At 47.2% G+C, this 143,183-nt stretch overlaps 1 long non-coding RNA gene across 1 annotated transcript; it reads left to right on the forward strand.

The window, feature by feature from the left end:
* Positions 1–23,749: 23,749 nt before the first annotated feature.
* On the forward strand, positions 23,750–104,200 carry LOC309539653. Its single transcript, XR_014222915.1, has 3 exons — positions 23,750–23,993; positions 63,104–63,480; positions 100,553–104,200. It is a non-coding gene; the product is annotated as an uncharacterized lncRNA (long non-coding RNA).
* The last annotated feature ends 38,983 nt before the right edge of the window (positions 104,201–143,183 follow it).

Here is a 143,183-nt window from a genome sequence, read left to right on the forward strand (position 1 = left end):
AAAAAATTAAACACTACAAACAAAAAAACAAAGAACAACACAATGCAATACAAAAACACTGCAAAACACTAACACATAAGACAAATAAAACAAAACAAAGACCATTTAAAACACATTAAACAATTTCAATGTCATATCTTTCGTTCGCTTATTTCCACGACTTCCTCACACATCCTTTTTTGTATTCCACATCAGTTAATTATTTCAGCAATTCCTTTCCATCTTCCTCTGTTTTCTATCCTATAATTATCTTAACACATTCTAACCTTATTTTGTTCCCTTTAATGCTCTATTGATCTATTTATACTTAATTCCTTATAACATTTCTGCTAAAGCTATATAACTTCATTCCAACTTTGTTCTAACATTCATTAATTTTGCAATATTTCTATAAATAGTCTTTAAACTTCCAGTCTTCTTCCGCCAGCTCTTCTCCCTGGTCTCGGATTCTGCCGATTCTCTCAGCCAGCAAAAAGCAGATGATTCACAACAAAATTTAGGGGTCTGGCAGGGCAAGTCCACCTCCTTCTTTAGCATCTGTTAATATCTTAAATTTTATTTGCACATCATTTGCATGCCATTTCCAGCACGCTTCCAATTAAAAAAGATCTATAGCAGGAAGTTATTATCCTGTCTGCTGTTATGCAAACCAGAACCTCTCGCATACAATGTGTGTTCTTTATCCCTAGTGGACTGGTGTATTTTTTAGGGGAGGGCACCAACTGCCAAATGTTCACAGAGAAGAGGGGTTGGCTGCTAAACCACACCGTGACACAGACACACCCAGCTTAGAAAAATGGTACCTGTAGAGGGGAACTTGCAATACATGATTTTTACCTGACTTGAGATTATGCAAGTGCTTCGTGACCGTTGCATCTCTGGCTGGGCCGAGGATGCTGGGAGTTTTAAGCTGGCGCAGGAAATTCCTCACTCGGCCACAGATCCTAATCATCCCCATGCATCTTGCTATATGGTGGTTCCCATAAAAAGGTATAATATACTCTTTTACTAATAATAAACGGACTTTAAAACAAAGGAGGAGGATTCGGGGCCTGGCTGAACTGCAAACTCCAACAGAAAGCAACTGCCAGTTGCTGCTGTGTGTTCTTTTGATTCCAGGAAGAATAATAATATTTATATGCCGCCCCCTCTGACTGGGTTACCCCCCCCCCCAGCTACCCTGGGTGGCTTCCAACAAGTTAAAAGGTGATGGGAGAAACCATTAAACTCTGGCAGAGGAAATGCACTGCATGATGAAGCCCGGGGCCCGGGTTCAAATTGTGTACACGGATGTAGAATGTGTGTCTCTCCAGCTCTCGCTGAACTCCCAGCCCATGTTGCCAATAGTCAGGGATGGTGGGAGTTGTAGTCTAGCAACTTCTTTAGGAGCAAGCAGTTAGCACAAGGCATGTGCATACTCAGAAGGGAGTCCTATGGAATGCAGTAGATGTTACAGCAAGCGTGCTTAGGATGGGGCTGAAACTCTCCCAGTAAGTTTCCCTTCTTCATTTCAGCCTGCAGAGAGGGATCTCTCTTGGTATAATACCGTTTCTACCCGTCTGAAGGAAGGGACACTAGGAATCCCAAATAAATGAACAGTTTGGGAGGACTAACCTGTTCAACTGGTTCAGGTGGCCTGAGTCACCCCAGTAAATCAATTTAATTCCCATGTACTTCAAATGAGAGAATGCTGTTGGCTCTTTTTAGGCGAATGAACTGCATCTGTGTATGCTGTGGGGTAAAAAATATACGAACTGTTTCCATGACAGTCATTCTACAGAGTTTTGCACGCTTGTTTATTTCTTCAGATGTTGCTCTGCTCTGCTGTTGCTTTGCTCTGCTGCTCCAGAGAAGCGGACACGGAGCAATGGATCCAAACTACAAGAAAGAAGATTCCACCTAAACATTAGGAAGAGCTTCCTGACAGTAAGAGCTGTTCGACAGTGGAATTTGCTGCCAAGGAGTGTGGTGGAGTCTCCTCCTTTGGAGGTCTTTAAGCAGAGGCTTGACAACCATATGTCAGGAGTGCTCTGATGGTGTTTCCTGCTTGGCAGGGGGTTGGACTCGATGGCCCTTGTGGTCTCTTCCAACTCTATGATTCTATGATTCTAAACTGCTTAGTCGCAAAGCTCTCCCTAAGTGTAAATAAAATGGTAGATAAGACAGCTAAAAGTCTTATCTAAGTGAGTTTTATTATTAAACTATATTTGCTGTTAAAAGTGAATATGGGTTGATAATATGTCTAGGCTCACTGAAATTTTTAAAATAAATAAATCACCATACATCTAAAGCAATGCAGATAAAAGGGGGCCTACCTGTTGTCAAGTGGCAGGGAGTTCCAAAGCACAACTGCTGCCACATTAAAAGATCAGCACCTTGCAAATACCTGGACATTCTTCACAACAGCCCTGGGAGGTAGGCTAAGCTAAGAGATGGTGACAGACTCCAGGGTTGACTGAGCTTCATGGCTGAGTCGGGATTCGAACCCTGGTCTCCCAGGTCACAGTCCAACACTTAACCCAGGCTTCCTTGGCCCTCCAGATGTTTTGAGACTACAGTTCCCAGCATCCCTGACCACTGGTCCTGCTAGCTAGGGCTTATGGGAGTTGTAGGCCAAAAACATCTGGAGGTCCGAGGTTGAGGAAGCCTGCTCTAACCATTACGCCACACTGCCTCTCATATAGAGAAGGCTCCTACCTGCAGCAATGGAAGCAGAATGTATTCATCTGGTTAATAGCCATTATTTGCTGCTTTATTCTAATCTCCCACCTGAATCAGATCCCCAGCTTTGCTAATATAAAGAGAGGCACCTTTTTCCCCCCTTTCCATTTGTTCTCTGCTTCAAGGGGGAACTGTGTTCTGATAAATGCGCACAGAAAAGGTGGGACCAACCTTAGAGGTGCGGAGATGGTTTATTTATATATACTGCTTTTCAGCCCAAAGGCCTTCAAAGCAGTGAAGAGCGTATTAAAACATAAACAGGCCAGGGGAAGTTGGATAAAATGTCGTGAAACCAACCGAATCAATTGAATGGACAGAAGAATGCTGTTGCCAACTTGGAAATGTCTAAAAACTTGGAGAGCAGTTGCCGGTAAGTGTAGGCAATATTAAGCTGGATGGAGCAAATATCTGACTGCTGTCCCAGAAAATCCAGAAACCAGAACCGACAATGCAAAAAGAAAAGGGGCCCATCTGCACTATACATTTAAAGCAGTATCATACCACTTCAAACACTCAGGGCTTCCCCAAATAATCCTAGGAACTACAGTTTTTGAGGGTGGCACTGTGGGTTAAACCACAGAGCCTAGGGCTTGCCGATCAGAAGGTCGGCGGTTCAAATCCCCGTGATGGGGTGAGCTCCCGTTGCTCAGTCCCTGCTCCTGCCAACCTAGCAGTTCGAAAGCACGTCAAAGTGCAAGTAGATAAATAGGTACCACTCCAGCAGGAAGGTAAACGGTGTTTCTGTGTACTGCTCTGGTTCGCCAGAAGTGGCTTAGTCATGCTGGCCACATGACCCGGAAGCTGTACGCTGGCTCCCTTGGCCAATAAAGCAAGATGAGCACCGCAACCCCGGAGCCGGCCACGACTGGACCTAATGGTCAGGGGTCCCTTTACCTTAAGAATGCTTAGGAGACACCCCCCGCACACACTAGTTACAATTCGCAAAGGGGTTTAAGAGTAAATTCCCCTCCCTGGGAAACTCTGGGAACTAGGGGTCCCCTAACAACTGCCAGCACCCTTAAAAAACTACCCAGGATTGTTTTGGGGATGCCATAACTGTTTAAAGTGGCATGACGCTGCTTTAAATGTTTAGCACAAATGGGATTCAATCTGTTTCATGCGTTAAGATAAGGGGTCAGCAAACTTTTTAAGGTAGGGGGCCAGTCCACTGTCCCTCGGACCTTGGGGGGGGGCAGACTACCGGTATATTTTGAAGGGAAAAAATATGAATGACTTCCTATGCCCCACAAATAACCCAGAGATGCATTTTAAATAAAAGCACACATTCTACTCATGTAAAAACATGCTGATTGCCGGATTGTCCACAGGCCGGATTTAGAAGGCGATTGGGTCGGGTCCGGCCCCCGGGCCTTAGTCTGCCCACCCATGCCCTAAACGGCATTGGCCCAGTATACCTGAAGGAGTGTCTCCACCCCCATCATTCTGCCTGGACACTGAGGTCTAGCTCCGGGGGCCTTCTGGAGGTTCCCTCCCTTCAAGAAGTGACGTCACAGGGAACCAGGCAGAGGGCCTTCTCGGTGGTGGCGCCTGCCCTGTGGAACGCCCTCTCATCAGATGTCAAGCAAATAAACAACTATCTGACTTTTAGAAGACATCTGAAGGCAGCCCTGTTTATGGAAGTTTTAAATGTTTTATGTTTTATCATGTTTTTAATTCTGTTTGGAGCCGCCCAGAGTGGCTGGGGAAACCCAGCCAGATGGGTGGGGTATAAATAAATTATTATTATTATTATTATTATTATTATTATTATTATTATTATTAACACTAATAATATGCGGTAAGATCTCACCGCACATTGGATTAGGACAGTGGGAGATCTCATTTCAAATCTACAACCAGCCAGCCATAAAGCTTGGTAGGTAACCCTGGGCCTGTTATAACCTCTCAGTCTTGCCTACCTCTCAGGGTTGTTGTGAGGATTAAATGGACACTGAGTAGGGCTATGGCAAAGGACAGAATGGAAGAGGGTGAGGCAGAGCTGCTATGCTAGCTTCCCAGAAGGTGGGCTTCTGTTGCTCATTGCAGCGAGGAGACGGGAACTTGTGAGATGGTCAGCACAGTGCAAATGCACTGGCAGAGATAATCCTATGTTCCTGCTGGTGCAATCACACCGCACCAACCGTCCCGTTGCCCCTTCACAGTTAGCAACTGCTGCCAACTCCCAAACACTCATCATATGTGCACCCTTGTGGCAGTCCTGGCCAAGAGACATCCATCCCCAGGAACTGAATCGTGCAGAAATATGCAATTCTTGCAACTGAATGCTAGAAGGGCAGGCTTCAACTGCTGCAGTTAACCACTGCATTGGCCAGGAAAGGAAAAAAAAAAGCAATGCACACAAAGACAAAGGGAGCTGACTTCTAAATGTACAGACAATAAGTGGGACTCAGGGGGTGCCTTTGGCTTGGGGAAAGTGCAGGAAGGTATTGTATACATGCCACGCACAGACATTAGATCTGGTATTCCTTAATTTCCAGATGGGGATGCTGATGTGATGTCACTCCCTGACAATGGGAGGAATTTAGGCTCCAGGCTAAACGTCCTTCCTTTTTTTCTAGAATTGCAAAGATAACCGGAAAACAATTCACAAGGCAGAATGGAGAAGTTGGTGTTGGGAAAGGGAGAAAAGATAAGCAAGGATTCCAGGAGAGGGAAGGGATGTTGAAAAAAGGTAGTCAAAGTAAATCTAGGTCCCGATGCAATTATAAATATATGCCTGCATTCACACACACACACACACGGGGGGGGGGGGGTGAGCACTTTAAATTTATCCTGCTCTGGACCGTAGGACTTGAACCCATGGCTTCAAGTTACAAAGAAGGAGCTCAAAGACCAGCGGACTCCCAAGGAGAGGGGAGAGGAGAGGAGAAGAGGCTGAGGGAACACTCTACAAGGGTGGGTGTTCAAAAAGGGGTGAGGGGTTGCCGGGTGACATAACTGGGCTCTTGAGCCCCACAGGGGTACCGCAGAAAGAATGCAAAATAATAATAATAATAATAATAATAATAATAATAATAATAATAATAATAATAATAATATTTATACCCTGCCCATCTGGCTGGGTTTCCTCAACCACCCTGGGCAGCTCCCAACAGAATAATAATAATAATTTAAAAAAATGCGATCAAACATTAAAAACTTCCCAAAACAGGGCTGCTTTCAGATGTCTTCTAAAAGTTACTTGTTGATTTCCTTGATCTGGTGGGAGGGTGTTCCACAGGGCATGGGCCACTACAGTGGTCATAGGTGCCGACTCCATGGCCTGAGGGGGCTCGAGCCCCCTCAAAAAAGTTTTTGGGGGGGGCTCAGCCCCCCCAATAATCTCGGGCGCCCTTCCAGCAGAGCGCCGCCGCCGTCCCCCGCCTCCTCCCCACCTGCTCCCTTGCCAGCCAGCCAGTCAGCCGCGCGCCCTAGTCGGAGAGCCCCGGCCGTCCCCCGCGAGATTAGGGAATCCCCGGGGGCGGGGGCTCCTGCCTCGCTGCTTCGCAGCACCACCGCCACTCCCAAGGCACTGCCGGTTTCAGCCCCTGCGAGAACAGGGGAATCCCGACCGGCCACACTGGCTGGGGGGGCGTGGCTTGCCCTATTTAGGGCCGGAGCGGAGGGGGCTCGCCCTCTCTTCTCCGGCTAGCCCCACGTTTCCCGCATATCAGCTGTTCCGGAGCTGATTAATAGGTGCAGCACGCTCTCCCCTATTCGCTCACGAGGGGGCGGCGCCACTTTATTTGCATATTCATGAGCTTATTTATTATTCATGAGCTTTCCCGGGCCCCCCCAATATTTTTTATAAGTCCGCGTCCCTGACAGTGGTACCTCAGGTTACATACGCTTCAGGTTACAGACTCCACTAACCCAGAAATAGTACCTCGGGTTAAGAACTTTGCTTCAGGATGTGAACAGAAATTGCGCTCCAGCAGTGCGGCGGCAGCAGGAGGCCCCATTAGCTAAAGTGGTGCTTCAGGTTAAGAACAGTTTCAGGTTAACAACGGACCTCTGGAACGAATTAAGTACTTAACCCGAGGTACCACTGTACTGAGAAGGCCCTCTGCCTGGTTCCCTGTAACCTCACTTCTCACAGGGAGGGAACCGCCAGAAGGCCCTCGGAGCTAGACCTCTCTGGCTCACAGAGAGAGCTCTTGGCCCAGGTGTGGGATGAACGGTGGGGGTGGAGACGCTCCTCCAGGTATGTAGTTGGTCAAGGGAGCCGTGGACCCAAAAAGGTTGGAAACCTCTGCCCTAGGCAAAGGGACTGGTTTGGCAAGCTTTCTGCGCTCACAGGTAGAGGATCCCAAGACACCCCCGCCCCCAAACACATAAAAATTTGTAAAGGAAGTAAGGTGAGAAAGCAAGAAATTATGGGGAAGGGGCACCATAGATTAGTGGCAGCACATGGGCTTTGAATATAGAATATTATTAATTTAATAATAATATATAATAGCCAGCACAGAGTTTGATGTGTGTTATGATAAATTTAATAGCATCTGCTGCTATAGAGAGGGCTAATCAGGGAGGGCGGGTTTGGTGCTGCACTTCGGAACCTCAAGAAGATATCTTTCCCATCATGGAGAGAGATCACATAAGGGGTGGCAGGCCATTTTGTGCCCTAGGCAAGGCTAAGTACTTGTTTGTTGTTGTTTAGTCGTGTCTGACTCTTCGTGACCCCGTGGATCAGAGCATGCAAGGCACTCCTGTCTTCCACTGCCTCCGCATTTCGGTCAAACTCATGCTGGTAGCTTCGAGAAGACTGTCCAACCATCTCGTCCTCTGTCGTCCCCTTCTCCTTGTGCCCTCCATCTTTCCCAACATCAGGGTCTTTTCCAGGGAGTCTTCTCATGAGGTGGCCAAAGTATTGGAGCCTCAGCTTCAGGATCTGTCCTTCCAATGAGCACTCAGGGCTGATTTCCTTCAGAATGGATAGGTTTGATCTTCTTGCAGCCCATGGGACTCTCAAGAGTCCCTTCCAGCACCATAATTCTAAAGCATCAATTCTTCGGCAATCAACCTTCTTGATGGTCCAGCTCTCACTTCCATACATCACTACTGGGAAAACCATAGCTTTAACTATACGGACCTTTGTCCGTAGGGGCTAATTGCCTTACTAAGTACTTGCACCCCTCCAAAAAACAAACAAAATATTGCTAACTCCAATGTTCAAAAACAGATGTCCTGCAGAGAAAAAATGAAAGTAAAAAAGAGAAACATAGTCATAAATTTATAAGACGCAACAAAAGCTCATCTGCATAAAACGGCATAAAACTCAAGGTCTTATGTTAGCGCTGGCCTTGCACATAAGAATACTTGATGCCAATACAGTGGTACCTTGGGTCTCGAACTTAATCCATTCCAAGAGTCCGTTCGATTCCCGGAACCATTGGAAAATCAAGGCGCAGTTTCCAATTGGCTTCAGGAGCTTCCTGCACTCAATCGGAAGCCGCTTCGGACATTCGGCTTCTGAAAAACGTTCGCAAACCGGAATACTTACTTCCGGGTTTGTGGTGTTCGGGAGCCGATTCGTTCGGGAGCGAAGCTGTTCAAGAACCAAAGTACCACTGTACCTAAATAAAAGTGGGCTTTCAGTAGGGAGACCACACTCACCAGCTGTCAGCCAAGATTTGGCTCCGTATTCAGTTTGGCCCCATCTGACCTAAACATTTCAGCGCTTTAAACAGTCTTGAGTTCTCCCAAATAATCCCGGGAACTGTTTTTTTTCTTTTTAAAAAAAGTATTTTATTTTAAAGATTTCTGCGTACAATTTTACTTGCATTCATCCACAACAATTCCATCATTTATGTAGGGGTTCTTCCAACCCCCCAACTTCCCTCCACCCCTTCCCTGGTTTCTATCCTTTATCTCTCATCTTTTCTGTGACTTTATACTTTTATCTAATCTTTTAAATCTCCTTTTTCAACTGTTGTTGTTGTTTAGTCGTTTAGTCATGTCCGACTCTTCGTGACCACATGGACCAGAGCACGCCAGGCACTCCTGTCTTCCACTACCTCCCGCAGTTTGGTCAGACTCATGTTTGTAGCTTCGAGAACACTTTTTCAATACACTTTGCCAATTATGTTACAAATGCTAATCTAAGCCTGCTAGCGTTTTTAAATATTTGCATTGCTCTTTTGTATATTCTATAAAATTAACCCATTTGTTTTTTTAAAAAATTATCTTCTTGGAGTCTAATCTTCCCAGTCAATTTCGCCATTTCTGCATAGCCCATCAATTTCGATATCTATTCTATTCTTCTTTTGATGAGGTTCTCTCTTCCTTCCAACCCTATCATTCTAGCCGCTGTCGTTGCATACATATACAGGACCTGAACTGTCATTTCTTAGAGGTGCTGAGAATTGCTAGAAGACCCCTATTCCCCTCCAAGAGCTACAGTTCACAGAGTTCATTGGAAAAAGGGATTGATTGCATACCCTCCAACATTTCTCCAATGAAAATAGGGACGTCCTATTCAACAATGCGAGTGGCGCTGTGGGTTAAACCACAGAGCCTAGGACTGTTGGCTATTTGCAGTATGGTAGCGCTGCAGAGAGCTTGCTGGGGAGAGCATGCATTAAAAAGGGACTCAAAAAGTACTTAAACAAGGTTTTAATTACAAAAACAAAAACCCCATTTACACTAAATACATCAACAAACCAGACCCAACCACCAACCCATCCCCCAGGGTAATGGGAGAGCTAGGTGCTGCTCCTTATATACTATACCCAATTGCTGACACAGCTTAATCAATGCAACTCAGCAGCACCTGCTATGTTTCACAGCTGTAAGACTGGGTCTCGTTATTTTGCTCTGGCCCCTTAAAGATATACACATCAGGTGGAACAATGATGAACCTTTACATTTAAAGAAACCATTCAACAAGGACCTGCCAATCAGAAGGTCGGCGGTTTGAATCCCCACGACAGGGTGAGCTCCCGTTGCTCTGTCCCTGCTCCTGCCAACCTAGCAGTTCCAAAGCACGTCAAAGTGCAAGTAGATAAATAGGTACCACTCCGGCGGGAAGGTAAACGGCATTTCCGTACACTGTTATGGTTCGCCAGAAGCGGCTTAGTCATGCTGGCCACATGACCCGGAAGCTGTACGCCGGTTCCCTCTGCCAATAAAGCGAGATGAGCATCACAACTGCAGAGTCGGCCACGACTGGACCTAACAGTCAGGGGTCCCTTTACCTTTTATTCAACAACAATTTTATTACTTATACCTCACTCATCTGATGGATTGCCCCAGCCACTCTGGGTGGCTTCCAGCATATATAGAAACATAATAAAATATTAAACATTAAAAAACACACACCTCCCAATACAGGGCTGCCTTCAGATGTCTTCTTAAGGTTGCATAGTTACTTATCTCCTTGGCTTGCAGGTCGCAGAACTCCATACTCTCCAATGAAAATAGGGACATCCTACCATACCCTCCAACATTTTTCTGATGAAATAGAGGTGTCCTAAGGAATAGCTTCTGGCTGTAAATCCAGGACTGTCCCTGGAAAACAGGGACACTTGTAAGGGTCAGTATTGCTAAACCACTTTGAGAATGTACCATGTTCAAATATATAAAAGGATGTCACATAGAGGAGGGAGAAAGGTTGTTTTCTGCTGCTCCAGAGAAGCGGACACGGAGCAATGGATCCAAACTACAAGAAAGAAGATTCCACCTAAACATTAGGAAGAACTTCCTGACAGTAAGAGCTGTTTGACAGTGGAATTTGCTGCCAAGGAGTGTGGTGGAGTCTCCTCCTTTGGAGGTCTTTAAGCAGAGGCTTGACAACCATATGTCAGGAGTGCTCTGATGGTGTTTCCTGCTTGGCAGGGGGTTGGACTCGATGGCCCTTGTGGTCTCTTCCAACTCTATGATTCCATGATTCTCTGTAAACAGAATGAGGGCTTCCAAACAACTCTTGCCACCCTTAACAATCTAGCCAAAATTCAAGGGTGCTCCCAACTTCAGCAACTGGTATTCAGGAGCATTGCTGCTCCAACAGTGGAGGTAGAACATAGCCATTGTGGCTACTAGCTATTGTGGCTACTAGCCATTGTGGCTACTAGCCATTGTGGCTACTAGCTATTGTGGCTACTAGCTATTGTGGCTACTACCTATTGTGGTTACTAGCCATTGTGGCTACTAGCCATAGATCGCAATCTCCATAAATTTGCCTAATCCTCTTTCAAAGCCACCCAGCTTGGGTGGCCCCTGCGTCTTATGGGAGTGACTAGTTTGTGCAATATGTGAAGAAATTCTTTTGTCTGTCCCAATCTTCCAACCTAAGAAGGTGGGTTTTGGGCAGGGGTTGGCAAGGTTTACCTCACCTGGGCCAGCTCACTCCAGCGGAGATCCCTCCGTGGGCTGGATCGCGCCTGCGCCCACAATTTCCAGCGTCTGCACAGACACGATTTTTGGCATCTGCATCTGCGCAGACACAATTTCCGGCACCGTGGAAGCGAGTCCCCGCGTTGCGCTGCACCGGTTTAGCGCTGGGACTCACCCAGCGGGCACCTCGGTTCGGGGGTGGCTCGTGGGCCGGTTAAACCAGTGTTCCCCAACCTTGGGTCTCCAGCTGTTTTTGGACTACAACTCCCATCATCCCTTGCTAACAAGACCAGTGGTCAGGGATGATGGGAATTGCAGTCCGAAAACAGCTGGAGACCCAAGGTTGGGGAACACTGGGTTAAACGACCCCCATGGGCTGCATGTGGCCCATGGGCCTTAGGTTGCCAACGCCTGGTCTTGGGGGATCGATAAAACACAGCCCAGTGATTTCACCCCACTTCCCCAGATGGGTTGGCAATCCTAAAACGACATTATTTGTATTTGTGTCACTCAACTCTCCCCCAGGATCACATGGAATCTTCTTTGCAAGTGATGTGCCATATTGATTACCCTGTAGGATGAAGAGGTGGGGCAGGGAAAATATATTTAGATGCAGAGAATTAAGAGATAAAAAAAACCCCTAGTCTTCAGACGGTTGAAAGCTAGTTGTTATTTTATTAAGGAGTCTCAAGGGATGAAAGCAAACCTGCTCAGCTAATTAGCCCTTTTAACTTCCTTCATATTCGCATGAGTATGGAAGACAGGAATAGCACAGGAAGAGAAAAAAATACTTTAGGGGAATGTACTCTGCACAGCTTTAGACAAGTCACACGTACCCTAAACTGTAGAATAATGTCAGGTGTCTTTTAAGAAAAAGGCAGTTTTGGGTAGTGGTTACAGTGTTGGACGAAAACCTGGTGCACCCAAGGCTCTAGCACAGCCTTTCTCAACCTGTGGGTCCCCAGATGTTGTTGGACTACAACTCCCATCACCCCTAGCTAGCAAGGCCAGAGCTCAGGGATGATGGGAGTTGTAGTCCAACAACATCTGGGGACCCACAGGTTGAGAACCGCTGCTCTAGCACATGGGTAGGCAAACTAAGGCCCGGGGGCAGGATCCTGCCCAATCGCCTTCCAAATCTAGCCCACGGATGGTCTGGGAATCAGCGTGTTTTTACATGAGTAGAATGTGTCCTTTTATTTAAAATGCATCTCTGGGTTATTTGTGGGGCATAGAAATTTGTTCATGTTTTTTTCCAAAATATAGTCTGCCCCCCCCCCAAGTTCTGAGGGACAGTGGACTGGCCCCCTGCTGAAAAAGTTTGCTGACCCCTGCTCTAGCATCTACTCAGCCATAAGTCTTGTAAGGGGCTTGGGCCAGTCCTGTCTCTCAGCCTAACCTACCTCACAGGGTTGTTGTGAAGAACCAGGTACGCCACCTGGGAGGGATAGAAACAGGGCTTTTTTCAGCCGGAACTCAGCGGAACTTAGTTCTGACACCTCTCAGGTGGATACTATTGTCATTTTGAGAGAAAAAGGGAGGTGTCAGTTATCAATCCATCCGTCAGAGCCTCGATCAATCCACCAGAAGGTCCCCAGACTGAGTCTCCCACATCTCTAGGCAGGGCTCAGAATGCCTCCTGTCTTTAAACCTGGAGATACGCTGTCAATCAGTGCAGACAATATTGAACTAGATGGGAGCGTAGGTTTGACTGCTGCTTCCTAAGTTCCCGCAGAGGCTACGCCGGTGTAATACAGTGGTACCTCAGGTTACAGACGCTTCAGGTTACAGACTCCACTAACCCAGAAATAGTACCTCGGGTTAAGAACTTTGCTACAGGATGAGAACAGAAATCGCGCGGCAGCAGCGGGAGGCCCCATTAGCTAAAGTGGTACCTCAGGTTAAGAACAGTTTCAGGTTAAGAACGGACCTCCAGAACATAGCTGTCAACTTTCAGATTTGAAAATAAGGGATCATCAGCCTCACCTGTCCTGGAGACAGTCTAGGGCGGGGGTCGGCAACCTGCGGCTCCAGAGCCGCATGCGGCTCTTTAAAGCCTTTGCTGCGGCTCCGGGGCGGTGGCGAGGGGCGGAGGCGAGGGGCGGAGGTGACCAGCCTGCCGCCCGGCGGGCAGTGCGCCGTAAAGCAGAGCGCCCCCCTCGCCAGGCAGACATCCGCAGCGTGGGGAGCCTTGCCGGACTTCCCGGCAAGGCTCCCCACGCTGCGGATAGCAGCCTGCCGCCCCGCAGGCATCGGCCAGCCCCACAAGCTCGGGGGACAGCAGGGAGGCGCAGCGCCGCCATCCCGCTGTTCCTCGACCTGGTTCGGTTTCCCCGACCTGCTTTTGGGGGGGAAATAAAGGGAAATTTTTTTCCCTTTATTTCCCCCCCAAAAAACTAGGTGCGTCCTATGGGACGGAGCGTCCTATGGGGCGAAAAATATGGTATTTTTATAATGACGAATGCCTCATTATTAATTATTATTTACATCAGGCACTGATTATGATTTATGGTACACTGGGGCCCTGATTAATTTTCTATGGCATTTTGGGGCATTGATTATTGGGCATAGCAAGTCGCGGTCGCGTGGAATTTGTGCTTTGTGACCGTTTGAAGTGGGGTTTTTTTCTTGGGAGGCTGGGCGGCACGAAGAGAGGGATTATTTTTATAATGACGAGGATGACATTGGGCCCTCATTATTAATTATTATTTACATCAGGCACTGATTATGATTTATGGTTCACTGGGGCCCTGGTTAATTTTCTTTGGCATTTTGTGGCATTGATTATGCAGTCGCGGTCGCGTGGAATTCCACGTGGAGTTAGTTGCCTGAAGCCCCTTTTTAGTTGCTTGAAGCCCCTTTTTAAACTTAAGCAGGTGAAAGTTTGGTGAATTGCTGCCAAGGAGTGTGGTGGAGTCTCCTTCTTTGGAGGTCTTTAAGCAGAGGCTTGACAACCATATGTCAGGAGTGCTCTGATGGTGTTTCCTGCTTGGCAGGGGGTTGGACTCGATGGCCCTTGTGGTCTCTTCCACATATGTATGTGAGCAGGTCTTCTCCAACATGAACTATATTAAAAACAAGCACCGATCACGCCTCACAGATGACAGCTTGCAAGCCTGTGTGAAAATGAAGGTGACGTCTTACAGCCCTGATGTGCAGACACTGAGCACTGAGGTTCAGGAGCAAAAGTCCCATTAACCTGGTTACCTGGTTGTAAATTAAATATTTTAATTAGCTATTAATTTGTCCTTTTTTCTTGAGATTGACAGCTGACTGCACGATCCTGTATATATAGCATTAAGGCCAGAAACAATATATGTAGTGTTATATTTGTTTTAAATGTTGCAATGTTTTTGCGGCTCCCAGTTGTTGTTGTTTTTTCGGAAACGGGTCCAAGTGGCTCTTTTTGTCTTAAAGGTTGCAGACCCCTGGTCTAGGGGATATCTAACAATCCAGGATAGCAGCGGGAAGCAGCGGGAAACGGCGCTGAAATAAGGGAATTTCCCGCCAAAAAAAGGGAAGGTTGACAGCTATGCTCCAGAACGAATTAAGTTCTTAATCCGAGGTACCACTGTATACAAAAGCTCGATGGGGAAGAGGGCTCGCATCCCATTTGCATGTCGTTCTTATTAGTTTGCATGGCGCACGGGCCTCCTCAGCCTCGCGCACCAGGGAAAGAAATAAATAAATGACAAAACCTGGCTGGGCCCGGGAGGCATGTATGCTTTGATCATGCAAAATTAAATGGAGGCAAACCGCCGGGTCTTTGGCTTTCCTTTTAATTTCCTCCTGGAAGCCTCTTTCATTTGAGGCGAATTACACACGGCGCTAATGCATGCAGGCGTCTAATCACAGAACGAGGCACCCACAGCCTGTCATCAAGGCCCAGCTGACACTTCCTTTCGCAATTCTGCGGTGTGGCGGGGGGGGACACGCTTTGCAGTGGCACTGGGAGGGCGGGGGGAGGAGTGGCACTGGGGGGAGAGTCAGGAGGGAAGCGAGCAAACAAACAAAATCCACCATGGTTTATTCTGGAGCAATGTTTGCTCAGCGCCGTTTTTTGTTTTGTTTTTTCGATGTTAGCAGGATGTGTTGTCCTTGCAAACCGCAATTAAAGAGGATGAGTCAGAAGTCGGGTTCATAGAAAGCGTGTTTATTGTTCCCAGTAGATTTAAGAAGGCTTGGAAGCATGGGTAGGCAAACTAAGGCCCGGGGGGCTGGATCCGGCCCAATCGCCTTCTAAATCCGGCCCGTGGACGGTCCGGGAATCAGCGTGTTTTTACATGTGTAGAATGTGTCCTTTTATTTAAAATGCACCTCTGGGTTATTTGTGGGGCCTGCCTGGTGTTTTTACATGAGTAGAATGTGTGCTTTTATTTAAAATGCATCTCTGAGTCATTTGTGGGGCATAGGAATTCGTTCATATTTTTTTCCTTCCAAAATATAGTGCGGCCCCCCACAAGGTCTGAGGGATGGTGGAGCGGCCCCCTGCTGAAAAAGTGTGCTGACCCCTGCTTAAAAGGAAAGGCAGGATAGAAGAGCTGCTCTTTCGGTGTTATTGTCCCAGGGACCTTTTCGTGCCCCCCCCTTTCTCCACTATATTGGTTCATTTTCAGGCCACATTCCCTCCACTGCTAACCGTCAAGCAGTGGCGTAGTGTGGGTTGTCAGCACCCGGGGCAAGGCAAGTAATTTGCGCCCCCTAACCCGTGGATTTGCACCCCTAACCCATGGATTTGCGCCCCCTAACCCTAACCCCCAGATGTTGCACCCGGTGCAGCCGGCCCCCCCTGCACCCCCCACGCTATGCCACTGCCATCAAGGGTCTCCTGTCCTGCAGACCCTCCAAGTGTCCCTATTTTCCAGGGACAGTCCCGGATTTACAGAAGTCGTCCCGGTTTCTGATTTGATCCTGGAACATCCCGCTTTTCCTTAGGACGTCCCTATCAGTGGCGTAGCGTGGGGGGTGCAGGGGGGGCCGGCCGCACCATCTGGGGGTTAGGGTTAGGGGGCACAAATCCACGGGCTAGGGGGTGCAAATTATTTGCCTTGCCCCGGGTGCTGACAACCCACGCTACGCCACTGGTCCCTATTTCCATGGGAGAAATGTCAGAGGGTTGTGGAGTTATGGGACCCCCTGAGCCAAGGAGATAAGTTAAGTACACAACCTTTAGAAGGCATCTAAAGGAAGCCCTGCATAGGAAAGTTGTTCTTTTTAAATGTTTAATGTTTAATTAATTTTTTTATAGCCACCCAGAGTGGCTGGGGCGACTCAGTCAGATGGGCAGGGTATAAATAAGAAAATTATTATTACTATTGTTGAATAGGACATCCCTGTTTTCATCAGAGTAATGGTCCTGTTGGAGCTGTGATGGCAGAAAAGGTGGCGTTGCAGCTTTTGGCACTCCCCAAAGAAAAGGTAACAGAGCAAATTCACAACATGTGTTTAAAGCCCTATGATAGCACTCTAAGCAGTCATGGTTCCCTCCCACTCCCTGAATTCTGGGAGCTGTGGTTTAATAAAGGAAATGATAATTGCTGGGCTACTGAGCCAGGTATGTCCAAAGTCTGTTTTGGGTACCTCAAAAAGTCTGGGTGCCATTTTTTGCGCCTGGCTGACACTCAAGGATTACTGCAATGTATGTGCTTTGAAGCCTCCAAGTATATGTTAATTCTTTGGCAATCAGCCTTCTTTATGGTCTAGCTCTCACTTTCATACATCACTACTGGGGAACCATAGCTTTAACTATACGGACCTTTGTCGGCAAGGTGATGTCTCTGCTTTTTAAGATGCTGTCTAGGTTTGTCATTGCTTTTCTCCCAAGAACCAGGCGTCTTTCAATTTCATGATTGCTGTCAACATCTGCAGTGATCATGGAACCCAAGAAAGTAAAATCTCTCACTGCCTCCATTTTTTCCCCTTCTATTTGCCAGGAGGTGATGGGACCAGTGGCCATGATGTTAGGGTTTTTTTATGTTGAGCTTCCGACTATATTTTGACCTCTCTTTCACCCTCATTAAAAGGTTCTCAATTCCTCCTCACTTTCTGCCATTAAGGTTGTGTCATCTGCATATCTGAGGTTGTTGATACTTCTTCCGGCAATCAAATCTATCCATTCTGAAGGAACTCAGCCCTGAGTGCTCACTGGAAGGACAGATCCTGAAGCTGAGACTCCAAGACTTTGGCCACCGCATGAGAAGAGAAGACTCCCTGGAAAAGACCCTGATGTTGTGAAAGATGGAGGGCACAAGGAGAAGGGGACGACAGAGGATGAGATGGTTGGACAGTGTTCTCGTAGCTACCATCTTGAGAAGACAAGAGTGCCTGGCGTGCTCTGGTCCATGGGGTCACGAAGAGTCGGCCATCACTAAAGGACTTAACAACAACAAAAGCTTCTGAATAGCAGGTGCAGAAAAACAATCAGTTCCTGCTTATGTGCTTCTCATGAGAATCTGATTGACTGCTGTGAGAGCAGGCTGCTGAATAGGATGAGTCACTGACTGGCCTGATCCTGCAGGCTCTCCTTATATTCTTAAGTAACTAACAAGTACTTGCTGTTTCATGTCACCCAAAATCAGCAGCCTGAAGCATCCTACTCACTCTGCCTTAGGGCAAACCCACAAAAACCTCCTGACATTAATAAACGATAATTGTGCTACTCTATTCCATCCTTCCCAATCCATTTCTTGAGAGATCTTCATTTAAAAGCCAAGTAAAAATCTCTAGCATATGCATGGTGTGAACAGTCACCATACAGCTTTTGGATCTTTCCAGATTTCCAGCAAAATATTTCTGTTTTGTTGCAGAACTCGTTTTGGCAAACACGGATGGGTGCATTTGATGCGGTTTTAGCTGATTATAGTCACCTGTTTGGCTTTTGGTTTTAAGCTTCTGTTCAGAAGGCTCACAGGTGTTGTCAAACGTTATAGGGAGGCAAGGGTGCCAAATAACCAGGAAAAATGCTCCAAGCCGCTCTTGTGTCTTTAGCAAGAGTCTGACACGCAGAAGCCAGCTGGGGAAGCTAATACCGGCACAAACTATGCAGTCATTTATGCTATTTTTACTGCAGTACAGTGGTACCTGTACTTAAAGGCGCTTCAGGTTACAGACGCTTCAGGTTACAGATTCTGCTAACCCAGAAATAGTACCTTGGGTTAAGAACTTTGCTTCAGGATGAGAACAGAAATCATACAGTGGCGGCAGCGGGAGGCCCCATTAGCTAAAGTGGTGCTTCAGGTTAAGAACAGATCTCCGGAACGAATTAAGTTCTTAACCTGAGGTACCACTGTATTTGCGCCCATCCTTAAATCAGTGGGGCACCTGCGAACATCCAAATGTTGCTGGACTACAGCTCCCATAAAGGTAAAGGGACCCCTGAGCATTAGGTCCAGTTGCAGACAACTCTGGGGTTGTGGCGCTCATCTCGCTTTATTGGCTGAGGGAGCTGGCGCACAGCTTCCGGGTCATGTGGCCAGCATGACTAAGCCACTTCTGGCGAACCAGAGCAGTGCACGGAAATGCCATTTACCTTCCCGCCGAAGCGGTGCCTATTCATCTACTTGCACTTTGACGTGCCTTCAAACTGCTAGGTTGGCAGGAGCAGGGACCGAGCAACGGGAGCTCACCCCATCATGGGGATTTGAAACACCGACCTTCTGATCGGCAAGCCCTAGGCTCTGCGGTTTAACCCACAGCGCCACCCACGTCCCTGATGCTTTGCTCCCATGATGCTTGGCTATTGGCTATGCTAGATGGGTCTGACAGAAGCTGATGTCCAATCACATTTAGAGGGCCACAGGCTCCCTGTTCCTTGCTCTAGTCTACCCAAGCCCAACTACATGTAACTTAAATGGGAATATATTCTTCTGCCGTTCACAGAGAGCCATATATGCCACCTTGAGCTCCTTTGTGGGAAAGAAAAGGCTTGCAGGGCTGGTATAACCCACCCACTCTCAGCCCCAACCCCTACCTGCTGCACTATGGATATTTTGATGATGGATTTTACCTGCATTGGCAGAGTAATTATTGTTGCAACCTTGCCTGGGACTTTAGGGCGAAGGGCGAGTAATAATAATAATAATAAAATTGTAAAAATGTTTACAAAATGTAGGGGGAGGAATTTCTTTCCTATTAAAAATCAAACAAACCCTTTAGAAAGATAACAAACACTGTGGTCCTTGCCTTTTGTGTTTGAGTTGGCACAGGACTCCAACTGAATTGGTTTCTATGAGCAGTAATCACTTCACTATCAGGAAAGCTGAGCATAAAAGGACTTAAAAACAAACTGTGAAGTCTAGACAACAGAAGCTTCACTCTAGTCTTTTTTGTTCTTTTCTGTTTCAATTGGCGAGACCTGCTTACCTCAAGGTTAGCCCTTGCTGTGACTTCAAGTGTTAAGTCTGATCCTCCAGACTCTCTTCCATGGGGTGAAAACATGAAATCATAGCACTGTCAAGTTGGAAGGGAATCCTGAGAGTCATGTAGCCCAACCCCTTGCAACGCCAGAATCTCAGCATTCAGTCTCCCATCCATTCTGAAAGCAGACCAGATCCTGCTTAGCTTTGCAAATATGGCGGCTGTTTTAATGCTGCACTGCTGGCTACAAACCTCAAAAAGAGGAGGAAGTAGGCTAGATTCTCACAGAAGCAAGGGAGAATAGTGCCTGAATGTATCGCCTAGCAGTTTCTTGAGTTCTGAAAATGTTAGAAACCCGCTTTTACTTTTTCAAAACAATGAAATGCCACCCTTCCTCAAAATTTCTGCAAAGAGCAAAGACATGTACAGAGATAGTGCAGGGACAGGAAAACATTTTCAGTCTCAGGGCCACATGTCAGTAGTGGGCGGAGTCAGAGGATAAAGGTAAAAGGTAAAGGACCCCTGGACGGTTTTAAGTCCAGTCAAAGGCGACTATGGGGTTGTGGCACTCATCTTGCTTTCAGGCTGAGGGAGCCGGCATTCATCCACAGACAGCTTTCTGGGTCATGTGGCCAGCAGGACTAAACCGTTTCTGGCACAACAAAGCATCGTGACAGAAGCCAGAGCGCACAGAAATGCTGTTTACCTTCCCGCTGCAGTGGTACCTATTTATCTATTTGCACTGGTGTGCTTTCGAACTGCTAGGATGGCAGGAGCAGGGACCGAGCTCACCCCGTCACGGGGATTCGAACTGCCGACCTTCTGTCTGGCAAGCCCAAGAGGCTCAGTGGTTTAGACCACAGCGCCACCCGCGTCCCTTAGACGATAAAGAAAGTGCAGCAACATATGCAAATAACCTTTGTACAGTAGATTTGCTTCTATGCAGACTCACACATGCCTCTCTGTCTCCCATCCAAGCAAGCAAGCAAGCAAGCAAGCAGAAGGCATGATCAGAGTTGAAGGGCAAAGCCTAGCCAGGGGAAGATATTTAGGGTGCGAAGCAGCACTAGTGAGAAAGATAAGAGGATTTTGCACTGGGGAAAGATAAGAGGATCTGGAGGTCTTGCAGTAGGCTCCTGGGCCTGATGTCCTTTCTTCTCCCTGGAGAAAGTTGCTTTCCAGGGTCAATCACCAGAAAATCAAGACAGGCCCAGGGAATAAAATAGGAAAGCTTGGAGCCAAGTGGCCAGACCAAATACAGCAGCCTGCTCTTGCACCCTTCGAGACAGCATGCTTTGTGCAGTGGTGGGTCATCAGGCTGGCATCCGTCTGTCTCAGGAGAGGATGGAGGAGTGAGCCTTTGGGGGTGAAGTCAAGCCGATATAGGAGAGGCATGTTTTGTTGCAGCTGGGGCAGATGAAGGTGTTTGGATGTCCTGCTGCAGATGCACCATGCTGCTCTTCTCTTTGTGTTTGTCCCAACAGTCATTCCTCCTCTGGTCACTGCTGTGGATGCACGACCTGGCTGGCTGTGGTTGTCTGCATGGGGTTCCCCCACGGCAGGGCTGATGCTGCCAGCCGCCACGTCATGTGCACCACAGTTCAAGAAGGACACTGACCAACTGGAACGTGTCCAGAGGAGGGCAACCAAAATGGTCAAAGGCCTGGAAACGATGCCTTATGAGGAACGGCTAAGGGAGCTGGGCATGTTTAGCCTGGAGAAGAGGAGGTTAAGGGGTGATATGATAGCCATGTTCAAATATATAAAAGGATGTCACATAGAGGAGGGAGAAAGGTTGTTTTCTGCTGCTCCAGAGAAGCGGACACGGAGCAATGGATCCAAACTACAAGAAAGAAGATTCCACCTAAACATTAGGAAGAACTTCCTGACAGTGAGAGCTGTTCGACAGTGGAATTTGCTGCCAAGGAGTGTGGTGGCGTCTCCTTCTTTGGAGGTCTTTAAGCAGAGGCTTGACAACCATATGTCAGGAGTGCTCTGATGGTGTTTCCTGCTTGGCAGGGGGTTGGACTCGATGGCCCTTGTGGTCTCTTCCAACTCTATGATTCTATGTTTGCAGACATCTTTGTAGCGCAGATCAGGTTTGCCAACAAGCTCTCTGCTTGAAGCCAGCTCCCTGCAAGCACATCCTTGGGCATGCTCCAATATAACATGTGCAAGTCTGGTTGTGCCTGACTAGGAGACTGCCTGGGAACGCCATGAATGCCCCTGGAAGGTACACGATGGAAGAAAAGTAGGCAAGCATTGACCCTATCAGAGATGCACTTCTTTTTTCCCCAAAAGATATTTATTAAAGTTTTTTAAAAATATAACAATGGAAAAAAATAAAAAAATAAAAAGAAACAAAATACAACATAAAAACAGTTAAAAAACAGATAATTTTCCATAACATATCTTCCATACGCTTATGTCCCCAGACCTCCTCATACCTCCCTTCTTTGTATTCCACTTCAATTTGTTAGTTCAGCAAATCCTTACCATTAAGCTTTTACCATTTATAAACCTTTTTTTCCGTATCTCCTAAAGCATTACAGCTGGAAACCCCTCAATTTCTATCCAACATCCTTCTAACATTCATTAATTTTACAATATTTCTGTAAATAGTCTTTAAATTTCTTCCAGTCTTCTTTCACCAACTCTTCTCCCTGGTCTCAGATTCTGCCAGTCATTTCTGCCAATTCCATGTAGTCGATCACCTTCATCTGCCATTCTTCCAGAGTGGGTAAATCTTGTGTCTTCCAATACTTTGCAATGAGTATTCTTGCTGCTGTTGTAGCATACATAAAGAAAGTTCTATCCTTCTTTGGCACCAATTGGCCGACAATGCCCAGAAGAAAGGCCTCTGGTTTCTTCAGGAAGGTATATTCGTTCTTCTTCTGTATACTTCGTTCTTCTGTGCCCCCCTGCCTTTAATTCCCTCCCCCTCCCATTACTGCTACTGGTCAAGCTTTTTGACACCACAGAGGCAAAACGCCTGCGCGTCGAGGCAACACCTCCCTGGAAAGTTAGTCAGCGAGAGAGTGTGGTGAGAGCCAGTGTGGTGTAGCGGTTAAGAGTGGCAGACTCGTAATCTGGTGAACTGGGTTCGCTTCCCCGCTCCTCCACATGCAGCTGCTGGGTGATCTTGGGCCAGTCACACTTCTCTGAAGTCTCTCAGCCCCACTCACCTCACAGAGTGTTTGTTGTGGGGGAGGAAGGGAAAGGAGAATGTTAGCTGCTTTGAGACTCCTTCGGGTAGTGATAAAGCGGGATATCAAATCCAAACTCTTCTTCTTCTTAGCAGCAAAGGTTGCCAACTGACCAAACTGATAATATTTATTTAATTTGTATACCGCCCCTCATCATAGGGCGCTTCACAGCATTGAAAAAGACCCAAACACATTCTGGTCTTCTTTTGCAGTTGAAAATCTGAGAAATCAGCAGGTTGCAGCCGTAACGCTAAGCTGAAAGCAAGGCATAGGCCAAGCTGCACACTCTCTCTCTCTGTGTTGAAAGGCACAGGAGGAGCAAGGGTTAGGAGCAGTGTTTTGTGTTGTGTAGGCTCCTATGGTGTAAGTAATGGGTCCTGCCTGCTAGCCTGCTCCCTGGTTTGCTCATTTCTATATACAGTCATATCTTGGGATGAATATGCTTCAGCTTAAATATTTTCAGGTCGCGCTCTGCGCGACCCGGAAGTAACGGAGCACATTACTTCTGGGTTTTGCCGCTCGTGCAGACGCTCAAAATGACGTCACACGCATGAGTGGAAGCGGCGAAACGTGACCCGCGCACGCGCAGACGCGTCTTACATTCACATCCAGAGGTACCACTGTATAGGGTGCCTACATTCTGCATAGACTGGTTGCACGGCAACATGTGCAAATGGCTTTAGATACCTATTAGGTCCATAAATTACCATATAGCATTTAGTGACAATTTGTTGTTGACAAAGGACAGCTGGACATATAAAGGGCCCCATTACCTTCAGTAGCTTAGGGCCTCATCCAACCTAAATCCGGCCCTGGTTAGGAGTGGGTAACGGAAAAGAAGTCAGCCAGTCAACAAATAAATAAATAAAAGTCAGCAACTGCAGACGTTTGCGCGCGTGCTCGTCTCCCTCTCTCTCCGATTTCCATTACGCAATGTATATAGGCGAATGCAAAGCTCTGCTAGCGCTAAAAGCAACCCAAGCTCCCTTGCAGAGCGTCTGTCGAAGCGCAGCAGCAGCGCAGCCAACGGGGCTGGATCAGCTGCTGGGGGCCGTGACGTCACAGGTCCTCCTGCCTGCACAACGTTCCATTCAGGCGAGCGCGGAGCGCGTGCTCCGTCGAGCACATGGGCAGCGAGCCGCCGAGCTCGGAGCGGCAGCGACCTGCGCTGCTGCCCCCCCCTCCCCGCTCGGCTCTTGATTTTTTTGCATTTTATATGTGCATCGGATTTATATTCTGTTTTTTTGGAAACACACATGCACATCTAAGGAAAGGGGCAGCCGCGGCCGGAAACGGCCAGCAACTTTGCAAAACGCTTCGAGGATCTGTTTGGGGAGAAAAGGAGACTTGCGTGGCCTGGGGGAAAAAAGATGCGTGGTAAGTCAGGCTTGCGGTGGGGGAGGGGAGGTTGCTGCAGATGCATGCGGGATGGGGGGGGGAGAGAGAGTGAAAACCTCCCCTCCCCGCGTTCTTTTTCCTTGTCATTTAATGGGGCTTTGCTTTCTAAACAAACCGAGCGAGAAGTTTGCAGGTGGCCGCGTCTGGCAATCGCGCCGCGTGCTTTTTTGTGCGTGCAAGAAGCGAGGGGGGGGGGAGAGGGCTTGCTCCGTGCTATATTTATATCTCTCTCCCGTATTTGGCCCCCACCCCACGCGCCCCCTTCCCTCCTCCAAAGCTCTTTAGCTAACTATATATATGTGTGTGTGTTTTAAATGGCACGTTTAAAAGAAAGGGACAGGGATGCAGAGAGAGAGAGAGACCCACGGCCACGATGGCTGGAAGCGCGCAAAGAAAAGAGCCGTGCTGGCGAAATCAATAAAGAAATCGGGGACCCTCGAAGAGGGATGGGGAAATGGCACGTCTTGCTTTCTTTGCCCATCCTCCCCTCCATTTCCTCCCCCCCCCCCCACATATAGATCTCCGGCTCCTGGCCTTGTGCATATTATGACTATTCTCCCCCTTTTCCATATATGCGCTAGCGAGATGCCCGGAAAACTCGTTTTTCTGTTGTGTTTTACTTTTGGAATCGGGCAACTTTATCGTGTACTTGGATCTCCTTCTCCTCTCTCTTTCTCCCTCTGTCTGTAGCCCACCCTTCACCGCAGGGGAAACTCGGACGGGTTTTTGCTTCCAGCAGGATCGGGGCCGTCATCTTTTTTCCGATGTGCACGCGCGCACGTCCATAGGAACAAACACTTCTGCCTTGGTCCAAAGTACAGTTTCGGATGCAATCTTGGAGATGTTTCTAGGGCTTCCATCGTGCAGCCACGTTTGTCGACTGTGATGTTTTCCCTCCTCTCTCTGCCTCCCCACCTTGAATCGAGACCCCCCCAAAAAAAAAATAGAACCCCAAAGACACAATACAAGGATTTTCTCCTTCTGACATAGGCCTTAAAGTCATCTAGCTCACCCCCTCCTCGTGCAATGAACTGCATCTTTACTGCAAAGAGATTTGTGTATTTATTATTTTTATTTAATTAAAATATCTGCAAGCCTCCTTCGCCTGTACACTTTCCAGGAACAGAGTCTTACTGTATATAAATACATATTAAAAATTACACATGTCCATACCAAATAATGCAGCAGCTATATCAGGCAGAATTCGAGAGGCTGTAAATAACCATTTTTTAAAATGCCTGGGCGTTTTGTTTGACCCAAAATCACTTGAGAATAAAGCGAACAGTTAATTTTTTTGTTTTCTTTAGGCTGCAATCCTATGCCTGATTTCTTCGGACCAAACTCCATTGAACGCTATGGTTTGGATCCAGGCTAAGTTTGCTACACTTCAGGTCCCGTTGAAAGCAATCCAAGAAATTAGTCGTGGCTAACTCCACTCCTGTTAAAATCAATGACTTCTGGATCCAATCTGGTTTGACAGACATTGGTAGGCGTGTATAGGATTGTACCCTGCGTAGTCTTCCATCCTTAAGAACCAGAAGTAAAATAAAAAAAGGAAAATCTTGCCTGTGCAAATAACAGGTCACATTTTCAATTTTTATTTTGACATTTCTGTGTTGTTGTTTTTAAACCAAACATTAAAAGACAAAAGCATAGTTGAAGATCGAACTCAAAATGGCATCGGAGGGAAACCCTTGATAATTAAGGTAGGGAAAGGATTATGATGATTTTGTCTGCAGTGACACCTCTTAAAAACGACTTCAGATTGACAAGTTGGGACATGTTTATGCTGGCCCATATTTATTAGCCACAGAATTAGTCATTCAGCAACTCCTGTGACAGAAGCATTTCCTTTTTTTGTAATCATTTTATGGCTGCCATCCTGTAGGCGCTTATTTTTTAAGCACTAATTTTATTTACTGCAAATATAACTTAACTTGGGAGTAAGCCCCCTTTGAATTCAGGGAGTAAGGTTGCGCTGTAAAAATATGCGTCCTTTACATCGATATATTTGGAGGGAAGGATTTCAAAGTAGTTCTAGTGGTCTGTGACACTTTGAGGAGGGGAGTGCAGTCTTTTAAAATATGAACGTTTTGAATTCCTACATCCCTCTGAAATTGTATGTCAAAGTCTTGTGGTTTTGTTGATTATGTTCTCTGATTGTCGTAATACAAAATGGAAGATTTGCCCCATCCTCCTCACACCAAACTGCTCTGTGACCAAAATGGCAACAGACGTCCTGAGTATTTTCCTCCGGCCTCATGCAAAGCTTTCTTTTCCGATTTATTTTCCTTCTTGCGCTCATCTTCTCTTGTGTAGGAATGGTATGATCCCACATTTCCCCCTGAAAGTCAAGGATGCTTGTATATGTATTTTATGCTTGCAGCAGCCTTGTGAGGTCGAATCGTGATTTGCCTCCCATGGAGCTTCATAATTTTGCAGGGATTTGAATCTTGGTCTCTCTTATGTTTAGTTTCCACCAGTAAAACCTAGGTTTTGTGTTTGTGTAGACCTGAACGCTGGGCTGTGTCACTAGCTGTCATTTAACCCTATTCCAGTGGCCGCCTCTGCGTTGCAAGCTCGTATAAAAAAAAAAAATCCTACCTCGTTTGTGTAGAAAACGCTTTTTCTGGCCTGATGTGAATTGAGTACGTAAACAAGGCCAGCTTAATCCAGCGCCTCCTTCCTTGCCCATTCTGACTGGCAATTTTAATTTCCAAATTGTGTTGGTTTCTCTTCCTGGTTGTGATACGGAACCATGATTTGATGTCCTCCTGCAAAGGTGGCGTCTCTGTGAATCAAATTGCCAAATTCATGTTTGTCTTCAGTCCATTCCTCCCCTAATTTGTGACTGCTCCTGAGGCTCTCTTCTACTACAGTCATACTTCAAGTTGAATGCGCTTCGGGTTGAGAGTGGCTGAGTTGCGCTCCGCGGCAACCCGGAAGTAACGGAGCGCTTTACTTCCGGGTTTCGCTGCTTGCGCATGCACAGACACTCAAAATGATGTCATGCGTGGTAGTGGCGAAACGCAACATGCGCAGACGTGCTATCGCGTCTTGCGTTCTGTTCGGGATGCGAATGGGGCTGCAGAATGGATCCACTGTACTGTAAGGATTTTGCAGGGTTGTAATGCAAACCATCTCCTGCCAACCTAGCAGTCTGAAAGCATCAAAGTGCAAGTAGATAAATAGGTACCGCTCCAGCGGGAAGGTAAACGGTGTTTCCGTGCGCTGCTCTGGTTCACCAGAAGTGGCTTAGTCATGCTGGTCACATGACCAGCTGTACGCAGGCTCCCTCGGCCAATAAAGCGAGATGAGCGCCGCAACCCCAGAGTCGGTCACGACTGGACCTAATGGTCAGGGGTCCCTTTACCTTTAATGCAAACCGTGTCTTATAGCAGCCCCTCCTGCCCTGTCCATTCTCTTACCTGTCCATTGGTGACAGGTGCTGCTGGTATGCCTGGCTATGTAATGTTGACCATCCTGTGGAATAGAGCACAGTCTAAAGGTGGTTAGAAATTGCATCCTCTGGTTTCCTAGCAACTATAAGATGCCTGTTCTGTGAATCCTGCAGGATGGCTTTGGAGCAAAAGCAGACTGGGCCGTTCCTGCTTATTTCAGGGATGGAGAGTTCCATAAGGGGGGCAGGAATATTTGGGCAACTGCTGAGGCCCACACCTCTGCAAGGGAGCCCTTCCACACTCACCATGGTCTTTCTTGTTGGTGTTGCTTCTTATGGATAATAATAATAATAATAATAATAATAATAATAATAATACAATAATTTATTATTTATACCCTGCCTACCCTGGTTTCCCCAGCCACTCTGGGTGGCTTTCAACAGAATACAGTCATACCTCGGGTTGAAGTAGCTTCAGGATGCGTATTTTCGGGTTGTGCTCCGCCGTGACCTGGAAGTAATACTTCTGGGTTTTGCTGCTCGCGCATGTGCAGACGCTCGCGCGTTACTTCTGGGTTTTGCTGCTCGCGCATGTGCAGATGCTCAAAATGCCATCGTGCGCATGTGCGGAAGCAGTGAACGCGGGTTGTGTTCGCTTCAGGATGCGAACGGGACTCCGGAACGGATCCCGTTTGCAACCAGAGGAACCACTGTATTAAAATACAATAGTCTATTAAACATTAAAACATTAAAAGCTTCCCTAAACAGGGCTGCCTTCAGATGTCTTCTAAAAGTCTGGTAGTTGTTCTCCTTGACATCTGGTGGGAGGGCGTTCCACAGGGCGAGTGCCACTACCGAGAAGGCCCTCTCCCTGGTTTCCTGTAACTTGGCTTCTTGCAGTGAGGGAACCGCCAGAATCATAGAATCATAGAGTTGGAAGAGACCACAAGGGCCATCGAGTCCAACCCCCTGCCAAGCAGGAAACACCATCAGAGCACTCCTGACATATGGTTGTCAAGCCTCTGCTTAAAGACCTCCAAAGTAGGAGACTCCACCACACTCCTTGGCAGCAAATTCCACTGTCGAACAGCTCTTACTGGACCTTGGCAGTGGACTTTGGTGTCCGGGCAGAACGATGGGGGTGGAGACGCTCCTTCAGGCTGCCCCATGCACGATTTCCCTCTGGGCATTTTTTAGCTGTTAATTATTACATTTATATTCCATCTTTTCTCCCAAGGAGTTCAAGCTTTCCCTGCTTCTCAGCCTCTCCATTTTCTCCTCACAACAACCCTGTGAGGTAGTCTAAGATACAGTGAGTGGCTCCAGTGATCATTTTGACTGAGTAAGGTTTGAGCCCCGGTCTCTCGCAGGAACTAGTCTGGCACCTTTAACCACTACACCTCACTGCCGGTTTGAGCACAGGGGGAGAAGGCAAGCAAGTTGGCAGCAGGGCTTTGGAGAGGTGGAAGAGGGGACTGTCTAAGGGTCTTTGCTTGTATCCCTCTTCCATCCTCCCCCAAACTCCCATGCAGAGCATACCTAGATTCAGCATTGAATCTAGGGTCATGGTGAGAACCAGTTTGGGCTGTGTACTGAGGCCAGTCAGGATTTGGTGATCTCTACTGACAGATGCAGATTTGTCACGCTGGCCACGTGACCCGGAAGTGTCTCTGGACAGCGCTGGCCCCCGGCCTCTTGAGTGAGATGGGCGCAGAAACCCCAGAGTCTGTCAAGACTGGCCCGTTCGGGCAGGGGTACCTTTACCTTTACCTTTTACTGATTTATGGAGGGACACGGGATTTGCCGATCAGAAGGTCGGCGGTTCAAATCCCCCTGATGGGGTGAGCTCCCATTGCTTGGTCCCTCCTCCTGGCCACCTAGCAGTTTGAAAGCACCTCAAAGTGCAAGTAGATAAATAGGTACCGCTCCGGTGGGAAGGTAAACGGCGTTTCTGTGCGCTGCTCTGGTGCGCCAGAAGCGGCTTAGTCATGCTGGCCACATGACCCGGAAGCTGTACGCCGGCTCCCTCGGCCAATAAAGCAAGATGAGGGGCGCAACTCCAGAGTTGGCCATGACTGGAGCAAATGGTCAGGGGTCCCTTTACAATTACTGATTTATGGTTTGTCTTTTTTTTTTTTTCCCTTCATTTCTTAATATTGTATGTGGTGGGGTTTGGTTAAAAACTCTACCAGAGCAGTTTGCAGGGCAAATACGTACAGCCCCTACTTTTTTAAAGAAAGAAATCATACCAAAACAAGGAAAATGTAAGATAGCCAGCATCAACATTTTTTTAAAAAAAGAAAGGATAGATGAAAGGAAATAATATAATTCAGTGTTGAAAGGCTAACAGAAGAAACAAGGCAGTTTTCACTTTCCAGAAGTGGTTCACTTCCTAACAGAGAGAATTCCAGAGTCCAGGTGCCATCACTGAGAAGGCCCTGTCTCTGACTACATAACGGTCAAATGTTGATGGCAGATTAATCAGCCTTCCGGAGAAATCACAACAATGGATTGAAATAAAAGCAATGACCCATTTTGACCCAATTTAAAGTTCAGCATGCCTGGAGACCATTCCTGCTCTTCATGTGTGAGTGGTTATTTATAAGCCTAGTACAGATTACAGATGGTTTGCTATGTAGTCATAGACAAAATGAAACTGTATAAGTAAAATCATAACATAGAAGATACGTTAAATTCGGTTGTAATACATAAAGGATACAAAATTACCAGGGGTATCTGAAATAAGTTGCACAACATGAAACCTTAAAATGTGGCTGTGAAGAGTGAGTTGAAAAACATAAATGACGTAAACAGATTAAAATTGTGATGTATGAGAACGGCGGCCAAACAGGATAAGTTTAACCGGGGGGATATTTCCTTGCGTAGTTTTGCAGCCAGAAAGAGAAATCTGGCCACAGCCTCTGTTAATAATTTGTTTGGATTGGGCAAAAGGTAGACTGTGCAAACCTAGCAGAATAATAGAAACATAGAATTGTAGAGTTGGAAATGACCCCAAAGATGTAGGAATCCTGCCCACACCCATCTCTGGTTGGGCTCAAACCACCAACTTTATTTAAAGGCCAGAGCCGCTGCATGAAAAATGGTCGCATCTATCCTTCAGCCCAAATCCAAAGTGCTCTCTTTCTGAAACCATTCTGTTGGGGTTTTCCCCCAAATGCTTGTTGTTGTTTTTTAATATGATATTTATTAAGTTTTCAAAGGAAAAAAAATTACATAAGAGAAAAGAATAAAAAAGAGAAAAATAAAAAGAAAAAAGAAAAATACAAAGTACAGAAAAAAGATAAAAAACATTTAAAAAGAAAACACATCAATCTTTCCATGTCATATATTCATATCCTTGCTTCCCTGACCTCCTCACGCCTCCCTTTTTTGTATTCCAATTTAGTTAGTTGATTCAGCAATTTCTTTCCCTCTTTGTTTTTATCTTAATCCTTTAACTTAATATAATATAACTTTGAATTCTCACCTATTAATAATCCATTTTTCATACACCTTTAAAACATTACTGCTTAAACCACTTAACTTCATTCTGACATCATTCTAACATTCATTAATTTTACAGTATTTCTGTAAATAGTCTTTAAATTTCTTCAAATCTTCTTTCACCGACTCTTCTCCCTGGTCTCGGATTCTGCCAGTCATTTCCGCCAGTTCCATGTAGTCCATCACCTTCATTTGCCATTCTTCCAGGGTGGGTAAACCCCCCCCCCAATGGCTTGTTATGCCTATGGTGGTGATCCTATGGCAAGATGGCCATCTGTCATGGATGCTTTAGCTGAGATAAGTCGGTCTACAGAAGCACATATTTTGATATGGTATGTTGAATTGTATTTATAAAAGAATTTATATAGTTACCTACAGCCTGCCATGTTATAATGATGATGATGATGATGATGAAGATGAAGATGATGATGATAATAATAATAATAATAATAATAATAATAATAATAATTTATTATTTGTACCCCGCCCATCTGGCTGGGTCTTCCCAGCCACTCTGGGCGGTTTCCAACAAAGATTAAAAATACATTAAAATGTCACACATTTTCAGATGTCTTCTGAATGTCAGGTCGTTGTTAATCTCTTTGACATCTGGTGGGAGGGCATTCCACAGGGCGGGCGCCACTACCGAGAAGGCCCTCTGCCTGGTTCCCTGTAACCTCACTTCTTGCAGGGAGGGTACCGCCAGAAGGCCCTCGGCTTTGGACCTCAGTTTCCAGGCAGAACAAAGGTGGTGGAGACACTCCTTTAGGTATACTGGGCCAAGGCTGTTTAGGGCTTTAAAGGTCAGCACCAACACTTTGAGTTGTGCTCGGAAACGTACTGGGAGCCAATGTCGGTCTTTCAAGACGTGTTATATGGTCTCGGTGGCCATTCCCAGTCACCAGTCTAGCTGCCGCATTCTGGATTAGTTGTAGTTTCCGGGTCACCTTCAAAGGTAGCCCCACATAGAGCGCATTGCAGTAATCCAAGCAAGAAATAACTAGAGCATGCACCACTCTGGCGAGACAGTCTGCGGGCAGACAGGGTCTAAGTCTGCGTACCAGATTGAGCTGGTAAACAGCTGGCCTGGACACAGAATTGACCTGCACCTCCATGGACAGCTGTGAGTCCAAAAAGACTCCCAGGCTGCGCACCTGGTCCTACTGTGGCAGTATATGTCCTGGGGCAAAATCCTAAAAAAAAAATCTCAGCAACTTCAAGCCTAAAAAATAGCTCAACAACTCTGGGGTAAACTTCAACCCTAAAAAAAAAATAATCAACAACTTTGGTCGGCCCTCACACATGCTCACTTCATCAAATCTGGCCCTCTTTGAAAAAAGTTTTGGAAGCCTTATAATAAAGTGCTGGAGGAAAGGGACTGTGAGCAATAGCTTGGGAGAGGTGTTAAAGCTAAAACGATTAGCCTGCCTTGTTATTTTTCCTGTTGCCAGAAGGTATGATGTAACCATGTTACATTTATAGAGCTGAAATGTTGCCTTTTGCAGTTTACTATTGTGTTGTTGTTGTCTTCGGATGTTATGCGGAAGTTGCTCTGGCATTGTTTTGATTGTGAAATGCGTTCAATGTTAGAAACTCAGGCAAATAAACAAATCGCCAAATGGCATCGCAACAAAATATCTAGGCATCATTCCCCCCATGAGACTTATTATTGTTATGATTTTTTCTATATCACTTCTATACTGCTTTATACTTTAAAGAAAACATCTCAGTGTGGTTTGTTGTTGTTGTTTAGTCATTTAGTCGTGTCTGACTCTTTGTGACCCCATGGACCAGAGCACGCCAGGCACTCCTGTCTTCCACTGCCTCCTGCAGCTTGGTCAAACTCATGCTGGTAGCAACAACAACAAATCCATTTATTGTGAGGACCATGCCTGTACACAAACATCAACACAACAATAGTTAAAAATATTAAAATTCATTAGATACTATGCCAACAAATACCTTCATCCCACAAAATAGAAAGAGAGGGAAAACAAGCAACGAGTTAAACAGACGATGAAGGGGTCTTTACATTGTCATGTTGGTAGCTTTGAGAACACTGTCCAACCATCTCGTTCTCTGTCGTCCCCTTCTCCTTGTGCCCTCCATCTTTCCCAACATCAGGGTCTTTTCCAGGGAGTCTTCTCTTCTCATGAGGAGGCCAAAGAATTGGGGCCTCAGCTTCAGGATCTGTCCTTCCAGTGAGCACTCAGGGCTGATTTCCTTAAGAATGGATAGGTTTGATCTTCTTGCAGTCCATGGGACTCTCAAGGGACTCTCAGTGTGGTTTACAACACACTAAAACATCACATCAAACAATCCCGAATAAAACAAATTCAGGCTTCCAGGAAAATATTTCAGATCCTTCTCTAAGTGAATTTTGCTTTCTCCCCATATTTGTTTACCTACTTAATTTATAGAGTTGCCCCATAGCAGAAGTACTCTAAGAAGCCAAGGGGGTGTACAGTGGTACCTCGGGTTACAGACACTTCAGGTTACAGATGCTTCAGGTTACAGACTCCACTAACTCAGAAATAATACCTCGGGTTAAGAACTTTGCTTCAGGATGAGAACAGAAATCGCACGGTGGCAGCGGGAGGCCCTGTTAGCTAAAGTGGTACCTTGGGTTAAGAACAGTTTCAGGTTAAGAACAGACCTCCGGAACGAATTAAGTTCTTAACCCAAGGTACCACTGTAGTGGTTAGAGTGTTGGACTAGGACCTGGGAGATCAGGGTTCAAATTCCCACTCAGTCATGAAGCTCATTGGGTGACTTTGGGGTCAGTCACAAGTTTCTTAAGGTTCCTCACAGGGTTGTTGTAGGGATTAACTGAGGAGATGGGTCAATCATGTACAGTGGTACCCTCGGGTTACATACACTTCAGGTTACAGACTCTGCTAACCCAGAAATATTACCTCAAGTTAAGAACTTTGCTTCAGGATGAGAACAGAAATCGTGTGGCGGCAGCAGGAGGCCCCATTAGCTAAAGTGGTACCTCAGGTTAAGAACAGTTTCAGGTTAAGAACAGACCTCTGGAACGAATTAAGTTCTTAACCTGAGGTACCACTGTACTCCTTGCAGGAAAAGGTGGATATAAATGCAGTAAATAGGCTTGTCTGCTGAAGAAAGCTGGAGGGGCCAGCCAGATGGAGATGTCAGTCACCATCCTGGCATTCCAGAGATCTCCATGTGGTTGCAGTTGGACTTTCCTCAGTCACAAAATGCGCCCGGCGCCTGGGGAATTTCTAACACTGGTCTTCTTTGTCAGTGTGCCCGCAGGTTGTCAGTCCTTGACTGGTGCAAGACGCCAAAGGCAGGCCAGCTCTCCTCTTTTGCCTCACCCAGTTGGCCCGCTGCGTGTCTCTGTTCCATGCTGTGTGCTTTATTTACAGCGGCGACACAGGACTGGCTTGTGGAAGAGCCATGAGTTTCAGATCCGCAGCGGAGTTCCCGTCCGCTTGCCAGAATAGTGGCTTGTCAAAATGGATCCGCAGAAGCTTCACAGACATCCAGCTGTTTGATGGAATGGACCACAAGGGTAGATGGTTGGATATTAAAGGGATTTTTGATTTTATTTCCCCCCCCCCATTTTTCTGTGCAGAATTCCTTCCTTCTAGCCTGGGCAGTGTGAGGAAGGTGAATGAGGACACAGAAGGCGGCAGCCAAGGCTGTGCTGACCCATTCCCCTGATGGAAAGAAGCATGTGAAGCTCTGACTTGTGTTGAAATCTGGCTTGGCAAGGAAAGGGAGATGTTTGTGTAACATGCTGTTGAGGAGTCATAGCAGGACCTCAGTCACAGAGCCTCCTTCACCTTTGCCCAGAGTTGTCTCTCTTTTAAACACAACTCTCTCTCAATCTTTCTCTCTCTGCTGGAAGATTAAATAAGGACCCACCCCCCAAGAAATCAGCCATGGTGGTTGCAGTCCTGCTCTTTTTATTATTAGAAACTGAGGGAAACAATTAACAATATGCCTCTTGCTCAGTGTTAGAAACTCAGATATACAGTCTCAACTTGGAAGTTGAACGGAATCTGTTCCGAAAATCCGTTCAATTTCCAAAACTTCCAAAACGTTCAAAAACTAAATCACGGCCTCTGATTGGCTGCGGGAAGCTCCTGCAGCCAATCAGAAGCTGCGGAAGCCCCGTCGGACGTTCAGGTTCCGAAAGAACGTTCGCAAGCTGGAACAATCGTTTGGGATCTAAGGTACGACTGTATAAGCTAGGTGCCAAATGGCTCCTTAAACCAGGGGATGACAGTTGCCAAAAGAGAATGCCTATTAGTCGCCATTAGACAGCTCAAAAAGTCTTATTTTTCAAATAAGGGCAGACTGTGACTGATTCTCAGTTAAATGTCTGGCTCGTTCAGACAACAACCTTGAGCTAGAGTTAAGAACTTTGAGAACTGAAAGAAGAAATGTCATTCGATCCAGGGACAGTCCATCTATCTGGTTCGTTCTGATTGTGCAGATAAAATATCCCAGATGGATTGCTATGGGATGAGTTGTTGGTGTGTGAAAACTATCCCATGATTCCCCAGACATGCACCTCCAGATGGTGGTGACGTCAGGCGCCATCCTAGCGCATCTTCACTCGGTCGCAAGTGGCTGATAGCCAGGTGCAAAATGCGCCTGACAAATTCCGAACACTGTGTCTTGCTTCTCTGAGTGGGGAATGGAGAAGGTTGCATAAGTCTGTGCCGAAGCTAGCCTGCTGTACTGAGGTGAAAAATAGATGTTCATTGTTCCATGCGCTTTGTCTCTGCTATATGGCTTTTGGGAGGTTGATGACAAGGCAGTGCTGCCCAGTCCTGCTTTAGAAATCAGCATCCATGTCTCTTAGGTCCTTGGACAAAGAGAAGCCAGAGATATCTGCCTCTCCTGCCTACCGCCTGCTACTGCTAGCTTAAGAGCCAGATCAACATTTCCGATGTTAAAGAAATGAGCCACTCCAGCGAAGAGGAGTCCTTTGGGTCTCTAATGAGGCCATTCTCTTTTTGGGAGCTGTGAACCTCTCGTCCTTTGCAAGAGAGCGAGAGTTGGGAGTACAGCATGAGCCACGAAGGCTATATAGATAATTAGTGTGTTCTTTCTGGTGTGTAATTGTAAGTAATTATGTCATTAATGTAATTGCAGGCCATAACTTTTCCCCCGGGCTTGAGGAACACTCTGCATCAGGCCACTGAGGGTGGGGAGGAAAGGGTCGTTGACATGTACCAGATTGACGCCCCTCAATTCTGTCACTCTGGGCAGGGAGGGATTTTGATCTCTTTACCTCTCAATGCCACACATACCAGTATTTGTTTGCTTTTGTTTTGGGGCAATTCTTGTTTGTTTCCTTTGTGGTATACAGTGGTACCTTGGGTTAAGAACTTAATTCATTCTGGAGGTCCGTTCTTAACCGGAAACTGTTCTTAACCTGAGGTACCACTTTAGCTAATGGGGCCACCCGCTGCCGCCGCGCGATTTCTGTTCTCATCCTGAAGCAAAGTTCTTAACCCGAGGTACTATTTCTGGGTTAGCGGAGTCTGTAACCTGAAGCGTCTGTAACCTGAAGCGTCTGCAACCCAAGGTACCACTGTATTTGTGTCTCGCCTTACTGTAAAGTGGTCCCAAGCTGGTTTAGAATTAAGTTGAAACCTAACAACATTGGGTTGGTACAGATTTACTGTGTAAGCGGTGTGAGAGAACAGTAAGATGTGGGCTATCTTAAACCTCTGCTGCCTTGAGGGACATCTTTGGGGCAAGAAAAAGCTCAGGAGTAATCCCTACACAGCGGAGTCGCTAAGGTGCTCGGATGGAGCCATGTATGCCTCCTCCCAGCGACTCCTGCAGCCAAGGCATAGCTGTCAACTTTCAGATATGAAAATAAGGGATCAGCAGCCTCACCTGTCCCGGGGACAGTCTACGGGATATCTAACAATCCAGGATAGCACCGGGAAACGGCGCAGGAGTAAGGGAACCCCCCCCCCCAAAAAAGGGAAGGTTGACAGCTCTGCGCCAAGCTGGTGCCAAACATATTGCTCTGCTTTCCTTTGGACCACATCAGCGAGTCTTGTCATCTGGGCAGGACAGGATAGGACCTTCATATGCATTGCCCAGGCTTGCTCCCTGCGGAGGTCACTTTGGTGCTCCTTTGAGGTGCACTCTGTTGTCTCTCGAGATGGACGGGCGCCAATGGAATTGCTTCAGAAAGGGAGCACTTTGAATTTGGGCCGAAGGGGCGATTCAGCTATTAATGCAGCGACCCTGGTACCTCGGGTTAAGTACTTAATTTGTTCCGGAGGTCCGTACTTAACCGGAAACTGTTCTTAACCTGAAGCACCACTTTAGCTAATGGGGCCTCCTGCTGCCGCCGCTGCGCCGCCGGAGCACGATTTCTGTTCTCATCCTGAAGCAAAGTTCTTAGCCTGAAGCACAATTTCTGGGATAGTGGAGTCTGTAACCTGAAGCGTATGTAACCCGAGGTACCACTGTAAGGAGTTCCACAGCCCTGCTTGCGAGCCTCACTACCAGCCCATCTCAAATTGCTTTGCTCAGTTTTCAGGAAGAGCTACTACCTAACAGCTGTGACTAAATGAGCCCCACATTTTTGCCTGTTGGAGAAGACCCCCTTGTCTCTTCTGTAGAGACACTGTGATGTGGTTTCTGTGGCTGGCTGGGTGTTGCAGATACTCACCCTCACCACAGACCTAAGAAAAGTCGCTAGGAGTTTACTCTGCCACGGATGAATCCATCCATTCATGATTACCCGAGACCCTTCTGTAGACCAGTTTGAGTTTCATAATGGTATAAAGGCAGGGATTGAATACAATGAAAGCTGTTGATATTACAGTGACCTTGAGTATCTCCTTGTTGTCATAATGGTGGCCACAGGGATGGGGAAAACACAACATTGGAATCTCAGACTTGTTGAGTTGGAAGGGATCAAGAGGACAACTCCTTTCTCCTTCTGTGTTAGAACTCCTATTTGGGGACTTCCCTGGCCTTTTTCTGGCCCATGTAGGACCAGTCTGGATAGTTAGCCTTAGTGAAGACTTGACGTTTTCCTCCCCCCAATTTTTTTTGATTGCGTTCCCCCTGAAATGAGGCTGCATTTTAATGTTTTAATGTTGTATTTTAATCTTGTTTTTTAAAGCTGTATTTCAATCAATTGTTTTTATATTTGGTGTTAGCTGCCCTGAGCCCAATCTTGGCTGGGGAGGGCGGGGTATAAATATTTTATTATTATTGTTGTTGTTGTTGTTGTCTTTCACCCAAAGTGGGGCTCGAACCCACAATATTGAGATTAAGAATCTAATTCTCTGCTGCCTGAGCTATCAATGGAGGGGTCCTCATATTAGAGGTGCCAGTGAGTTCAAGGAAATTGGGGCAAAGCACCACATTTTCAGCCATGTTGCTGCTCTCATCTTGCAAGGGTGTTTAATAGCAGCCTTGGTGCATCTTTGGGGAGGTAGAGGATCTTAGTGATGGGATGATAGTCCAAATCCTTCCCGTGTTTTGACTCCCTGCTTGAAATGGAGACAGTCTCTGAAGTCACCTTGGGTCAGGCCCTTTATATAGACCTTGCAGAAGGCCTGCTAGCTTCTGCAGGGATCTGCAGGCGGCCGGGCTTATTCGTTGTGCACAAACGTGGCTGCTTCCTTGTGGCACTGAAGATCGTAGGAGGCTTTTTTAAGGGTGCAAACCTGAAGATGGATTCTCCAGCGTTTGTTATGTAGCCGGCATTGGCTTTCTCTGCGAGCTTTGCAGGATGGAGAGAGAGAGAGAGAGAGAGAGCTAAACTCTTGGCTCGCTTCAGCCAAACAGCATTTTTCCAGGAAACTGGTGCCCACTGAGGCTATTTCCATGTCGGGGAAGAGTGCTTATTCCAAGTTCACGGCGCTGGCAGCTGCGTCCACCGATGTTTGGCGCGAAATGAGCTCTGCTCCTGCCTCCCTCAGACCATGAATCTTCCAGGTCATCTAAGTTGAACACTGAATAAATTGCATGCTTCGCTTTTTGCTTTTTTTAAATGGCTTTGGCTCTTCCGAAGGTTTTGCTTCTTTGCTGTTTAAAGGGTGATGGGCATGAGAAAACAACAGCCACCCAGATCTTCTTCCTAAAGAGAAAAGGGAAACTATTCTTTCCCCTGCTTATATTAAGTGCAAATAGAACCATTTCTCTCACAGTTGCTGGAAGCCTCTGTTCTTAAAACGATGGACTGGATGTATCCTCCCCACCTGGCATTCCAGGTGCCAAGACCGTTTATTGTCATGTTTAAACGCCGGTAAATGGGATTTCCGAGCCAGAGGTTCCAGGAGAAGGGACACACTGGCGCTGAGGCCGGTTCCCTTGATTGCTACAGGGCTGGGATGTTCTGAAAGAAAGGTCTGTTCTGTTATGCACAGCTTCTGTCGCCCATGTGAATAATGGGGATATGTCGCCTTAAAATTAGGGGTTATCTGGCAACTTCAGGCTGTGCATCAGCCGGTCCTTCATTTGCTTGCCGATTGCTTAAAATGCTTTTTTGACTCCTGCTGCTGCTAGTACTTCTCAGGGGCAGTATCCAAGTGCCTGTTCGGAGTTTGAGTTAGGCTGAATTCCTAGCTCAGGTGCTAAAAGCAAGGGCTGCAGCTCAGGGACACAGCATTCGGAAATCACTTTTTATTTTTAGTGCCTCAAGTTTCTAGACCAGGCATAGGCAAACTCGGCCCTCCAGATGTTTTGGGACTACAACTCCCATCATCCCTGACCGCTGGTTCTGTTAGCTAGGAATGATGGGAGTTGTAGTCCCAAAACATCTGGCGGGCTGAGTTTGCCTGTGCCTGTTCGAGACAATACGGTTGTGACTTGAGAGTGTGGGAGCAATAAATGCTGAAACCTAAAAAGCTAGAGATTTGGCAAAATTTCAACATCACCATCATTAGCCAGCTCAGACAACCTTGTGATTGAGAGGCAAAAGAGAAATGTTTGAAATAAACTGATTTGAAATCAAGGAACTCCCTCGGGAAGTGGTGGATTCTCCTCCGTTGGAGATTTTGAAGCAGAGGTTGGATTGCCATCTGTCATGGATGCTTGAGCTGAGATTCCTGCATTGCAGGGGGGTTGGACTAGATGACCCTCAGGGTGCCTTCCTGCTCTAAAATTCGATAATTCCTAGGTTTAACCCCCAGAGTCCCAGGTAGGGCTGGGAATGTCCCCTGCTTGAAAAGCTGGCCAGCTGCTCGATAGACCAATGGTCTGACTCTGCATAAAACAACTTACTGTGTTCTTAAGCATGCTTGGAATCATAGAATAATTCCCGGGGCCGTCTAGTCCAACTCCCTTGCAGTGCAAGAATATTTTGCCGAGGGTAGGATTCGAACCCACGACCCTGGTGTTATTAATCTCATGCTCTCCCACTTGAAAGAGGTTGCCATAACAGATTAGGCATGGCTTAATACCGGGTGCAAGTAGATAAATTGGGACCGCTTCCTAGCGGGAAGGTAAATGGCGTTTCCGTGTGCTGCACTGGCTCGCCAGATGCAGCTTGTCACGCTGGGCACGTGACCCGGAAGTGTCTCCGGACAGCGCTGGCCCCCGGCCTCTTAAGCGAGATGGGCGTGCAACCCCAGAGTCGGACACGACTGGCCCGTACGGGCAGGGGTACCTTTACCTTTACTAATGCTCCTCCCAGGGACGCGGCTGGCGCTGTGGGTTAAACCACAGAGCCTAGGACTTGCTGATCAGAAGGTCGGCGGTTCGAATCCCTGCGACGGGGTGAGCTCCCGTTGCTCAGTCCCTGCTCCTGCCAACCTAGCAGTTCGAAAGCACCCCAGTGCAAGTAGATAAATAGGTACCGCTTACTAGCGGGAAGGTAAACGGCGTTTCCGTGAGCTGCTCTGGTTCGCCAGAAGCGGCTTAGTCATGCTGGCCACATGTCCCAGAAGCTGTATGCCGGCTCCCTCGGCCAATAAAGCGTGAAGAGCGCCGCAACCCCAGTGTCGGCCACGACTGGACCTAATGGTCAGTGGTCCCTTTACCTTTTAACGCTCCTCCCAGTAGTGCTGTAAAGTAAGTCAGTAGCCTTTCAACTGCTTGTTGGGTTGAAAGAGACTGGACAGAGTCTCTTTTTTTAATGCAACAGGAATTCAAGAGAGCTTTCTGGGTCCGTATTCCAGGAAACCAGGGTGCTGTGCTTCATCCTTGCATTTTAGCTACTGCCCTTACGGCAGTTCTTGAGTGTCTGAGGAAGGGTCTTGCTTTGAATGCAGAAACCCTCGGGCTCAATCCCCTGACAGGCCCAGGTTGCAGGGGGAGAGAGCCCTGCGTGGAGCGCTGCTGCCAATCAGTGCAGACAGTACTAAGCTATATGGATCAATCATCCAAACTGGTAACTTGCAGCTCCCTGGGCTTGTATTGTGACAGGGGCTGAGAGGGCAGCTATTTCCTGCAAAAACTTCAGGACAAAACGAACGCTGTTAGCACTGTTGATTTGATTTTTTAAAGCCCTCTGCTGCTTTTAAACATTATAGACTACTGAAGTAAAAAGAGGACCCAGGGAATTTTGTGGTTTTGCCCCCCCTCTCCCCCCTCCCTTTCGTGGTGATTTTGTTCTTGAACTGGAAAGCCTACTGAGAGGGAGGTTATTTTTCCTGTTCAGAGTAATTACATGCTAGGCTGCCATTCTCTGGCTTCTGTAGCAGCTTTCCTCCCCCCCCCCCAATTTCTGGGCTGGCAGGGGGGTGGGCTTGTCTTCTATCTCCCTTGCCTGGCAGCGAGTGTGCGTGGAAAAGACGAGGCAGCCAAATGTTGGGTTGCGAAGAACAGAAGAGGGCCTTGTGATTTAGCTGAATAATTATTGCGGAGTGTGCAGATCCAGCTGCGGTTAGTTTGGGTTGCCGCACCGTCCCCTTTGGCCTAGCAACAAGAAGCGCTCAATTCCAGGGCCAGAAGTTGGCAGATTTTATCCTGCGCCCCTTCCGCTGCCCGGCGGGGGAGAAAAACACCAATATCTATATTTGGCTTTGGTTTTGAAAGAGCAGCTTTTGCTTCCAAGGGTTTCTCTTAGGCTTTGCAGTAATCTCTGCACGGCAGCCAACAAGATGGTAAGCAACGACTTAAAGCACCAACCAGTATTTGTGTATATATATATATATATATATATATATGCTTTCGTAGATTTTCACGGGTACAGGAATGCAGGTTTTGGTGTCTTCGGGTGTCTTCCCGTGTAAGAGTCGGGGTGTCTGTGCGACGTTTCGACGAGGTCTCACTCGTCATCTTCAGGCTGGTGCTTTCGGCTTCTTGTTACTGGAACAGAGCAGAATCTGGTGTTTGAGTTCCGAAGACACCAAAACCTGCATATATATATATATATATACAAAGCCTGGCCAATCCAAACACAACAACAACAACAACAATATGCCACCCATCTCATTGGGTTGCCCCAGCCATTCTGGACGGCTTCCAACAAACAAAAGCATCAAACACAGTAAACTTGAAGCATTTAAAAACTTCCCTATATAGGGCTACCTTCATATATATTATTATTATTATTTTAAATTTCAATGTCGCACTTCATCCGAAGATCCCAGCATGGTTCACGACATAAAAATACAAACTGAGAAATAACTAATAAAGCAATAACAAAAACAAACCAATAAACTGTATCCCATAAACACGTAAGAAAAAAAATTATTGGAATTTTATTTACTACATAACATAACCCCCCACCCCCAATACACAAATCCACCCTCATTAAATGTGAACATACAGTGAGCATAACGTACAACACAAACAACCAAATAAGAGACTTCATTTATCCTGTATCTGGCCTCCTTATTTACTTCTTATAAACTGTTTCCTTTATGAATAATTATTCAGATTTTTCTAATTATAACTTAAATATCCACAAAGTCCATAAACACATTGAAAAAGCCGTATAATGTTCAATCAGCACAAGGCCAGGCGAGGCTCCCTGGGGAGAGCATTCCACAATCAGGGAGTCACCGCGGAAAAGGCCCTGTCTAATGTTGCCACCTTCTGGATCTCTCTCGAGGAGGCAAACGAAGAAGGGTCTCAGAAGATGATCTCAGGGTCTGGGTCGGTTCATATGTAAAGAGGCGGACCTTGAAGTAGAATCATAGAATAGAATCCTAGAATTGGAGTAGACCACAAGGGCCATCGAGTCCAACCCCCTGCCAAGCAAGAAACACCATCAGAGCACTCCTGACATGTGGTTGTCAAGCCTCTGCTTAAAGACCTCCAAAGGAGGAGACTCCACCACACTCCTTGGCAGCAAATTCCACTGTCAAACAGCTCTTACTGTCAGGAAGTTCTTCCGAATGTTTAGGTGGAATCTTCTTTCTTGCAGTTTGGATCCATTGCTCCATGTCCGCTTCTCTGGAGCAGCAGAAAACAACCTTTCTCCCTCCTCTATGTGACATCCTTTTATATATTTGAACATGGCTATCATATCACCCCTTAACCTCCTCTTCTCCAGGCTAAACATGCCCAGCTCCCTTAGCCGTTCCTCATAAGGCATCGTTTCCAGGCCTTGGACCATTTTGGTTGCCCTCCTCTGGACACGTTCCAGTTGGTCAGTGTCCTTCTTGAACTGTGGTGCCCAGGTATTCCGGTCCTGAGCCGTTTAAGGCTTTATAAGTCAAAACCAGCACTTTGAAGTGGGCCCGGAAACTAATTGGCAGCCAGCGCAGTTGGACCAGGATTGGTGCTATACGCTCAAACCATCTTCCCCTAGCGAGCAAGCTGGCTGCTCAATTCTGCACCAGCTGAAGTTTCCGAACTGTCTCCAGAGGCAGCCCCACGTATGATGCATTGCAGTAATCTAACCTAGATCTTACATTTCCGATTACAGGCCACATCCACACAGTATATTTAAAGTACTGTTGTACTGCTTTTAACAGTCATGGTCTCCCCCCTAAAGAATCCTGAGCAATGCAGTTTTACGTATACTGAGAGTTGCTAGGAAGCCCCAATTCCCTTCGCAGATCTACAATTCCCAGAGTTCCCTGGGAAGAGGGATCGATCGTTAAACCACTCTGGGAATTACAGTGGGGGAAGGCGCGGCTGTTAAAAGCGCTTTTAAATGGGTGGTCTGCAGATGTGCCCACAGTAGCTAAGTTGTTTTTCCTTCACTCAAATCTCTGGAGCCTCTTACAATGTTTAAAGATTAGACTGTGAAGCTTCTTCTTCCCCATACAAGCCTCGGATCCTAGAATCACAGAATTGTGGAGTTGGAAAGGGATCGCAAGGGATCATCTAGACCAACCCCCGGAAATGCAGGAATCTCAAATTTTTTATTTCTTTTCTTGGCAGTGATTTGGCTTGAATTTGGCTCCTGCTGCCTCGGCCTAGCCTCGTTTGTTTTGATTTTTCTCTCTTTCTGTAGTTCTAATAATTGCCAAATTCTCATATTGCATGTTCCTTGGAGCTGCGGAAAAACTGTGTAAATGCAGTTCCAAATGCACCAACCCCTAATTACTATCAGCAGGCGGATTGCCTTGGCTGCCAGTTCATCATTTTTACAGTAAACAGCCGCCTTGCCGGACTTGGGCGGCTAAGCCTGCTCTCATGCAGCTTATTGAACTGGAAATCTTGTACTGTCTTTCCTATAGAGCCGGAAAACAAAGCAGAACCGTATGCCTTCGGGGAGGATATTTCTGGTCCTCCTGATAATGAACCCTCCTCCCCTCGTAAAAGCAGTTTTGCGTGCTCGGTTTTTTAATCTTTGCTCACGTAGAGAAGTCTTCCATGGTAGGGGTTCCAGTAAACCGGCTTGCATTCCTGCCTTGTCTCTTAAAAAATAAATGAATTAGGCGGCACAGCTTAAAATAGCACCGTGATGCCAAAGAGAGCTTCCCAAAGGGAGGGACAAAACACGGAAGCCCTGCAAACAATGATCTCAGTGGCAAAAAGCTTTTGTCCCGGCCCTCTCCAGATCCCGACAACGCTTTGGCATGTGCCGTGATTTTGCTCTTCTGAGTAATATTGGGAACATAAGAAGTGCTTGCTGGAGGAGACTCTTGAGAGTCCCATGGACTGCAAGAAGATCAAACCTCTCCATTCTGAAGGAAATCAGCCCTGAGTGCTCACTGAAAGGACAGATCCTGAAGTTGAGGCTCCAATACTTTGGCCACCTCATGAGAAGAGAAGACTCCCTGGAAAAGACCCTGATGTTGGGAAAGATGGAGGGCACAAGGAGAAGGGGACTACAGAGGATGAGATGGTTTGACAGTGTTCTCGAAGCTACCAGCATGAGTTTGACCAAACTGCGGGAGGCAGTGGAAGACAGGAGTGCCTGGCGTGCTCTGGTCCATGGGGTCACGAAGAGTCGGACACGACTAAACAAGAAGTGCTTGCAGGATCAGGCCAGGGTCACATCTAGGCCAGCATCCTAATATCCAATTGGCAGACCAGGGTGGAGAACATGAAACAGCAACACTTTTCTTTCCCCTGGTTTCCAGCAATTGGTTTTGGGGATCATATCTTTTCAGATTTCTGTGATAACGGCAAGTTGCCTGAAGCATAGCTGGCCAGAGCCTTTAGGCTTGTCAGTATCCTTGTGGTATGCTGCCTTGGGAACTAAACAGTTAAGCCAGTTCCTTCTTGATAAGGGATTTCTTGGGGAATGTTGCGAGTAGGAGTGAGGAGCTTCTTTGGCAAATATATTATTTTCCTCCCTTTCTCCACTCCATGGCCAGAGGGTGTGTTTGTGTGTGGTGTCTGTGCAAAAGCAATAAGGCAAAACCGCTGTTTGAAGAAGAGTAAGGAGGACCCTGGTGAGATTCTGGCAATCCAGGTCCCCCCCCCATCTTTGTGCGTCCCTGTTGAAATTCATTCTGTAAGTTTGGGGCCCGGTTCTCCAATCTGTTTAGACCATCTTGAACCCCAATTTTGTCCTCTGTGTGGAACCTGTGGTCCCCTTGTTGCTGAAATTCATCAGCCCCAGCGAGCAGAGCTGGTGATCAGAGATGATAGGAGTTGGAGTAATAATAATAATAATAATAATAATAATAATAATAATAATAATAATAAAAAATTATTATTTATACCCCACTCATCTGGCTGGGTTTCCCCAGCCTCTCTGGGCAGCTCCCAACAGAATATTAATGATAATAGTAAAAAAGCGATAAAACATCAAACATTAAAAACTTCCCTAAACAGGGTTGCCTTCAGATGTCTTCTAAAAGTCAGATAGTTGTTTATTTCCTTGACATCTGATGGGACGGTGCCACTACTGAAAAGGCCCTTTGCCTGGTTCCCTATAGCTTCACTTCTCGCAGTGAGGGAATCGCCAGAAGGCCCTCGGCGCTGGACCTCTCTGACACAGAGAGAGCTCTTGTCTCAGCTGTGCCCCTGGTCACTTGGAGGAGATTTTTGCTCCCCTGCAGGCGACCAGACAGGTACTGCTTCCCAGCCTTTGTATGGAGCAGATGATTGCAGGTTCAGTGGACGTTGCAAGATGAGGAAGACAGCCAGCTTGCCTTTCAGCCTCTGCTATTCCCTGATGGGGAAAAAAAAAGATCCCATTCTGCTTGGCCAGGAAGTATTTCTCTCCTTTCTGATAAATCAGCACCCATGCCTGTCTTGTAATCACTTTCTCCCAGCGCCTGATTTTGCATGAAATAATTGCTAGCCTCCCCTAAGCTATTAATAGTCTTCTATTCCTGTGAGGATGATCTCACTCACTGGAGATGTTGGCGTTTCTGCCTTTTCTTTTTTTAAAGGGGGGGGGGAGCATGTGTTTGCCTTTTTTGCTGCTGCCCCAAAGGTCAGTCACATGGATCCCACGGGGTTTTCCTACTATTTTTGTGGACTGAGGATGGGCAGACTCATGACTGTTTGTTTGTGGATGGCTGACCAGAGAGAGAGAGAGGGAATGAAAAAGCTGTGTTTGTATAAGTTAATTCCTGGCAGGCTCCCGTCTTCATTGGAGGGCAACTCTGTGAAACGGGCCTTCCGTTTCTGGAGGAAACTTGAAAAGATTATACAGGCTGCATCCTGATGGATCCGGGCCATGGCTGCTGGGGCGGAGAGGAACCCTAATCCAATTCTCCGAAGTGAATCACAGCGAGGGAAAGGCGTGCTTTGTGTATGGAAGAGAAATCTCTGAGTCATAATCCTGAAATGCACAGTTGTTCTTTGCTCTCTCTGTTCCCTGCTTACTCATGCAAGATGAGCACCATGCGCTTTCCTTGGCTGAAAAAAAATGTGACTTTCTTACCTCCCCCCCCACCCCGGCTCTTCCCTCACTCTCTCTCCACCCCCCCTCTCCTGCCAGTGACTTTACAGTGGTACCTTGGGTTAAGTACTTAATTCGTTCTGGAGGTCCGTTCTTAACCTGAAACTGTTCTTAACCTGAAGCACCACTTTAGCTAATGGAGCCTCCCGCTGCTGCCGTGCCGCCGGAGCATGATTTCTGTTCTCATCCTGAAGCAAAGTTCTTAACCCGAGGTACTATTTCTGGGTTAGTGGAGTCTGTAACCTGAAGCGTACGTAACCTGAAGCGTATGTAACCCGAGGTAACACTGTGTTTGTATTTGGCCATCTTTCCCCACTGACCCACATTTTTAATCTTCATTCTCAAGGAGCTCAGTGAAATTTGGAGGCATTGGGGTATAGGTTTGATCGGTGTGCTGCGATGAACTGGTGAGCAGGATTTGAACTCTGAGCAGCAGAAGGAATGAGAGACAGTTGCATTGTTGTTACGGCATTAGAGAAAGAAGAAAGAATGAAAGAAGCACAGCAAAGGGGGAGAAATAAAAAAAACACCATGGAAAATGAGGTGGGAAGTTGGCAAAAAGGAAAAAAAAATATTACATATTGGAATGCGTATGTTAAACTTTTGAAAATCTGATAAAATATAACTGGGTGTGCTGTGCTAATTAGCGGTTTGGGGACTAGGCTGGATTAAGCCTTTTTAAATGCACGTCTTGGAGCCACACAGAGTCATTCCTCTATGCCAGTGGTGTCCTAACTTTTTTTCAGTGAGGTCCAGATTTGATGAAGTGAAGGGCCATGAGGGCCGACTAAAGAGTCAGCCAAAATTGTTGACCCCAGGAAATAAACTGCCACAGGGGCCAGATTAAACTGACTGACGGGCTGGATTGAGCCCCCAAAATGGACAAGCTTTCTGTGTGACAGGCAGACAGGCAATATCTCTCATAACAACATTTTTAGGGGTTGGGGGTTGGGAAATGGCCTCTCCTTAAGTTTGGACAGCCCTGATGCAAGTGTTCTGGAGAAAGCTGTTGACACAGCTGGCAGTTTGCCTGCAAGAAACAGGAAAATGCATGGGGGACTGAAAGCGTCTTTGCAGGAAGAGCAGAAGGATTTTGGAACGAAGGCAGTTCGGAACAAGGCGGCCTGTTCTTTCTCCTTGCTACCTCGGGGATCTAATCTTGTTTAAAAGGAACCCTCTGAGCTCAGGGCTGATTTTTCCTCATCTGAGGAGGCGAGTTCTCTCTGGCACGGAGTACGGGTGGCCTTGCTCATGCATGCCTTGTTGTGGGTGACAAGGACCCAGGTTTTCAAGGCAGAAGATCATTGCTGTCAACTTTCAGATTTGAAAATAAGGAATCAGCAGTCTCACCTGTCCCAGGGACAGTCTATGGGATATCTAACAATCTGGGATAGCAGCAGGAAGCAGCGGGAAACGGCGCTGGAATAAGGGAATTTCCCGCAAAAAAAGGGAAGGTTGACAGCTATGCGGAATATCTCTTTTTTAAAAAAAGAAGAAAAGCATAATTTGCTATGTGTGCAACCCCACCCCCCAAATCATACCAATTTGGAGTGCAAGTACGCAGCCTTGTGCACAGATGAAAGGTTAAATTATGGTTTGCCTCCACCTGGGAGAGGTAGGTAGGAAATTACTTTGCAGGGTAAGGGGCAGGGCTTGGTGTGTTGACATCCCTGAGTCTTACATTGTCCTGAGAAAGCAGAGATGAAGCAGTCTGATGGTTTGATGACTGTGTTGGGGCACCTGCAGCTGTGAGGCCTTGCCTTATCTCCAACATCCTGCCTTGTTTGCTTTCCTGTTCCCTCCTCCTCTTCTTTTCTCTTCTGCAATAACCCAGCCCTGATTCCTTGCTTGCTTGCCTGCCTCCCATTTTGGCATTCATTGCCATTATGTGCACATGTGTGTTTTAATGAGCTGAAAAGAGCAAAATATTAGGAGTCATGGGGGGGGGGGTGCGGATGAACTCAGCAGTGCTTAGTTCATCTCTCGATTGCTGTTTTGTTAAATGCTGTCAATATTGCTTTATAGAGAATGAATGCTGCATTGATCTGTTAATCATAGAATATGACATTTGTTTTATTGGTGATTTTTAGCTTATCGTTTAGTTGCTGCTTTGCTAGCAGTGCTTTATAGATTGCAACTGTTTCGCCGATGAATTGTTAATCCTTCCGTGTGACTAATGCTGCGTTTGTGGTGTTCTATTATGTTCTGACATCTTATTGTTATTTATTGTTTGTAAGCTGCTTTGGGGTTCATTTGAATGAAAAGTGGCAGAGAAATATAATAAAACAACCAATCTTGGTTTTCCTCTTGGCTAATAGAGTCTCCAGATTATCGAGATCTTCCCCTTTGTCTTGGCCTCCTGCAGGGTGGATTTGATTTAAATCAAATTGATTTAAATCACGATTTAAATCACTAGTCAGTAAGACTTGATTTAAATATTTATTTATTTTTTACAGAAAGACTCATTCTTGCTGGTATAATCTTAATATTTACAACCTGAGGAAGGTTTCATTTTTGGAATCATAAATTTTCAGAGTAGTTTTTACAGTTGTATCAGAAATTGCTGATTTGGTTATACTATTAGAAATACATAGACAGATAGTTATGAAATTATTGTGAGGTTTAATAAGTAAACTGTTTATATTTGGACAACTTTTCTGCTGTACTTTATTGGAAGGAGAAAAATAATCATTTCCTTAATAACAATTTAAACAATTTATTTAACTGGAGCAATAACATGATAGCATGCGTATCCATGTTTGTTAACTGATGTGGCTAAACGTCGTTTTTTGCTTTTGTTTTAAAAACTTAGACTGAGTTTTAGCACACGTGAAAAACTTAAAGCAAATCCTTATTTCCTGATGAATAGCCTTTTGACTTTAATGTAACTTAAATAGAAAACTATCTTTAGAAATATTTCCCCCGAAAGCATTTTATTTTAAAAATCTGATTTTTTAAAAAATCCGATTTAAATATAAAATATGATTGTTTTTTTAAAAAAACACCATTGATTTTTATCCACCCTGGCCTCGTGACCTTTTAGATATGAAAGCATTTGCACCCCTACAGTGGATGTCCATTCCACCCCCAACCCCATTTCTAGAGGTATCCTGGACATGTGAGCCAGCTTCCAAGCGACCCAAGACAATTTTTAGTTGTCTTCAGTTGGCAATTTTATGCTGGAGCAAGGGCCCAGAGCACAGGGATGCAGGCTCCCATGTTCAGTCTTGGCATCTCCAGGTGTTGTTGTTGTTTAGTCATTTAGTCGTGTCCGGCTCTTCGTGACCCCATGGACCAGAGCATGCCAGGCACTCCTGTCTTCCACTGCCTCCTGCAGTTTGGTCAAACTCATGTTGGTAGCTTCAAGAACACTGTCCAACCATCTCATCCTCTGTCGTGTCCCCTTCTCCTTGTGCCCTCCATCTTTCCCAACATCAGGGTCCTTTCCAGGGAGTCTTCTCTTCTCATGAGGGGGCCAAAGTATTGGAGCCTCAGCTTCAGGATCTGTCCTTCCAGTGAGCACTCAGGGCTGATTTCCTTCAGAATGGAGAGGTTTGATCTTCTTGCAGTCCATGGGACTCTCCAGAGTCTCCTCCAACACCATAATTCAAAAGCATCAATTCTTTGGCGACCAGCCTTCTTTATGGTCCAGCTCTCACTTCCATACATCACTACTGGGAAAACCATAGCTTTCACTATACGGACCTTTGTTGGCAAGGTGATGTCTCTGCTTTTTAAGATGCTGTCAGGTACCTTTGCCTGAAAGGCTAGAGAGAGCTGCTGCCAGTCAAAGTTGACAGTATGGAGATCAATGGTTTGGCTCAGTACATGGCAGCTTCCTAAGTTCCTAGGCCCAAACAGTTGTTACCACCAGGACTAATTGCATCTGGGAGGTTTGTTCAAGGTGATGCAGTGCAGCTGATATTGCCCTTTCTTTGTTGCCATCAGATCAGACACTGGATAATGATTCAATTGCCTGAGGGGAAGGAATGGCAACTCTGTGGGAGATCATTTGCTTTGCATCCAGGAAGGCTGTAAGGCCATTCCCGGCATCTCCAATTAGAAAAACAATTGGAAATCCCTCCTTTCAAATCTGCGCCCTGTTGATGCTCTACCATGTCCTCTTCTTGGCTGGCTTCAAACACATCCACAGATTAAGGATATGCTTGCAGTTGACTGGTAAAGCACCTGTATTGCACAAGGTTCCAGAGAGATGTTGCTTTGGAGCATGATAAGCCTGGCTCCCGACTGCGTTCTCATTTGCTTCCTGAAATGCTCCGCTCCTTGCAAAGAGAGGAGGAGATTTATAGTGGTGTAGAGTGGGGAGGGACGCGGGTGGCGCTGTGGGTTAAACCACAGAGCTAGGACTTGCGATCAGAAGGTTGATGGTTCGAATCACCGGTGAGCTCCTGTTGCTCGGTCCCAGCTCCTGTCAACCTAGCAGTTCGAAAGCATGTCAAAGTCAAGAAGATAAATAGGGAAGGTAAACGGCGTTTCCGTGCGCTGCTCTGGTTTGCCAGAAGCGGTTTAGTCATGCTGGCCACATGACCCGGAAGCTGTATGCCGGCTCCCTCAGCCAGTAAAGCGAGATGAGCGCCGCAACCCCAGAGTTGGACACGACTGGACCTAATGGTCAGAGGTCCTTTTACCTTTACCTTTAGAGTGGGGAGCCTGGAGAAAAGCAATGACAAACCTAGACAGCATCTTAAAAAGCAGAGACATCACCTTGCCAACAAAGGTCCGTATAGTTAAAGCTATGGTTTTCCCAGTAGTGATGTATGGAAGTGAGAGCTGGACCATCAAGAAGGCTGATCGCCGAAGAATTGATGCTTTTGACTTATGGTGCTGGAGGAGACTCTTGAGAGTCCCATGGACTGCAAGAAGATCAAACCGATCCATTCTTAAGGAAATCAGCCTTGAGTGCTCACTGGAAGGACAGATCCTGAAGCTGAGGCTCCAATACTTTGGCCACCTCATGAGAAGAGAACACTCCCTGGAAAAGACCCTGATGTTGGGAAAGATGGAGGGCACAAGGAGAAGGGGACAACAGAGGACGAGATGGTTGGACAGTGTTCTCGAAGCTACCAGCATGAGTTTGACCAAACTGCGGGAGGAAGTGGAAGACAGGAGTGCCTGGCGTGCTCTGGTCCGAAGAGTTGGACACGACTAAACGATACAACAACAACAACAACAACAACAACAACAACAACAACAACAGAGTGGCGAGCCAGTGGGAGGCAGTGGCTAGAGTGTTGGACTAGGACAGGGGTTGGCAAGGCTTACTGGGCATGGGCCAGATCACTCACATAGAGATCCTCTGTGGGCCAGACAGGCACAGCGCGATGCCGGAAATCGCTCCTGGGCATGCGCAGACACGGTTTCCGGTGTCTGGACATGTGCAGAAGCAATTTCTGCAGCTGGGGAAGAGAGTCCCCGTGCCACGCTGCACAGGACATAAGAAGAGGTTTGATTGTAAAAGCAAATTGCCAATTGGTACCTTAAGCCTAGGTTAAAGTTGCCCCAGCGGAGTCTCTAAGCACCATTTTTTGTGGTTGGAGGATGATGATGGTGATGATGATTTCCATACCGTTTTATATTTTAAAGGGGGGAAAAAATCTCAATGTGCTTTCCAACATGTGAAAACATTTTTTAAAAACCCCAAGAACCAGTGTGGTGTAGTGGTTAAGAGCGGTAGTCTCATAATCTGGGGAACCGGGTTCACGTCTCCGCTCCTCCACATGCAGCTGCTGGGTGACCTTGGGCTACTCACACTTCTTTGAAGTCTCTCAGCCCCACTCACCTCACAGAGTGTTTGTTGTGGGGGAGGAAGGGAAAGGAGAATGTTAGCCGCTTTGAGACTCCTGAAGGGGAGTGAAAGGCGGGATATCAAATCCAAACTCTTCAAGAATTCAAGAGAATGATTGGTTTCTTAATTTAAGAATTCAATAAAACAAATTCCAAGCTTCAGGGGAAATGTTTCAGATCCTTCTCTAAGCTTTGGGAAATTCTCTTAAGTTGTGGGAAAACATTGTGGGAAACCTGCAAACGGGAATTGAGTGCCAGAGCTACTCCCCCCACTCCTGTGGCTTCCAGCAACAGGTATTCAGAATCATTGCAACCTCAGTAGCTTTCTCCTCCACAAATTTGTCTAATCCTCTTTTAGAACCATCTCGGTTGGTGGCCATTGCACTCCCTTGTGGCAGGGAGTTCCATAGTTCCAACTATGGCAAACACTTCAGAAAAGTGGGTCAGTGCTGCTGTTCCCAAGCAGACACTCCTGTATCTGAATCATCCTCCTTTCCCCCTTTTTTCTTTTGGTTTTCAGATGTTTGGGTGGTGCCTGCGAGATGCAACATCAATTGCCGTGGAGCTAATCATTTAAGTATCTCTGGAGGGGAGGGTGAGAGCCACAAGCGTCTTTTGATGCTCCCATGCAGCAGCAGCAGCAGCAGCAGCTGTGTGCAGATCAGAAGCACCTGTGGCTGATAACATCCTTCAGAGAAGGAGGGGCAGCAACAAACTGTGTGCCAAGCTCAAACACTCTTATCTGGCTGCTTTTCTCAGGCTCAAATGGGAGTCGCTTAGACAGGCTTGGGAGTCTTGCAGCAGTGAATTGCTGACAGCTGGGGCTGCCCTGGGAAGAGACATCTCTTCCCCCGAATGGCGTGAGGCTCTGAGAGTGTGTCAGGGTTTTCACCTGCGGCTACACATAGATTCCGTAATAGCGGCTTGAACATAATATAAGGCTGCTCAGGTTCAAAGGAGGGAGAGGGTTGCAACGTGAATAAAAACTGCATGGCAGAGGGAGTTTTGGCTGGTCATTCCAGAGTGAAGGAAGCCTCTGATTCTGCAAAGCTCTTTAAAAAATAAAACCAGAGGTGGCCCGCCTCCAGATATTTGGAACGCTCTGTCACAAGAGACTAGGGCCCTGTGGGACTTGACATCTTTCCGCAGGGCCTGCAAGACAGAGCTGTTCCACCAGGCCTTTGGCCAGGGCACAGTCTGACCCTTATGTTTCCCTCCCCTTATGGTTTGATTTATGGGCTACTTTTAAAATGAGGCTGCATTTTAAATTGCATTTTAACCTGTATTTTAAATTGCCCCCCCAATATGTTTTTACTGCAATTTTACTGGTGTTAGCCACCCTGAGCCCGGCTCTGGCCGGGGAGGGCAGGGTATAAATAAAATTAAAAATTATTATTATTAAAACGGAGCATGTTCGGCTTCCGAAAAAAGTTTGCAAACGGGAACACATCCTTCCTGGTTTGCAGTGTTTGCGTTCCAAGTTGTTTGAGAACCAAGACGTTTGAGAACCAAGGTAGCACCCTACTCACATTTGTGAGAAGTCGATCTTTTAGTGTGGCATCACCCACTCTCTTGCTCTGGGGAAGCCACCTCTCCCAGCTCAGTTATTTACAAGGCCGCTTTATAAAGAGCTGCGTGAAACCTATCCGCCCAAGCTATCCACCCTTGCCATGCTTTTATGATTCCCAGCTCCCCATTTAGCTATGATCACAGGTTTGGACTGAGTAGCATTGCATCGCCCAAGCCTAGCAGCCAGACCTCTGCTCCAAACATAAAAGCACACCTTGTCTGGGAGGCTCGCCCTTTGAAGTAGCGCTTCGTTATTCAAACGAGGCTTGCCATATTCTTGGGGGCGGGGGAGAGAGCAAGGCGAGTCATGTTTTCTGAGATGGCTCGCAGAGAAGGCTTTGGGTTGCGCGGCAGCAAATTGCAGAAATGAATGATTTGTACATGAAGGTGTGTCTCACCTGTAGGATACGATCCAAGCGTCGTCAATGCTGTGTCCTTCAGATACTTCTGGGGACTGCAGCTCTCATCACCCTTAATCACAGAATCTTAGAGTTGGAAGGGGCAAGCAAGGGTCATCTAGTCCAACCCCCTGAAATGCAGGAATCTTAGCTAAACAGGCAGCCCTGTTTAGGGAAGCTTTTGATGTTTAATAGGTTATTGTATTTTAGTCTTTTGTTGGAAGCCGCCCAGAGTGGCTGGGGAAACCCAGCCAGATGGGCGGGGTATAAATAATAAATTATTCTTATTCTTATTCTTATTCTTATTCTTATTCTTATTCTTTTATTCCTAAAGCATCCATGATAGATGGCCATCCAACCTCTGCTTAAAAACTTCCAGGATAAGAGAGTCCATCACCTCTCTAGGGAGTCTGTTCCAATGTCAAACAGCTCTTACTGTCAGAAGGTTTTCCCATATGTTTAGTCGGAATCACCTTTCTTGTAACTTGAAGCCACGGGTTCGAGTCCTACCCTCTGGAGCGCAAGAAAACAAGCTTGTTCCCTTGGGATATTTGAAGATGCCTAGATGCCTATCCTATCTCCTCTCTGTCTCCTCTTTTCCAGGCTAAACATACCCAGCTCCTACCATTCCTCATCAGGCTTAGTTTCCAGACCCTTGATCATCTCGGCTGCCCCCCTTTGCACACTTTCCAGCTTGTCAACATCCTTCTTAAATTGTCCAGAATTGGACACAGTATTCTGTTGATTCAGCCTAGTATAGCGTTAGCTTTTCTTTTGCTGCTGCATCACACTGTTGGCTCCAGTATGGCCAGTGGTAATAATATTGGAAATTGGGAACCCACTCTTTCCCAGAGCATTAAAAAGCGGGTTTTTGTGGAGACAGTAGCGCGGCAAAAAAAAAAAAAAGGTGCTCAGGCATGGACTGGAAAAGCGGGGAGGAAAATTAGTGTGGATGAGCTCAAAGTTGTGAAACCTGCCGCAACTCTCAAGTGCAATCCTGTTAGACTATTATTTGGCTTAACTCGGAGAATCCTTATAGTGGCAGGTTTATTTATTTATTTTCTTGCATTATTTTTAAAAAATATAATTTCCATTATTACCATTTCCAAAATCGCATTCACATTGAAATATACAGTCATACCTCAGGTTGAAAGTGCTTCAAGATGAGCACGTTCGAGTTGTGCTCCGCGGCAGCCCGGAAGTAATGGAGCGCGTTACTTCTGGGTTTTGCCGCTTGAGCCTGCGCAGATGCTCAAAATGACGTCACGTGCATGTGCAGAAGCGCCGAAACATGACCCGCGCAGATGCACGGGCACGGTTTACTTTTGATTCTAGATGCGAACGGGGCTCCGGAACGGATCCCGTTCGCATCTAGAGGTACCACTGTATATATATATTTCCCCAATCCTCCTCTTTGCATACTCCATCTCCTTGCTCCTTTATTTTACTTTCGTTAGACCTACTAATTCTGCATATTGTATCGCTTTTAATTGCCAATCCTCCTTATTTAGTGGCAAGTTTAAAAGGCGGAAGACTCTTTTTGCACTTTGAGCTTGTATGTGCAAGAGATATGCAATCCTGTTGTGCTGGGTGGCTCAGAAGGTGGGGGGCTAGTGATGAAACAAAAGAGATGGCAGCCCGGTGTCCTCTTGCCTTTATCTGATCTGCATCGATGGACCCCTGGCGTGAAAGGCTCTGATAGCTCTTAATTTGCTTTCAAGAGGCGGTGATTTGCATTGCTTAAAACTAGGGATGTTTATAAATAGTTTGCAAATTGAGGCTTGGGAGCAGGGGCAGGGATGGTCCTGGGTGGTTGGGGGAGTTTATGCTGACACTTAAATCCTGCAATTCAGGGAGGATAAACCTCCGGCATCTTGCCTCTGAATACTAAGTGCTGGGGGATGCTTCTGAATCAGACCCATCAAGGGCAACCTCCTGTCCTAATTTTATTAATTTTTCTGTTACACAATTTAAAACACTCACTTTACATCCTTAAGATACCAGTGACTTCCCTTCTTTTCTTCCCATGGTTCATTTTACCCATCTTAAATCCCTGCATATTTTACAGAAACTGTACCAATCAGTATTCCATATTGCATCCATCAAAACTTGTTTACACTGTTCAATTCGTCTTAATGCTGCCAGAGTTTTCAGCTGTACACAGTTATTTTCCGTATACAGTGGTACCTTGGTCTGCATACGTCTTGGTTTGCATATGTTTTGGATTACAAACACATCAAACCCGGAAGTGCATGCCCCGGTTTGCAACCTTTTTTTGGATTACAACCCATGTGTTTTTGGATTACGAACAAATTTTTTTGGGAGGCCCCATTGGCGAAAGCGCGCCTTGGGTTACAACCTGTTTTGGTTTACAAACGGACCTCTGGAACGGATTATGGTTGTAAACCAAGGTACCACTGTATTCAACAAACGTTTTAAACGTATGTTCTTCTTGTTCTCTTATTCTGTGTGTTAAGTCTGCCACTTGTGCATCTTCTGTCAACTTAAGTTGCCATTCTTCTTTGGTTGGGACCTCTATTTGTGGGCTAACAAAACATGGGCCGCAGTAATGGCATACATAAATAACCTTCTTTGACGCCTGGGAATTTCAGTCAGAATTATCCTCAACAGAAAGGACTCTGTTTTGTTTTTTGAAAGTTCTTTTAAACATTCCCCCCCCCCAATTCATTATGAATCATTTCCGAATACTCTTACCCCTTTTTTAAGTCCACCACCTATGAAAGAACGTTCCCATCACGTCTTTGCCTCTCCAGCACTTATCTGATTCAGCCTGGTACATCTTAGCAAGCCTCCTCAGAGTTAAATACCATCTGTGAATCATTTTCAGGTGATTCTCCTTCTAAGAATAACACACTGTCCTCGCTTTTCTCTGTCCACTTTCTCTATTATGAACTTCTCTTATGTCACCTCTTAATTGCATTTTCTCTAAGATAAAAATCCCCAAGTGCTGCAATGTTTCCTCGTAGGGCAGTTGACAACAGCTGGAGAGGACGATTGTGCCCGCATTCTGCTTGTGGGACCCTGAGGAGGATAATAATAATAATAATAATAATAATAATAATAATAATAATAATTTTTATCATTTATACCCCGCCCATCTGGCTGGGTTTCCCCAGCCACTCTGGGCAGCTTACAGCATATATAAAAACATAAAACACCAAGCATCAAACACTTCCCAATACAGGGCTGCCTTCAGATGTCTTCTAAAAGTTTTGTCGTTCCTTTATCAACTAGTCCAGTCCCAAACTGGACTACAATTCCCATCACCTTTGCTAGCTAAGGATGATGGGAGTTGTATTCCAAAAACAGCTGGAGACCCCAGTTTGGGAAACTGATCTAGTCCAGGCATAGGCAAACTTGGCCCTCCAGATGTTTTGGGACTACAACTCCCATCATCCCTGACCACTGGCCCTGTTAGCTAGGGATGATGGGAGTTGTAGTCCCAAACCATCTGGAGGGCTGAGGTTGCTTATGCCTGATCTGGTCCAACCCCCTGCGATGCAGGAATCTTGAGCTAAAGCATCCAGGACAGATGGTCTTCCAATCTCAGCTTTCAAAACCTCGAAAGAAGGAGAGTCGATCACCTCTCATGGGAGTTTATTCCACTGCCAAACAACAGCTTATTCCCAAGTAGTTGGTCATTGTGCTAAACTGGACACTGGAGTTGATGGTCCTGGGTCTAGCCGGGCCTCTCTCCTTACATTCTTAGATCTTGGTTAGTAAGCTCCTTTCCGTTAATTAAAGCCAGCAGCGTGGGAATTGGCTTGCTGTCCGTCTGGCTTTTGAGCGGGGCAATCTACTGCTGACCTCCAGTTGTCAAATTGCTTCTAAATTCAGTTGGCTCTGTCTGCATCAGGCTCGTAAATTGAGTTTGCTCTCATTCACTGGCTCCTTTTCTCCTTTTAAAATGCAATTAAGCCCTGTAAGCAAGTAGCAAAACCACCACTACCACCTCTATATACCAGTGGACTGGTCCACCCTTGGGGAATATATTTGCCTTGCTGGAATCTTGGGATGTGGGAGCAAACCTTTGGCTTGTGATGGATGCAGCACTTAGCCAGGACATAATACCAAGAGGCTTAAGAGATGCTCATCTTTCCCTAATCTCTTTGAGTGTCCCCCCTCCCCCCATTGAAAGACCATTAGCCCATGGGAGGGGACACATAAGAAAGGCAGAGAGGAGTGTCTTTATAGCAGAGCAGTCGAGCTGTTTCACAATTAGCAGCCAATTCTCTCTCACCACCAAAGGAACACAAGTGAATAGCAGAGAAAATCTTTAATAAAAATACATTTATTTAAAAAACACACAAAAAACCCCAATTAGTAGCCAATTTGGCTTTGTTTGTGAGCAAATAGTTTGACTTAAACTTAGCCAACTCTCAGGTGTGTGTCTCTGTCCATGCATTTAGGGCTTGGGATTGGCAAGGCAGTTTTTCAGGGGTTTGAAATGCAAATTTTTTTGGGGGGTGGAAAGCCAGCCAGGCTCCCCTTTTATGTGGAAGCAAGCTGTGCTGGAACTTCCGGTTGCAAATAAACATCTGACACGGCAGCTAAAAAAGCCAATGCAATTCTGGGCTGCATCAATAGGAGTATAGCATCTAGATCAAGGGAAGTAATAGTGCCACTGTATTCTACTCTGGTCAGATCTCACCTGGAGTACTGTGTCCAGTTCTGGGCACCACAGTTCAAGAAGGACACTGACCAACTGGAACGTGTCCAGAGGAGGGCAACCAAAATGGTCAAAGGCCTGGAAACGATGCCTTATGAGGAACGGCTAAGGGAGCTGGGCATGTTTAGCCTGGAGAAGAGGAGGTTAAGGGGTGATATGATAGCCATGTTCAAATATATAAAAGGATGTCACATAGAGGAGGGAGAAAGGTTGTTTTCTGCTGCTCCAGAGAAGCGGACACGGAGCAATGGATCCAAACTACAAGAAAGAAGATTCCACCTAAACATTAGGAAGAACTTCCTGACAGTAAGAGCTGTTCGACAGTGAAATTTGCTGCCAAGGAGTGTGGTGGAGTCTCCTACTTTGGAGGTCTTTAAGCAGAGGCTTGACAACCATATGTCAGGAGTGCTCTGATGGTGTTTCCTGCTTGGCAGGGCGTTGGACTCGATGGCCCTTGTGGTCTCTTCCAGCTCTATGATTCTATGATTCTATGAGTTTGGTCAGGGCCGGCTTTGCTGGGCCAGCGGTGATTGCAGTGGTTCAGTTTGGCGTGAAGCGAGGAGTTATGGGGGAGCCTATTGTGCATATCCGATTGATGCATGGGTAGTTTTGGAGCCAGAAGAAGGTGTCTGTGGGGGGAGAGTATGGGGAGTATTGTTTTAAGTAGATATAAGAGTTGCGGGTGGCGCTGTGGGTTAAACCACAGAGCCTAGGACTTGCTGATCAGAAGGTCGGCGGTTCGAATCCCCGCGACGGGGTGAGCTCCCGTTGCTCGGTCCCAGCTCCTGCCCACCTAGCAGTTCGAAAACACCTCACAGTGCAAGTAGATAAATAGGTACTGCTCCGGCAGGACGGTAAACGGCGTTTCCATGCACTGCTCTGGTTCGCCAGAAGCGGCTTAGTCATGCTGGCCACATGACCCGGAAGCTGTCTGCGGACAAGTGCCAGCTCCCTCGGTCCATAGAGCGAGATGAGCGCCGCAACCCCAGAGTCGTCCACGACTGGACCTAATGGTCAGGGGTCCCTTTACCTTTACCTTTACCTTTTAAGAGTTGCTGCAACTTACTTCTTATGACTCTGAATGCTCAGTGTTGGAGGAAGCAGAAGAGGGGGAAAGGAAGAGAGAACTTATCTCCCTAAGATAAGCCACTTAACCCACAAAAGCAAACAAAGCTCCCTTCAAACCCACCCCACCCCACCCACTTGAAAGGTTCTTGGCAGAATTGCATCACCGTGATTATGGTCTGAGATAGGAGACACAGGCATAATCTCCCTGTCATTTCTTTTCATTTGGGTCAGGTGAGAGACCACCTTTAACGTTTGCATTTTGGAAAGGGGGTGGTAGATAACTGCAACAAAGGACAAGCAAGAGCGGAGCTTAAAACAATTGAAGCAACGTTTTGCTTTACACATATGGGACGTGGGTGGCGCTGTGGGTTAAACCACAGAGCCTGGGGCTTGCCGATCAGAAGGTCAGCGGTTCGAATCCCCGCAGCGGGGTGAGCTCCCGTTGCTCGGTCCCTGCTCCTGCCAACCTAGCAGTTCTAAAGCACATCAAAGTGCAAGTAGACAAATAGGTGGGAAGGTAAATGGCATTTCCGTGCGCTGTTCTGGTTCGCCAGAAGCGGCTTAGGCATGCTGTACGCCGGCTCCCTTGGCCAATAAAGCGAGATGAGCGCCGCAACCCCAGAGTCGGCCACACTGGACCTAATGGCCACACTGGACCTAATGGTCAAATGGACAATTTGTTGTTGGCAAAGGACCGCTGGACATATAAAGGCCCCATTGCCTTCAGTAGCTTAGGGCCTCATCAAACCTATATCTGGCCCTGGTGCCATTGCAGTGCAGGTGCCTAAGATTAAAAATTGCGTTTTAAGCGTCTCTCGCAAGAGTGGGAGCTCCTCTTTTTTCCCCACGCAGCTGGCACATTCTGATGAATTGCCGAGGAATCATAGAATCATAGAGTTGGAAGAGACCACAAGGGCCATCGAGTCCAACCCCCTGCCAAGCAGGAAACACCATCAGAGCACTCCTGACATATGGTTGTCAAGCCTCTTCTTAAAGACCTCCAAAGTAGGAGACTCCACCACACTCCTTGGCAGCAAATTCCACTGTCGAACAGCTCTTACTGTCAGGAAGTTCTTCCTAATGTTTAGGTGGATGTTTAGGAGGATGACGCGTGCGTTGAGCAAAAAACAAAATGCGGCGTTGCTTTGGGGAGTGACAACAGCGCTTGGGTACCGCGAAATAAATCACTTTCCCTTCCCTCCCTTGACTTGCTTGTACAAACACAGCCGCCTTAACCGCACACACAAACACACGCAGTGCTTGGACGGCCTCCAATGATAAGCCATATTCACTGTGGAATGCTTTGTGTTTGCCACATCCACCTCACACATCCTCCCCAATTAGGAAACGGCTTGTGCATGGGTTTCAGCCCATGCAGTCTGAACAGCCTGCATCCATAACGGGTATCTTTTGATTACGGTTTCCAGGTTGAATAATAATAATTTTAAAGGATATAAAAAAAGAGCCCTGGCAGAATAGGGCAAGGCATTTGGAGATCTTCTGTCTTTGAACCTGGAAGTTCTGTTTGGTGGCATCGATAGAACCCATTGCCTGTGGATTGGTCTGATCCTTAAGCCAACAGACCGTGCAGGCTGGCAGGTCCCCTCCACATCAAGTGGCTGTGAGTTCCACAAGTTTATTTTGGAGTTTCGTGAAGAGGTTCTTCCTGTTGCTTGTTCTGGACCTAAACGTTTTTGTGGACTTTTTGGAGGTCTTAAATTGTGGCAGCACCTGTAAGTTGCATTGCCCTGTTTTACAGGGCTAAGGCTCAGGAGGAGCTTAGTTTAAAGTCACCTTGTGTGGGGTGGAGACAAGATTGGATCCTTTCTCTGAGACATGTCAGCAAAGCCCTCCAGTTGGGACCGGGATTCCCAAACCTTAGGGGTGTCTCCTCTGCTTGGATGCCTCTGTGAGTTAGGCCATTGCTTCCTCTGGAGTGCTGGTGCTCTAAACACCAGCAAAGAGACCCCGTTTAAACTTGGCACTTGCCCGGCTTTCCGGTTTAAATCTGACCCACATTTATTGGGGGGGGGGGAGACCTGTATGTTTCCTTTGAATCGAATGAAAGAAGGCCAACAGTGTTAGCTAAATTTCTCACTCGCAGCCTTTAATTCTTCTTCCTCTCTTTGTCTCTCTCCCCACCTAATTTTTGATGGCTGTCTCAGACAAGGGAGGCCATTTGTCCTTGAATTGACCTTGCCCTCCATCCTACAAACCAAGATGCTGAAAACTTGGTGACTGCTTACTGAGAGATCAGGCTGCCTTTCCCCCACACCTTTCTGACAGCCAAATTTGCAAGGGAAAGGGAAAGTTTAGATTTATCATGCAAGTGGAACAATTTCCAGTCTACTCTCCCACCCCCAACTCCCTGTCTCATGCCCTGTCTGCTCCATGTAACAGTTTCTCCTTGTTTTGTTCCCTCTTCCCAAGGTCTCCGTCTTGATTTCTGGAGCGATCCAATAGACGCAGCAGCCCCTCCAACATCTTGTTCCTTTCGTTCAAGGACGCCCAAGGCCGTGGGACTTTCTTGAGCTGCCCAAAGACTCCGGAGAATGCCAGCTGCGGATGAAATATGTGCGTGGGGAGAGACGAAAGATTTTGGCTGTTCCCCCTCCCCTCATTCTGGATGTTCATACCAAGATAACATTGCCGAAGATGGATTATTTCCCCCGCTATCAATGGAATATGCATTTTTTTTTGGTTAATTAGTTTTATGTGTGAGGATGCTGGGGGAAAAGCACCACCAGTAGTCTGAACATGAGACTCCCTGCCCTACTGTTTCCCATTGGGACAAGTGTGCTACCCAGGTATGTCTGTGATTACCTGATATACAGATAAGTTTTAAGTTTCTCAAAGTTTGCAGTGAATTCATTCTCTCTCTCTTTCTCTGTATGCCCCCAGCATGGACATATCACAACTGATCTTTTAAGCACAGTGAAAGGAGTTGAACATGAGAAAACATGCTTTCTCCCTTGCTCCTGGCGCCGCCACGCTAATCATAGCTAAACCATGGCTAGCCTTAGCGTTGCGTCAGGACCCTGGTTCAGTCTGTTTCTCTCCAAACAAACCAAGAGTGTTTGTAAATGTTTGTTCTCGGATTGCTGCGTGTGGGTGGTTTGGGAAGAAACAAATCATGAGTCTGGATTTGGGCGTGCTGCTAAGGCAAACCATAGTTTAGCTCCTGGCAGTGTGGCAGGAGTGAGGGAGAAGCAAAGCACCTGCGATTTTAGCCGTGCACCCTCACTTTTAAGCTAAATTTAACTAAAATGAAGTGTGAACCAGGCTGATGTGTTGTCATGTGCAGCCTGCAGAAATTTTCCTTCTAATACAGTGGAACCTTGGTTCTCGAACTTAATTCGTTCTGGAAGTCTGTTCAACTCCTGAAACCATTCGAAAACCAAGGCGCAACTTCCAATTGGCTGCAGGAGCCATGTTGGATGTTCAGCTTCTGGAAAACATTAGAAAACCGGAACACTTACTTCCGGGTTTTCGGCATTCGGGAGCCAATTTGTTCGGCAACTAAGCCGTTTGAGAACCAAGGTTCCCCTGTACTGCAAAACATGCTGTTCACGGTGCCTGGCTGCCATATTCTCTTAGGATACTGTGATCACACTTGCAGGGACCATATGCTTTCTGGTTCGTGTGTGCTTGGAGATTGAGAGTTTGTTTCCCAGAGATTTGGTTTTCTTGTTGCTGTTCTCAGCGATGAAGATGCCTTGCTGCGGAGGCCGAGGCTGAATTGCACTCTGAGCATTCTTCGTCTTTGTTGGTTTCAAAGATGCATGATTGATGCTTTTTTTAGGATTACGGGAGTGCTATAGGAAGCTTGGTGCATGCTGAGGTCAGTATATCACACCATTGCACGGGGAGGAGGGAATGTTGGCAGGAGACAGAAATGTGGTGGTGATTAATAGCAATAGCTTGCTTGGAGCGAAGGTGGAGTTCTGCCAGTACCCAGCACAGGCAAGCACGAAAATTGCAAGTTTCGTGGAAGCTCCCAGATTCTCCTTAGGGTTGCAATCTGATGCAGACTTCCTGGGGAGTCCGTTGACCTTTGTGAGACTCAGATCTGACTAAGCAAGCTTAGGTTGGTGGTGGTTAGCAGCAAATGGATGGAACTGGCCTCTTTGAAAGCATGTGCTAATACGGTGGTACCTCTACTTACGAACTTAATTCGTTCCGGAGGTCCGTTCTTAACCTGAAACAGTTCTTAACTAGAGGCGTGTTTTCGCTAATTTGCATGCAATTTCTATTCTCATCCTGGGGCAAAGTTCTCAACTCGAGGTAACTCTTCCGGGTTAGCGGAGTTTGTAACCTGAAGCGTTTGTATCCCAAGGTGTTTGTAACTCGAGGTACCACTATATAGTAAGGTATAACAAACTGTGGGTTGTATCCTGTGCTCCACAGGCAAAGTTCTGCAGGCAAAGCAGCTTTTCCATTTCCACACCTCCCTCTGAACTCCCCCAAAATCTGTCCTGGAGGCTCCCCTAATATTTTGGAGCTAATTTTGTGAGAGTTGGGGGATGGGGAAAAATGAGAAGACGGGTTTTCACCACCCACCTGAACTGTGCGAAGGTTAAGGAAGATAGCAGAGGGTATATTGTTTTGACATTACCTTCCCCCCACTCACGCTAGTGAGTAAACATCAGAGTGTATTCCCTTTGCAACTGATTGGAAGTAAGTCGATGATTCGTTAGAATCCTTTAATTAAGCAATCCAGTCTGGATTGTTCCTGGGAAGTTTCCCCTTTACAATCGTACCTTGTTTTGTGGCCAGGATCCATCCGAAAAAGACGCAGGGCAAAGCCCCGCATCTGTGCATTCACATGCACGGAGTGGTTTGTGCTTCTGCGCATGCACAAAGCGCGATTGGCAAACCTGGAAGTAACCCGTTCCGCTACTTCTGGGTTTGCCGCGGACGTTCACCGGAATGGACGCTAGACAAGGTGAACGTTCACAGAGGTATTACTGTATTTCCCTCTTAAAATAACAACAACACAACACAGCCTTCTTCGAAAGTAAGAATAAAGTTTTACTCATATTCGGTTTGCAGCAGTAATCTGAAGGCAGGCTTTCTTTTGTGTTTACAGTGAAAAGAAATCCTGAGATGTCGCTCAGACTTTCTGCTTGGTGGCTCCATCCTATGTGAACGTTGAGCCATGCGCTGGCTAAGAGCCAGGAGAGTGAGAGTGCAAGAGACCAAGAGAGAGATGGTTGCATGGCCAGCCCTTTTATCTGGCCAGCTAGGGTCATGCCCATCTACCTGGCCACACACAGGGGAAAAAAGCTCCATTGCAGGTATGGCAGGAAGTCATCCCTGTCTGGAGCCACGTTCCCCTGTGTGTCCATTCTAGGAAACAGGGAAATGTTGTACTTGACTGCTCTAGTGATAACACATTCCACATAGCCCTTCTCAGGCAATACAACATAACATTTATATGCATAGATTTTATTCAACCACACAGTGTCACAGCTTGACACGAAGTTTCTGGAAACACTTTCTTTGTGAGGATGCCCGCGGTCACCTCCTTCGTAAAAATCGCAGCTGCCAAAGTTGCAAAGCAAAGAAAAAGAAAAGAAAGGCAAAATAGAGATAAAGAGAGGGAAGAGAGAGAGAAATAAAGAAGGCAAAAAGGAGAGAAACGTTAGCAATAGAAGCATTTAAAATAAAAAACGACGCTGTGATTCGCTGTCTGAAAGCTTAAGGGTAGTATTTGATTTTTCTCTCCTGCATCTACATCTTTCTGTGGGCAAATCCATCCATTCCTTCCTTGTGAGGTTCTTTTTCTGTGCTGTAGGGAGATGTGGATAATGTGCTCAGGACGAAACGTTGGGTTTTTGTTTGTTTTTTCCTGCTTTCTTTCCCCACCGAAAAATCAGGAAAATGTTGGTTTCAAAGCTTTGGGAGAGGCACCCACTCACCCCCCCCCCTCCACTGGTCATTTGGAGCAATCTCTGTCGGCGGACTGACTCTGTTATTACACGGCTGGCAAGGAAATTCCATTTTGCTTAGGATGCTACTGTACATCCGCTGGAATTTCTTTTTTTTAATCGCTGTAACTTTATCACTTCCTCTGTTTTGGAATTTTAGCTCTCATTGTTCAGCCCTGGGACCGCAGCCTGTGGAATTTGCTCTCTGGGTGAGGAAGCCCTCAGATTTTTCACTGTTGATGCAGCTCTGCCTTTGCCGACTCATGGTGAGCTGTTTGCAGCTGTTTTTTTAAAGTGCACCAGGAATAATCGGAACTGCCTTGCGCTGAGTCAGATCGGTGTCCTGTCAAACCCCAACATCGCTTACACGGACTGGCAGCAGCTCTCCTCCGTTTCGGGCAGGGGGGCAGCCCTAGCTGGAGAAGCTGGGAATTGAACTCTCAAAGCAAATTCTCTGTGATTTTACGGCTGCAGCCCTGTGTACAACTACCTGAGAGTAATCTCTGTGGAATTCAGTGGGAGAAATGTTTCTGAGTAAATATGCACAGGGGTGATCATTCTGTTAGTGTGCTTTATTGATCTCCTGCCTGACCCTGGGCATCACCATACAGTTCACTTCCAACTAGGTAAAGGTAAAGGGACCCCTGACCATTAGGTCCAGTCGTGGCCGACTCTGGGGTTGCGGCGCTCATCTCGCTTCATTGGCTGAGGGAGCCGGTGTACAGCTTCCAGGTCATGTGGCCAGCATGACTAAGCCGCTTCTGGCAGACCAGAGCAGCGCACGGAAACGCCGTTTACCTTCCCGCCAGAGTGGTACCTATTTATCTACTTGCACTTTGACATGCTTTCGAGCTGCTAGGTTGGCAGGAACAGGGACCAAGAAACGGGAGCTCACCCCGTCGTGGGGATTCAAACCGCCGACCTTCTGATTGGCAAGTCCTAGGCTCTGTGGTTTAACCCAGTGTTTCCCAACCTTTTCTGGGCAAAGGCACACTTGTTTCATGAAAAAAATCTCGAGGCATACCACCATGCCATGTGGGGAAAGGTCACTTTTTACTTATGTAAAAAAAAATTAAAAAATAGTAACAGCATAGAAGGTAATGGTTAGGCTAGCATCCCTCTTCCAAATATGCTAGGTTTTTATTTGCAGGGACTGTTCTACATGGGAAAGCATTCAGCACTGTCATTCTCCCATCTGCCATCTGAATTGGTACTATTCTGGGTCAACTTACTCTGCTGCATGTGTAGATGAAAATGGCACCAAGTGTGGGGGAGGGGGCAGAACAGGTTTCAGATACAGGATATTAAGAATACACGTACTTCAGATTGAACTGGTTGCTTGCTTTGCAAGTTTTCATTTCCCAAATGACTGCCTTGGCAAGCGCAATACCTACCAGGCTCAACGCCGGTCTCGCGCTGCCGCTTCCCGCGCTCTCAAGGACCCGGGAGGAGGAAGGCGTGAAGGGAATCCCGAAGGCGTGAAAACCTCGCGCATGCGCAGGCCTTCCGCCTGCGACAGCCCAGTAGGCCGGCCGAAGCGAGCGGCGATGGGATGTGGGAGGGAGCTCGCTCGCCGCCCCGCGTGTGCCTATGTGGGGCACGTTACAGCCCTGTGACGTCAGCACCACGCAGGCAGCCAGGCAGGCAGACGGCGAGAGCCCTGCGCTGGGCGGCCTCTCCTCGCCGCCGCCGCCCCGCCTCTCGCCACCCGACTCGCCCGCCTCCCTCCCACGTCACACCAGGCAACGTCTCGCGGCACACTAGTGTGCCGCGGAACACTGGTTGGGAAACACTGGTTTAACCCATAGCGCCACCCGCGTCCCTTCACTTCCAACTACTTTTGGCTAACTGGGGGGGGGGGGGAAGAATCACACATAAACAGGATTTCTGGGTGCAATTGTAGAAGTGCTATGCAAGAGCTATGTAGAAGACCTTACTTAGCTCAGTTGGTAGAACGTGAGACTCTTAATCTGAAGGTTGTGGGTTCGAGCCCCACATTGGCCAAAAGATTCCTGCATTGCAGAAGGTTAGACTAGATGTCCCTTGTGGTCCCTTTCGACTATAATTCTATGCACAGACCAGGTCCGGATTTAGGTTTGATGAAGGTAATGTGACCTTTTATATGTCCAGCTGTCCTTTGTCAACAACAAATTGTCCCTTTTTTGTGTTGAATATATGCTACAGTGGTGCCTCGCAAGACGAAATTAATTTGTTCCGCGAGTTTTGTCGTCTTGCGATTTTTTTCGTCTTGTGAAGCACGGTGTTGGGAAAGTTTTGGAAAAGCTTCAAAAATCACCAAAGTCTTTAAAAACCTCAAAAAAGGCTACCACACCGCGTTCTATGAGTTGCTCCTCAAAGTCAAGTCGCAACTGTATTAACGGTGTTAAGAAAAAGGAAACAAACTTGCAAGACGTTTCCGTCTTGCGAAGCAAGCCCATAGGGAAAACCGTCTTGCGAAGCAGCTCAAAAAACAAAAAAACCCTTTCGTCTAGCGAGTTTTTTTGTCTTGCGAGGCATTCGTCTTGCGAGGTACCACTGTATATGGTAATTTGTGGCCCTAATACAGTCATACCTCGGGTTACAGACGCTTCAGTTTGACTGTTTTCGGGTTGTGCACTGTGCCAAACCTGGAAGTATCGAAATGGGTTACTTCTGGGTTTTGGCGCATGTGCAGAACAGCTAAATTGCGCTATGCGCAGAAGCAACGAATTGCGACCCCCGCATGTTCAGACGTGGCACTGCAGGTTGCGAACGTGCCTCCCGCACGGATCGCGTTCACAACCTGAGCGTCCACTGTAGGTATCTAAAGCCATTTGCCCATGTTGCCATGCAACCAGTCCATGCAGAATGTAGGCACCCTATATATAGAAAGAAGCAAACCAGTGATATTTTAGGGAGCAGGCTGGCAGGAGTGGCCCGTTACTTACATCATAGGAGCCTACACAACACAAAACTGTTGCTGTATGTAGATTTTATTTTATTTGTTTTTTATCTTATATTTTGGAAATGTACATCCAGTTGTTGTTTTTCCCTTTTAATTTTTTTTGGAGCCCCCAAGAGAGTGGGGCCCTAAGCTATAGCTTGCTTCGCTAATACATGAATCTGGCACAGACAAACCCACGCTAGCATGCAAATTTTACCCAAACACACACACACAGAGCCGAACAGTACTGCTAGGAAGAGATTAAAGAGAATGCTAAACCACATCGGATGCTGGCAATCATGACAGCCGCTTTCATCAGTGAAACCATGATTGCCCACGACACACAGGGCCTCTGATCTGCAGCAGAGCAAAAGCCACTTATTGCAGGAATGCTCTTTCTGTTCCTCCCCAATCCCACAAATAACACACACAAAAACACACACACCATAATCTGACTCGCAAAGACATAGTAGAAGTCAGCTTTTTCAAAACGCTTGATTTCTCCGGCTCTCTAGGGATAAGTGGGTGGATTTTTAAAAAGCAAGGGGGGGGGCAAAAGAACTCTTTTTGGGAAACAAGAGTATCTTTGGCCTATATACACAAAAACCCAAAGACATAATTGAGCACAGTGATGCTCTGCCCAAAGTCTGCTGAGTAATAGAATGCAGGAGGATGAAAGCAGCCCTGGCCGGAGCCCCAGGAGCAGACAGCTGGGCTTTGAAAACCAGCCACCGTCTGGAACAGAGGGCTGCCAAAAGACAGCCTTAACCAGAAGTGTGTGACTGCGCTGCGGCCCGGTGACCAATTAAACTCCAGGAAATCGCTGCTGACCTCTTCCCAACACTTAACCCACCAGTACAGTATTAACTCTGTCCCAGTCAGCATTCCTGTCGACGTACGGAATCCACGTTCGCACAGTTACTTGAACAGAGAGATTTCTTGGCTAGAAAACATCCCTGCCACTCATCCCACTACTTCCGTGGCAGATCCCGGACCAGCTGTGCCTGGGAACACAAGTCATCTTGGAACGAATGTGGCTCCCATGGCACCGTCAAGGTAATAGGCTCACACCTGTGCTCAGGAAACCTGGCAATCTCCCACACAATCGACCTGCAGACTCTGCCTGGACATCCACCGTGGTTCTTCTGCCCTAGAGAAGCTGCTGTGTTCTGTTTTTCAATGTCTTTACAAACGACTTTTCAAATACTCATCAAATTTGCAGATGGGAGGGGTAGCCTACGCTGCAGAAGACAGAATCAGAATTCAAAATGACCTTCTACAATTATAATTATAATTATTTATTTATACCCCGCCCGTCTGGCTGGGCTTCCCCAGCCACTCTGGTCGGCTTCCAACAAAATATTAAAATACCGTAATACATCAAACATTAAAAGCTTCCCTCAACAGGGCTGCTTTCAGATGTCTTCTAAAAGTCTGGTAGTTGTGGTTCTCTTTGACATCTGGTGGGAGGGCGTTCCACAGGGCGGGTGCCACTACCGAGAAGGCCCTCTGCCTGGTTCCCTGTAACTTAGCTTCTTGCAGTGAGGGAACCGCCAGAAGGCCCTTGGAGCTGGAACTCAGTGTCCGGGCAGAATGATGGGGGTGGAGACACTCCTTCAGATATACTGGACCGAAGCCGTTTAGGGCTTTAAAGGTCAGCACCAACACTTTGAATTGTGCTTGGAAACGTACTGGGAGACAATGTAGGTCTTTCAAGACCGGTGTTATGTGGTCTCGGCGGCCGCTCCCAGCCACCAGTCTAGCTGCCGCATTCTGAATTAGTTGTAGTTTCTGGGTCACCTTCAAAGGTGGCCCCACGTAAATTGGAGAACTGAGCCCCAGCTAACAGAATTAATTTCAATAGGGACAAATGTCAGGTTCTGCACGTTGGCAAGAAGAACCAGACGCACAAATATAAGATGGGGGACACTTGGCTTACTTGCAGTGCACGTGAAAAAGGATCTAGGGGTCTTGGTGGACCACAAGCCGAATGTGAGTCAGCAGCGTGATTCAGCAGCAAACAAAGCTATTGCTGTTCTAGGTTGCATCAACAGAAGTATAGTGTGCAGATCAAGGAAAGCAATAGTACCATTCTATTCAGCGTTATGTCAGACCACATTTGGAATACTGTGTCCAATTCTGGGAATGCCCAATTCCAAGCTGGAATGTGTGCAGAGGAGGGCAACCAAGATAATCAGAGGTGTGGAAACCAAGCCTGATGAGGAACAGTTGAAGGAGCTGGGTATATTTTAGCCTGGAAAAGAGGAGACTGAACGGAGATATGATAGCCATCTTCAAATATCTCAAGAGCTGTCACATGGAAGAGGTGAAAAGCTTGTTTTTTCTTGCTCTGGAGGATAGGACTTGAACCCATGGCTTCAAGTTGCAAGAAAGGAGATTCCGACTAAACATCAGGAAGAACTTTCTGACAGTAAGAGCTGTTTGGCAGGGGAACAGACTCACATGAGAGGTGGTGGACTTCCTTGGAGGTTTTTAAGCAGAGGTTGGATGGCCATCTGTCATGGATGCTTTAGTTGAGAAGCCTGTGTTGCAGGGGGTTGGATTACATGACCCTTGAGGTCCCTTACAACTCTATGCAGCTGCTGTGGTCTGTAACCTCTGTAGGATGCTCTCCATAGGGACTAGCCAGATGTGTAACTGCCAATCAATCACAGTCAGTGCATCACTTGGAAAATAAGTCTTCAGAGACCTGTCTTGTGCCCCAAAATAGCAACTAGAAATAACAACAACAACAACAACAACAACAACAACAAAATAATAATAATAATAATAATAATAATAATAATAATAATAATAATAATAATAATAATATATTTATACCTCACCCATCTGTCTGGGTTTCCCCAGCCACTCTGGGCAGCTTCCAACAGAATATTAAAATACAATAACCTATTAAACATTAAAAGCTTCACTAAACATTACGTTTTGGTGACTGCAACCCTTTGGTGCCTAGCTTCTATATCTGAGTTTCTAACACTGGGTCCGTGTCCCTTGGGTTGAAAAAGTTTCCACAGCCCGTCGTAGCTTTCCCCAAAAGCGGGAAAGGCTGTGAGGAGAGCCTCTGCCCCAGCTATACTTGGGGAAACACAAGACAAAACATCTGCGAATAGATTTGCCTAGCAGGAAAGCATTACATAGAAGTAACACAATGCAAGTTGCCGAAGGAGTGACCCGGCTGGAAGAATTTTGGCAACTGCAGGGGCCTGTCATCTCCCGTGTCTCACCTGCTGAGTGCCATAATCGCTTGTCATTTCACGACTCTTCCCTGTTGAGCTTTGCAGGCTGACATAGAGGAAATTAAACAGGCAGAGCCACCCTCCTGTAAATGTTTGGTACTCACTGTTTTAAGAAGCAAAGTGAAATTTCACGACTGGTTGGTTTGTCTTCTGGCTTGGCTCAGAATCGCAGGCTAGCTATGACTCTGTTTCACTGATGTTTTCTTGTCGGATGATTTCTGGGGTTTTTTGGTGATCTTTCACACGGTGTAAGAGCCACTTCCGGAAACATCGTGGAAGATTAGTGCTTAGAATCATAGATTCTAGTCCAGTCCCCTGCAATGCAGGAATCTCAGCTAAAGCATCCATGACAGTTGGCCACCCAACCTCTCCTTAAAAACCTCCAAGGATGGAGAGTCCACCATCTTCTGAGAGAGTCTATTCCACTGTCAAACAGCACTTACTGTCAGAAAGTTCTTCCTGGTGTTTAGTCAGAATCTCCTTTCTTGTCCTTGCTTCAAGTCCTACCTTCAAGGGCAGGAGAAAATGAGCTTCTTCCCTCTTCCATGGGATGGCCCTTGAGATATTTGAAGATGGCTATCATGTCTCCCTTAAAGCTATGGTTTTCCCAGTCGTGATGTATGGAAGTGAGACCTGGACCATAAAGAAGGCTGATTGTCGAAGAATGGATGCTTTTGAATTATGGTGCTGGAGGAGACTCTTGAGAGTCCCATGGACTGCAAGAAGATCAAACCTCTCCATTCTGAAGGAAATCAGCCCTGAGTGCTCACTGGAAGGGCAGGGCCTGAAGCTGAGGCTCCAATACTTTGGCCACCTCATGGGAAGAGAAGACTCCCTGGAAAAGACCCTGATGTTGGGAAAGATGGAGGGCACAAGGAGAAGGGGACGACAGAGGACGAGATGGTTGGACAGTGTTCTCGAAGCTACCAGCATGAGTTTGACCAAACTGTGGGAGGCAGTGGAAGACAGGAGTGCCTGGCGTGCTCTGGTCCATGGGGTCACGAAGAGTCAGAGACAACTAAATGACTAAACAACAACAACAAATCCTGCCATATGGTTCTTGATGTTTCTAAGCTCTTTGCTTGCTTATGAAGCACAGATAAAATGAACATGCTTAGTTGGATCGCTATGCTACAAACTGATTTTTGTTTTCCAGGAAAAAAGCAATCAACTCATAATTTTCTGGGAAACTCAGATTTGAGAAGGGACTTTAGAGATGATGAACATAAATTGACAACAGCAGTTTCATAAATCACGTTGATGGGTTGTATAGAATTCCTTGTTGTCAATAATATGAGGCAATATTTTTGCCAGATAATCAAAGCTAATTGAATTGGGCCAGCTCACAGGCCATTACGAAGTGATGTCCCAGTTTCAATCTTGCATGAAAAACAGAGCAGTAGTTTTACACCCAGTGCTTACTCAGTTAAGGCAACACTTGTGATAAGTCTTCTAGATCTGGGAATCTTAGTGACATTTGTTTAGGTGCTCTGTGTTAACCAGAAGTCACTGTGTGACTCATTGGCCAAATGTTGGCGATTGTTTTAGGATAAACGGTATTCAAATCTCTGCTCATTTGTGTCAGAGACCGAGACCTTTCCTTACCTAGTAGGGTTATTGTGAGTCTACAGTACGTCTCTGAGCTTCTGGATGAGAAGATAAAATAGAATTGTAAAATTTTAGAGTTGCAAGGGACCACATCTAGTCCCCCCCCCCCCGGGCAGGAATCTTTTGCCCAAGTAGGGCTTGAACCCACAACCCTGAGATTAAGAATCTCATGCTCTACCAACTGAGCTATGCAAATATAAGCAATCATAGCAGCCTTCACCTCAAGGGATAAGTGCAACAGTCCAAAAAGAAAAAATGGGAAATGATCTGTAATGAATTGAAAAAATTGTTTAAAAGTACTCCCCCCAACCCCCCCGAGTCCTTCCAGTTGGAGATAATTCAGACTAAAATTCCCAGGTGTCAAAAAAGGTTATTTGGAATGGAAAAAGAGCGACGTCCCAACCAAAGAAGAATGGCAACTTAAGTTGACAGAATATGCACAACTTGAAGACTTACCATCTAGAATAAGAGAACAAGAAGATCATACGTTTAGAGAAGAATGGAAAACGTTTATTGAATATATGGGAAATAATTGCACAGCCGAAAACGCTGCTAGCATTAAGATAAATTCAACAGCGTAAACAAGTTTTGAGGTATGGAATAATGGAATACTGAATGGTATAGTTTTTGTAAAATATGCAGGGATTTGTGATATGTAAAATGAACTATGGAAAGTGAAGAACGGAAGTCACTGATATCTTAAGGATGTAAAAATGAGTACTTTAAATTGTAAAACGGAAAGTTTGATAAAAATTATATATAGAAAAGAAAAGAAAATCAAAAGAGTAGGATGAAAATTGAGAATAAGGCGATCCACTGCTTGAAATACTCTCTGGCAGCAGCAAAGAAGGGGACTCGCTCTTCATTTTGGAGACAGTCCAGTGGGATGTTTACCCCATGCAAGCTCCATTGAATTGAATGGGACCTTGTTCTTGCGCCAGGGCTGGGGAACCTGTGGTCTAGTCAGACACCCATTGGACATGCCTAGCAGAGGCTTGCGGGAGTTGTAGTCCGACAGATATCTGGAGAACCACTGGTTTTCCCATTCCTGCTTCAGGAGTTGTTTTTTGAACCCTACCCCACACCTGCAATAAAAGGTAGAAATGTAACCTTTTCCCTTTCTCTCTTCCATTTTAAGAGAAAGAAGAAGACGAAAAGGTTTTTGCCGTTTTAGATAATATCTCCCGGTCCAGCACAATTGCCTGGTTCCCTGGGTTAGAATTCTCGTCTTCAGAGTCTTAATGGCATCTTTATCGCCAGGAACTTTGATTATCTGACGTGTTGTGCAATGATGGTAAATAAGTTCTTCCTTGAACCCCCAGGCTCTTTGCAGTTTCCCCTGAAGGTCGTGACACTCACCACTCGCCTTGTCAAATATTCAAGCTATGAAAGGATTGATTGTAATTTTTTTTTAAGGCTTTGCTGAGAGCTTGCAATTTTAGAAAAGGTCATTCTGACCATCTCGCCTCCTGTTTTCCCGCATTTACATGCGCTAAAGAATGCGAGAATTGTTTGCTTGCGTAAAAAACCCAGGTGTTAAGAGCTGGGGAGAGAGAGAGGGTGGGAGGGAGATAAAAATTACGTACTTCAGAATTCCTTGCATGCTTGCCTCTGCAAAAAAAAAAAAGTTTCTGATTGGAGATTTGCAGAGTTTTATCTTCTCCTCCTTGTTGCCCTGTAGCTGAAGACCGCAGAGCATTTTTACTAATGGAAGGAGGACTCGTGTTAAATATGACTTCTGGGTACAATTATGCAAATTCAAGGGATGCGGGTGGCGCTGTGGTCTAAACCAGTGAGCCTCTTGGGCTTGCCAGTCGGAAGGTCGGCTGTTTGAATCCCCGTGACAGGGTGAGGTCCCATTGCTCTGTCCCAGCTCCTGCCAACCTAGCAGTTCGAAAGCACACCAGTGCAAGTAGATAAATAGGTACCACTCCGGCGGGAGGGTAAACGGCATTTCTGTGCGCTCTGGTTTCCGTCATGGTGTTCTGTTGCGCTAGAAGCGGTTTAGTCATGCTGGCTGCATGACCCAGAAAGCTGTCTGTTGACAAACGCCAGCGCCTTCGGCCTGAAAGCGAGATGAGCGCCGCAACCCCATAGTTGCCTTTGACTGGACTTAATCATCCCGGGTCCTTTACCTTTACCTATGCAAATTCTACCCCCCATTGTGATCCAGGGACTTCCGCATATCAGCACCCCCGCCCCCTTTGAGATTCCTGGGTTGCATGATTTACAACATTAATGGCTTCCTCCCTTTCAGCTTTGCAATTAGACCCTTAAATGCTCACCTGGGGTGCATGGAAGTTGTGCATGCCAGAGATTCAGATTCATTCTCTCTCTCTCTCTCTCTCTCTCTCTCTCTCTCTCTCTCTCTCTCTCACACACACACACACACACACACACACACACAATTGTAGAGTTGGAAAGGACCCTGAGAACCATCTAGTCCAAGGCAGGAATATGCAGCTGTTCCATACGGGGATCAAACCTGCAACCTTGGCATTATCAGCCCCACGCTCTAGCCAGATGAGCTATCCAGGCTTGCACCGTGCTTTAGCGCTGCACATGGATCTTGCTTCTTTCATCTGGAGCAGGCACATCCAACAGGTAGATTGTGATCTACCGGTAGATCACTGGACGTCTGTGGTAGATCACTGGTAGATCAGTGGCTCCCCCCAAAGAAGCTGAACAACTTTGGCTCCCCTAAAAGAAGCTCAACATTTTGGCCCTTCACCTCCCCCCCAAAAATGAGCTTTCCCTCCTCCCTAAAAGAAGCTCAACAACTTTGACCTGAACCCCCAAAAAGGGGGTAGATCACTGCCAGACTTTAACTCTGTGAGTAGATGGCAGTCTCTTGGGAGTTGGCCACCCCTGGTCTAGAGGTTGAGTTGAACCTCAAAGGCAAGTGCATCTGTGTGGCTTAGTGCTGCACTTTGATCAATACAGGGCAGCGCTGTGTTGGCTTCTTCGACTGGCCCTTGTTCTCCTTCAGTCTGTCCAGGATTTGCTCTGAACTTCTTTGGTGGGGAAAGGTAAAGTTAAAGGGACCCCTGACCATTAGGTCCAGTCGTGGCCGACTCTGGGGTTGCGGTGCTCATCTCGCTTTATTGGCCGAGGGAGCCGGCGTACAGCTTCCGGGTCATGTGGCCAGCATGACTAAGCCGCTTCTGGCGAACCAGAGCAGCGCACAGAAACGCCGTTTACCTTCCCGCCGGAGCGGTACCTATTTATCTACTTGCACTTTGAGGTGCTTTCGAACTGCTAGGTTGGCAGGAGCAGGGACCGTGCAACGGGAGTTCACCCCGTGGCGGGGATTCGAACCGCCAACCTTCTGATTAGCAAGTCCTAGGCTCTGTGGTTTAACCCACAGCGCCTCTCCTTTATTCCTGCATTGCAGCGGGTTGAGCTAGATGACACTTGAGGTCCCTTCCAACTCTAAAATTCTCTGGTTCTGGGGTGGAGTCTGCTGCGAGCTATGAAATTCTGCATTAACTGCAGGAAGCTGTTTATTTTAACCAAGCGGTTTCTATGTTGAAAGCCTTGGAGAACTTTCTCTTGATAATAATAATAATAAAAATCCCCATTAGCAATCCTTCATTCATATGCTGCTTTCTAACAATTAAAGAATCTGAAGCATTTTCGCAAACCCTCTCTGGAACAATGAGGGTTTTGGAAATCCACAGTGCTAAAGAGGATCTGGCATTTCCTTTTCTTTTTTTGGAAGGCAGAGTTGTGGTTTTGTCCTTTTTGAGCAGAAGGCGCTCTCTTGCTTTCTGCTCAGTGACTGTAAATGGCATTTAGGGTTGCGTGTGGTTTGCGCAGAATGGAAATGGGCTGGAATGTCGACTTGTGTGCGCTCACAATGTAATTTTGCAGCTGCCCAGTCTCTGGCTTGCATGGCACCCTTGCCAGTTGTTAGAAAAAGCAACACAGCGCTTTATCCCAGCTGGTGAGCAACTCTTTTCACTGATTCAGCCCAGGCCACTCCCTGAGTCATTGCCACCACTTCCTATATCATCTCAATAATTTCATGCCAATAAAGGAGATGGATTGATTGATCATCTCAACAAATGGTGATTAAGAATGCATTTTGTTCCGCACAGTTTGTTCCGCTTGGGACAGGGGACTCTTGCGTTTGTCATGCTAATTCCTCTCCATAAAAATCAAGAATTCAGCTATCGAAGCCTCACCCGATGGTCCCTTAAGTCTCTGCATCCACACTATGAATTTTAAACTGGTTTTACTCGTCCTTGCTTCTATTCAGTGACTGGAAGGTGGTGGAGTAGATCTCCTCCAGAGATTTCTGTGCAGCCTTATCGAACCCCGGTTTCCAAAGACCCAGAAGCAATGGGGGTCGGTGCCTCTGACAGGAGGTTTAGCTAAGGACTTAACAGTGTTAGAAACTCGGATATATAAGCAAATTGCCAAATGGCACCTTAATCCTAGGTTATGGTCACCACAACGGCGCCAGTGAATCTTATTTTTGATTACTGTTATTATCCATTTCATTTGTACAATGGTACCTCTGGTTGCGAACAGGATCCATTCCAGAGGCCCATTTGCAACATGAAAAGAGTGCAACCTGTCGCGGCGCGTCTGCGCATGTGCGGGTTGCAGTTCAGCGCTTCTGCGTGAGCGGCGAAACCCGGAAGTAACCCTTTCCAGTACTTCTGGGTCGCCGCGGGACGTAACCTGAAGCAAACGTAACATGAGGTATGACTGTATACTGCTTTATATTTTAAAGGAAAGGTCTCAAAGAGGTTTATGGCACATTAAAACATCAGATGAAACAAACCAGAATAAGACATGTTTAAGCTTCAAGGGAAATATTTCAGGTCCTTATCTAAGGGGCATTTTGCTTTCCTCGTATGTATCTAACTACTTAATTTGTAGAGCTGACCCATAGCATAAATACACTAGGAAGCCAGGGTGGTGCAGTGGTTAGACTGCCGCACTAGGACCTGGGAGATCGGGGTTCAAATTCCTACTCAGTCAGGAAGCTCATGGGGTGACCTTGGAGTCAATCACAGCTTCTTAACCTACCTCACAGAGTCATTGTAGGGATTAACTGAGGAGAGGGGTGAATCATGTATGGTACTCCTTGTAGGAAAAGGTGGATATGAATGCAGTAAAGGTAAAGGGACCCCTGACCATTAGGTCCAGTCGTCGCCGACTCTGGGGTTGCGGCACTCATCTCGCTTTATTGGCCGAGGGAGCCTGCGTACAGCTTCCAGGTCATGTGGCCAGCATGACTAAGCCGCTTCTGGCGAACCAGAGCAACGCACGGAAACGCCGTTTACCTTCCTGCCAGAGTGGTACCTATTTATCTACTTGCACTTTGACGTGCTTTCAAACTGCTAGGTTGGCAGGAGCAGGGACCAAGCAACGGGACCAAGCAGTAAAGGTAAAGGGACCCCTGACCATCAGGTCCAGTCATGACCGACTCTGGGGTTGCGCGCTCATCTCGCTCAAGAGGCCAAGAGCCGGCACTTGTCCGCAGACAGCTTCCGGGTCATGTGGCCAGCATGACTAAGCCGCTTCTGGTGAACCAGAGCAACGCACGGAAACGCCGTTTACCTTCCCGCCGGGGAAGGTATTTGCACTTTGATGTGCTTTTGAACTGCTAGGTTGGCAGGAGCTGGGACCAAGGAATGGGAGCTCACCCCGTCGCAGGGATTCGAACCGCGACCTTCTGATCGGCAAGTCCTAGGCTCTGTGGTCTAACTCACAGCGCCACCCACGTCCCTGTAGTAGTAATAGTAGTAATGCAGTAGATGAGCTCTTATGCTTACCTGCTTAAGAAAGCTGGAGGGGCCAGCCAGGTGGGGAGATGTCAATCACCAACCTGACATCCAGACATCTCCACTAGCACCAACTATAAATTGGAATGCCACTGTTCCCAAGATTACCGTAGTTGGGATTAAAAGTGGCTTTGGAAAGGGTGGGAATTTTGTCCCCCTATCTGCCTGCACCTTGGCTCTTGGAGATTTTTCTGCCCCATGGTTGAAGCAGTGGTTTAAATGTTGTGCTTCTAGCAGTGGGCATGGTTTAATAAAGACTGTGCACGCTCAGTTGCATAATGTCACACAAGTGCGCTTGGCCTGTTAATAGTGTGGGATGGAGAGCCCCACCCCGAAAAACAATTTTCACACGTTTCTGGATGCAAAACGTCCCTATTTAGGGAAGCTTTTGATGCTTGACAGACTATTCTATTTTAGTATTTTGTTGGAAGCCGCCCAGAGTGGCTGGGAAAACCCAGCCAGATGGGTGGGGTATTATTATTATTATTATTATTATTATTATTATTAATAATAATAATTTTTATTAATGCGCTTTAGAAACCACAAAACAGTACCGATTTCATAAAATTCATGCACCACTTGATTGTAAAGAAAAACAACAGCAACAACCCCCAAGCGTTTTGGGGGGTGTTTTTAATCTTACTCAGAGTTGACCTATTGAAAATAATGGATGTGATTAATTCAGGTCGATTGATTTTAGTGGCTCTGCTCTCAGAATGCACCTTAGTTGAATGCAGCTGTGTGCGCATACACACATGTACGTGTAAAATAAACATAATATACATATTATTTTGAAGATGCATGCCTCTAGCTTTGCATAGGACTTCTCCGTCATCCTCTTGACTGTGGGAATGCTGCCAGACTGGGCTGAGCAGCAGGATGACTCCAGTCTGTTGACCTCAGTCCCATGAAAGCAAAGCCGAGGAGCTGAATTGCAAAATAACAAGGAGCTTGAAAGTGAGACGCAACGCCTTGTCCGAGCAGATGCTGTCGTTATCTTGTACTTTATGAGCCAAAGGTCTCACTTGGGCCAAGCATTGCTTCTTTTTCTTGTTGTTGGTTTTTTTAAAAAATGCCTGCTATGAACCACTTATGGGACGCGGGTGGTGTGTTAAACCACAGAGCCTAGGACTTGGTGATCAGAAGGTCGGCGGTTTGAATCCCTGCGACGGGGTGAGCTCCTGTTGCTTGGTCCCTGCTCCTGCCAACCTAGCAGTTTGAAAGCACGTCAAAGTGCAAGTAGATAAATAGGTACCACTCTGGCAGGAAGGTAAATGGCGTTTCCGTGCGCTGCTCTGGTTCGCCAGAAGCGGCTTAGTCATGCTGGCCACATGACCCGGAAGCTGTACGCCGGCTCCCTCGGCCAATAAAGCAAGATGAGCGCCGCAACCCCAGAGTCGGTCACGACTGGACCTAATGGTCAGGGGTCCCTTTACCTTATGAACCACTTATATATGAAGTGCTCGCTATGATGAAGGCCCCTCTGTATGTTCCACCCCCTCAGTGGGTCTCAGGCTGGACAGATCAGCATAATCTCTGACCCCCCCCCCCATCCCCAGACTGCTTTGCAGCAGCTTGAGGAAGGACCATAGTTCTGGGGTTTAGCATCTGGTCTGCAATGCAGAAGGAACCCAATCCCCTCATTGGTGGCATTGAAGTAGCGTACATCAAGGATGGCCAGCCTGCTCTGGCCCGATAGGGACAGCAGCGCCTTGTCCCCAGTATTCTGACAAAAGCTGAGTTTGAGCTGGTGCAGGTGGACGAGGCAGCGTTTGAAATTAGCCAGGCTATCGGCCACTTGTGACCAAGTGAGGATGCCTGGACTCCAGGATGGCGTGTGACTTCTCCACCATCTGGAAGATGCATGCCGGGAGAACCTTGGATCTGGGCTGTTTTCACACACTTAATTCCACAGCATGTAGAATTCTGTCAGTTCTACTTTATCTGCACCATCGAAATGAGTTTCAGGAACCAAAATGCTTTTTCTGAGCAGGAGCGGTCACCATTAAGAAAAAAGATATAGATACACACACACCAAAAAAACACATAAACACACACACACACACACACACACACACACACAAACATACATACAGTGATACTTCTAGTTGAGGACATGATCCGTTCCGGGGTGCCATTTGCACCCCGAAAAGTCTGCAACTGGAGCGGTGCTTCTGCGCAAGCGCGGAGCGCGATAGAGCACTTTTGTGCATGCACGAAGCGTGCAGAATGCTTCTGCGCATGTGCGCAGGGCGAAACCCGGAAGTATACACTTCCAGGTTTGCCGCGTTCACAACCTGAAAATCTGCAACATTAAGCGAACGCAACAAGAGGTATGACTGTGTGTGTGTGTACACACACACACACAGTGGTACCTCTTAATTCGTTCCGGAGGTCCGTTCTTAACCTGAAACTGTTCTTAACCTGAAGCACCACTTTAGCTAATGGGGCCTTCTGCTGCCGCCGCGCCGCCGGAGCACGATTTCTGTTCTCATCCTGAAGCAAAGTTCTTAACCCGAGGTACTATTTCTGGGTTAGTGGAGTCTGTAACCTGAAGCGTCTGTAACCTGAAGCATATGTAACCCGAGGTACCACTGTATATATCAAGGTTGTCATCTGATCTAGCTAGATATTTAACCCAGAATCAATCACAGTCATTTGAAAAACAAGACTTTGCCCCCAAAATGGCAACTAGGCATTCTGTTTTGGTGACTTCAACCTTGGTTTAAGGAGCCATTTGGAGCCTGGCTTATAAATCTGAGTTTCTAACAGTGTCAGAGGCCCTGGGCCAGATACTGGCGGGTGAGATGGAAGCTCACTGGGTGATTTTGGGACAGTTACCAACTCCCACCTCATCCCAGCTATGCCTCCTGAGATGCCTTGATAGAAAAGGTAGCATGTGCATAGATTTATAAAGCTACAAGGCAAGCAGTCAGACTGAGTGGAATAAGGCAGTTTCTTATCTTTTAGCGCGAGAAAATGTCTCCTCAACTTGGCCAAGGGGTGAGTTGACTTGTCATCAGAGACTTCTTCCACCTATGGTATCTACAAGTCAAAGTGGCCGGATTGGATTTGCAGTCGTGAGATGCATATCAAAGGGCTTTCCTAGTGAAGTTCCCTTAGACTGGATTAGCTTGACCTGTGATGGAAGAATCCTCTTCCTAGTCCTTTAGGTGGGTTGTATCAGGTGACCTCAGAGTTGACAGAGGTCTCTTCTCCATCCCAAGGTTGGGTGTTGCACAAGCTGCTAGGAGAAACCCAAACTTCACTTGTTCCTCTTGAGTTTGCATCACGGGCAATCTGACACCCCCCCCCCCAGCCCCGGACTGCAGTTCACTTGGTTGCAACACACTTCAGAATGCAGAGTCTCGGAGGTAGAGATTATCTCCCAAATGTCTGTCCCTTTCAGGAATGCTGACCCTGAATGACGAGATCTTGCCCCCCCCCCCGCTGGCTTGTTCTCGTCTAGATTTGCGCAGTTCTACCTATCAGATCACTGTCAAAGGTTTCTTTTATTATTATTATTATCAAACATTAAAACAAACGAAAAAAACATACATCACACATACAGACAAAAAAGAAATACATAAAAAAGAAAAAATAATAATAAAGAAAACAAAAGAAAAAACATCTCCTAACATAAGATACCAACAAATTAGGTTACATTTACTAAATAACACACAACACTAATTGACTTCCCTTCATCTCGGTTTCAGAATATATTATATGATTTTTTATCTGCAGTTTCTTTTCCTTAAAAAACTCTTTACATCACAAGTGTTACGCCATACCTACTGTAATTTTTAGATTTTTTACCTCTGTTTCCATGTATGTCATAAATTTATTCCATTCTTTGTTAAACTTTATGTCTTTTTGATTTCTTATTTTATGTGTCATTTTTGCCAATTCTAAATAATCAATTAGTTTGGATTGCCACTCGTTTATAGTTGGGATTTTTGATGTCTTCCAATTCTGCGCTATTAGGGTTCTAGCAGCCACTGTCGTGTACTGAAAGAGTGTTTGATCTTCCTTTTTGATTTCCTCTCCAATTATCCCCAGCAAAAGATCACTGTCAAAGGTCTCATAGAGGAAGAGGCCTTTTCCAACCGGTAGGACATCTGCGCTGCATGCAGAAGGTTTAATCCCCAATGGCATTTCCAGGTAGGGCTGGGAAGGTTCTGGGCTGGGAATCCTGGACCGCTCCTGCCGGTCAGTGTAGGAAACACTGACGGGACCAGTGGTCTGGCTCTGTATGAGGCAGATTCCTCTATTCCCTATTCTAGTAGGATGCTCATAAAGGTAAAGGGACCCCTGACCATTAGGTCCAGTCGCAGCCGACTCTGGGGTTGCGGCGCTCATCTCGCTTTACTGGCCACGGGAGCCGCCATACAGCTTCTGGGTCATGTGGCCAGCATGACTAAGCCGCTTCTGGCAAAACCAGAGCAGCGCCACAACCCCAGAGTCGTCCCGTAAATCCACAACTAGGCACCATCAATTGTGGTCTCTACGCCCTGCCCCACCCCACTTTGGCAACTCTTGCCTGTCAGATATAGACCACACGTGCTTTATTATTATTATTTCAGGAAGCTTTTAATATTTGATGAATCATTGTATTTTAATATTCTGCTGGAAGCCGCCCAGAGTGGCTGGGGAAGCCCAGCCAGATGGGTGGTGTATAAATAATAAATTATTATTATTATTTAGACGGAGACCCTGCAAACTCCCCCTTTCAGTGGCTGGGGGCAGATTCTCATAGTCCGAAACATCTGCAGGGCATCTGATTGGGAAAGACTTTGTTCCACGCAGAGCCTCACTTTGCCACTCCATCCTTTGAAAATGAAATGCTTCACATTGCATGCTTTCTGTTTTGCAATCAGAATAACCTTGTGAGGCCGGTCACTCTTGAATTCGTGCATTCAAGGGTTGCCGATGGGGAACTGAGGCTGGGAGAGAGCAACTTGCCCCCGCCCACCCGAGAACGTGGAGCGGAAGTAATACTGAACTTGGGTTGGCAGAGTCCATCTTCTGCATTCACATGGATTGCACAATTGGCCTAGCAAAAATGTCATTCCTGGCTCCCTAGCTCTGTCTCTCTCTGTGGTAAATAATTTGCAAACCGTACTGGGGACTTCCTATCCTAAAACTAGCGCTAATATGCCCTGGAACCTCACCAAAATGCTGGAGAGGGTGCACCTCCACAGGCACATACCTCCACATGTGGTGGGAGTGCCACAAAATCCAACTATTCTGGACAACAGCCATACAAGAAATATGTAAAATAACTAAGCAAGTATTAGACATCACCCCAGAACTGCCCCTACTAAACATCTTCCAAGACAACAATGCCCATTTACACAACAAAGCACTCATAACCCACCTACTTTCAGCAGCCAGAAACACCATAACCAGACACTGGAGAGACCTGTCAGGAGTAAGCATGGACCAATGGTACCAAATAGTATGGGAAACAGCCTGACTAGGAAAATTAACCAATAAACTGAAACTGACATGGGGACAAACTGAAGAAGACGCCTTCACCCCGGGATGGTTCCCCTTTATCGCGTACACAGCCCAACAAGACAATGACAATAATCCACCAACAGCATACAAATCAATATGGCTAACCTGATCCAAAACACCCACCCACCCCACTCACACACAAAAACAAAGACCACCACAGCCAACCACAAATGAACAACCACACCCTAGGCCAACCCCAACCTCTCTCACCACCAAAGGAACACAAGTGAACAGCAGAGAACCTGCACGAGTAACGCTGACACCAAACCCTACATACATTAAGCAAAATAGAAACACCCCCATCTCCCCCACACCCCTTTTCTTCCTAATGTCTCAGCAAATGAAACTGGTTTGTAAATATGTTACTTGGAAAAAATACGAGAGACATTACACATACTTCTGTAAATCAAGAAAATCTTTAATAATAATAAAACAGTACCAGGGACTTCCTATCCTCTGAAGGATAATTTTCCCGGTTCCATAACGAAGCACAGAGACGAGAGCGAGCTGGTGGCGATCAGCAAAATGTCTCGGGATAATTTGTTGAGGGGTGGAGGGCGTGTTGGGTGTAATCTGAGGACAGCCGCCTCCTCTCGAGGAGTTACATAACTCGCTTTCCATTTTGGCCGCTCTCTCCCGGCGAGGAACAGTCCCATCTTTCCCCGAAACCCAGCATGCCAGACCTCATCAATTACACATGCATTGCTGCCCTTTGGGAATAATAAAACCCAATAGTGGAGCAAATGGGCCGATTTTGCTCTCTGGCAGAGACGCCTCTCCAGCCTCCTCTGCGCTTTTCTCCAGTTCCTGACTGAGTGCCAAAAACGGGCCTGAAACTGGAATCTCATTCTTCCATCCCAGGAGCCTCCGTCTCCTTCAAACAGCCCCGGCTTATCAGCGTGCGTTTGGAACAGGGTGCCAGCTACATGGGTGTTTGGAGATTAAAAATAAATAGGAGACAATGGCACTTCCCCTTGGCTGCGATTTATCACTTAATAACAAGAGGGTTACTCATTTCCTCTGGAAAGTGTCTTTAAAAGTTTTGGAGAAGTGGTGCTGCTCTTTAGTTTCTCTCCCTGCTTACTTATTTATTTTTTGTTATAATGATTCTTGCCTAAATCATTCCTCCTTTATTTGTTTGAATCGCTCTTTTCGTGTAGGGGAGTTGCTGGAGATCTCCTATCCTTAAACCATTCTCAGCTCAGGCTTGTATCAGTGACTACAGGCTCCCCTTATGTCATGGTAGCTGTTTTCGGCGCGCACCCCCCCAAACTTTCTGCAGTTACATAGGACTTGCAGCTATCTGATGTCAGGAAATGTTTGATTAGGTGACTCATGGCTGTAGCTGGAACATCAGAGAGAGAGTTGTGTCAACCTGAGGCATCCCTGGCATGTTGATTGAACTTTCTCCCTTCTAAAAAAACTGGATTGACTCCTCCCCGTGGAGGAATATCAGTGGCCTTCTTTCCTTATCAGAAGCCCCAGAGAATCACGTTTTTCCCCATTCTGTCATTCCCTGATAGGATTCTCTGCGAAGAGGCCAGACTTCATTGCCATGGGCCATGAAAGGACCCTTTTGTAGCTGAAAGCAGCAGCCCTTTTTATTTTCTTCCTTTGCATATGCCCCTTAATACCAACATGGTTTTGTTTTTGTTTTTTTAAATCACATCATTCCGATGTACTCAAAGAACCTTTCCAAAGGAAAGAGACATTTGCAAAGCGGAGGTCAGGAATCTTCCCACCTGAGTTTCTAGGAATAATAGGGTGTGTGTAGACTTTGCTCAGCAGGGGTAGCCAATATTGTGCCCTCCGAATCGTAGAATTGTTGAGTTTGATAATAATAATAATAATAATAATAATAATAATAATAATAATAATAATAATAATAATTTTTTATTTATACCTCGCCCTTCCCGGTTCAAGAACCGGGCTCAGGGTGGCTAACAACAAATTTAAAACACTTAATTATAAAAGCAGCATAAAATACAATATGAAAACATGAATAACAATAAAATTCAAAAATCAGTTTAGGGGAAATAAGCATTAGATAATCCCCAGGGCTAGCTGGCTGAATTGGTCCTACTTGGGCCAGCGAGGAGGCTAGGGGAGAATTAGCTGTGGGATCCCAGAGTGGGTGATCTTCATAAAAGGGGAGGGGAAGGAAAGAGAAGGGAAATAAAAGATCAGGCTGAATTCAAATTAAAGGCCAGGCGGAATAGCTCTGTCTTACAGGCCCGATAGAAGGAGGTTAAAGCCTGAAGGGATGATGGGAATTGTAGTCTCAAAACATCTGGAGGGCCGAGTTTGAGGAAGCCTGATCTAGTCCAAACCCCTGCAGTGCAGAAATCTTTGTCCCAGTGTGGGACTCGAACCCGTGACCTCGAGATTAACAAGAGTCTTGTGTTCTACCAACTGAGCTACTCCAGGTCTCATAATCCTAGAATTGTGGAGTTGGAAGGCACCATGAGAGACACCTAATCTAAACCTTTGCAATGCACGAATCTTTTGCCTAACATGGGACTCAAACTCACACTCTGCCAACTGAGGTATCCTAGCCGCATCACGTTGAACTACAACTCCCCTTAGCTGCAGCCAGCATGGGCAATGGTTGAGCATCATGGGAGTTGCAGTCCAACAATATTGGACGGACCATTTAAGCCACTCCTCTGTTCTGCATCCTTTAGGGGAGATCAGAAGTTCCGCTTGCAGCCGCAGGAAGCGGTGGGGGAACTGAGTGCGAACCATGACGACACTGGTCTTGAAAGCTGTCTTCTGTGGGAGCTCAGCAGTTCCTCCTCGAGATGGTCTGTCGCCGTGAGCAAGCTTCCATGAAACGCTGTTCGTCTGTCTTCCCCTGCAAAGTGCAACCACCCAAGAATTTGGGGTACTCCTGGATGCTGTCTTAAGTTAATGTGGCACAATTTGTGCTGACTCCCTGGGGTGCTGTGGATACCCACCCCCAGACTACCGGCACAGTGCCCACATGTGTTTGCTGTGTAGGTTGAGGAACACACTGGCAGAGAGTCCTTCCTTTGCAGGTGGGTGGGATATAAATAATAAAATTATCCGTTTTTGTTATTATGCAGAAGGTCCCAGGTCTCTAGATAGGGCTGGGAATGTTCCCGTGTCTGAAAACCCTGGTGCTTGTCACTTTAGACAGAACTGAACTAGATGAACGAATGGTCTGGTTCTTCGGATTCCTACGTACATTTCAAAACTCATTGCACGCTCTTCCCAGCCTCTATGAGGGTGTGCCTTCGTTGACTTCCAGCCTGGTGGCAACCAAATTCTGGACTTTTATTGAGTCTTCAGATATTGTGTAGTTTTGATGGGTGAAGTCCCAAGTTCCTCCACATTCTGGATCCCCAGGTGGTGTTGCATTGAAATTGAACAGGAGGGGCTCATCCATCTCTAAATGACCATGCCCACCATCTAATTGTTCTCAGAATATCCCATGATCCTTTTGCTCTGCTGAGTAGCAGCATTGCTGTGGCTCTAGGAAATTTCTGGCTTGGACAACTTGATGATTTAAGTACGCTGTTCCTTTCCCTGATGTTGCTATTGTTGCGGGCTGTTTTCCTTTTTTAATTCGGCAATAAAACGGCCCTGTTTATCTGGCCTTTTGTAGCAACAGGATGCCTGCAGGGAAAAGCCAGTGTGTTGAAAAAACTGAGGCCAGAACATAGCTTGCTTCTCTCTCTCCCCCTCCCCCCCTTTTTTGCACAATTCTTAAATCACTTCCATAGCACTGACTTCTTATATTATGCAAACATTGGTGAATATTTTTATGAAATTGTACATCTATCATAGAACATAGAATTGTAGAATTGGAAGGGACATCAAGAGTCAATCTAGTCCAACCCCTTCCATGCAGGAATCTCAGCTTAAACATCCATGACAGTTGGCCATGGTTGCTTTACAGAAGTTGCTTTGTTGTCAAATCCTTCCAAATTGTGGTTAATCCTACCTATAATAATAATATAATAATAATTTATTATTTATACCCCGCCCATCTGGCTGGGCTTCCCCAGCCACTCTGGGCGGCTTCCAACAAAATATTAAAATACCATAATACAGCAAACATTAAAAGCTTCCCTAAACAGGACTGCCTTCAGATGTCTTCTAAAAGTCTGGTAGTTGTTGTTCACTTTGACATCTGGTGGGAGGGTGTTCCACAGGGAGGGCGCCACCACCTCTGCCTGGTTCCTTGTAACTTGGCTTCTCACAGGGAGGGAACCACCAGAAGGCCCTCCACGCAGGACCTCAGTGTCCGGGTAGAATGATGGGGATGGAGACGCTCCTTCAGGTATACTGGACCGAGGCCTTTTAGGGCTTTAAAGGTCAGCACCAACACTTTGAATTGTGCTTGGAAACGTGATGGGAGCCAATGTAGGTCTTTCAAGACCGGTGTTATGTGGTCTCAGCGGCCGCTCCCAGTCACCAGTCTAGCTGCTGCATTCTGGATGAATTGCAGTTTCCGGGTCACTTTCAAAGGTAGCCCCACGTAGAGCGCATTGCAGTGGTCCAAGCGGGAGATAACCAGAGCATGCACCACTCTGGCGAGGCAGTCCGCAGGCAGATAGGGTCTCAGCCTACGTACCAGATGGAGCCGGAAAACAGCTGCCCTGGATGCAGAATTGACCTGTGCCTACATGGACGGCTGTGAGTCCAAAATGACTCCCAGGCTGCGCACCTGGTTCTTCAGGGGCACAGTTACCCCATTCAGGACCAGGGAGTCCTCCACACCTGCCCATCTCCTGTCCCCCCCAAAACAGTACTTCTGTCTTGTCAGGATTCAACCTCAATAACTATGGTCTATTGAGAAGACAAACAAACCTATCTTTCACCTGTGGTTCATGGAGCTGCCTTCTTTCAGCTAACCAGAATTGAGATGGGTCATAGCTTAGGTTTCTGCCGACCCACTAAACTGTGGTTAACCTGAAGCGGAAGTCTTATTCCCTCCTTGCAGCCAGAGCCTTGCTCTCGCAACCCTAAACCGTGGCTAGGCACGACAGCCAGCGTGGCACGAATTGTATCTCCCGCTTCAATGGGCAGAGGAAGAAATCCCTGTTCCGGCAATTGAAAGTTTGGGAAGCAAATGTCTAGCCGTCAGGTTGAAGCTGAACGTTCTTCCTGCGGGAGCGGCAGGAGATCAGAGAAAAGGGATTAGCTTTGTTTGACGCAAAGGTAGCTGAGTCATAGGGCATCACCTCCTCCCCAAACCGAGGACCCACGGTGACAGGTGGATTCTCCGGAGGAGCTTAGCGCCTCGCCCCTGGCTACTTCTGTTCCATTTTTCTCCACCTGCTTATCTGTGCGGCGTGAGAAATTACACAGCGCCGGTGGTGCGTTTGCAGCAGCAGGGAAAGTGGCAAAGTACCTTTGCCAGTAAACACTTGAAAAGCCTTTGTGCGTCAGCCCTCGTGCTCTCTGCCCCGGTTTCTCAATAACAAGGAAGATGACCTAGCTCTGTCAGTATTTGTGTGCGAGGGGAGAGAGAGCTGTTGTCTGTTTTCTCCCCGTTCAAGATCAATTTGCTACTCCTGCCTTCCCCCGGACCTGTAAATTTAGCCTCATGTTTTTTGGCTGCCAAGACCTTGCTGGTCTCGCTACAGCTGCGAATTGATTCCCGCCCGCTCTTGAGTCTTTTCCCTGCTTTCCTCCCTTTCTCCATCCCTTTAAGTCGCCTGTAATCGACTTTGGCTGACGTCCCAGAGCTGAGAGCTATTCACACACACACACACACACACACACACAGGCTGGAAAGGGCAACGCGAGACTTTTAAAGCATAAAGCTGAGTTCTGTCTGTGCTATGGTGGGAGGAGAAATTTAAATGGATTTATTATTTCTCTTTGCTCGGCGATTACGGGAAGTTTGCACACTCCTGTGTGACTTTTGTCTGGAAAATCTGGACAGCTGCTGCCGGTCAGTGTAGGCAGTCCTTAAGCTTGATGGGTACCAGCAGTCTGACTCAGTATAAGTATGAGGCAGCTTCCTAAGTGCTATGTTGCGTTTCTCCAATACCATAATAATAATAATAATAATAATAATAATAAGAAGAAGAAGAAGAAGAAGAAGAAGAAGTACCCTGCCCACTTGACTGTGTTGCTGCAGCCACTCTGGGAAGCTTCCAACATATATAAATTTATTGGACCGCCTCTCCTGGTATGCCCCACAGAGGACCTTAAGGTCCATGAATAATCATAGTTTAGAGTTCCTGGGCCCTAGGGAAGTCAGATTATCCTCCACTGGGGCCAGGGCCTTCTCAGTGATGGCTCCGACCTGGTGGAATGCTCTGTCCCATGAGACGAGGGCCCTGCAGGATTTAACTTCCTTCCACAGGAACTGTAAGACAGAGCTATTCCTCCTGGCTTTTGATTTGAACCTAACCTGATCTTTTATTCCCCTTCCTTCCCTCTCCCTCCCACTCTGGGATCCCACAGCTAATTCTCCCCTGGTCTCCTCGCTGGCCCAAATAGGACTAATTTAGCCAGCTAGCCCTGGTGATCATCTAATGTTTATTGGACGGATTTTCCCTCTAAATTGATTTTTGAATTCTGAATTTATTGTTATTCATGTTCTATACTGTATTTTATGCTGTTTTGTTGCATCAATTAAAGGTTTTAAATTTGTTATTAGCCATCCTGAGCCCGGTTTTCTGAACCGGGAAGGGCGGCGTATAAATAAAGAAATTATTATTAAGACATAATAAAACATTAACACGTTAAAAGGCTTCCCTACATTCTTCCTAGCCCAGGATGGTCCATTTTTGACTGATGGCTGGTTGCCTAGGGAGACAAGCAGAGGGTCTCTCCATCCTTTCACCTGGATGAGCTCAGGGTTAGAGCACCTGCTTTGCATCCAGAAGGACACAGGTGCTGCCCTGGGCATCTCCGCAGGTAGGGATGGGGACAACCTGCCTGAAGCCCTGGAGAGATGCTCTATCAGTCAGTACGGACATTTCTGGACCAGATGGACTCGGCATAAAGCAGCTGTCTCTGTACCTACAAGGGCATCTTGTAGCTCATTTCCTGGTTGCAAGGGAGCCAGTCCCGTGTGATGGTTACGGTGGTGGGCTAGGACTTAGAGGTCTGGGGTTCAAATCTCTCTGTCAGCCATAGAATTGTAGAGTTGGGAGGGACTACCAGGGTCATCTAGTCCAACCCCTGCAATGTAGGAATCTCACTGGGTGTCCTTGAGCCAATCGCTGTTTCATAGCCTATCCTACTGCGCAGCGTTGTTGTAAGGAGAAAATGGGGAGTGGGAGACCCTTCTCTGCCACCTTCAGCTCCTCGGGGGGGGGGGGAGGCGGAATGCGAAATAAAAAGATGATAGATAGATAGACAGACAGACCATTCTGCCTCACATGTTGCTTGGGAATGTTCTCTCTTTTACAGTAAACTCCATGCTTTGAGTTTCAGATCCTTGGTTGTCATGTTTTTCTGCTTTTTTTACTGGGGCGGAGGCTGTTGAAGTCACCACTGTGTGGTTAGAGTGTCGGCCTAGGACAGGGGTCAGCAAACTTTTTCAGCAGGGGGCCGGTCCACTGTCCCTCAGACCTTGTGGGGGGCAGACTATATATTTTTTTGGGGGGGGGGAATGAACGAATTCCTATGCCCCACCAATAACCCAGAGGTGCATTTTAAATAAAAGGACACATTCTACTCATGTAAAAACACGCTGATGTCCGGACCGTCCACAGGCCGGATTTAGAAGGCGATTGGGCCGGATCCGGCCCGCGGGCCTTAGTTTGCCTAGGACATGGGAGACCAGGGTTCAAATCACCACTCGGCCACTTGATTTGACCCTGGTCCAGTCATTTACTCTCAGCCGAACCTACCCTTTAGGGTTGTTTTGAGGATAATTTGGGGGGGGGCAGAGAATTGTGGAAAGCATCTCGAGTTCCTTGGAAGAGGAAAGGCGGGGTACAAATGTGAAAAAAGAATGCCAGATATGTACCAAAGTGCGATTGCTTTGTACTTCTGATTAGCCGGGAAGAACTGTAACCACATAGGAATTCAGGTCCTCTTTTTAAATGACTCTCCCTCAGACGTTTCCATTCGTTTTGTGCTGGGCTCATTTTCCCTAGCTCATTTCAGGGCTGTGGTTCGTGGAGAGAAATAACCTCATTGTTTTGATACCTCCCCGAGTTGGGTGAATCAGCAAAGTAGAGAAAAGTCTTGCTATGGCTCTCTCTCCCCTCTCTCTGTGTAACCACGAAGCAATAATACAGCAACTTGCTTTTTGAAAATTGCAACGAAACACGGCTGAAAGTTAGCATGTGTCATGCCCCTAGAGAGACGGGAGAGGGGCTGTTCTGCTTCTAGAGTTACTAAGCACTTACGGTAAAAAATCTCCTCCTCATCCTGAATCCCTTCCAAAGCTCCAAACTCTCTCTTTTTTTTTCGCCCATGGGGAACTGGCAAACCGGCTGTTGCTGCTGCGTCACTCGGATTTCTTCCCCTTTCGCCACGCCGTTTGGGAAATGTGGTCTCTCAAGGAAATGCAGTGTGTTGTCTTAGTGCGAATAGCAAGAGATTGCTCTTATGTAATCCCGCCTTTCATTTGCTTCCAGCCTGCTCGGCGAAGAGGAAAAACATTGCGATGTGATCTGATGAAGGGGAGTTGTAGTCCACAAAAGCGTGTGCCACAGGGCAGTGATAATAATAATAATAATAATTAATAATAATAATTTCTCTACCATTTTATATTTTAAAGAACAAATCTCAAAGCAGTTTACAAAACATTAAAACAAATAAAACAACCCAGAGAAAAACTAATTCTAGCTTCACGGAAAATATTTCAGATCCTTCTCTAAGTGACGTTTTGCTTTCCTCAGTTGCCAACCTGGTACCCAAAGATCTCCACATGGTTGCAGTTGCACCTGCACCAGTTGCAAAATGCCGCTGGCTAATTTAAAGCACTACCTCAGTGTTCCTTCCAGCCACTGAAATACCAGGATTCTATGATCTCAGCCACATTGCTTGACTGTCGCTTGCTCTTGCAACAATTCTCTGGCCCCAGTATGCAAGAAGCAAATGGAACATACACAGGGGAAATGGAAACAGTGATAATTATGGACTAAGGTGGAGATTTTCAAACGGTGGTCACCCACCTTGGCGCCCCCGAAATCTCCATGTGGTTGCAATTGGACCCACGCCAGTAGCAAACGCGCCTGGCTCCTGGCTAATTTCTAACACTGCCGCAGGGGCCGGTTCTGCTTCTGAGCAGCCACCTGAGGGCCACAGGCATGGGTGGGGCCAGCGACAGAAGTGGGAGGGAGGCAACACTTGAACATTTTACCTTGGCACAATAGGTTACTTTGCACACATACTTGCACATCACCCTTCCCTGTCCAGTATCCAAGCTAGCATGAAACTTTTTTAAAAAATCCCAAGCCCTTAAATAAAGAATAAATAACACCTCTCACCTCAAGTTACTTGCCCCTGAGATGGCAAAGGTAGGTTGATTACCCACCTTTAATTTAGATTAATTGTTTAATTAAGAAATTAGTTAATTGAGTTAATTAATTAAGCGATTTTAAAAGGGTCAGTTGATCACCTGCCTCTTGCACTGCTAGCTGTCTCAGCTCTGGAAGCATATAGAAGCCTCTTGCAATTCGGCAGCCATCCAGAAAGGATATGTCCTCTCCCTGTTATATCTCAGACTCTGGCCAGAAATAGAACGTGAGCTATTGTTAATATAAGGGGTCAGTGAGCCTCATGGCGAGTCTTAAAATAGATATTTGCCGAATATTCTTCAGAAGGAGAGGGGAAGCAGAATCCTGCATCTAGACCCTTTATTTTGACAGTACACAGCATCTGATTCAGCCGCTTGCATTTCCAGAGAAACGTGCAGTCCCAGTCATTTCTGTCAAGGCTGTACCTGGGAAAAAACTCCCCACGAGGGAGTAAGTGTGTTGCATCTCTTTGATTGTAATAGGCTGAAGAAGCATCACCTCAATTATCATAGAATTGTAGAGTTAGAAGGGACCACAATCTAGTCTAATCCCCTGCCCAACGTGGGGTTCAAACCCATGACCCTGCAGTTATAGAGTCTCATACTCTACCCACTGGGCTACCCCAGAATTAATTCCAGTTGTTCCCCATAAGTGGGGAGAGATCTCCCCTTTTCCACATTTTGTCATTGGAAGGAATGCAGTAAATTGGCATCTGTACCAAATATTGGCCTGGCGAACGGGTTACTAGCCTATTTGCCCAGAGAGCGAGAGACCATAGCTCAGAGCGTCTACCTTGTATGTCAAAGGCCGGCAGGTTCTATCCCCGGTAATTCAAGGTAGGGCTGGAGAAAACCCCTGCCCAGAACCCTGGAGGGCTGCTGCCAGTCAGTGCAGGCAGCTCTGATGGACCCAATCCTCCAGCTCTGCATAAGGCATCATCTTCCTAGGTTCTTATGCAGGGCTAGGGACTTGTTCATTATGTGATTGCACAACTGTGCTGTGCCCACCTAGGTCTGGGAAGCAGCCACAGAAGTAAGAAATGGATGGTGTGTTGGTGTGGCAAAAGATGTGTAGGCTCAATCACTGGAGGGTACCGGCTTGGGTTTGTTTCACACGTCTCAAAGAATTGTTGGGATCCCATTGGGCCTCCATGTCTTTTCATTTGCAGCTGTTCTGGGGCGAAACGACAGCAGGACAGCTTGGATTTCGTGCTTTGAAAGTCCCCAGTTTCCCACAAAGCTGGGACCAGCTTGGAGTATATTAGATGGTTGGCGGCAAATCTCTCTTTACGCCTTCCAGGAATTGATGGTTGCCTTGACTTAAAAGACTCTTGATATGCTGCTGGCGTGTGTGTGTGTGTGTGTGTGTGTGTGTGTGTGTGTTTTAAATAAACAACTACATTTTCCATCCTTCTGGTGGGTCAGATCTGCATCTGCCACAATTTCATTTTTCTCTCCATCTTATTTGCATGATGAGTCTGTCAGCATTTCAGGCCCTCCTCTATAAAGAGACATTTGACTCTTTTTCTTGAAGCTGGGCAGCCCCTGTGGCTGGAAACTACCCATGGGGGAAACCCCCCCAGATTTTTCTCGTCCTGCAAGAGAGCCTCTAACCAGTCGAAGGGAATTCTGCAAGCTGTGAAAATAAATCCAGCTTGCATGCATTTTAATTTTTTTGTTGTTTTTGTTTTAAAAAATCGACTTTTTATTGTGCAACCAAAGGTCCGAATAGCAAGGCTTTCACCTCCAGTGGTGATTTTGAACTGTTTGTGACCTTGTAGAATGATTCTGGCTTCCACACATTTGCTGGGGATGCAGTCCAGTCCTCACTTGGTTTCCTCTTTAAATTGTGTCTTCACCACTTCACCAAGGCTCACTCACAGGTAGTTGCAGACCTGAAGATATTGTGATGGGGTGTGGGCATTGGAATGTCAGTCTTTAATGAGAGGGGCGATTGAAAACCCTGAGCTTCTGATTCCGACAACCAAAGTTTATCATGTTGTGGAGCAAACTTCCATCCACTGCAGCGGTAAATTCTAAACCTACCGTATTTTTCGCTCTATAACACGCACCCAACCATAACACGCACGTAGTTTTTAGAGGAGGAAAATCCGTAGGCATGTCGCCCGTAGTCATTTCCTCCATAACACGCACAGACATTTCCCCTTACTTTCTAGGAGGAAAAAAGTGAGTGTTATGGTGCAAAAAATACGGTATTTGATTTAACAAGTTACCTCTTGCAAGAACTTCTATTCAGCTCTAGAGGCCCATGTTTAACTAAGAAGAAAACCAGCACAACCATTCAGCAATTGCTTTGTTTTTAAAATGGAATCAGACTTGACGACCGCTCATAAATCCTGGGAGGTTTAATTCTCTTGCTTTTCAGCAGTAGTAACTTGCATTAAAGACCAATGTTTACTTAAAAACATGAGGCTGAGGCTACAGTCATAACACACACGCAGATGCTGAAAGCTGGTGCGTTTCTGTTTTTTATGATACAGCATAGTTGCTACGCCACAGGCTTGAAGGATTACTACTGCTGATGGGCTGCTCCTCTGCCTGACCTCCAAGCCCCCAAATGGGGTGTTTCTTGTGGCAGGGATAGGGGCGGATGCTTTGGACCGCCAAAGTCAGCCTTCAGCCTTCCATCTGGGGTTCCCAGATGTGCTTGGACTACAACTCCCATCAACCCTGATGATTGACTGATCTGGCTGGGGATTATGGGAGTCGTGGTCAGCGTTTGAAAATTCGCCAGGCCCATTGTGCAGCTGGCTATCAGCCCCTTGCAACCAGCGTTCGAAATTAGCCAGCTGCCAGGCGTATTTCGCACCTGGCTCTCAGCTACTTGCGACCAAGGGGGGATGCCCAGGCCCCAAGATGGCACCTGACGTCTCCACTATCTTGGAGGTGCATTCCTGAAGTTCCTTGGATCTCGAATGTTTTCACGCACTAGCAACACATCCTATATATGCCAATATATATGCAGACTGTGTCGGGATAAAGTGATTTTTCTTCTTTTAAGTTCTCAAAGTTCTTAACCTAGCTCTGTGTTGTCATCTGAACTAGCCAGATATTAACTGAGAATCAGTTACCGCCAGGCCACCATTTGAAAAAGGACACTAGAGCCATCTTGCCCCCAAATGGCAACTAAATACAGTGGAATCTCGGAAGTCAAAAGTTCTGGACGGACATTTGACTTCTGAAACGTTCGAATTCCGAGGCGTGGCTTCCAATTGGCTGACAGCTAGGCCTTTTGCAGATTGGAAGTCGCGTCGGACGTTCGGGTTCCGAGGAATGTTCGAAAACTGGAACACTTACTTCCGGGTCTTCAATGTTCGGGAGCTGAAATATTCAGGAGTGGAGCCGTTTGAGAACCAAGGTTACACTGTACAGTCATACCTCGGGTTAAAGTAGCTTCGGGTTAAGCGTTATCGGGTTGCACTCCACGGCGACCCAAAGTAATGGAATGCGTTACTTCCGGGTTTCGCCGCTTGCACATGCGCAGACGCTAAAAATGACGTCATGCGCATGTGCAGACACGGCGAATTGTGGCACGTGCAGACACAGGTTGCGTTCGCTTCAGGATGCGAACGGGGCTCCGGAACGGATCCCGTTCGCATCCAGAGGTACCACTGTATTCTGCTTTGGTAACTGCAACCTTGGTTTAAGGAGCCATTTGGAGCCTAACTTATAAATCTGAGTTCCTAACACTGGTTGCGGCAACTGCAGCCTTGGTTTACGATGTCGTTTGGCGTCTAACTTACACACCTGAGTTTCTAACCCTGCAAATATCCCTACACTCTCTAGAAGGATGCATTCTTCCTAGATAGCAATGAGAACGACACAGGTGCTGCTGAAAGAGCTGTCGGCCGTCGTTGCAGCGATATGCCTGCTATTTTGGGCAGCTCTCAAGCTGGTTTTGCTGATGCTGCCGGCCTTTTCCGAGGAGCCTGCTGGGCTGTTGGAGCCCCGGCAGCTCGGCTAAATGGGTCAGCGGCCCTGGGCGCCTTGTTAGTTGCTTGACTCGGCAGCGGTGCTGTTTGTTTGCCTCCTCTGCGATGGGCTTATTGAAATGTGTTTGCTGCTGGGGTGGTTCTCTGCAGCAAGGCACAGACCACAGGCCCTGAGCGATGGGGAGGCAGCCTCTGGCGCTGTTCTCCATTCCATTTGTTCAGGCTATGCCAGTCGCCGGCGTTGGCATGCCTTGGCAAAGGTGTTTCCATCCTCCCCCTGAATTGGCCCGTGATGCCATCTGCACAATTAAACAGTGAAGGCGGTGAAGGTCCTGTGTGAGTGCCTGGAGGCGGTTGGAGGATGGATGGCGGTTAACAGATTGAGGTTGAATCCTGACAAGAAAGAAGTACTGTTTTTGGGGGGACAGGGGGCGGGCAGGTGTGGGGGACTCTCTGGTCCTGAATGGGGTAACTGTGCCCCTGAAGGACCAGGTGCGCAGCCTGGGAGTCATTTTGGACTCACAGCTGTTCATGAAGGCACAGGTCAATTCTGCGCCCAGGGCGGCTGTCTACCAGCTCCATCTGGAGATGCTGAGACCCTACCCGTGGACTGTCTTCCCAGAGTGATGCATGCTCTGGTTATCTCCCGCTTGGACTATTGCAATGCGCTCTGCGTGGGGCTACCTTTGAAGGTGACCCGGAAACTGCAGTTAATCCAGAATGCGGCAGCTAGACTAGTGACTGGGAGTGGCCGCCGGGACCACATAGCACCGGTCCTGAGAGATCTGCATTGGCTCCCAGTATGTTTCTGAGTACAATTCAAAGTGTTGGTGCTGACCTTTGAAGCCCTAAACGGCCTTGGACCTGAAGGAGCGTCTCCACCCTCATCGTTCAGCCCGGACACTGAGATCCAGCGCCAAGGGCCTTCTGGTGGTTCCTTCACTGCGAGAAGTGAGGTTACAGAGAACCAGACAGAGGGCCTTCTCGGTAGTGGTGCCTGCCCTGTGGAACGCCCTCCCATCAGATGTCAAGGAAATAAGCAGCTATCTTATTTTTAAAAGACATCTGAAGGCAGCCCTGTTTAGGTAAGTTTTTAATATTTAATGCTGCATTGTTTTTAACACTCAATTGGGAGCCGCCCAGTGTGGCTGGGGAGGCTCAGCCAGATGGGCGGGGTATAAATAATAAATTATTATTATTATTATATAAATTAATTTAAGCAGGGGATTTCCACTGGCAGTTCCGCGCTGGGCTATCCCAGCCTGTGCTTGAGAAATCGCTTTGTGTAATTGGGTCGTGTGGTGGCATGTGATATTTGGAAGATATTAGGCTTGGCTCTTGCCCGTCTTTCTTCCCTCGGAGCTCTTGCAATGCTGGCATGCATCTGGGGACTTTCGGCTTTAAGAACCCTTGTAACTGGATCCTTGTAGGTGCTGAGCCTTGCTTGCAAGACCCGGATCAGGCCACCCGTTCCAGCAGTGGCCAGCCAATTGCCACTGGGATGCAGGCAAGCAGCAGAAGGAATGAAACAGCTCTTCCTTGACATCTGCTGTTGGCAAACTGGTGTCTACAGGTATTGAGAGACAGCGTTGCATAGTGGTTGGAGTGCCGAACTAGGTAAAAAAGGTAAAGGACACCTGGACGATCAAGTCCACTCAAAGGCGACTATGGGGTTCCAGTACTCATCTCGCTTTCAGGCCGAGGGAGCCGGCGTTGTCCACAGAAAGCTTTCCGGGTCATGTGGCCAGCTAAACCGCTTTTGGTGCAATGGAACACAGTGAGAGAGCATGGAAATGCTGTTTACCTTCCCGCTGCAGTGGTACCTATTTATCTACTCACACTGGTGTGCTTTCAAACTGATTGGTTGGCAGGAGCTGGGACCGAGCAACAGGAGCTCACTCTGTTGCAGGGATTCGAACCGCCAACCTTCTGACCGGCAAGCCCAAGAGGCTCAGTGGTTTAGACCACAGCGCCACCCGTGTCCCATAAGTGCCGAACTAGGACCTGGGAGGCCAGGGTTTGAGTCCTCATTCAGCCGTGAAGACTGCAGAAACTTAAAGTCAGCCTTTCTCAACCTGTGGGTCCCCAGATGTTGTTGAACTACAACTCCCATCACCCCTAGCAGCAAGGCCAGAGCTCAGGGATGATGGGAGTTGTAGTCCAACAACATCTGGGGACCCACAGGTTGAGAACCGCTGCTTTAAGTGAAGAGGGAACTCTTCAGGAAGGCGGAGCTCCCAACAAGGCTTACTCTAAGGCTAGCTGCTGCTGAAGCAACATCAGAGCTCTGATGGGATCCAGCCTGAACCCTGTGCAAATGTCTTGCCTCCAGTGAGCTCAGTGCTTGCATCATAGCATTTTTTGGCCCTCTAGATATTGCTGCGCTGCAGCTCTCATGGGATATTAGAGTTGGAAGGGTCCCTGAGGGTCATCTAGTCCAACCCCCCTGCAGTGCAAGAACCCCAGCTAGATCATGCCTGACAGATGGCCATCCAACCACTGCTTGAAAACCTCCAAGGAAGGAGAAACCACCACTTCCCAAGGGAGACCGTTCCACTGTCAAACTGTCTTACTGCCAGAAGTTCTTCCTGATGTTTAGTCAGAATCTCCTTTCTTGTCACTTGAAGCCATGGGTTCGAGTCTTACCTTCCAGATCAGGAGAAAACAAGCTTGTTTCCTCTTCCATGGGATGACCCTTGAGATATTTGAAGATGGCTATCATGTCTCCCTTTGGTCTTCTCTTTTACAGGCTGAACATACCCAGCTCCTTCAACCATTCCTCATCAGGCTTGGTTTCCAGACCCGTGGTCATCTTGGTCACCCTCCTATTCGCATGTTCCAGCTTGTTGATACATTCCGTAAATTGCAGCATCATCACTTGGAAATTTTGTAGGGAGTTTTAAGTTGTAATTTCATGCGATGAAATTTCGGGTGGTATCCTGGCATATGGTTCTTGATGTTTCTAAGTTCTTCGCTTGCTTCTGAAGCACAGATAAAATGAACATGCTTAATTGGATCGCTATGCTACAAACTGATTTTGTTTTCCAGGAAAAAAACAATCAACTCAAAATTTTCTTGGAAACTCCAGATCAGGAGAAAACAAGCTTGTTCCCTCTTCCGTGTGACAGCCTTTGAGATATTTGAAGAAGGCTATCGTATCTCCTCTCAGTCTCTTCTTTTCCAGGCTAAACGTACCCAGCTCCTTCAACCGTTCCTCATAAGGCTTGGTTTCCAGACCCTTTCTTGCTCCTTAACCTGCTTCGAGTACAGTGGTACCTCGGGTTAAGAACTTAATTCGTTCTGGAGATCTGTTCTTAACCTGAAACTGTTTTTAACCTGAAGCACCACTTTAGCTAATGGGACCTCTTGCTACTGCAGTGCCGCCACTGCATGATTTCTGCTCTCATCCTGAAGCAAAGTTCTTAACCCGAGGTACTATTTCCTATGCTTCACAAATAACCCAGAGATGCATTTTAAATAAAAGGACACATTCTACTCATGTAAAAACATGCTGATTCCTGGACCATCCGTGGGCCGAATTGAGAAGGTGATTGGGCCGCATCCAGCCCACAGGCCTTAGGTTGCCTACCCCTGTGCTAGACTGACCCCAGACAACGGGAGCATTGCAGGAAACGTATTTGCAATGGGCTTTGCTCCACGAGTAAAACGGAATCAAAAGGGACATCTCTCTTGTTCCCGAGCAACTAACCGGGAGTCTGCTAAAAAGGCTGATCAGGGAGGTCTCTGGATAATAAATCACCTACTGACGTCTGGAGTGCATTGAACTTCCTTGCTCAAATCTCTGCCTTAGGTCCCTTTCACTATAATGGCCTTCTTGTGCACCTGTGCCGCCTTTTGTGACGGGCGATTGCTGGGTTTCTAAAGTGTGAATTGTTTTTTTTATTTACGGGGGCTTTTGCAGAACCGGCGGCCTGCGTTTGGAACCAGATCTGACGCCGTGAAATAAAAGACGCCGAACGGCAGATGCAGAGATGAATGCCAAGTGTGTGTGTAGGGAAAACACAACAGAATTCCCTTTCTTTCTTTCTTTCTTTCTTTCTTTCTTTCTTTTCTTCCAAGTGGGCATTTCATTTTGGCAGCACTCTCTGAACTGTTGGGAGAATAGGGGCTCCTTCTTGCCTCTCTTTCTCTCTCCTCCGAGTAGAAAATGAGAAGGTTCTTCTTTTCCACGTCTTCTTTTAGGGTCGTTATTTGGTTTTGTTTTGTTTTACAAAGGTGCTGAGTGCCAGACCCCGTAGAGGCCACCAGGACTCTGTATGCCCTGCACCAAACTCACTGCAAAACCGTCTGCTAAGAGGAACCTCGGTATATCAAGAACCTCAGCACATACCCTTTTTATGTAGTGCATCCTCTATTTCCAAGTCGCGGCAGAAGGAAAGAGGCCACATGTTCGGTGTACCTGTCCCCTTAGCACTGCAGTGCTTAGTGAGTGTGCACTCTGGAATCGCTGAAGTATTTTCAGAATTGCTGCCCTTAAGGACTAGAAACTTGGGTTTCTATTTTCTTCTTGTTCCCTGGGATTGTGGATTGTAGAATCACAGAATTGTAGAGTTGGAAGGGACCCTGAGGGTCATCTAGTCCAACCCCCTGAAATGCAGGAATCTCAGCTAAAGCATCCATGACAGATGGCCATCCAGCTTCTGCTTAAAAACTTCCAAGGAAGGAGATTCTGGTGGGAGACTGTTCCACTGTTGAACGGCCCTTAACCATCAGAAAGTTCTCCCTGATGTTTAGTCGGAATCTCCCTTTTTGTAACTTGAAGTCATGGGTTCAAGTGCTACCCTCCAGAGCAAGGGAAAACAATCTTGCTCCATCTTCTAGGTGGCAGCCCTTGAGATACTTGAAGATGGCTATCATATCTCCTCTTTTTCCAGGCAAAACATACCCATCTCCTTCAACTGTTCCTCTTCTTGGTCTCTCTCCTTTGTGCAAAATGGAAGGTGTTTGGACGGCTGAGGAAAATAACATCCCTTTGTCTAGCTGCCTCCCACCTCTCTTGCCCGGCCCATGTCTCCTGCCGGGGAAAACCGTCTGTCAAAAACTTCACTCCCCATAACACCCACCCTATTTTTCGCTCCATAAGACACACTTTTTTCTTCCTAAAACGTAAGGGGAAATGTCTGTGCATCTTATGGAGTGAATGTGTGGCCCCTGGAGTTGAATTGCCTGGGGCAAAAAGCAGATCATGCATTTTATTTTTTTTTGAAAGAGGGAAGTGGGTGTTGAAACAAAGCTGCTGATCGTTTGCCGATCGGGGAGAGAGATAAGGGATGCTAGAGATAAAGGAGGCTGCCTGGGAGGGGGGGGGAGGTAAAGACAGCAAAGGGGGGAAACAGGAAGACTAAAGCAGTAAGGAGAGAAATTAGAAGAAAAGGAGGAGCAAAAAACTGCCCCAGCTAAGGAAAAGACACTAAGGCAAACAAGAGGGAAGGGAGTGTTGAAAGGAAACAGCTGATCGGTGGGATCGGGAGAGAGATAAGGGACTAGCCAAGGCTGCCTGGGAGGGGGGAGGTAAAAGCCCACGGATCCTCAGGATTTTTACATTGGGTTGCCCCAAATTCACCATCAGATCACATAGCATGTCCATGGCTACAGCCTGCACACACAAAATCACGCACCCACTGTTACGTGGGATCACAATGGCGCAAAAAGTGGTTACAAAGAACGGATCCACATGGATCCTCAGGATTTTTGCATTGGTTCACCTCAAATTCACACCAGATCACATGTCTATGGCCACAGCATGAACCACAAAAATCATACATCCACTGTTTCATTCAGAATATGTTTTTTCTTGTTTTCCACCTCTAAAAACTAGGTGCGTCTTATGGTCAGGTGCGTCTTATGGAGCGAAAAATACGGTACTCACTATGGGCCCTACTAAAGCAAACAGTCTAATTGGTCAACGTCTAAAAGATATGAGCACCAGAACAACCTGGCCACTATAAGGAAGTTCTGCCCTTGGTATGTTCATTTTCCACCTCTCCATTTTGATTCTCTGGCCCCATATCTGCACCAACTTATCATCCCTAAATACAGATGTGCTTTTACACTTGCAAGACTGGATGTTTTGCCATCTGCGGTACTTGAGGGTCGATTCCAAAAGATCCCGTCTGAGAAAATGTCTTTGTCCCTGTGGAGATGGTAGCACCGAAACAGCGGCACACGTCCTCCTGTCCTGTACTCTCTACAAAGACCTGAGGAACAAGATCATCACCCCACTCGTACTAACCATCCCAGGGCACTCAACCACTGCCACAATGTCCTTCCTTCTATCAGATCAAAATGAGCAGATAACAGCAAAGGTTGTTAGGTTCATAGCAGGGGCAATCAGAATAAGGGCCACTAACTGACTGCTGATTCAGGGCTTTAAATGGTGCTCTTATATCAGATTTCCTTTTCTGCGTATACTGTAATGTTTTACTGTTGCGGTAAAGGTAAAGGGACCCCTGACCATTAGGTCCAGTCGTGGCCGACTCTGGGGTTGCAGCACTCATCTCTCTTTATTGGCCAAGGGAGCCGGTGTACAGCTTCCAGGTCATGTGGCCAGCATGACTAAGCTGCTTCTGGCAAACCAGAGCAGCGCATGGAAACATCGTTTACCTTCCCACCAGAGTGGTACCTATTTATCTACTTGCACTTTGACGTGCTTTCGAACTGTTGCAAATAAAGTTTTATCTCTCTCTCTCCTGCCGGGGACGAGGCAGGAAAACTCAGGATGTTCCAGAGGGGAGAGAAAACTGTCTATGGGAACGCTGTTCAGTCAGTGGCAGCCTGCGTTATCCACACGATTTCATCCCAACCTTGGTTCTGAGTTTTCTGTAACCTGGGAGGGATGTCTTTCAGACCGGAGGCCACATTCCAGTCCCCGCAGGTTTCCGGGGGCCGCATGCCAATGGCGGATGGGGCTAGGGGAGAAGCAATGTCTGTCATTTTTACTTTTTGTGAGCTTCTGTGCAGGCTCACACAGCCCTCTCTGCCCTCTAAGCTGGCAAACAAGAGCTCAAGGGCAGGCGGAAATGTTTGAGGTGAGGGCTGTGGTTTGTAGAGAAAGAGAGAGTGTGGCCTCTGGAGGGTCCTGAAAGCCACATAACAAGACTTGGAGGGCCACACGTCCTACATCCCCAGGCCTGAGGTTTTCCACTTCTGCTGTAAAATGGCTTACCTCTCTTTCTCAGGTACACCTGGGCTGTTCCTGCTGTCTTTGGGGACCTCTCTTCCGACCCAAGCCTCCAGCTGATCCTTTTCTCATATCGATGCGCTGCCAACGATGCTTTTGGCTGCGATCCACCGGACCACCTGTTGATCATTTCCAGGGCGGGGAGGTGGGGGATGATGTGGGAACCGTGCAAGATGCTTGCACGGAAAGCCACGAGGAGATGATTTCCAGCCATATTAACCGGTAAGGCTCCAGAATGAGCACGCCAGCTAGCATGCTAGCTACGTCCAGTCTCTGTGGCAAGTGACAACGGGTTTGTAGCATTCATCTGGTGAAAGCAGTTAAAGCATCACTTCTCAACCTGTGGATCCCCAGATGTTGTTGGACTACAAATCCCATCACCCCAAGCGAGCAAGGCCAGAACTCAGGGCTGATGGGAGTTGTAGTCCAACAACATCTGGGGACCCACAGGTTGAGAATCACTGAATTGAAGTTTGTTCCTGCTCTGTGGTTGCTGCAAACACTTAACCTGTTCTTCGAGCACCTGAGCTTCCCTTCACACCTTGCCCTCAAAATTTATATCTGTGGCCCTCTGTATGTTTTGAACTACAACTCCCATCAGGCGCAGCCTGCATGGATGATGGGAGTTGTAGTCCAGCAGAATCCAGAAGACCACATCTCGCTCTGATCTGACGGCAGGTTGGTTCCAGGACTGTGCTGGCAAAAAGTCCCCCTTACTCCTGTGTTTTATCTTCTCACGAAAAACTGGATTCTAATAGTTGTTGCTTTGTTTTGTTGCATTGATGCACTGAAGGTGTGTAGTTTGCTTGATCTGAGATCTGGCCTGGAGGGAATAAGCCTTGTGCTGTTAATAACCTTGCGTAATAATTGCCGGCTCCTTTTGTAATCATCGGCCGGGGGGTGGGGTTGGGCAGGTTCAGTGCCAGCTGAAGAAGGAGACAGCCGGCCCAGCTTTCTTGGAAGAGACCCACGGGCGAGGATTCTTGCTCAAAGAGGCTGGCAAAGAAAGCGATCGGATATCAAAGAGGAAGGGGTACAATGCCCCTCGCTGCACGAGGCAAGGGCAGTTAGAAGGAACCGTGAGGTGGAAGAAAACACATTGAGATGCAGCTGCTCCAAGTGGCCAGTGGTTTTCTTTTCGAGCCGAGTGAGCCAGCCGTGAGATTGTGCAATGTGAATGTTCCTATTTACATGTATTTCTCTCCCTGTGCTTGGGGAAAAGCCATGATGACAACTTGGAAGTTTGGGGATTTTATGCTATACTTCTGAAACAGGTGGAAACATGGGACGGCGTACTACAAGAAATCACCTGCGTTGGAGAAAGAGCCAGCTGTAATCTTGGGCATTTCCAGGTGTCAGGCTGTAGAAGACACTTGTCTGAAAATCCCAACCAGCCTCTCTCAACCTCCGGATCCTAGATGCTGTTGGACTACAACTCCCATCATTCCTAACCAGCATGGCCAGTGGTTAGAGATTATGGGAGTTGTGGTACAAGGACATCTGGGGACCCGAGGCTGAGGAAGTTTGGTGTAGACCATTCGTCTTCAAATGATGTGTCATGATGCACTGCTACAAATCGTGGAGAACTAATAATAATAATAATAATAATAATAATAATAATATTATACCCCGCCCACTCTGGGCAGCTCCCAACAGAATTAAAAGCACAATAAAACATCAAACATTAAAAGCATACCTATACAGGGTTGCCTTCAGATTTCTTCTAAAATTCAGATGGTCCTTTATTTCCTTGACATCTGATGGGAGGGCGTTCCACAGGGCGGGAACCACCACCAAGAAGGCCCTCTGCCTGGTTCCCTGTAAGCTCACTTCTCGCAATGAGGGAACCACCAGAAGGCGCTCGGATCTGGACCTTGGTGTCTGGGCTGAACGATGGGGGTGGAGACGCTCCTACAGGTATACTGGGCCAAGGCCGTTTAGGGCTTTAAAAATCAGCACTAACATTTTGAATTGTACTTGAAAATGTACTGGGAGCCAATGTAAGTCTGTCAAGACCGGTTTTATATGGTCTTGGTGACTATCCAGATGTTTGCCGAACTACAAATCCCATCATCTCTGTCCATTGGCCATGCTTACTAGGGCTGATGGGGTTTGTTGTCCCACAACATCTGGAGGTCCAAAGGTTCTCCACATTTGAGCTACTGGCTGTAGCCTGATCTTAGGTAGGTTAGGACAGCAAGACTGCTACCAAAGAAGTAGATGTGGCGGAATTAAAAGGAATAAAGGATCTCCACATGTGTTTGGGTTGAAGGTGAGTTGTGGGACTGTAAAAGTTTGTTTCGTTTTATTTTGAAAGTAAAACGAAGAAAGAAAGGGGAAAAAGTGGCCAGGTAGGTCGTTCATTGCCAGGTCAATGTGCATAGGATTTTAGTCTTAAAGATGCATGTATCGTATTGTACCTAAACTTCAGCAGTGAGGTTGGGTGGGAATTTTCCCCAATTTATAAATTCATTAATAAGCAAGAATGGACGCCAGTTGCAAATAAAAAGCTAATCAAATAAGGCAGTTTTGAAGTGTTTCACTTTGTTCACTAAATGCGAGTAAAATAAACATGCATCAGAAAAATCTCTGATGCAAACTGGATTTTTTCTCATACAGATTGCCCCACTTTGCAGAACCTGATTTGGTACATTTGATGAAAAGCTCCTCTTCGAGTGTTAGCAAGTTTGAACCATTCAGCCAAGGACATGCTAGCAGCTGGACTTCCAAACTAGTTATATCGCTGCAATTTTTTATATTTTATTCCAGATCCTCCACCAGCAAACCTGAAAGTAGCGTTCAAAGTTGGGCTGAAATTGAAATCTCTGGGAGAAGTTAGTTTTTTTTAAAAAAAAAGTGAAGAGGATAAAATAACCAAGGCTAAAACCCCGTTTGAAGCTGCCACGAAGGCATTTGTGTTAGGCGAGGCCACCTAGTTGCATTGTGTTTTTGTGTAACTAAATCGCTCCTTGTACTGGTTTTCCAAACAAACTGGTAATAAGGTAAGAGAGGACTCCTGATACTCTATTTTTTTTTCTCTGAAAGGCTAAACTTGCCTCTTGACTTGCATTCAAGTTTTCTGCTCTCCAAAGAAAATAGAAGCCGGACTCTTGAAACTGAAAATCAAAGATTTCAGGTGCATAGGATGGGAAGACTTTGATGCACCTTCCATTTTTAAAGGCCGTAGAACGGTAGAGTTGGAAGGGATCCTGAGGATCATCTAGTCCAACCCCCTGCAAGGCAGGAATAGGCATCTGCTCCATACAGAGATCGAACCTGCAACCTTTGCATTATCAGCACCACGCTCTAACCAGCTGAGCTATCCAGACTGCTAGATGCTCTCACAACAAGAGTTCCAATTCGGCATGGCATATTCTCTCCCCTCACTTCGTTTCCCACCAATTTAAGTAAAACTGATGTAGCAGGAATGCTTGAATAATGGTTCTCTTTAACATCAGTTAAGGCATCTCTGAAGGGACGCGGTTGGCGCTGTGGGTTAAACCACAGAGCCTAGGGCTTGCTGATTAGAAGGTTGGCAGTTCGAATCCCCGCGACGGGGTGAGCTCCCGTTGCTCAGTCCCTGCTCCTGCCAACCTAGCAGTTCGAAAGCACGTCAAAGTGCAAGTAGATAAATAGGTACCACTCTGGCAGGAAGGTAAACGGCGTTTCCATGCGCTGCTCTGGCTCGCCAGAAGCGGCTTAGTCATGCTGGCCACATGACCCGGAAGCTGTACGCCGGCTCCCTCGGCCAATAAAGCGAGATGAGCGCCACAACCCCAGAGTCGTCCGCGACTGGACCTAATGGTCAGGGGTCCCTTTACCTTTAAGGCATCTCTGAAACCCCGGAATGCTGCTATGCTGCTGCAGACAGCATTGAGCTGGATGGACGAATGGTCTGACTCAGTATAAGGTCCTAAATACATGCCACCATCTCCTCATCTTGAATAATTCTTCTTCTTCTTCTTCTTCTTCTTCTTCTTCTTCTTCTTCTTCTTCGCCCGTACATCCATCTGGGTTGCCCCAGCTACTCTAGGCGGCTTCCAACAGATATAAAAACACAATAAAACATCAAACATTACAGGGCTGCCTCCAGATGTCTTCAGAAATTTATTTCCTTGACATCTGCTGGGAGGTCATTCCACATGGCAGGAGAAGGCCCTTCCTGGTTCCCTGCAACCTTACTTCTTGCCGTGAGTGTACCACCAGAAGAAGTCCCTCAGAGCTGGACCTCAGTGTCCAGGCTCCCTCAAGGGTTGTCCCCTCGTACGAGCCATGTGCAGCTTCCAGAATACACCTTCTTTGCATCTTCCTGGGTCTGGGAAGGTCCTTGTCTCTGTAGGTTCGCTTGCAAGATAGGCAGGTCAGCTCCTGTTGGTACATGTTTTACGCGGTGCCTTCTCATGCAAATAGGAGGCGCCTTGTTTGGCTGTCGTAATTGAGGCATTGTCGACAGCGTGCACCCAAAGGGCCTCCCTGCATGGAGAAGTAGGAGAGGGAACGAACTCTTTCCACTTCCTCGTCTGCTGTCTCCAGCACCTCGTTCTGCAAGCTCATCTGAAGTAGGGAAGGAAGAGAAGAGACTGTCCATGTGGGCAGTCAGGTTGCCCAAGGTGATGGGGATGGGATGTCTTTCCTCCCAGGCCAAGTTCAAAAGCCCATTGGTTGGTTTTTGGTGCCTTTGGCCAGGAAGAAACTTCTGATTTCAGTTTGGTACCCAGAATGGGGAACACTGAGACATTTCAACTGCTGCAGACAATGGACTGACTTCCTGCCTACAGTTCGGGCAAATTTTTAGCTTGGCCCCTTCGCTTTTCCTTGCCAAATGCTTGCCCTGACTGACCGCCTTTTTATTGTTAATAGTAATAATAATAATAATAATAATAATAATAACAACAACAACAACAACAATAAAAAAATTTATACCCCACCCTTCCCAGCCAAGACAGGGGCTCAGGGTGGCTAACACCAGGTATAAAACAATTGATTAAAATACAACTTAAAAACAAGATTAAAATACAACATTAAAATGCCGCCTCATTTCAGTAGAAACTGAAATCAAAAGCTGAATTTATACACATCTGATTGCACAAGGAACGGAAAAGGGGGGAAATCAAATAAAACCATCAGCTCACATGAAGGATTCAGGAACATTTATGTCTGTATAAGCCTTCCAGATTTCCAAAGAGGTGCTCAAACAAGGCTGATGTTCATACGAAATACGTCCACGTGTAGCAAGGGCGGCGAGGACCTAGAATTGTAGAGTTTTAAGGGACCCTGTGGGTCATCTAGTCCAACCCCCTGAAATGCAGGAATCTCAGCTCCTTCAAGCCTCAAAATATATGTCTCTTATATCCCACTTTTTCCTCCAAGAATCTCATGGTGGTGTACATGACGATTAACCAATGGAGTGAAGTCGTTAAATAAAAAAATTTTCAGTATGAATTTGAGGTTTTGCTTCCTCTGTTGGTTCTTTTCTGTCTTAGAATGAACTGGTCTGGCTGTCGCTTGTTTCTGCAGCTACAAGACACCTTCCTTACCTATACGGCTCTTTGGCTGTTCCGGTCATACCTGGAAAGGCATCAACTTGCAAGCAATTCCCAGCTCCCTAGGGAGGTCTCCAGGGCTGGGCGATGTCAGCTTTTCAACATTGTGATGTACAGTGATACCTTGGTTTTCAAATGGAATCCGTTCCGGAAGTCCATTCGACTTCCGAAAACATTTGAAAACCAAGGCGCAGCTTCTGATTGGCTGCAGGAGCTTCCTGCAGCCAATTGGAAGCCACGTAAGATGTTTGGATTCCAAGGAACGATCGAAAACTGGAACACTCACTTCCAGGTTTGCGGCATCCGGGAGCCAAAATGTTTGAGTCACCAGGCGTTCAAGAACCAAGGCACTGCATCACTAGATGAAGGCACCATCGTACTCTGGCCCTCAAACCAGCCCTGGGCGATGTATCGCCCAGGCCTAGAGGTGTCTCAGGTGTAGGACATGTTAGCACGGCATCAGGAGTTTGCATGGTACCTGTTATGTACTCACCCTGGGCCAGCAGACGGATACTGTAGATAGTTTTCACTCAGGTCCACATATGCAAATAGGGGATTGAAAGTGACGTTCAGTGATTGGATAGTTACAGAAAGTGGTTACTGTTGCGTTGTAGTGGAGCTCTATATAAGCAGGCTGACTGAACCCTTCAGTTCAGTTCTGTTCTGGCCTGTGAATAAACAAGAGCTGTTTGAAGAATCGCTTCGTCGTCTGATATGTTCACCCACAACTTAACAGTACGCAAACCATGTAAAGCTCAAAAGCAGCGGCCAGGGCAGCATCGTCTAAATGGATAAAGATTGTGAGAGAGAAAGAGAAGCTGAGTAAACCCCCCTTTTTTAAGCTTTCCGTTTGTTGAAGTGATACAGTCACCAGGAAGCTGTGTTTCCCCCTTTTCCTTGGAGGAAGGAAGTCTCTTGTACAGGACCCCCTGATGTTTTTAAATACCGGTTGTGTGTTTTCTATTTTTTTATTTTAAAAAAGCAGAAATCGCAGTCCAGACAGGAAGTGATTAAGACATGAATAAAGATTTCAAATAGACTTGGGGTCAAGGGAAGGATGGAAGTCTGGCTGTGTGCCTGAGATCCTGGAGAAGAGAAGGGGCAGAATAATGAAGTCAGGAATGTGGGATTCAGCCCTGGGAAAAAATGAGGAGTCTGTGCTTTCGGAGGAGGCCGGTGGCCTTAGAGGGGCTTGGCGATCGGAAATTGCTTGTTTGCTGTCCATCATCTCCCTTTATTTCTAACTTTGAAGGTTTTTCTCCTCATTTTATAGAGGCGAACAGCAAGATTTTATCCTATCTCCTTTTAAGGTCCTTCACTTTTGCAGGCATAAATCAAAGAGGCGAGTCACGGGGATACAAAGGCAACAATGGCATCATGTGCCTTTATTCTTTGTTTTTCGTTTTATTTGGGTGTCTGCACCCTGCTTCCCTCGCGATAGAAATCTCACTCGAGGCAGTTTGCAAAATAAATAACATAACACAAGTCACAACATCTTTTTTCTTTTCCTTCCCCAAAGCGGTAAGATGGCATCGCCAATTACGTTCACAAAGAAACCATCGTCAACAGCAGCAGCCCGTCTCCTGGAACACCCAGTTTTGCTAAGGGATGTTGAGACTTTAAACAGATTCTGGCATTTGCCCGAATGGATGTGTGGGGAGTGAATGCAAGGCCTGCCACCCCACTGAACTTACTGGAAAACTCCATGCTTGGGAAGTGGACCTTATCAGGGGTCCCAGTTGAGAGAAGGGTCCCAATGACTTCCTTACACCCCAGTTTCAGCATGGGAAGGTCTGAAGTGGAGTTGGTGGGTGGGGCTGGGTGTGGGGGTCTTTGAGGATGGACGGGGCTTGCATGCATGCCGCTGCCACTTCCATGAAGAGACCCTAGCTCACCTGCCCCTCTTCCTGCCCTTCAAGCTAGGGGAAAAGGACGGAGTGATACAGCTGCCTTTGCATGGAGCTCCTCTGCCGGTCACTCGGCTCCTTGCCCAGAGGGAGGTTTCCCTTCCAGGTGAACAACAAACTGCAAAGCATCATTTCTTGGTGTGCTACTTGCGCTGTGTACCTATGCAGAGGGACGCGGGTGGCACTGTGGGTTAAACCACAGAGCCTAGGGCTTGCTGATCAGAAGGTTGGCGGTTCGAATTCCTGCGATGGGGTGAGCTCCCATTGCTCGTTCCCTGCTCCTGCCAACCTAGCAGTTCAAAAGCATGTCAAAGTGCAAGTAGATAAATAGGTACCACTCTGGCAGGAAGGTAAATGGCGTTTCCGTGCACTGCTCTGGTTTGCCAGAAGCGGCTTTGTCATGCTGGCCACATGACCCGGAAGCTGTATTCTGGCTTCCCTCGGACAATAAAGCGAGATGAGCGCCGCAACCCCAGAGTTGGCCATGACTGTACCTAATGGTCAGGGGTCCCTTTACCTTTACCTCTGCAGAGAGAGCTGCTGGGTGTTCTTGATGGCTGTGGAGCTCCTTCCCTTTCAGACTTGTTTTTGCATCTTTCGGAAGTCCTAAAAGACCTCCATCATTTGCACCTGTGCTGGTGGCTAGGGCAAATCTGCAAAGCTTTGCTTGGAGAGTTTTGTCTAATGTGGTCCAGAGAAACTGAGCAACCCAAAATCTCTAGATGCATCAGTGTAAGCCTAGTTCTTCCCTACAAATGCGTCATTTAAACACCCCCTGTTGCTTCACGACTCTGAAAGAATTGCACTGTTTGAAGTGACACACGGTCTATCTGTGTTGGCTGAGCCACACGTGCAAAGTCAATGGTTGTTCCTGCAGGGATCTTATTTTATTTGCAGTTATTAAAAAATTATCTTGTCCTTCCTCCCAAATGAGGCCCAAGGTGGACTGTGCATATGTGGAGATTTTGCTTGGACTTCTTTTTCTCCCTGGATTAACACCTTTGGGGATGACCCCTGACTTTCTTTCTTAAGCAGGTAAGCAGAGAAGCTTATCTGTTGCATCTATATCACACTTTTTCCTCCAGGGAGTACATGGTTCCCTCCCACCGTTAATCCATACAATGACTCTGTGAGGTAGGTAAAGAGGCTGTGACTGATTTCAATGAAACCCAGTTCGTTTCATGACTGAGTAGGGAATTTGAACCCAGATCTCCCAGGTCCTGGTCTGACACTTTAACCACTACACCACTACACCACACTGGCTTCCTAGAGTCCTTCTGCTGTGGGGCAGCTATTAAGTAGGTAAATGAAGTGCTGTTAGCTTCGGGAAAGAATGCAAAGGGAAATATGTAGGGTTTGGCCAGTCAAAGGTAGCACCACACTTTTGGGACATTGGCTGCTGCTTCCAAATTAGTCCTCAAGAGTTTCCTTCTTTCAAGATGTTAATACCTTCCTCTTCCTCTAAACAGGAGTGTAGGCGATTGATGGTACAGTGGTACCTTGGGTTACAGATGCTTCAGGTTACAGACTCCACTAACCCAAAAATAGTACCTCGGGTTAAGAAATTTGCTTCAGGATGAGAAATTGTGCGGTGGCAGCGGGAGGCCCCATTAGCTAAAGTGGTACCTCAGGTTAAGAACAGTTTCAGGTTAAGAACAGATCTCCAGAACGAATTAAGTTCTTAACCCGAGGTAAAAGGTAAAAGGACCCCTGGCCATTAGGTCCAATCATGGCTGACTCTGGGGTTGCGGCGCTCATCTCGCTTTACTGGCTGAGGGAGCCGGTGTACAGCTTCCAGGTCATGTGGCCAGCATGACTAAGCCACTTCTGGTGAACCAGAGCAGTGCACAGAAACACCGTTTACCTTCCCGCCGGAGCGGTACCTATTTATCTACTTGCACTTTGACATGCTTTCGAACTGCTAGGTTGGCAGGAGCAGGGACCGAGCAACGGGAGCTCACCCTGTCGCGGGGATTCGAACAGCCGACCTTCTGATCGGCAAGTCCTAGGCTCTGTGGTTTAACCCACAGCGCCCCCACATCTCTTTAACCAGAGGTACCACTGTACTAACATGGCAACACCTTTCCTCCGGAACTCGCCGTCTATTGATAATCGGCAGGCTCCTTTGTTGTTCTGTTTCTGATGCCTGCTGAAAACGTTTTTGTTTAGACATGTCCCCAGACATGCTAAAAAGAATTTGGTGCCTACTTGTTTCTACTGTCTGCTGATTTTATCAGCATTTTCTTATGAATATTCCGATGACTTGCTTATATTAGGAACACAAAGAGAATGCTGCTGCTTCAGGTCAGTCTCGCAGGCAGTCCAGCATCTTGTTCTCGCAGTGGTCAGTAACAATGAGGGACACGTACATTCAAAATTCACTTGAAACTAATCAAGTTCAGCGGAATTGACGAACTCAGTCTTGTGACACCAGCTTTTCAAAGTCCTATAGACATTTATACCTCCAGTGTCCTGTCCCAGGTAATTCCCCCCCCCCGGGTTTCCTTTGGGAAACAGTGACCTCAATCAGGGTTTCCCAGTCTCCATCTATGTTTGGACTACAACTCCCATCATCCCTAGCTAGCAGGACCAGTGGTCAAGGATGATGGGAACCGTAGTCCAAAAACGGCTGGAGACCCAAGTATGGGAAATCCTACTCTAAATAAAAATAAATGAAATAAGATAGATTATAGATTGATAACAACTAGGGGGCCAGTCCTCCACTCTGTAAGAAGGGGCGGGGGTGTTGTGTGGAGGAGCATACAACCCCCCGATACAGTCGTACCTTGGAAGTCGGACAGAATCTGTTCCGGAAGTCCGTTCGACTTCCAAAACAGTTTGGAAACCAAGGCGCAGCTTCTGATTGGCCGCAGGAAGCTCCTGCAGCCAATCGGAAGCTGCGGAAGTCGCGATGGACATTCAGGTTCCAAAGAACTTTCTCAAACCGGAACAATCACTTCCAGGGCTGCAGCGTTCAGGACCCAAAACGTTCGACTCACAAGTCGTTCGAGATCCAAGGTTTGTACAAGTTTGCAAGACTCTAGTCCCTAGTGACGGCTAGGTCAGAGTCTGGGGTTGAAGCTCGCCCCTCCCTTGGCTTTTCCTCTTCCAAGAAAGATGTGCCTTGCGAACTGTCAGTTCTTAATCCATGGCAGTTGTCTTATCCTTCTGTTGCATCTGTTAAGGCAGCCTGTTCTCTTGGGTTTCGTGGCAAGCTCCAGGCTCAGTTTGTCAGAACCCAGAGAATGGGAACACCTTGCAACGCAGCTTGCGGTTCTTTCTTTTTCTGGAGTTCAAAAGTTCTCCTCTGTTTGCTCTGTGGCGTTAATGAGGCAGCCCCGCTTGAAGCGAGCTCCTCCTGGCTGCGGGGACAGGAGCCGGGGGTGTAGCTTCTACTTTGTTCAGAGTGGGGCGCATTGCTGAGCTTTTGAAGCCCTTTCCCTGTCGCCTTTTGATGTGGGCTCCATGCAAATTCCGCGGCGGGAGGGAACGGCGTTGGTTTTGTATCGTGCACTTTGAAAAATAAAAATAAAAAGAATGCAGAAGATTCTTTATCGCAGCTTCCTGCAGTTTTTACCTGCGCCAGTTCCTGTGAAACGCCTCTGTTGTCTCCCCACCCTTTAGGCATCTCTGTTATTTGATGGAAGGAGCTCTGTGATCACGGCTACAGAAAGTCCCACCTTCATGGTGAGAAAATCACACCTCTCAATGCAGGGGTGCGCAGATTCCTCCATGCATTAAAATAATGTGAGAGGAGGGTTGCAGGCTCGCTCCATCGCCATGCTGTTAGGGGCATGGGAGAAGGGGCTCTGTGCGCATACTGATGTTCACAAATAAGACCTCTGTATGCTCAGGAGCACTATAAGCAACCATCCTTAAACACATACAGCACCCCTTCTCATGCCCATTGTCTGTGGTTCTTCCACTTTTATCCTGTGTCTGTATTTCTGCTGCGAAGACATCCCCCACCCATTGCCATATTCCACAAATGCTACATCTGGAATACATTTCTGCAAATTGGGGAGGTGTTTTATTGCTCCATGAGTTTAGGGTTGGGGGGGTGTCTTTTTCCAGTCAAGGGGGGGCTGCATTTCCCTCAGGGTGATCGTCAAGTGGTGAGTGTTGCTCATTGCTGCTGTCCGCCTTTTCACGGGATGGAATAATAAATAATAATAATAATAAACTTTATTTAAACCCCACCCTCCCCGGCCAGAGTTGGGCTCAGGGCTGCTAACACCAGTAAAATTACAGTAAAAACATAATAGAAAAAAAATCTAATTTAAAATACAGGTTAAAATGCAATTTAAAACGCAGCCTCATTTTAAGAGTAGCCCATAGATCAAAACCATAAGGGGAGTGAAACATAAGGGTCAGACTGAGTCCAAACCAAAGGCCAACAACTCTGTCTTGCAGGCCCTGCGGAAAGATGACAAGTCCCGCAGGGCCCTAGTCTCTTGTGACAGAGCGTTCCACCAAGACGGCGCCAGTACTGAAAAGGCCCTGGCCCTAATTGAGACCAATCTAACCACCTTGCGACTTGGGACCTCCAAAATGTTGTCATTTGTGGACCTTCAGGTCCTCCGCGGGGCATACCAGGAGAGGTGGTCCCATAGGTACGTGAGTCCTAGGCCAGAATAGGGCATGTGGGGGGGGGGGGAAGGCAGCAAGAACAGGGAGGAGGGCCAGAAGGGGTCTGGGGAATCGGATGTCATGGACTGGCTGGATGCTGGGGAGCGGTGGGAGGTACTAGCTGGGGAACCCCCAAGGGAACCCCCAAGAGAAGAGGGCTCAGAACCTGGGGAGTGGTGGTGGGACAACGAGGAGTGGCCTGAGGGAAAAGAGGGAGAAGACTGGGAGTGGGAGGAGGTGTCAGAAGCTGAAAAGGTAACCGGATTTAGTGAGCAGGAAGAGTCTGTGGCAGGGGCAGTCCAGAAGTAGGTGAAGCAGAAGCTGGAGAGAAGTGAGATCAAGAGGCAGAGAGGATGCAGGCTGCTGAAGAAGCCAGGGTGTGTCCCCCTCCTGCTGTGACCAGAACCAGAAGAGGGAGGAGCAAAGACAGCTACGACGGTGTAATCTCAGATTGCTTAGGAAAGGACTATGGGGAGGAGGAGACCCTCACAACTGCCTCATAGGGGCAAGATCTACTGGGACAAGTTGCCGTGCTCACTAGGCCTGGCCTTATTAGCAGATCTTGGTTCCTTGAATAAAGACTTAACTTCACTTATGACATATGATTTATTGCTGACTTTCTTGTGACATCAACAGAGGGACCCTGGCTGGGGATTGGGCCTTGGCAAGTGCCCTACGATGCCAACTCTGGTGCCAGTTTTGTGCAGCATCTCCTTGAAAGCTTCCTGGTTGGCCCCTTCAGCAGAGTCCATTCTGTTATGCACCATTGGGCTTGTTTCTGAGGCTCTGCGCAGACCGCAAAACCCGCACTGCGCCTTCTTAGGCACTCCTCCTTTCGCCGGAAGGCCTCTTGTAAGCAAAAGGATGTTGGATCCAGCCTTTGAAATGGAAGCGGCCGCATTCTGCTTGCCTCCCCCCAGAGCAATCGATCTCTCGCACCAAGGAGATGTTTGTTCTCACATGGCCGCAATGATCATGGATGTCTTGGGTATTGATCGTTCCTGGGAGAGAGGTATGCATTGGAGCTCATATTTTGGAATTTTTTTTTTTAAAAAAGAATCCTGCTCAGTGTCTGCTCGCAGAGGCTTGAATACCGTATTTTTCACTCTATAGGATGCACTTTTTCCTCTCCAAAAATTAAGGGGAAATGTGTGTGCGTCCTATGGAGCGAATGCAGGCTCCTTGGCTTCAGCGATAGCAACGCAAAGCCTGCGAAGCGCAGAGGGAGCGCTCCCATCGCACTTCCGGAGGCTTCGCGTTGCTTTCGCTGAAGCCTGGAGAGCGAGAGTGGTCGGAGTGCACCGACCCTCTTGCTCTCCCGGCTTCAGGGATAGCTGCCTGAAGCCTTTGGAGTGCAGCGGGACCTCACGCTGCGCTCCAAAGACTTCGGGTTCCTTTTCCTGAAGCCGGGAGAGCAAGACTCTCCTGTCTTCAGCAGAGAGGGAGAGCTGCGCAGCGCTCCATGGAAGGGGCTCCGTTTCTCCTGCCGCTTCGCTGAAGGGGCGCTGAGCAGAGAGGGGGAGATTCCCCCCCCCATTCTCCCCCTCCTATGGTCCGGTGCGTCCTATGGTCCGGTGCGTCCTATAGAGCGAAAAATACGGTAGTTCTGGTGCCCAACATTTCCAGTCATTGGAATGTAATGGGACAAATAGACCAGTGGTTATAATTCCGTCTGAAACAGCTTCACATATGTCCCACTTGGAAAATGAGCAGAATGTAGAAGGTTCTCTTTTTCAGGTCCTGGAGAAACCCTGTTAATCAGAAAAGACAGGGTTGATCTAGGTCAGGGGTCTGCAACCTTTAAGACAAAAAGAGCCACTTGGACCCGTTTCCGAGGGAAAAAAACCTGGGAGCCGCAAAACCATTGCGACATTTAAAACAAATATAACACTGCATATATTGTTTCTTACCTTAATGTCAGATCTGACAGCGGGCGGGAAGGTGACGTTGGAACGGTGTGTGACTAACGCACACACCGCCCCCATGCGATGTCACAGCCAGTACAGCGCCCGCCACAGTGGGGAGTGTCGGGGCGCACAATGCGCCTCCTCCCCTCGCTAGTATCCGCCCCGGAGCCGCGGCAAAGGTGTAAAAGAACCACATGCGGCTCCGGAGCCGCGGGTTGCAGACCCCTGATCTAGGTGGATAAAAAAGCATTGACCAAGCAGACACCTTCATTATAATCATTCTCAGCCAGTGTTACAGGAGTACGCTGGTCAGTAATCACACAGTTCAAAGACGGGAGTATTTGCAAAAACGCAACCTCCATAGACTTGGTTGAGCGTCAGATGTAATGATCAGCCTATTTCCGATGGTCTTCCTCCATGACAATCAGTTGCTGAGACTGAAAAACCGCAACCTCTTTACCAGGGCTTTCCCCCAAGAAATCTGAGACTGTTCCTGCATGCAGCCAGCTTCCCTTCCACCCTTTTCATGCCTCTTTTGGTTCTGGGAGTCAAGGGGGAGGGGAGCTTGTCACAGCAGGAGGGGCAGAGACCCTTGACTCTTCACCAGCCGGACTCATCCCTGCCTCTTGGTCTCCCTTCTCTCCTGCTTCAGCTTCTCCCTCTAATTCTGGACTTCTCTCTGCCACAGACTCTCCCAGCGCACTAAGCCCTGTTACATCTATTTCCTGATGGAATAGCCTTTGGATTATAATGTAACATAAACAGAAAACTATCTCTAGAAAGATTTTTCCTCCAAAAGCATTTTATTTTAAAAATCTGATTTTTTAAAATTAAAAATCCGATATATATATATATTTAAAATCCAATTTTTATTTTATTTTTTTAAATAAAGCATTGATTTTTAACCCCCCCCCCCCGCTTTCTCTGTACTTCTCAATCACGGTTGTCAAAGGGCTTCTAGGGTGGACTGAGTCAGAGAAGGCAGAGTTGGGTTTCCATGGCTGGCAGATGCCCAACAGACCCATTGCGTTAATCGAGTGCCATTTCCGTCTCAAAGGTGTCATCTCGTCAGTGGGCTTTTATCTGCCTCGGTTGTTCTGTTCCCAGTGCCTGCAAATTAGCACGGCACACCACACGCGTCCACGAGATAGGTGTGTGCGCGGTTTCTTTTTTCAAGAGCAATATAGTCGTTTCGCAGAAAGCAAAGGTTTGTGTTTATTAAATGAAGTGGAGCCTCTCTTATCGCCCTGATAGGGGACGGCGCCTTCCTTTCGCCCTTCAGAAAAGCCTCGGATCAAAGAGGCCGGCGGAAGGTTACGTGAGGCTTGCATGACTCACTGCGATAAACGGCAGGGCCGTCGCCCAGGAAGATGCAGGAGAAAAGCCGTTGCGGGTGTTGAGCGCACGTAACAGAAAGAGATGAATGGCCGGGCCTCTCCATAGGCACAGGTGTGACGGCCCTGGGTTTATTGACTGAAACCTCTGCTCAGCGCTTCTGCAGATAACACGAGCCGACCAGGTCAGGGATAAGGGGAGGAATCATGCAGTGATCTGGGCATTGGAGCGCTTCCTGAAGGTTTGCTGTTGTGCCTGGGTGAAATATGCTCAGAGTAGAGTCTGGATTTCATGCTCTTTATTCAGCTCCTAGTGGTGAGGAGGAATGGAAGTTCCACCACAGTATCTGCTTTATATACATTATTTACACAATGGGCTGCACGTGATTGGCTAATTCCGGGATTCTCCTGTAGGCCAATCAGGTTGTGGATTCAATTCCATCTGGAGCTGGATTGGGTGGCTCCTGCAGACCAATGATACTGCTGCATTGTTCTAGGACCAATCAGACTGCTGCATTCTGAATCCTATTGTTCTAGGACCAATCAGACTGCTGCATTTTGGCTCCTATTCAACTCAGTACATAACACTGGGGAACAGACCCAAAGGAGGAGGAAGCATGGTGTAGTGGTTAGAGCAGCTGAGGATGATTGGAGATGTAGTCTAGAATATCTAGAGAACATCAGTTTGGGTTATAGGCTAGGATTGTGGAAACTCGGGTTCAAATCTCTCCTCAGCTGTGAGGCCCCTCCCTCAGCCTTGACCTTGCAGGGTAAATGATGCAAGGGCGAGCAATACACGATGCCTTGAAATCAAGGAGGAAAAGTTAGCCTATGCACACAAATAAATAAGTCAGGGTTGCCATATTTCAAACAGTTGTTGAGCTCTTTTTTTTTTTAGTTTTCCCAAACTTGTTGAGCTTTCGGGCAAAATTGGGGTGCCATACGCCCAGATGTACCTGCACATTTGTGCTGATTTCCGCCTGGACACTGCTGTATTCCAAATATGTCCAGGAAATTCCAGACATATGGCAACCCTAAAATAAGCACAAATATCCCATGGAAGTTCGTAATCACAGAAGAGGCTGCCCGTGGTCTCTCTGCATGAGTTACTGGAAGGAAGCAAGGCTGAATCAGTGACTCAGTCTGTCCCCACTGGAGGCAGGTGATTCTATCCCCAGCTCTACTTTGGCTGTAATTTCAGTATTAAAGGATTCCCAACAGAGCTTTCAGGGGAGGCTGCCTGTTGCTTCTCTTTGTGAGTCAACGTCCCGACCTCCTAATCACAAACTCACATGGAGACACAAGAGAGATTACTCTTCCGTAGTCTAAAATAAACTCAGGTGTAGGAATGAAATATACCGGTACTTCCAATGTTATTTCAGAAGAAATGGAGAAAAATCACCTGTGCACATTCTGTCTCTAGAAGTATCTGATTTTTGATCCTTTTATTTATTTATTTTTAAAAGCATGCAACCTAAAAGTTTCAGTTTGTTAAATTCACATCTTTTGCACGATTTGTTCTGTTAGCCATAGCTGAAGAACAAAGAGCACCTCAGGCCAAAGTGTGATAATCTCTGGTCCCTGTTAGGCACAGTCTGCACCATTCTTTTAAAACAGTATTGTACCACTTCAAACTGCCGTGGTTCCCCCCTGAGGAATTCTGGGAACTGTAGTTTATTCAGGGTGCTGCCAGCTGTTAGGAGACCCCTGCTTCCCTCACAGAGCCACAGTTCCCAGAGTGGTTAAACCATCAACCTCTCTTCCCAGGGAACTCTGAGGCCTTAAGCACAACTTGGTTTCTGGGATGTTGCCATGGCTATTCAGGCATACCCCATGCCATTGTTATAAGGGCTAGAAACCTGTTTATGAAAAGCAAGCAATCTAGGCGGCTGACACCCTCATAATGCTGAACTTTGTGTCTGATACTAACATTCCTCACAGGTGCTGAATAGGCAGCAAACTCCAGTCGCGCTGAGATGGACTGATAACATTCAGCAATGTTTGTTCCCGAGATGATTATGTTTGGGTGTGCGGCTGTAGCAATTTGCGTTCTTAAGCATGGCAGGTGAAAATAATTCCTACGTCCAATAGCAGACATTTTCTTGCACGGCCAGGACATGTTTTCAAAATCTGTTACAGCTCACATCTTAAAACTTTTGATTTTGGAAGCCCAGCAACCAAGCTGGGAACTTGTTCCAAGCTCAGATTTTTTTCAGAAAATTAAAATTTGAACTGCTTATTGTTTCCACCCACTGCCCACCTGCCCCTTCTCAGAATTGTATATCCGACTGAGATTCATGCATTGCAAAGGATTATTTGCACCTCTTGTTTTAGAGAGCAGACTCGAGATCACAAGTGGCGAATGACCTGTGGCACTCCAGATGTTGGACTCCATTTCCCATCAGCCCTTTCCTGCGTGGCAAGTGGTCAGGAATGATGGGAGTTGTAGTTCAGCAACAACTGGAGGTGTAAAGCTAAAGGGACCCCTGACCAATAGGTCCAGTCGTGGCCGACTCTGGGGTTGCGGCGCTCATCTCGCTTTATTGGCCGAGGGAGCCGGTGTACAGCTTCTGGGTCATGTGGCCAGCATGACTAAGGCACTTCTGGCCAACCAGAGCAGCGCACGGAAACGCCGTTTTCCTTCCCGCCAGAGCGGTACCTATTTATCTACTTGCACTGGTGTGCTTTCGAAGTGCTAGGTTGGCAGGAGCAGGGACCGAGCAACGGGAGCTCACCCCGTTGCGGGGATTCGAACTGCCGACCTTCTGATCGGCAAGTCCTAGGCTCTGTGGTTTAACCCACAGAGCCACCCGCGTCCCCCTCTGGAGGTGTAACCTGCCCTAAATTAGGGTAAGGGAGGGCTATAGACCAGCAGTAGAGCCCTTGATTTGCATAATATTTTAATAACAACTTTATTATTTGTACCCCGCCCATGTGACTGGGTTGCATAAAGCTGGGAAGGTGCTTGATGATCTCTTAAGGAGTGAGAGATTGGTGGAGCAGTCTTGGAACCCAAACGTGCCATAATAAGTAGAAAGAAAAAGCAAGTTTCTCTCCCCCCCTGCCCCTTTGGTCTAAATTAATCTTTGGACGTGAAAAAGGCAGAGGGAACTCAGGCACATTAAAGGCAGATTTATCGCAGCATGAATTCCCAAACACAAGAGTCCATTTCATCATACCTTTCTGGCTTTGGCAGGCAAACAGCTGCCGCTCTTCTGCAATCTTGTTCAGGTGTCAGCTTCTTGTTGTGAAGTTGCAAAAGCTTCTCCTTTGTTGCAGTGCCCTGACTATGTACTGAGGTTTCTTTGAGGCGCAGGAGGCAGTGTGCGCTGGTGTGCGCATGTATGTGATTGCTTAAGAACATTAGAAGACCCCTGGCTGGGTCAGGCCAATGGCCCGTCGTCCAGCATTCTGTTCTCACAGTGGCCAACCAGTTGCATATAGACAATCACGGCTGATAGTCATCGGTAGGCTTTTAGTCCTATCATTTCTCTAATCTTCTTTTAAAGCCATCTGAGTTGGTGGGCGTCCCTGCCTGCCTGAGGGAGCGAATTCGATTCCGGGTGTGCTTTGCTAACTGGTCTTCAGGAGAGAGGGTGAATGGCAATAGCCATTAGAAGAGGGAGAAAAGAAATTGTCCCAGGTTAAATAAATAAGGGAAACCCATCAATCAATTTTTTTTAAAAAAAATGATTTTGTTGTTTAATGTTTAGTTTGTACATGCTTCACATCAGTGTTTGATGTGCTTCGTATTTCAGAGGAAGGAGAATTCATAAACAAACAAGCAGACACATACTTTTGGTCTTTACGAATCGACGGGATGGGAGATGCGCTACCAAAGGCTCTCAGTTTCAGATAATAATAATAATAATAATAATAATAATAATTTATTATTTACACACCGCCCATATGGCTGGGTTTCCCCAGCCACTCTAGGCAGCTCCCAACAGAATATTAAAAACACAATAAAGCATCAAACATTAAAAACTCCCCTAAACAGGGCTGCCTTCAGATGTCTTCTAAAAGTCAGATGGTTGTTTGTGTATTTGACATCTGATGGGAGGGCATTTCACAGGGCAGGTGCCACCACCAAGAAGGCCCTCTGCCTGGTTCCCTGCAACCTCACTTCTCACAGTGAGGGAACCACCAGAAGGCCCTTGGAGCTGGACGTCAGTGTCCAGGCTGAACGATAGGGGTGGAGACACTCCTTCAGGTATACACGTGCTTTGCTAGGCTAAAGGCATAGTCAGCAATTCATCCTCACCTTCACCTCCCTCCCCATCTCTTTGTATCCTCCTCCCGGATCGAATTCACTGGGCACAAGGCTTGTCCCTTTACTGTGAGCTTGCCAAGCGCCATGCAAGTGGATGCTGCTTTGCAGATAATATCCATTAATAGCAATTAATCTGGTGCTTTCTGATAACTGGGGCGAAATGGTCTCCCATGTAGCAGAAGCATAATGCGAGGAAGCATCATGCGGAAAAATCGGGGCCTGCAGTTTGTGAACGACCGCAGCTGCAGCTGATCCAGGGAACGGGGATGCGATTGTAGGCCTGTGCTTTTCGCTGGATCCGGGTTCAAGAGCTGCTGCGTAACCTGCCTTGCCCCAGCTTGTAAGCAAGGCACCCTGTGCAGTAGATGCAGAAGACACGGTCCAGTCCAGTCTTCCCCGATTCGGTGCCTTGGACTACAATTCCCATCAGCCCCAGCTAATGCAGCTGTGCTGATGGGATTTGTAGTCCAAAAGGCCTGGGGGGCAATAGGCTGTGGGGAGGGCTGTCTCAGCCAAGAGAGCGTGTGCGCTGCGCAATGGGAAATCCCCTGATTCGAATCTTCTTTCAGCTGCGAATTCCCAGGGTGGTTTCTTAGATAAGTCATTATAATCTCTTGGCCTCAGTTCCCCCATCTGCAGCATGGGGATAATGCTGACCTGCCGAACAAGAGGGTTAGTCTTACAGATCGCTGAGATACAGTGTGTGAACCACTTTGAACAGATGCATAGCACCGGCGTTAGTCACAGGCGGGAACAGTTTTGAACTTGCACCCTGCTATTACCGGCGCGCTTCTAAACTTTCTGAATCAGTCATGCCCTCAAAGAAAAGCTCATCTTGGGACTTTTTGAAATTAGTGGAGCGCGAGGACTCGGGGAGGGTCTCAAAGGAGGGGCGGGAAAGGCGGCGATTTGGGTGGCCAAAAAGTGAGTGGGGTGTGTGTGTGTGGATTGAGGTGCTCACCTGTCTCAGTGGCCCAGAAAACAAATGGGTGCTACAGGGAGCTGAGTGCTGGGTTAGTGGGTGCTCTGCAGAAAGATGGGGCATTAACCCCTCACCCCTGTGCTGCATCAGAGAGTTAATGGCTGGGTGTACAGCAGGCTGTGAACCCTGTGGGGCAAAGTTTGAGAGTCGAGTGCATGGAAAGAATTGTGCCACCTCCTCCCTGGGTAGCATCATTCCCCCCACCCCACAGGTGTAGCTGTTGTTTAGTCATTTAGTCGTGTCCGACTCTTCGTGACCCCCTGGACCAGAGCACGCCAGGCACTCCTGTCTTCCACTGCCTCCCGCAGTTTGGTCAAACTCATGTTGGTAGCTCCGAGTACACTGTCCAACCATCTCGTCCTCTGTCGTCCCCTTCTCCTTGTGCCCTCCATCTTTCCCAACATCAGGGTCTTTTCCAGGGAGTCTTCTCTTCTCATGAGGTGGCCAAAGTATTGGAGCCTCAGGTTCAGGATCTGTACTTCCAGATCAGCCTCAGGGCTGATTTCCTTCAGAATGGGTAGGTTTGATCTTCTTGCACCACCCCACAGGTAGGGGGAGCTAAAGAAACAGAGGGTAGATTGGAGCCGAGTAGGTTAAACACATGCTTTTCCTGCAGAAGGTCCCAAATTCAATCCCTGCCATCCCTTATTAAAAAGAACCAAGGGAGAGATGATAAGCAAGGATCAGTTTCTGGCATATATTAAAATCCGATCTAAGGCGGCTTCCTCTTCCTTTCTGTTCCTTGGACCCATTCTCTCACGCTTTTAATGGTCCGTTCCCATGAAAGGAATCTGCCAGACATATAGATGTTGTCTGCAGGGTGTTCTTTTGTTTTTAAAAGGAGATTGTTTTTAAAAGCATTATTATTATTATTTTTGCATATCTTGGGCGCAGGGGGTGTCCTCCAAGTTATGTCTCTTTGTACCATTCCACTTCTTAAATTGCTTGCCACACGGCTACCAGAATTTTGTTATTGAAGGCGGAGTTGTAATGGCAGCGGGTGTTCGGGATTGGGGTGAACACTTCTCAGGTTGGCAGACAGCCGTGCATTCTCGCGGGAAACTTCGTTCCATTCCCCCATCTCCCCAAATACCCAGCCGCTACTCCTTGCCCGCTGAGCAGGCTCAGTTTACTTTGAGCTTTCCTGGCGCCCTCAAACACTCCCCATCATTCCCCTTCCCCCCAAAAATTATTATTATTATTATTATTGCATTTGCAAATCCTGGAGTTCCCACAAACAGGCATGCACCTCTTTCTCGCTCTCAAGTCTGTGGGTGGCAGCACCTTTTGCTATATTAAAATCTATACTCTGAGTCTGCTGTTAGTATCATGTTGATGTCCTTTCCCCCATACAAAGAGCTTTTACGGGTTTTTTACCACGGGGAAAATCCTGTAAGTCAGGGGTAGCGAAGTCGTTTGTTGGATCACGGCTTCTATCAACCAGTGGCCAGGGATGATGAAAGTTATAGTCTACAATAATAACAACAAGAATAATAAGAATAAGAATAAAATTTATTATTTATACCCCACCCATCTGGCTGGGTCTCCCCAGCCACTCTGGGCGGCTTCCAACAAAGTATTAAAATCCAGTGGTCTGTTAAACATTAAAAGCTTCCCTAAACAGGGCTGCCTTCAGATGTCTTCTAAAAGTCTGGTAATTGTTGTTCTCTTTGACATCTTGTGGGAGGGCATTCCACAGGGCGGGTGCCACTACCGAGAAGGCCCTCTGCCTGGTTCCCTGTAACTTGGCTTCTCGCAGTGAGGGAACCACCAGAAGGCCCTTGGCGCTGGACCTCAGCGTCCGGGCTGAACGATGGGGATGGAGACGCTCCTTCAGGTATACTGGACCGAGGCCGTTTAGGGCTTTAAAGGTCAGCACCAACACTTTGAATTGTGCTCGGAAACGTGATGGGAGCCAATGTAGGTCTTTCAAGACCGGTGTTATGTGGTCTCGGTGGCCGCTCCCAGTCACCAGTCTAGCTGCCGCATTCTGGATTAGTTTTAGAAAAGGGCTGGTTGGCACTGTGTTGGCTAACCTGGCTGTGAGTAGATTAAGGTTAAGGGACTGTAGTCTGGCTAAGGTTAGAGAAGAGCTTGCTTGGGATACGCCCACGTTCCCAGGCTTTTATCTGCCTTTGGGGTGCTTTGAGAAGCCAGACGGGAGCTGTGTGCTCTTAACTTCCCAGACGCATCCTTCCAGGGAAAGAAGGAGGAGTCTTGCCCTCTGGTTCCCTCTCCCTTTCCACGGAAATGACTTTTGGCCGCAGACACTGTGACATGACAGCTTTCCCGCTTGCTCAGTAGAGGCGGGTTTCTGGCTCTGCTGGGAGAATCCTGATCTGCTGCCAGAAGTCACTCCGCATTTGAGGTGGCGTCTACACGGACAAGAGCGTGAGAAGCAGCACTTTTGCTCTCCCTCCCTGGAGGCCGAGGGATCAGGGCTCCATCTGCATGTGCTTCAGAGGATTGGATGCTGCCTAATTCAGAGTCAGGCCGTTGGGTTAGCAGCAAAGTTTCGCAGAGGAGCCTGAACAGAAATAGGTTTTTCCTCCATTCCTCATCATACTAGGTCCAGGAGTCATCTGATGAAGCTGAATAGAATCAGAGAAGGGTAGAGTTGGAAGGGATCCCATGGGTCATTTCGTGAGTCCAGCCCCCTGTAATGTAATGTTGGAAGACTCAGAAAGCCACCCTCTTGACCGTTGGACTCACTATTGGTCTCTTCTGCCCAATCCACCGGAGCCTGTCTTCGCATATAGGGAAAGTCCCTGACTCACCAAGGGTTTGAGACAACTATGCCACTGAATGCCAGGATTTTATAAGCTACAGTGGTGCCTCGCAAGACGAAAAGAATCCGTTCTGTGATTCTCTTCATCTAGCGGTTTTTTCGTCTTGCGAAGCAAGCCCATTGAAGGATTAGCGCTATTAGCGGCTTTTAGCGCCTTTTAGCGGCTTATCTGCTGATCGGATCAGTTGATAAGCGGCTTAGCAACTTAGAAAGGGGGGGTGGTGGAAAAAAACCAGCAGGAACTCGCAAGACATTGTTGTCTTGCGAAGCAAGCCCATAGGAAATTTGTTTTGTGAAGCACCTCCAAAACGGAAAACTCTTTCGTCTAGCGAGTTTTCCGTCTTGTGAGGCATTCGTCTTGCGGGGCACCACTGTATTTCATTCATGCCCAACTTCTGCCTTCCCTTAGGCATCTGTTCAACCACTCTGGGCATGGAATAGATCCCTGACCATTAGGTCCAGTCGCGGACAACTCTGGGGTTGCGGCGCTCATCTCGCTTTACAGGCCAAGGGAGCCGGCGTACAGCTTCCGGGTCATGTGGCCAGCATGACTAAGCCCCTTCTAGCAAACCAGAGCAGTGCACGGAAACGGCGTTTACCTTCCCGCTGGAATGGTACCTATTTATCTACTTGCACTTGACATGCTTTTGAACTGCTAGTTGGGCAGGAGCAGGCACCGAGTAACGGGAGCTCACCCCGTTGTGGGGATTTGAACCGCCAACCTTCTGATTGGCAAGTCCTAGGCTTTGTGGTTTAGACCACAGCACCACCCACGTCCCTGGGCATGGAACACTGGACTCGAAATCCTGGCATTCAGTGGCATAGTTGTCTCAAACCCTTCATCGATAATGAAGATGCAATGGGTTGAACCTTTGACCTTTTGCATGCAATGGATGTCCTCTCCCACTGGGCTTGCACCCCTTCCCTTGACTTGGCCACTGACTGGTCAGTTCTGTGAGCTAAGCTAAGCTGGAAGATAGCAACTTGACAATGGCGACCCAGTGAGTTTTGTGGGCGCACATTTACCTGCAATCACTTAGAGGTGGAGCAGCTGCTTTGCTCGAATTACCAGCATCTTCAGGAAGACTGGGAGAGGTCCCCAGCCCCAAACCCTGGAGAGCTGCTGCCAGTCAGTGTAGACCACACCAAGCTAGATGGTCCAGTGGTCTGACTCAGTATAAGGTGAATTCTTGTGTTCCTAGTTATGCATCTCTCATGTTAGATAGCTCAGTTGGTAGATCACGGAGGCTCTTAGTTTCAGGGTCATGGGTTCGAGCCCCATGTTGGGCAGATTTCTGCAGTGCAGGGGTTGGGCTAGATGAGCCTCGTGGTCCCTTCCAACTCAACGTTTCTATGATGCCCGACATTTTATCCCACATGGCCTCCATTGTCGTTAATGCAAATCCAGTCCTGTCCATGACACGTATCAAAGGGCGAGAGGGTAGGTCCTTAGGGGGGTTGCAATCTAGAAATAGACATGAGGGAGGCTGAAGAGAAAGGCAGGGCGAACAGGGAAAGGCTAGATCATTAATTTCAATTAAATGTACTTTGGCTTAGTTACAGTAGGATATTGGGACTCGGAGAGGTGTGCCAAAAGTTTAGTGCATGGGTGGGAAAGCATAATTCCGCCTGTTTTCCTTGCAGAGGAGTTGAAGTTTTGCAGGCAGCATACAGATAAAAGACCAGCGGCTTTAGCTTTACTCCATAAATGCTTAGTGCCGCCTTCCCCAGCCAACCAGAAGTTGGTTGGACTACAACTCCCATCATCCCTGGCTGTTGACAGTGCTGGCTGCGGCTGATGGGAGCTTGAGTCCAGCAACATCAGCAGGGCAGAAGGTTGCGCTTACAGGATTTCTGGTGCTTGGGGAGGTGCTCCTCGGATGCAGAATGTCCCGGATTCTGTTCTTGGTAAGGTAAAGGGACCCCTGACCATTAGTTCCAGTCGTGACCGACTCTGGGATTGCAGCGCTCATCTCTCTTTATTGGCCGAGGGAGCCGGCGTACAGCTTCTGGGTCATGTGGCCAGCATGACTAAGCCGCTTCTGGCAAACCAAAGCAGCGCACGGAAACACCGTCTACCTTCCTGCCGGAGTGGTACCTATTTATCTACTTGCACTTTGACGTGCTTTCATAGAATCATAGAGTTGGAAGAGACCACAAGGGCCATCGAGTCCAACCCCCTGCCAAGCAGGAAACACCATCAGAGCACTCCTGACATATGGTTGTCAAGCCTCTTTCGAACTGCTAGATTGGCAGGAGCTGGGACAGAGCAACGGGAGCTCAGCCTGTCGTGGGGATTTGAACCGCCGACCTTCCGATCGGCAAGCCGTAGGCTCTGTGGTTTAACCCACAGCGCCACCCGCTTCCCTTCTGTTCCTGGTATGCCCGGTTAAAAACAAGAAGTGGCTGCCTGTCAGAGTGAGTGAGGTCCCTGTGAATGCTTGCACTTGCCTGACACCTGTGTGCTTGCTTCTGTAGCCCTGCTCAACTCAGGATGAGCAATTAGATTATTTACAATAATCTCCAGGGCCGTCTTCCTCCAAGGAAAGATGACTCCCCAGAGGCGGCTTGGAGGAAGAGAAAATACGTTCTCAGACAATGCAGGAAAGCACCTTCTCATTAACATGTCCTGCGCTTTGCATGCTGTAGTTAATGCACACTCCTAAGGCTCACGCTTAAAATTGCAATCCTGAGTACACCCAACTAGCAGCAATGTAGTCGGTCAGATTTACCTCTGAGCAGACTGGGCTGTGAAACATTCAGAACTTCAAACCTACAGCAAAGTTGTGGGAACCTGTTTCTGCGTTAAGAGCGATGCACGGAATTCGCACCAAGGTCCTGTGTTTTCACCTGTGCGCCATTCAGAACGGATTGTATTTTGTCTGCTAAATAAGTGCGGTTGGCAGGGAAGTTGCATTATTGATCACAGATCGAAGTTACATTATTTGAGAACACAAGGGCAATCTGTTGACATAGTGTGTGTGTGTTTTAGGGGAAAATAATGTACCCTATATGGGACGCAGGTGGTGCTGTGGGTTAAACCACAGAGCCTAGGACTTGCTGATCAGAAGGTTGGCGGTTCGAATCCCTGCGACGGGGTGAGCTCCCGTTGCTCGGTCCCTGCTCCTGCCCACCTAGCAGTTCGAAAGCATGTCAAAGTGCAAGTAGATAAATAGGTACCACTCTGGCGGGAAGGTAAACTGCGTTTCTGTGCGCTCCTCTGGTTCCTCAGAAGTGGCTTAGTCATGCTGGCCACATGACCCAGAAGCTGTATGCGAGATGAGCGCCGCAACCCCAGAGTCGGCCACGACTGGACCTAATGGTCAGGGGTCCCTTTACCTTTACCTTATTGTACCCTATACCGAAAGTTAACCCCTTACAGTTAAATGCGTCCTGTTTCCAACATATGCAGAGATCTGGAGCAAGTAGCACGAGCCCACGCCAGTGAGATACCTGCAGGGGCAAAGAGTTTAGCCGAACAATTTGCTCCAGATGGCTTCAGTCTGCAAGTGGTTATCCCAGAATGCACCTCTGCCAGGAAATCCGAGTGGAAGTCGGCAAGGAATTCTAACAGAGAATTCAGGTCACCCTCACCAGACTAATTCCCAGCCTTATTTGGTGGGAAGCACTGGTAAATCCGGTATAAAACTGGTACGAGTTCGTAGGATAAAATGCCTTTATTATATAGGATAGTGAGCCCCGTTTCCTCCCCCCCCCGAATGCATTGAGGATTCCCTTGTCTCCCCACAAGCACTTTAGAAATAGGGGTGCATTCTCCTTTCTCACGATGATCCTGTTTGTTTCCTCCCTTAATTCCTTCTGAGGAGTCCAAACCACAGTGAAAGTCCTTTGAAAGCCGGAGTAACTGTTTGTGAGAACAAAGCCCTTGGTGAATCTTGGGGGTTTTTTCAATGAGGCAAACTTCCTTAATATCCTCTAAATGTTTGCGTGGTCTGCAAGCACGTATCTGAAGATAACATCAGAATTATTTCTTTTATGAAAAGTGGAGCTGAGGGATGCTGATTGCATCTACAGAGGCCTTTTAAAATGCCTCTTCATCTTGTATCACTTCAGATGAAAGGATTTAACTGCAGAGCACAGCTAACCATCACAGCTAATTAGGTGTAATGCTCTTTTCACACCAGCACTGATTTGCAAGGCAAAACTTTGGGCAGGTCTCCCTTTTCCCTAGGTACCAGGATACCTTGAGTCTGGAAAAGGGTTATGAGGGTTGCATGAAGACAGGGAGAGACAGGCCTGGCCTGATCCACAGACAGATAGCCATGTCATTTGCCAAGTCCCAGACACCAGGCATCTAAGTATGGCTGCTTATGGAGGGTTGCCATGAGTCCTCCTTTTCCAGGACATGTCCTCTTTTTTCAGGATTAAAGTTTCTGTCCGGGTATATTTTCAAAATTTGGCAAAATGTCTGGGTTTTTTTTATTTGTTTACAGTAACCCAAGAAAAAAATTCTAGTGCATGGCACTCAGATGTAAGGCACCCAGCTAAGCAGAGAATCACAACAGAGCAGCATCTTAAACTAGCTACATCACATATGAATCCCTTCTCTTGTGGCCAAACTCAAAGGACTCTGGCTCAGCCACAAGATTTTGGACCAGGAGTCTGGGAGGGCGAGAGTTAACACCCCCCTGCCCTTAAGGAGAGTCCATATGTACATTTTAAACAGTTTAATTAAATTGTTCTGTGCACACTGATGTTCACAAAGCTGTGGACACGAGCCCCAATACTTTCGTGTGGCAGGTGAGGGAGCAATATCTATTATTATTATTATTATTATTATTATTATTATTATTATTATTATTACTATTTTCTTGTTGAAAGTTAAGAACAGCTACTAGCAATGTATCACAGCTTCTATAGCCTATGTATAGTTAGGGGTATTTAAAATAAGAGTCGTCATAGCGATCCATAGATAAAAGTAGGAGTCGGCAATTGTGTCCTCTTTTTTGCTCTTCAAAATATGGCAAGCCTAAAAAAAGGGACGCGGGTGGCGCTGTGGGTTAAATCACAGAGCCTAAGACTTGCCGGTCGGAAGGTTGGCGGTTCGAATCCCCACGACGGGGTGAGCTCCCGTTGCTCGGTCCCTGCTCCTGCCAACCTAGCAGTTTGAAAGCTCGTCATAATGCAAGTAGATAAATACGTTCCGCTCCGACGGGAAGGTAAACGGCGTTTCCGTGCGCCGCTCTGGTTCGCCAGAAGCGGCTTAGTCATGCTGGCCACATGACCCGGAAGCTGTACGCCGGCTCCCTCGGCCAATAGAGCGAGATGAACGCCGCAACCCCAGAGTCGGCCACGACTGGACCTAATGGTCAGGGGTTCCTTTATCTTTACCTTTAAGTAAGGGTGGGGTGGTTTGGTTGTTTTTTGTGTGTGTCTGAGTGTTAGTATTCAAACACACACACACACACAATTTTATATACCACTATTACTTGGGTTGCGCTGTGGTCTAAACCATTGAGCCTCTTGGGCTTGCTGATCGGAAGGTTGGTGGTTCGAATCCCCGTGACGGGGTGGGCTCCTGTTGCACGGCCCCAGCTCCTGCCAACCTAGCAGTTTGAAAGCATGCCAAAAAGTGCAAGTAGATAAATAGGTACCGCTCCGGCGGGAAGGTAGATGGTGTTTCCATGCGCTGCTCTGGTTTCGCCAGAAGTGGCTTAGTCATGCTGGCCACATGACCCAGAAAAACTGTCTGCGGACAAACACCGGCTCCCTCGGCCAGTAAATCGGGATGAGCGCCGCAACCCCAGAATCGTTCGTGACTGGACTTAACTGTCAGGGGTACTTTACCTTTATTAGTACTAATGATAATGATTAATAATAATGATAATAATAGAATTTCCACCAGCATCTGGTTGGTCACTGTGAGAACAGGGTGGTGAACCAGATGGGCCATTGGCCTGAACCAGCGTAGCTCTTCTGTTCTTAATTGTATTTTGCATGTGTGTCAAGGCAAAACACAAGCAAAACAATTTACAAGCAAAATAATAAAAACAGCTGCGCCGCTATAGCTCTTTTGGCTACATAAGCGAAGGCTAGTAATCAAATTGGAATCAGAATATAGAGTTAGAATAAGCTTTTACATGTCCAAATGAGGTAGTTCTGAGAACAAAGGCCAGGATCTTGATTGAATTAATCATTAATTTGAGCGGGGGAGGGCCACTTCCCCCGGCTCTCAACGTTGTAATGGAAATGCAGGAAAACAGGGATTGATGGTTGTTACCTCTGGCATGTCATTGTGGCATATCATCTTCAGAATGAAGCCAATGGAGAAGGTAGGATACAAACATCATTGTGTTGGGTAAAGTTGGAGGAGTTAACTGTGAGGTCCATTTGGGAGAGTCTGCATTGCAGTGTGCAGCAATCTTATATCAGCATAGCTGTCAACTTGCAGATTTGAAAATAAGGGACCAGCAGCCTCAAAAACAAGGGATCAGCAGCCAAAATAAGGGATTTTCCGGGCACAGGTATGTTCAACTTCTGAGCCCCTCCGAGCCAAAGGCAGAAAGCCCAGCCAGCAGCCAAACAAAGCCTCAAGTGGTGGTTCCCACAGCGCAGCAACCCTGCAAAGGGGATGCAACAAGGAAAACCACCGTCACCTCTCTGCTGGGAAGCGCTGAGCAACGGCGAGTCCCCAGGCAACACGGCCGATTTGATTGGCACAAGGCATGCAAGCTCCACCCCCCCAGTTGTTCTTAGACTCCTTATTGGGTGAGCCACGCAGCCAAGCAACACAGTTGGAGCCTCCCTCCTCCCTGGCCGGCAGAGAGGGAGGGAGAGGAGCTGCTTCCTTTGAAGCCTGCAAAATTTAAGGGACATCATCAATAAGGGACAGCAGCGAGACATGGCGCTGGGATAAGGGAGATTCCCGCGAAATAAGGGACAGTTGACAGCTATGTATATCAGTTTAACCATCCCTAAAAAATAAAGAAATAAATAAACCACCCAAGGAAACCTGAGAATGTTAGTTTTATGAGGGCGCTCAGAATTTTCTCTTGAAAGTCCATAGCCTCATCAGAAAACTACAGTTCCCAGAAATCCCTGTGGAGAGTGAAGCAGAGAGTTAAATATTCCAGGTTGAATTTTAATTGGGTTGCTCCGGAACGGATCCCGTTCGCATCCAGAGGTACCACTGTACAGACTCTGCTAACCCAGAAATAGTACATTGGGTTAAGAACTTTGCTTCCAGATGAGAACAGAAATCACGCAGCGGCAGTGGGAGGCCCCATTAGCTAAAGTGGTGCTTCAGGTTAAGAACAGTTTCAGGTTAAGAACAGACCTCCAGAACGAGTTAAGTTCCTAACCCAAGGTACCACTGTATTGTTCCTTTAAAAGAAAGAAACAAGACATAGCATAATTTCCTTTTACCGCCAGTTGCTTTGGGCACCTGTGCTAGCATATGAGTAAGGCTGCGTGAACTTTCAGGGCCATATACCCAGCTGCTCATTTCTCTTTTTTTGCCGCTAATCTGCCTTGCTATTGGCTGATGTTGTTTTTACACCCACAGTGTCCTTCGGTGTCGGCCTGTTCCGTTTGATAACACCCCAGCCTTTACCTGCTCTGCACAGTTCCTTATCGCACACAAAGTGATGCCTTTCCTTTAGTTTGGCCCGGCGTGAAACTCATTTGGGTCACTTCTCCTCCTGCTAAGTTCTGTGTTCTTTATTTCATTCCTCTGTGCCCCTGCGGCTTGATGGAGGTAGAAACTGTCTCTCATGCCTTGTTACGCTGCTGTTTCTACGGGGATATACACTCGGTATTTATTACCCCTGCTATGCAAAAATATCCAAATGAACCCGAACTTCAATGTCTAAAATCCCTGGTAGAGGACAAGGATCCTGAGATCACGTTAAGGGTGGCCAAATTCTGTGCGATTGCCATAAAACTTAGGGAACAAGCTGTGCTATCATAATGATTAAGGTTTTAAATGATAATTTTAGGTTATATGTTAGTGACTAAGTTTTAATTTATATATTTTTTAACTGTTGCTATATCTGTATTGTGCCTGTTATACCTAATTGCAAACTCAAATCTATCCCTATTGCGTTTTATGACTTCCTTGATATTGTATGTGGGCTGGAACTGGTCTGTGACCAAAATAATAAAATTCATTCATTCATTCAGCACTCCTGTGTTTTCCAGAAACGGGTGAAATTTGTAGCCAGCATTGTCTACACGGACTGGCAGCAGCTGTCCAGGAATTCTGACAGGAGTCTCTCCCTAGCCTATCTAATATGTCAGGAATTAAACCAAGGCCCTCCTGTATTTTCTTTACTGGCATTTATGGATAAAATTGTAGAGTTGGAATGGGACACCAGGGGTCATCTAGTCCAGCCCCCTTACAATGCAGGAATTTCTGCTAAAGCATCCCTGACAGATGGCCGTTTGCTTAAAAACCTCCAAGGAAGGAGAGTCCACAACCTCCCGAGGGAGACCATTCCACAGTCGAACAGCTCTTACTTTCTTGTAGCTTGTAATGAGTCACCCGGAGTGGCCGTGTGGGGATTCGAACCCTTGTCTCCCAGGTCCTAGTCTGACATCTAACCACTGCGCCACCCCTGGCGAGCCAGTTCTGGCCTTTGCACACACACACACCTCTTTTTATTTTTCCGTTTTGGAAATGCTCCTTGCTTTGCTACCAAAGAGGTGTGCCGTTGAGTTGGGAATTTCCCCTGAGACATCATCATCAGCCTTGCAACTCCCGGGAGCAAATGACAGCCTCCCATCTTCCTGTCCTTTTCTTCCCCTGGCCCTTTCACCTGGAGTGACTTGTCAGAGTAGGCAGCTAGTTAACTCAGACAGCTTTATTGGCAGGGCGTTCGCTCGCCTATTAAAGAGCATTAATGGATTCAGGCGTGTCTGCCTTCTCAAAGGAGAGCATCGTTTTGAACCATGGGCGGGTCTTTTGCTGCCCTTATTTGCCAGTCTGCTGTCTTTCAATGGGGCTGATTGATTATCCAAGCTCTTCTCCCTAATGGTGGTGGAATCTGCGCCGAGCCTTTAGGGGAGAGAGAATATCTTCAAGTCCTTAACTCTGCCCCCGGGCTCAACTGGGTGTTTGGGGTCCAGTCACAGCCACTCTGTCTCATGCACATCACAGCAGTGAAGTGCGCAAGACCTATGCCTAATGTTAGGAACTCGGATATAGAAGCCAGGCACTAAATGGCTCCTTAAACGAAGGTTGCAGTTGCTAAAACGGAACGTCTAGTTGCCATTTTTGGTCAGGATGGCTCTGCTGAAAAATAAACGAAGGGCTGACGGTGATTGATTATCAGTTAAACACCTGGCTAGTACAGATGACAACCTTGATCTGGGCTAAGAGCTTTGAGAACTTAAAGAAAAGTCAGCTGATTCTGGGGCAGTCCACCTATATACAGTGGTACCTTCGGTTAAGAACTTAATTCGTTCTGGAGGTCCATTCTTAACCTGAAACTGTTCTTAACCTGAGGTACCACTATAGCTAATGGGGCCTCCCACTGCCACTGTGCCGCCGCCACGCGATTTCTGTTCTCATTCTGAAGCAAAGTTCTTAACCCAAGGTGCTATTTCTGGATTAGCGGAGTCTGTAACCTGAAGCATCTGTAACCTGAAGCGTCTGTAACCTGAGGTACCACTGTATCGGCCTGTTCTATGCTCTTTTTCCTAATGGTGACATAATGTAAGAATATTCTTTACAGCTGTGAGCAGGACAGCCATGTGGGGTAAATGAACAATCACAGTGGTACCTTGGTTGTTGAATGGCTTAGCTCCCAAACAAATCGGCTCCTGAACGCCACAAACCTGGAAGTGAGTTTTTCGGAAGCATAACATCTGACACGGCTTTCGCGGCGCCTGATTGAGTGCAGGACGCTCCTGCAGCCAATCGGAAGCTGCGCCTTGGTTTTCAAACTGTTCCGGGAGTCGAGTGGACTCCCGGAATGGGTTAAGTTCGACAACCAAGGTACCACTGTAGCTGTAACTTTCATCACAGAGAGAGCAGGGATGGTGTGTGTGTGTGTCATTTAGGCAACAATAGCTTTATCTATTTTGAATGTCATTGGCTGTTTTGAGTTTATTGATTTATCTGTTTGTTTTGGCTGCAAACTCGTTGGTTTCTTAACTGCTGTGCTGTCCAGCAATTTCGTTTTTCTGTGTGTGTTTAATTTCATACCGTGTGGAACTCTGGGGAGCCACTGCCAGTCAGACACCGCTGAGCAAAGGTGGGTGGTCTCAACATAGAATAATAGAACCCCCTAGTACTGGAAGGGTTGACCCTCGAGCATCATCTAGTCAAACGCCCGGAATCTCAAATCAAGCCTAGGTTCTTGTGTTCCTACATGTTGTTGTTGTTTAGTTGTTTAGTCGTGATGGTTGTAGCTGATGAATTGTAGCTCAGGGCAGGGAATGGATGTCTCTTAAGAACCCTTTGTTGTCGTTGTTTAGTCGTTTAGTTTAGTTGTGTCCGACTCTTCGTGACCCCATGGACCAGAGCACACCAGGCACTCCTGTCTTCCACTGCCTCCCGCAGTTTGGTCAAACTTATGCTGGTAGCTTCGCAAACACTGTCCAACCATCTCGTCCTCTGTCGTCCCCTTCTCCTTGGGCCCTCCATCTTTCCCCACATCAGGGTCTTTTCCAAGGAGTCTTCTCTTCTCATGAGGTGGCCAAAGTATTGGAGCCTCAGCTTCAGGATCTGTCCTTCCAGTGAGCACTCAGGGCTGATTTCCTTCAGAATGGAGAGGTTTGATCTTCTTGCAGTCCATGGGACTCTCAAGAGTCTCCTCCAGCACCATAATTCAAAAGCATCAATTCTTCAGCGATCAGCCTTCTTTATGGTCCAGCTCTCACTTCCATATAACATTACTGGGAAAACCATAGCTTTGTGTTCTTACGTACCCTGAGTAAATTGGTTAGGTAGCATCAAGCGCCGACTTGGAAGTGTCACACTCTGGCGTGCATGACCTAGATTCCCGTGACCTTCCTTGCCCGGGACTTGTGTGTGCGATTAGCTGAGTTGTAATTCTCAGTAATCCCTCTGTCCGTTTTCTGTCCTTGGGTGACTGGCGTCGGCTGGAGATGAGCAGCGTCAGAAACGCCATGGGTTTGGGAAATAGTCCTGACTGCCCGTACGCCCTGCCCCAAATGTGGCTGCTCCCTCGACAGCCGTTCCTGGCCTTTCACAGGGGCACACACCTCGGTTCCTATTGCAGGAGCAGCTATGAAGTCATCCGCATACTTTGCTAATTCTCTCTGCTGGGGAAATGCTTTTGCAAGCAGAGGAGGAGAAGACAGGAGGGCTGGGAGTGGCCTTTGGCTCGAAAAGTGGGGAATGGAAGCAATTGAACTGCAGCCTTCCCAACCCCGTCACCTAACCCAAGGCAGAGTCTTTGGGAGGACCCAAAAACTTGTTTCTGCTCTTTGATCCTCCGTAGCAGAGCGGAGGAGAGTTTTCTGTGATGGTTCCCCCACGCATCTGATCCTCTTTTGATTACGGCCTGTAATGTGGTTTATATGTGCGCCGATCCGCCTGGAGTTTTATAAGCACCATGCCTTCTCCTTGAATTTTCCCGGAGGCCGGTGCCCTGCAGACCCAGAACTCTAATTAAAGCAAGTTTCTGTGAGTTGAGTTGTCTGCAAGAAATTGCCTCTTTTCAAGGCTGCGCCCAGCACAACTGAGCTTCACCACCAGGAATTACAGGGTGTGTGTGTGTGTGTGTGTGTGTGTGTTTGAATGCATGTACACATACCTTCTTGACAAGGCTACTGTTGCCCTTGGTTTTATGCAGATCATTTCCAGAATTAATCATTTTGTGTGGTTTTTATTATTATTACAGTGGTACCTCAGTTATAGGGACGCAGGTGGTGCTGTGGGTTAAACCACAGAGCCTAGGACTTGCCGATCAGAAGGTTGGCGGTTTGAATCCCCGCGACGGGGTGAGCTCCCATTGCTCGGTCCCTGCTCTAGCAGTTCGAAAGCACGTCAAAGTGCAAGTAGATAAATCGGTACCGCTCTGGCGGGAAGGTAAGCGATGTTTCCGTGCGCTGCTCTGGTTTGCCACAAGTGGCTTAGTCATGCTGGCCACATGACTCGGAAGCTGTACACCAGCTCCCTTGGCCTGTAAAGCGAGATGAGCGCCGCAACCTCAGAGTCAGCCATGACTAGACCTAAAGGTCAGGGGTCCCTTTACCTTTGCCTCGGTTAAGAACAGTCCTGTTTACCAACGATTCGGTTTACGAACTCTGCAAAACCAGAAGTAGTGTCCCAGTTTGTGAACTTTACCTCAGTCTAAGAACGGAATCCAAACTGTGGAAGGATACCGGCAGCAGGAGGCATCATTAGGGAAAGCGCACCCTGGTTTAAGAACGGTTTCGGTTTGAGAACGGACTTCCGGAACAGATTAAGTTCGTAAACGGAGGTACCACTGTATTGCAGTACCCCAGAGACAACATGTTACAGTGGATGGCATCATGTGGCAAGGACATGTCTTGATTTGATAGGCAGTTCTGATCAGAGAACTTTCAATTCACCGAAAAGCAACTCTTAGGCCTGACTGCCTCTGCAGATGCGTCATATCAGCTCTGAGTTCCTCCTCTTCCCAGGCATTCTGGTTTCTTGGATAAAAGCTGCCAGAGCTTGGAAGCTGCCCAGCAGCCTCATCCTCTGCCCTGGGGCTTCGTCTCGGATGCGTATGGGCTCATCACAGAACCACAGAATTGTAGAGTTGGAAGGGGGACCCCAAAGGCCATCTAGCCCAACCCCTTGCAATGCAGGAACTATGGCTCTGAGCTATGGATCTTCCCCAACCTACAGTGTATAAACGACTGCAGCCTAGGTTTAAAGTGCCAACTGGTGATTAGCTTATATTATCTGACTTTCTCACACTGCCAAAGAGCAGGGGCTTGGGGAGGGCAGCATTTGTCCAGCGTGTGACGCAAATGTGCAAGGTGTTTTGAGCACTCATGCGCTTGACAGACTCTGCTGCTCGTAGGGAATCACAGTTCCAGTGTTTTCCTGCGCTCCGCAGTACGCTTCACCCGGCTTGCGCTCCTCATAACGTCACAGTTCTCAGAAAACCAGCACAGGAATAATTTGAGTGTTCAGCGGCTTCTATTTGCACAGAGATAGCTCTGAGGAAAACACCGCGGCAGGAAAAACAAATACATTATTCATTTGAACCTTCGATCCCTGAGTCATTTCCTTGATATATATTCCTCCCCCCCCCCTATATATATATATCTTTCTGTGCTTACAACCCTGGTTCTATTTTCGGCACCAAAGCTTTTAATCCTGACGTCGTCGTGTCTGAATGCAGGTAGCTTCTAAATGGGTTTACGTCCGTTCTGTGATTCAGAGAGAAAGGGCGAAGTTGGGGTGGGGAGAGTGAATCTTGACAAAAGCACATCGTAGTTTTGTATCTGCAAAATGGAAAAAGGTGAGGCTTTGTGCAAGAGGTGTAGAAGGGTGTCTCTGGAGCATACGGCGCCCCCTTTTACCGCTTG

Source organism: Podarcis vaucheri (assembly GCF_965113315.1).
Source record: "Podarcis vaucheri genome assembly, chromosome: 8".
In the NCBI taxonomy this organism is placed as follows: Eukaryota; Metazoa; Chordata; class Lepidosauria; order Squamata; family Lacertidae; genus Podarcis; species Podarcis vaucheri.